Below are 144,179 nucleotides of genomic sequence, written 5' to 3' on the forward strand. Positions count from 1 at the left end.
GTGAGGTAAATGCTGACAAGTAGTTACCAATGGAAGAAGTAAACAGCTTGTGCAATCAATTAGATATAGTTGGGAAAATCCTTAGAAGGAAGCATCTGGTAATGGGGGAGGAAAGGAGGGACAGGAATGAGGTAGGAGAACAAGAGTTAGGAGTTATGAAAAGGAATGGAAAGAAATCAATAGAGTTCTGTATGGCAAAGGGCTTGATGATAACTAACACCAGGTTCAAACTTCATTATGGGTGTAGGTACACATGGCATATGCAGGGAGAAAAAGATAGGTTCTAGTTAGATTACACCATGGTTAGATATGGATGTAGGAATCATCACTAGAACAAATTGAGTAGCTTCAGGCGTGATGTGGTGGAAGTCAAACATAATGATTAAAAGTGCTACAATCAGTAATCTATCATCACTAGAAGGCTAGAAAATAGTGTGAATAACTGCACAGACATAGATTCAATGGGTTTACAAAGAAAGAGTCAATCATGATTGTAATGCAGTGAGGAGGTTAGTAGAAAGGAACGATATAATCAGGATTTTATAATATGCTTTGTGGATTTGGAGAAGGAAGTAAACCAAGAAGAGAGGATAAAGCTGATGGAAATATTGCTAAGGAATGAAGAGGAGAGGAGGATTATGTAACTAATTCAAAACACACTCTGAATCTGATGGCACAGTTAAGGAGAGGAGAGAGAGAATCAGAATGGCAGCGATAGGGATGCCCCATATTGCCAGTACTCTTCAACATATCTGTTAAGAGCAGATAGAAAATGCTTGAGCTGGGAATAAAAGTGGGTAACAGATGATAACTCCATTTAGGTTTGCAGATGATCAAACAATAGTGAGTCAGACAGCCAAGGTGTTGATGTTATTACTGGATGCTTTACAGAAACAATGGAAGAAGTATGGGATGAGGATTAACCACAAAAAAAGAAAGTAATAAGGCTCTCAAGCCATAGGGAAACTAGGTGAAACATTTAAGTAGGAAGACGTAAACTACAGTGGGTGGAGCAGTTTATGTTTTAAGGCAGTATTTCAGAGGACAAGGGACATAACAGGAGAAGGGGACAATAGACGAACTATGTAAGCAAAAAAAGCATTCACACAAAGAGAATCAATTACAGGTACATTAAGTAAAGATGTAAAGATATAAAGAAAAGCTTGTCTTTGCACTTCCGGGTTCTCCATCATTATTGGTTGTCTTTTGGTGATGAGTTTTGCTGGCCATCCTACCAGAAGAGTACGTGGAGAAGAGTGCTAGTACACACAGATGTGTGTACTAGCTAGTACACACATCTGTGCTACTACACACAGATGATTTCTTGTTTGCCAGTTTTATTGGATCAACTGGTTTACTTTTATCATCCTTAAACTGGGCTGGTAACTCCACTACATTAGAGCTAGAATTTTGTTTAAAAATATGGCATGCCATTTTAGCATTATTAGTTGCATTTAAGATTAGTTTATCATTATGTTATTTCATTGATTTCTTAATAATATTATGCTACAGCTTCTTTAAGTTAGAATATTCATGGTGCAGTGTATCATCTGTATAGGACATATTATTTTGTGATTTAATTCTCAATACTCTGGACAAATGCCTAATTCCTGGAGTAATCCAGTTTTTTTTAATGGGTTAAGGGTGCTTAATTTATTCAAGAGGAAAGGCTGATTAAATGTGAAACAAAAACGTTCTGAAGAACAGGTCAAAGTTACTGTTCAGGGAGTTATTCTCATTCAACAACTTCTAATTCTCTTGACTCAAGAGAAATTGAAAGTGGCTGACATTATAGTTGCTAAAGATCCTCTTTAATATGGTAGGGGCAACGGCAGATTTTCTAATTTCAGACATATTGAAAACAGACATGATTGCACAGTGATCAGACAGAGCTGGGTCAAAAACAGCAGTATTGACTTGGGATTCTGCATAGTCTGTGAAGATGTTTTCCAACTGGGTATTTGAACTGTAACTCTTGTAGGATTATTAAACAACAGTGTTATGTTATAGGAGGCTAGTCAAGACAGCAGTTCTCTTTGATTATTACCATCAGTGAGAATGTTACAATTAAAGTCTCCCATAAGAATTATTGCAGGCCTCCTGAAATAAGTTGTCATATCAAAGAGCTAGCTGTCCAATTTTTCAACAAAGTCCCTAAAGGACCCTGCAGAAGATTGATACAATGCAAAGAAAATAAGATTTTGCTCATTGACAGTAAGTTTTACCACTGAAAATGTAAATGCCTGTTCAGTGGTCAAGGACTGCAGATTTATCTTCGGATTTACATGCACAATAGTGTTTTTTACATAAATCGCCACTCCATTATGGCGTTCCACTTTTCGAGAATAACTGTCCCCTATCACATATCCTGGAATTGTGAAAAACAGTTCACTCATCCAATGCTCAAAAGGCAAATTACGTCCGGTTTGTCCATTAAAGTTAATGCTTCAAGGTTTTGTAGCTTACTATAAAGACATTGTACTTTGAGAACTAGGATCCTGATCTTACTCTTCCCATTGAAATGAGGTTTGTTATCCTTGCCCCTTCGTATTAATTCAATTCCACTGCATTCCGGCGCTTGAATAAAAAACGCCTCAGGGTCAGGTCACATGGCCACTTATCACTGTACAGTACTTCGTCTCGAGCATGAAAAGGTACTCCATTTTAAAGCTGGCATTTGCACCCTAAGACTCAAGATTACTCACGATTGTGGGGCTAAGAGGAAAGTTCTTTCTCAGGAAGCTGTCTAATGTATTTTCCCTAGTTCCACCTACCAGTTTGCCAAGATGCAACCACGCTCTTTTACACCAACAAGATCAGTTGACGACGCATTTTTTCCCACTACCAGGTCACGATAGCGTTTGCCGGGTTTTACGTGGTGCTCAACCGTGTGGTGGGTATGGCGTGTAGCCGCTATTTTGTTGGATTGGAGACTGTTGTCATTAGCTCACACCATGTGACATACATAAGTATTTCTAAAGCTTAAGCAGTACATTTTAAACCGTTAAGGCCCATTAAAACGCTTAAAATTATATGATTACTATACGCCATCATAAGAGTTTACGATGGCAAGTCTGTAATTTTGGATAAGATAGATAGCTATTATAGGCGTTATACATTCCACTTCCTTAATTATCTACCTAAATAAACATTAACACCATTTTAACAAAAGAAGGAAGAACAGAGGACCGACGTGTGGGTCTCGTGCCACCTAAATGGAGCCAGAAGTGCCAAATAAACTGAATGACCATTTTATTTGTTCATTTTTTGAGGAAAGACATAGAGATACTCACTATGGGGGATATTTATAGCGAGGGTGAAGTGTATTTTAAGTATGCCTGATAGGCACTGTTCAAATCGAAACCAACTCGCAGACGGGAAAATTGCTTATATTAGAGGAGATAATCAATTTGTATTTCAAATGATGCGGTCGCACTGCAAGAAAAGCGTTCAAAGCTGGCGCAGCGCGATGCTCATTCGCTTATTTCATGTTCAAGAAACTAGTGTGTTATGGCGGTCATGGCCGAACTTTCATAAGTGTTAAGAATTTAAGTGTATAAACAATAAAAATGGGTGATAAAGCGTTGATGAGAGTAAGTACTTCCCATGTGCAACTTTATCGTGATTTGTGATATCTTACATTTTATTCTTAAGTCGATATAAAATCTTTTTGAGCCGCGGAAAACTGGAAGTATCTTCATGAATTTATGCGGCAACTCGCAATTGTAATTTTGAAAAAGGGTCGAGTTAATGAATTGAGCGAATTTTTTTGAATTTTTTAAGTATGGCTCTAGTTTTTCGTCTTTGACTGCAGAGATTTTAAATAAGGCTATATAATCATGGCTGTAAGAAAGAGTTTATTTTCAAGTCAATGCTTGTCAATATTCTAATTGGAGAGAATGTGTGTAGAATTTGAAATATTTTGATTGACCATCTTACGCTGTCGAGATTGTTGGCTAAAGGACGCCCTTTGGACAACTGCTCAATGTAATTCATATTTTGTACTTAAGAATCCTAATTTGTTATTTAACTAATTTCATTATGAAATAATAACGTCTAACAAAACGATATGAGCTTGATTTTTGAACGCTGGATTTAAAAAAATCGTTCATTCATTACGTATATTTCCATGGATAATTTATTGAGCGATATTTAAATAAAATAGTCTTGTATTTACCCTTGTAGCAAATAGCTGAAAACAAGCTCAAAGCTTTCTCAATTGGCACAATGGGTAAACGTCAGTTGTCGAAGAAGGAGATGGAGGAGCAAAGAAAACGAGAGGAAGAGGAGGCAGCTGCACAGGTATGAAAATCGAATATGTAGATTCTTGGAACGAAATAATATTAAAATTTCCATTTGATGTGACCAAACTTCCACTAATCGTGGTAACACCCCACTTTCAGCAATAGGCATTCTGACAAATTGTCTACCAATTATGAGTTATGCTAGTATAAAATTCGTTGCCTTAATGTGATTTAATGATAACGATAGCATCAGAATTTTAAAGCAAGTTTCAAGAATTACTTTGTTTATAATTTTAACGTCTTATGTTAATGCAACTTTAACGGAATAAATAATGTATATTCTATATATAAACTTTGAAAATGCATTTTTTTGCATTCAAACCGCTGTTTGAGATATGGCTTCATTTGTACTTAACTAGAAAAACCATTATTATCGGTGTAGAAAATCGAACATGCTACTCAGTTTAGGGTGTTTGAAGTAATGACGTTTTGCTGTGTTTTACAGAGGAACAAAACTCAAAGATATGAGGAAGATAATACAAAAGTATGTGCTTTTCGTTGATTTATTCTATTAATTATGTACACTGCTACTATAATGAATCCTCTTCAGTGTTTATTAGGCGACCTTTATCCCAGCAACATACACTGTGCGCTCTGTAAACTCATTCATTCTGCTATAGCATTTTGTTGCTCCATATTTCTAATCATGAAATGAAATGGGGCATCACAGTCTTCAAAATATTTTTGCAAATCTAGCAGAGTATACTTTCTCTATTTTCATTGTGAAATCTACTTATATTTCAATTATATGTGCAGTAAGCAGTCCGTTATTCTTGATATAAAACTTAAAGAACATAAGGCTTTAATTTCAATATGCTGTAGCAAAATGAAAATAGCCATCAATATATGTTTACACCTATTGCTTTCCATTCTGTGACTTGAGAGTTGTAGGTTCTATAAGATTACTGTAAAATAACTCAAGGGTTAAATTGCTGTAACACATTGGTGATTATGAAGCAGTGCGGTTTATTTGCCGAAAGTGCTTGAACACCACACTTTGACACTTCCTTTAGCTTTATATTTATACCGTCCTCTAGTTTTACTAGATTCTGAAATCCTGATTACTGATTTCTTAGCCAACTATAGCATTATTCAGAACTATTTATGCTACCTTAGCACTGTCAAATGAATCTTATACAGCATCTAGTTTCTAGGTACAATGCCTTACTTAAGCATGAAATTGTGCACATTCCATTCCATTAAGTTTTCATCAAATACTGTGATTTAGGGTCCAAGTCTGACACAAATGACGTGTCTGTTGTAATAATATTGCTCACTTTACCATTAATGATACCTAACCATAATGTTTTCAATTAATCTCAAATACTTCAGCAGGGTCTCTATGTTGAAGTGAAACATTTGATACATTAATATTCAAATATATTCTGTTTCCATATTACTACCAAGCATAGTCCTAAAGTGGTGTACAAATGGGTACCATTGATAATGGCAGAATTTGACTTTCCCATTCCTAGTGGGGTGAATCACTTGTCCTGCTTTAGCAACGGAAATAGGTGTAGGATCAATAAGATTACCATTTTATTGAAAACACAGCTAGGTGTAATAATAAGTCTTTGTTAGCAAGTTTAAGAATAATCAGTCCCTTCTTCCTCTTGGATCTCATCTCTTCCTTTCCCCTAGCATCATATTTACCGGATGTTATGACACAACAGAACCCAGAAACCAACCTTGGACAATATTATCTGTGCTTGCTGTGCATAAAGTAATAACGTCATTATTATTCCCATCAAGGTGGACATTTTTTAAGGTCTTGGATGATTCCCTATGTTTCAATCTCTCGTATCCTTCAGCCCCTCACTTAAAGCAGCAAAATTAAAATTTAATGCTGCCTCCTGTACAAAGTTGTCAACCAAGCCCTCTTCTGATGACACTCTTCCAGCTTTCTAATTTTGAACTATGCTCAAAATCTCTGGAGAGTTCCAGAGACTGGTTCTGCTGCTTTTCACTTCATTTAAATTCTTCATCCAGCAGCTCCCTTTTGACAGAGGATGGTGTTATGTTTTCCTGTTCCATATTTTCTGAAGTAGTCTCCAAATTGATCCGTAGGTAATTCCCAGAAGCAGCATGGATTCATTAGTCTCCCGATTTCATGCTCAATTAGCATGGTCATTAAAAGATGAAATGCAAAGTCCTGATTAGTTATTGTAGCCTTGTAAGTTTTCTGTTTTATCATCAACAGTGACTGTGATTATATTTTCTCTGTACTATGGGGTTCGGTTTCGGAGTAAGGAACCCTAACACTCTTTGTCCTTAGCCCTGAGTCTTCGCAGACATCATTGAAGGATATTATTCATTCTTTCTAGGTATCATAGACATAGCTTTTCTTTCTCTTACCCTAAGTTACTATCTGAGATTTATAGCATGAAGTAAGCATATCCAAAACTCGCATAAAACCATTAAAGCTGCCAAATCAGGTTTGCTGTTCTGCATTGGCCATGCTTGATGCCATTTCAAATCAATCATGTCAAAATAAAATGAAGCCAGTTGTGGTTATTGAGGAGAATTTCTTAATAAAAGTGTAAACTTTCATAGTTGGTTCCATCAAACAACCATATTTTATTTTGCCATGTCATTGTGTAAGCTTAATTCCTTTCGACTGACCTTTATAGTAACCTATCAACTACCTAAGGTTCAAAACCTATTAAGTTTGGGCCTTATAGGCTAAAAAATGAGCAGTGAACATGTCACTCAGCTCAGTGTGTTTTACACACTAACTTATCAATGAGATTAAGTGAGGGCAAATCTTAAGTGTAGGAAGTAAAATAATACCATATTTTCCCATCGATAACGCACGCACCCAGAACTTGGTAGTTGTCATGAATTTGTATAGATACAGTGCACCCAGGGCTACATAGTTATCTTGTACATGTGTACATATGCCGCACACTGTAAGTATACAGAAGATTAGAGCCAGGTGATTGAAATTAATTCCAAGCAACAAAAGGATAAAAAAATAAACAATATTTACCAGCCAACACAATATGCTGCCGTATTGCTTTTTCGCTATGGTTCTTAAGTCGAAATAAGACATAGGTTTGAGTGCCATTTCATTTGCTGTATAAATTAACTTTCAGCGAACCAAATATAAAAAAAATAAGAGAATGAATGAAAGAGAATTTTCTTGTTTTGTTTGCTTTACTTTGTTAGTCTCGGCTTTCAGCTGTCCTAGACACCCTCCAAGTTCTATGTAAGTACCACCTGCATGGTGATTGTTTCAAACCTGAATTGAGTCAAGCTTTTGTAATTTAGAATTTTCTCAGGAAAATTACCCGTGGAGAAGAAAATCGTGTACAGCAATGTTAAAGCTAGTAGTCATTAATTTCTCAAAAGGAAATCGTGAGGCTGCCAGAATTTATCAATAAATTATTATTATTAGGCAATCTACCGGTTAAGGTAGGTTTTTGGATGGACACAGCTATCGAATAAATATTTTGTGACTCCTAACAAACCAAAATCCAGCAACCTAATCTACATCAGGTCCCTCTTCATCTCTGAGTACTTCCTTCCTCCCTTCATCCCGTCCAACATCCCTATCCTGTTCCTTCCTTTTCCTCGTTTGCCAAACATTCTCCCCTCTATTAGTCTTCAGCATCCCACTACTGATCAATATGCCCTTCTTCCATTTTTCCTGCCTCCATAGGATTTCTCCCAACAAACCCCTCTCTTCACCCAACATACCAAGTACTTCCTCATTTGTTTTCTTCTCAGTCCATTTTACCATCTCCATTCTTCTCCACACCTACATTTCAAAAGCCTCCAGTCTACGTCTATCCTCCTGCTTCAGTGATATGTTTCTGCGCAGTACATAGTTACGCTCCATATCAAAGTTTTTACAAGTCTTTTCTTAATATCCTAACTCAACATCCCTATCATCAATTTCCTTCTTGTGAAAGCCTCTGCCTAGTGCAATTCTTCTCCTTACGTCCCTACTACTTTGACCTTTTTGGTCCCAAACACTTCTGAGATACGTAAACTATTCTACCTGCTCTAGTTTCTGGCCTCCTATATTACTGTTAAGCGTAGCCTTTTTCTTTCTAGAAAATTGCATAACCTTTGTTTTATTAATATTGATTCTCATCCCATATCTGTCGCACTGAGTTTTGAATTAACTCAGCAATGCTTGCAACCTCTTGGCTGACTGACAAACTAAAGCTTGGCCATCAGTGAACCTAACTGATTTTAAGAATTCCCCACTGACTTTCATTCCTACCTTCATAGGTTGAACAGCAACGGTGATAATGGGCAACCCTGCCTTACACCTCTTCCTAACACTGCCCACCTGAGCAGTCTGAGACATGTACAGGTTGCGGATTAGCCTCCTGTCCCTCCAATCTATTCCTATTTTCTGCAATAAACTCATTAGTTTTTCCAAATTCACTCTATCAAATGCTTTTTCGAAATCTACGAATTGGGCAAATACTTTGATTGTATTCTATATTCCTCTCGATTAGTGATCTCATTACTGCAATGGCATCACGCGTACCTCTTCCCTTCCTTAACCCAAACTGATCATCCCCTAGGTAATCATTTGCCCTACTCTCTACCCTTTGGTTGATGATCCTGAGAACAACTTTAGCTGCGTGGGATATCAAACTTATCGTCCTGTAGTCCTCACATGATGTAGCCTTTACCTTTTTCAGAATAGGAACCAACACTCATCTCACAAAGTCGTCCGGCCAGATTCCTTCCTCATAGATATTACGAATCAGCCCATGTAGCCTCTTCCTCCCACATTTTCCTAAAGCTTTTAGTAGTTCCGCAGGAATGTTATCCACCCCCATGGCCTTATTTAGTTCCATCTCCCTTAATGGCCTTTCTATCTCATCGTCGAGTATGCCTGGACTTAAGCTATCTTCCTCAATTTCACATTCTTCTTTTATGTCTAACATTGTTGGTCTAAGTTCTTTACTATATAGTTCTTAGATATATTCCTTCCATCTCTCTTGGATCTTTCCTGTGTCAACTATTAATTTACCCGCCTTATCTTAATCTGATGGACACTACAGAGAATATCCATGAATAAATCTTTTAAATTAAAGTTACGGTTTAGTTGGGAAAAGTGGATGATATCTGGTATGAAAGACTTCACAGAATCAGGAAGAATTAAATGAGTGTCTTATGAAGAAATAAGCCGGTGGATCCTGGAAAGTTGGCAGGGTGTCAGAGTGACTTGTGTAAAAGATGGATTTGTAAAATCTTTAAGCAATATTTCAATGCCAGTGCTAGAAGATGAGGAAGAGTTAACTTCAGACAGTGGACACGATGATGTGCCTGAAGAGGTAATAAATGCACTCAATTCATTTAATTGTGATTGTGGTGACAAATTTGTTGGATTTGAGTGATCTACCTATCCTATCATATATTTATACGTATGTGCATATAATACGACGTACTCTATGTGTACGTAAAGTACTATGTATTAGAATAAAGAAGTCCTACGTATTAGAATAAATGAAGTATAGAAATTATATGTTTCTTCTTTTTCTCATGGATTTATGAGATGAAATAACTTTAACTGTAGCAGATCTGTATGAAATAGAATGCAATGAGAAATACATGCTTCCAGACTAATTTATTTTTGCGAAACTCTTCTATAAATTATTGTGTACATAGGCGTGTAAATGTTTGGGTTTTTTAAATTTTAATTACATAATGCGCATCGTCATTTTTTCGATTATCTGAACATTTTTGTATAGATAATGCTTGTGTTATCAATGGGAAAATATGGTAATAACAAAGTTTTCGTGGGTGGTCCACTGTGTTAGGGGTTCCATCTTGGCCGACATATGGATGCTCAACTCTAGAATCATCCTTAGGGCAAATGAGTTCTACGAGCGAGCGAATGTTCTTTAGTCAAGCTTTGAAATGTCAGCCAACATGGAACTCCCAACCAGGTGGATGACCCAAGAAAACTTCATTGAGCGGATATGCTGGGAAAGGACCAGATCTTAAAAAAACAATGGTATGAAAATTGTTTTTCCAATTAACTGATTCTCCAAGTAAAATTTTTTTATCTTTTTTTTCATCTGATCGATCATCCAGATGCATAATGCCCTAATTTTCTTACTTCATGGTTGTGAGAGTAAACATCCATGCTGTGACATGGTTATGTCTTCATCAATGTTATAGCCTTTTTGTTTAAAATGACTAAAATCTTGCTGCATTCAGCATCTTACTGCCTCCACTCTATTTTGGTTTTGCAGTTTAAGATTTATAAGGGAAATAACTGTAATAATAATGCTTATATTAATCTCAGGATTTGGTAAAACAAGTATATGATGTATCATATCAAATATTAAGTATCTTGGAACTCCTGTAGAAAATTAAAGGATAATTTTGTTAAGAAAACTTTGTTGTTCTCTTTGAAGGGAGAAAGAGGTGAAATAGTTTAAATATATACAGAAAAATGGTTAAAGAAATTTAGATCCTGCATACTATAATTTTTAGAAAATGCAAATAAGCTATGGGGAACAGTTTTATGTTTTCTTCAATTTTTTATAAACGGTTTATCTTTCCATTGAAAGAATAAGATAATTGTGTTTTTGGGTGCTATAGCTTGAATTTTCAACATTTTCTAACTGTTGAAGGATCAATGCTGCTTCCAGGAATTACCATCATGTATGTAGATTGTTAGACTTCTGTTTTGCCCTCAGTCCTTGAGGCATCTTCAGGTCGAAGTGATCTGCATCACAATTTGGCCGCTATATTTAGGAGAAGCAGGCTGGCCTGGAGTGTTCTGCTTGGCTCTTTCTTGGCGGTGAATGAGAATCACCCTTTTCCACGTGGAAGTCAAGGCAGTGCTCAGGGTTGATATTATGAGGAGTTTTCATTATTCCTACTGCTTCTCTTATGAGTCTTGGATATTAATATTTCTCCCTTGTCAGGTGTGCCACGTGCAGGTTCCGGCCACGTATTTTTGGTAATTGCCGAGAGGCAGAACTGTTTCTTGTCTGTGGCCCTGTGGTGCTCCTTAATTCTGCAACTAATGGACCTTCTGAATGGATCGACCAAACAGGTAGGTCCATTAGATTCAGAATTAAGGAGCACCAATTGGCCACAGACAGGGAACAATTCCGACTCTCAGCAATTGCCAAAAATGCGTGGTTGGAACCTGGAAATACGATTGAGTCCGACCAAGCAAATGCGCTGGCAAGCGAGAAATGTTAATTCCCAAAAGTCATAAGAGAAGCAGTAGAAATAATGAAAAATAATAATTTCAACCATGAGGATCGCTACATTCTGACTTCCATTTGGAAAAGGATAATTCCAATTCACCGCCAAGGAAGAGCTAATCAGAGCACTATGGGCCAGCCAGCATCTCATATATATATAGCGGGCAAATTATGAGGTAGATCACTTCGACCTGAAGATACCTCCAGGACTTGGGGGTGATGCAGTTGTCTAACAATCAACCTACATGATAGTAATTCCTGGAAGCAGCAATGATCCTTCGTCAGAGAGACGTCGCAGAAGCCTTAGGATTATTTTATTGCTGCTTTACAGCTATCTTTTATTTGCATCAGCCATAACTCTCATAGTCCACTTTTAAAGGCATGGAAAGGTATAAAATGTGAGGAGAATGGCCCCAAACCCTAAAGTTCTATTTAGACCCAGAAAATATATAAGCCTAACACGTAAGCAGTTGTCGCTTAGAACAAGTTTTGTTGTATCATGCAATGTAATATGAAATGTCAATGTATTTGAAAAATCTGTGACACTATGAAAAATTTCACTTCCTCCTCTGTGTGTGTACCATGTTAAGTTGTTACTGCTGTCAAGATGCTTTACCATCTGCTGCTCTTCTCAGTTTTCTCTGGGTGGGGGCTATTAATGTCACATTCACTGTCAAACATTCAAATCAACATGTCAAATATTATTTAGTTATCAGAAAAATTATAAGATTATGGCACTCTGATAAAATTATACCAATATCTGTTTATCAGTTGGTATTGATATTGTCATTGATTGTCTGCTAAGCCCTAGTTTTTAACTAATTTTTTTTTATCATTAAAAGACATTTCTTGTATATTAATACTCATTAGTTTGCAAAATTGATATTTTAATCTATCACTGAAGTAAGCAATACATAATTTATTTTTTGCAGGCATTTGAAGAATTTGTGGCGACTTTTCAGGATAACCCTACCAAATCGGGAAAAGTTTGGGTTAAGGCTGGTACTTATGATGCCGGCAGGAGACGTGAGTTGGCATTATTTGACTTTTTTAACTAAACTGCCCCCTGCAACTAGAGTATTACCAAATTATTGTGTGATATATTTTTTGAGAGAATAAACTGTGTAAAAAACAAGAAGAAACTAATGTATTTTTGAATTTTAAATTGTTTTTTTGTCATAATATATGATAAGAGATTCATATTTTAGCTTGCATACGAATCTCATTAATAGTGGCATTTGTTGCCCTCTAGTGGCATTGCCATTCCATCAAATTTATAGAAATAATTTGTCATTCACCTATGTTGATTATTAATGAATAAATAATAAACCGAGTAGTGACAGACACACTCTATTCTCTGCCTTCCTTCCCTCTCTCTGTGCTTCCCCTCAAAGTATCCTCCAAACCCTTTCCCACACATCCTTTATTGTGATGTATTTTTCAGAAAGTTGATAGAAGATGCCTATTAATGTAAAATTGGTTGCATTTGTCCAGTTGAAAATTGCAAGAAATCACTATCGGTTGTTTCTTTGAATAAATTATATATTTTGAAGGTAACGACTATGTCTCCAATTGCCCAGTTACTATGGCACTTTCTTTGTGTGTCAAATTACAATTAGCAAGCTACTTACAAATTGTATTTCACGAAAAGTGTTCACAAATTAGGGTGCAAAGCTAGAATTTAACAATCTTAGACTTGCACATACTCAATTCATTTTCGTCATCTTTGCAAGTTATGATTAATTAAGAATATTTTAAATTAAACATTTAGAAGAAAACTTGTTGTTGAAGATAATTTCCCTGAGGAAATATATTTTGTCACATTTCAAAAGCAAGTTCAATATTTATGAATGAAAAAAAATAGTCAGCTTTTTCTGAGGGTGGCTGGCACATGACACTCTACAGCCCCTCTGTGGATGGGAATCATTTATACAACATATTTTAAGTATTTGTGTTGTGATTAATGTAGATTATTTTTGCTCTTAGATGTATACCACCAAAATTAGTGTTTTTAATATAAATATTATTTTTGTTGCTCTAAATACATAAAGTTAATCTGAAGAATTTCAAAACCAGTGCATCTGTATCTACATATTTCTCTTTCTTCCACAAGAGCATGTGGCAAGAGTGGGCATTAGTGGAACTTATAGCTTATAAATACAATTGTATCATATAACTTAATTATTAAATTCAGAATTCATGTTTGAATGATTGTTCCTCTCATTTTTTACTGTTGCAATGAACACTTGCAAGGGTGGAAAAGGTTTCCTTATTTGTTTTAACAACTGCCAATTGCCATAATTTCTCATTTTGGATTTTTATTACAATGTTTGAAAGTTTTTCATTAGGCAATATCAGTGTGGATATATCAAGGTTTCCTAATATTCACATATAGCTATCCCTCTACTCTTCTATGTTCTAAAACTTCTTGAATTTTATTTCCTTGCATTCATGTTTGTGTCTTGTTCCTTAAGGAATAGGTAACATATTACTTTCTCCATTTACTTCCATGTTTTAAAAATAAATAGAAAATGGTAATTTTATCAAGTTTAATCTCTGATTTTTCCTTTGAATGGTTTATGTTGATAATATTTTTCAACTGCAGATGAAGATACTAAAGAGAAGGGGAAACTGTACAAGCCTACTTCAAGGTTAGCAGAGCTGGCTGATAAGCTTAGTACTCCAGAGAGAGCAATGGAGTATGCAAAGGTTATGACAGACAGAAGTGGAAGCAGTGGAGGGAAGGGGGATAAACCTGATAGACCAGGCAAGAAAAAGGAAAAGGAACGCAAGAAGAGTAATTTGGAGCTTTTCAAGGAGGAGCTTAAGTTGTAAGTATAGATTCTGTTCCTCTGCCACAAGTCAAAAGAGATGATTGAATTTACCTTACCTTTAATATTCAAAGGACTTGAAGCGTGAGGAAATCAGTCCCTATTGTCATAAAATAATATATAAGGGCAATGGTATTTTCACTTTAGTCGCAGTTATGATTATCAATGTTTACGTGCAGTCAAATAAGGCTGGCAGCATTGCCTGAAATAATAAATCTGATGTTGATGTTAGTGTTTTCTTTATATTTTCGTAGAATCCAAGAAGAGCGGGAGGAGAGGCACCGTTATAAGGGTGCTGTGAGGACACATTACGAGGATGCACCACCTCAGAAAGGTGGACTTGTAATTTTTGTTGTTGTGCTTATTCCCTTAGTAACATCCATTCTAATCACTTTTGAAAATTTATCTGTAATCATGACTTAAAATGTTTTATTAAGCTTAGCTATCTATTGTAGTTGCTGATGAAATCTATGCAAATGAACTATTACATATCAAAGCTTTACTTTAAAAGTCAGATGTTGGGTATGCATATGTTTTAAAATTTAGGTTAAATTATGATATAATGACATTTTGGATTGGGCAGTGTTTACATTTATTGATGTTTTCAACAATTGGGCTGTATTTAAAAGTGTTTCAAGTAATTCATTTGCTTTTTAATATTATTTATTCATTTAAATTGGAACAGAAGGAAAAGTGTTATATATTAGAGAATACTAAACATCTGGGTTTTAAACTTGCTAAACTTTTAACAAATGGTGATTTAACAATCAGACTCAAGAGGAGAGACATGGACTTCAAAGAGAAGAGAGGAAGGAAAGCTAGATGCAGGTGAGATAGAATTTTAAGTTTTACCTAGAGGTTAAGGGAAGTTTTGCTTGGGGTAATTTTAACAATATGCTGCAATTGTAATATGAGGAATTATTTCCAATTTCGATTGTAAATTAAATATTATAGCACAGGATGTCTTTTTTGTTGTTCTAATGGGTACATTGCATTAGAATTTGATTGCTCATGATAACCACGTGCAAGGTCTGTCCCAAAAGCAGTAGGACTTATTTTTACCTGGATAGACGGACGGGCTGTGGTTTCTCTGGCTGGGTTTGAGTCTCAGAAAAGGATTGAGGCTAGTGCCTATTGGCTCTCGGCCTTTGCAGAGTGCCAACGTTTGCAAAACCTCCATAATGCAACCTTGTTACGCCTTATCATGAGCCAGTTATTAGAACAGCTCTACGCCATCAAATTTTGCCTGAAACTAGGCAAAACCGGGAAAGAACCTCATTACATGCTCAAGTTTGCTTATGATGATAACGCGATGGATAGATCGGGTGTTTTTGAGGGGCACGGTTTTTTCGGGAGGGTAGAGAAGAAGTTGAAGACACCAAATGTTCAGGATGCCATTCAACCTCAAAAGTGACATAAATCCTACTAGAGTAAAGGCTTTGTTGAAAAGGGATCGCAGATGTGTTTTCAGGGTTTCTGATGAACTTGGCATCCCTAAAAGTGATGTGCATCGACTTGTGACTGAAAACATGGACATGAGAAAGGTTTGTGCAAAGCTGGTGCCATGAGTGCTGTCGCACGAAGAAAAAGAAACTAGCACGTGGATCTGCCAAGTGCTTATCGACCATGTGAGTGAGGATCCAAATTTTTTGACCTCGTCCCCACAACCCAAACAGGCTCGTATGTCCAAATCACAGCAAAAGGGCTGTCTCATTTCCTTTTTTGATTGCAAAGGAGTGATTCACCAGGAATTTGTGCCACCTAGACAAACCATCAATGTAGCTCTTTACGTGAAAGTCCTTGAATGAAGGAGAAAAGGCATAGTCTCAGTCCACCCAGCAACGGCACGGTCGTGAAACTTCATAATGGCAATGCCTAGCCGCACTGTATTCCACCTAATGGACCAGCAGACCCAGAACAACATGGCAATGCTGCCTCAGCTACCCTAAAAGCCTGACATGGCCCCACCAGACTTCCTCCTCTTTTCCTACCTCCAATCCGTGCAGAAAGGACATCATCACAGCTTGGTGGAAGCATTACAACAGGCTGGGATGCAGGAGCTTAGCAGCATTCCAGGCATTGCCTTCTAGAAGGCGTACAAGGTGTAGAAAACCCACTGGCAGCAGTGTGTGGATACACCAGGGGGCTATTTAAGACTTGTGATTGTATCAATTCTGGCAATTAATTTTTTTAATCAACTCAGTCCTACTACTTTTGAGACACCTTGTATTTGGCTAATTGACAACTTTATAGGAAAAAAGTTAATTAGTTGTGAAAAAATATTTCGTTGAAATTCATCGCTTGATTGTGAATACTGAATCATAGGAAAGGAGGTTCTGTAGCAAGTAGTTTGGGAACGCCCACAACTTTGCTTTGACTTAATTTTATTTTTCATATTAACAGTTTCTGAAATATTATGCATATCAGAAAGCAAGCAAGCATTTCAAGTTGCAAGAAAATGTGTTTGCAAAATGCTACATGGCAAAAATTATTCCTTTGCCACTCTGAAATCTTACTAAGTTAAACAGAATAGCTATTCTGTTAACTTTATATGGTACATATTCTTCTGAGTTACAGCATTTTGGTAATTGTATCACTTTCTTGATTATTACATGATGTATGATCTTATTACTGGGTGATAGTATATATTTCAGTGGTCTTGGCCAATGAGAGAAGGAATGGCTTTTACTTATTTCTCTTACTGAAAGTCGTTTAATTCAATCCTTTCAGATATTTTACTCGTATTTGTATATAACTTGAGCTTTTTAAATTCAAGTGAAAACTTGCAAACATGTCGTACCAAAAATATCTGAGTATAAATCATCCCCCAAAATTAGCGACATATTTTGAAAGAAGGTAATTCTCAAAGATTTTTTGCTTAAGGATTCCAGGCATACATGACCAAACTAAAGTACATTACACATTGTATCATGACAATGTTAATGTGAGAAATAGTGGTAATTATGAATTACTTGGTATATTTTTAATTCATGTATTTTTAACTTTTCCTGCCCTGATTTTGTCAAGGTTACGAAAGGAAACTAAAACACCCTCAATTCTCTATATTCAATTTTCTATATTCCCCTATCTATGGGCACTTGTTACATTCATACTCTATTTTATAAATACTACTTTCTTTCTGAAACCTTAATATTTCCTGCCTTGGCATTCTTTCCAACCACATTCACCCATGACTTTCTAAGGCTGGAACTTGTGTGTTAGAAAATTGTTCTTGCCATACTTTTTTTCGTGGCATTTAATTTAAACAAAGCTGTATCACATCCAAAAGGATATCATAAAATATGCTACCACGGAGTAAGGGGATTATAAACAAAACTTCCAGTCCCTATTCTTTAAAAGTACTCCTTGCAAAGATATTCACACTAACTAATTTTCATCAAGTAATCGCAGCTACTATGTAAGGAATATAATTTTCCTTTGTTTTCAAATGGTTACCAGAAATCAATAGGAGGAGGAGGATATCATAAAATATGCTACCACGGAGTAAGGGGATTATAAACAAAACTTTCAGTCCCTATTCTTTAAAAGTACTCCTTGCAAAGATATTCACACTAACTAATTTTCATCAAGTAATCGCAGCTACTATGTAAGGAATATAATTTTCCTTTGTTTTCAAATGGTTACCAGAAATCAAGGCCTCTTGGCCTTTGGCCACTTTATATGGTTTACCAAATGCAGAGTTGGCATGAAAAAAATGTTTTGCATGCATTTCATGATAGTTACTTCATTTTATCTTATTCAGTAATTTGCAAACCAGAGTCGACATTGTTTGTGCCAGAAAAACTTTGTTTCTCTCTCCCTTCCATTGGCAGATAACCTTTTGCCTTCGTTTAATGAATTTCTCATTCATTAAAGCTGAGAAAATGCAGTTTTGTAAATTTTACCAGCATAATTCAGGCCACTTATATTAGATGTTCTAAAATAGGTTACAGTTTGTCTCCTTTGAACCATGGAATGTTTATTGCCTGTCTGCCCTCATTGGCCATCTACAACACAAATGAAATTACCAATTTTGCGTGAAACAATTTAAATTCTTAGATAACTAGAATTGTTTAATTGTTTACATCTTGCCACCCATGCATACTATAAGAGTAGTATAATGCTAGAAGCAACAGGATGACCAAAATTTAATCCTTCCTCAAATTTTTATAAATTATTTTTCATGTATGTCAGAATCTTATTGAATGTGTAAAGGTAGCACACGTGGAAAAGTGAATATTAAATTTACTTCGATATGTTTCATATATTGTCAACATTTCATCACAATTAAATGCCCTTTCAATTTCAGATTCCAAGTATGGATCATATGACACTGGAGATCCATCGACTACTAATCTCTACCTTGGAAATCTGAATCCTAAGGTAACCAATGATTAATTATTGTTTTTGCTATTATTTTAATTTAATATAAACACTTTTTGTTGTATTACCTTGTGCAATAAATAGTCAATGAAAATAATGAATTCATTGAGTTATTAGTTATAGAATATTTTTCAATTCCATTGCTGCCATGTAAGGATAGGTATCAGGATATCAACAGTTACAATAGTAAACTAAAGCTCTATCGCATTCCAAGTAATTGTAACCATATTAGAAATTATATATGCAGTACAGTGCAATGATTTCAAAGTGTAAAAATTATTTTCCTTGACTAGGATTCAAAGAGGAATAATCCCTCTAAGCCTGGCCGAGTGCTTTAACCAGTTAATTCTCTGCAGTGTCCTCTCACTCTTGAAAATTTTAAGGGCTTTTAAAGGAACAAGATGTAATGCAAAATACCATAAATACAATGTCACAGCTATTCATAGTCTTGGACATTGTGTTGCAATGCACAAGGTTAAAGCCAAATTTTAAACCCTGGGGTATTAGCCTTTGAATAGTTATTTGTTCAGTTTACGAGAAGTTTCATACTATCACAAAGTTTTGCATAGTCTTATGTTTTTTCAAGTTTCATAACTAAAAGGTTGTATAAAATGTATAGATGTAAATGTGCTGCACAATACATTTTTCATATCTTAATAAAAATTTAATTTAGTTTCCCTCCTGTTGAAAGTAATGCTGCCTCATGAAGGTTAGCTAAAATATAGAGAGTAGTTTCCATTATTACACAGCAAATCATTTCAACATGTGTGTTGCCCCCACAAAAAATAGTCAGGAAATTAACCCTTGATGTTTATTTTTTTATTTTAACAAAGTACAGGCTGTTGATTCCACCAAATTTCATGTTTGAATTTAGATGTGTTTTTCAAAAGTGATGATGTTACCGAATTGAAATTACACTTTTAAAGCCTTCTTAGCATTTGGAATACACTCAATGGCATATATTTAGAATTTCTTCGCATCATAAGGAGTCAATTATACCTCTATGACATAAGCCAGAGAAATATTATTATGTATTAATAGAATGGTAAAATGACAAATTGTGATTTCGAGTCTAAACATATTTTTGACTCATTTGTCTAATATTTAGCATATGTTTGTGTAGCTCTTTGTAATGTATGAAAGCTGTAATTCTTTCATAAATTATATTCTCCTTTCCATCTTACCATTTGTGATGTTGATTTTTTACATTTCTGTTTTGCTGTCATTTTGTCGATTATCATGTTAGGCTGTGTCTTTTAATCATCCATGAAACCACAAGCTGTTGTAACATAGGAAATAAAATGAACTGGTGAAAATTTTTTTTGACAGATTACGGAACAGCAACTCATGGAAATTTTTGGAAAATATGGCCCTCTAGCAAGTATCAAGATAATGTGGCCTCGATCTGATGAAGAGAAGGCAAGAGGTCGAAACTGTGGATTTGTTGCATTCATGAATCGCAAGGATGGTGAACGTGCTCTCAAATGTCTAAATGGTAATAACAGCTCTTCATCATTCCTAAAAAATAAGATTGCATCTCAAAGCTACCAAGTTCATTCTTATGTCAGAGTCTTGACTGAGAATGTGATAAATAAAGAACATAAACAAAATTATAATTTGGAACTTATGTTAGTTTTGTTCAATCTGTTAAAAAAATTTGTTAAAATTTGGCGAGAGTAGTAGTCCATTATGTAAATTTTTGGTCTACTCTGACAGAAAGTCAGAGTAGACCAAAATCTTTCAAAATCGGTCTTTGATCTGAGGGTTCAGCTTCAATTGTGAGGGATGCCTCTGGGCATCCTCAGTTACAGCCAAGCTGTTTGATTTTTTGGGTATCTGATCTTCCTGGGAAACCACAGAGAAAGAATTGCCCCCTCCTGTTATGTGAATTTCTAATGCATTGTGCTTAATATTGTGGGAACTTTACCCTCGTGTATCAAACCATCCTTTGGGTTGATTACTGTTCTTTTGGTGCATGGTACATTAAGTCAGTTCATAAATGTGGGGGGGGAGGCTGGTCAAATGCACTCATGGATACTAAAATTATTTTTTTCTCAATTTTGATTATCATATGATTCCATGGATTAAGTTTTCTGTTCAAGAAAAGTTATTATGTAGTTTATTTCCAGGGAAACTTCCAAACTGTAAAACTTATCATTTTGTGAGAAAGTACTAAATTATGTTTTAAAACCATCCGTTGGATGGGACGTTAAACTGTGGACTCCTTGGCGCCTTTCATTAAATGTAAGCTAATGCCGATGCCAGGTTACTCTCCACCCTTCCTCCTTTCCCATCCATCCCAAATGGTGCAAATGACCTTAGCTGTCAGTCGCCTCTCCCAGAAGTGCTAATATGTTTGTAAAAATAGCATGAGATAGTTTATGAGAAACTGAGAATACTGCAACTTATGAGTTGATACATTAAGTTTGCGATAAATGCCTACCATTTGTTTGATACTATTGGAGAGAGCAAGATGTATATGTACTTGATTTTATAGATTTTTTGGTATTTATACATATCTATGTTATTAACAAAATTGGAGGGAAAATCCAGCAAAGAAATGTGGGTTTTCCTTAAAGCAACCATTTAAATTTGAATGACTAATGTATTAATTGTAATATTTATTTTTTTACCAAATTAGAGTATATAAATAAAGGGTTAGAAGATAATTATATATGGTTTCCTGTCCTTGACATTTGGTTTATTTACAAACAGGCAAAGAAGTTATGGCTTATGAAATGAAGCTTGGTTGGGGAAAAGCTGTCCCAATCCCACCTCATCCAATCTACATTCCCCCTGCTATGTTGGAGCTAACACTGCCCCCACCACCTTCAGGACTCCCATTCAATGCTCAAGCTGATCGAAGGGATCGTCATAAGGTAATGCACATTCTTATCAGCTGAAATCAACTTCACTGTGACCACGATATTACTATTAATGGTATCACATCTTTCTGGGAAATCATAACTGGCACAGGGAACTGCCCCATTGCCCCATGCGAATTTCACATCCCATTGCACTCTATATTGTACTAAATCTAATGAACAACCTAGAGTGAAAGGCATTCTCTTTGCTACCCTCCTTGAAATAAAATGTTATAGCCCATTGCAATTAAAATTATAAATTATATTCCTTAGCATGCATTCTGTAATAAATGATCCATTCTGTTAAGGCTTGTTTAGTTAACTGTTTGTTTCCCATGATCGTGTTCTTGAAGCCACTTCCTCAATTAAGTGATAACTACCATTAGTGATGCAGAATGAGATAAAATTAACTGATAGGTTGATATCCTTGCAAAATACACTTATGAATTTGTATCTCATGGATTGATAAATTAATCAGCTGTGCTGCACTTTGATTTAATTCTGTAATTCAAGATAAGTTAGATTATGGCATGAAAGTTAGCCTTACATTGGCAAATAAATGGGCTACTCTTCTCAAATGCCTAAACTTATGAATTGGAATATTGTTACCACTCCCGTCTTAGTCATTCAGGTTCACTTTAAATGTTCTTCCACTTGGTGGGCATGGTTAAAGTCTAATCCTTAACCCTGAAGGTAGCAATTAGGTAACTGTTCGCTTTGAAGACATTGTTTCGTGAAGACTCAAGTTTTATTCCTTCCTCTCAATTGTTCTTTTTGTGTTATTTCACTTTGTCGCAGTTCTTAGTAGGCCGTAAAATATTCTATCAAATCCAATCTTTTGAAAAAAGGTGTTAAGCGCCACAATTTGTTATTCATGAGCATTCAGGTTTTTCAGAAGTGGTATTCCTTCATGAAAGTCATATAGCAAGTATACGTAGGCATTTTGATTTGAGTTCGTTGCCCTTTAAGCCCCCGAAGATCTTATAAGTTGATATAATTATGTTCAGAATGTTTGGATCTTTATCATTACTGTATGACATACTTTCTCCATCACAACAGTTGCCTTGTGTAGGCAATCTAAAGTCAGTGAATCCAGGCCCATTTCAGTTCATTTGTGTTGGTGGCGTTAGGAGCAGATATCCATAAATGCCTGATATTTTGAGTTGTTTTTGGAAATAGTGATGACTACAAATGTTCAATTGGGCTAATTGATTCCAAAATGGTGGCAGTAACTCAAAATGTAATTTGATATCTTGTTATTAAATGCAATTTATAGATATAACATAATGTTTGTGTTACATTTTAGGGTTCAGAATTGTGGCAATTCTAATGAATTAACTACATTTCTTAGCATGTTGCAAGCATGTAAGTCTTCCGTTATTACCTCTGACAGATTAATTTTGAAATTATGATAATCAGTGGAAATTATAGTAACCATATATTTAATTGCTGTCCAGGCTTAGGCATCATAATCTCATATGTGTATGCCTTAGTACCCCTTTGGAGAAATATTTGTGATTGTTGTTGGGTAGAAAGGAATCAAGACCACAACCAATAAGCATCAATAAGACATTTTACAAATTATATGGGCATATTGAAATGGAAAGTCTCCTATTTTTTTTGTCATGGACAGTCAAATTTATTCTCAACTTTGCGTACATCGTTAGAAAGGTAGAGCGTTTGACTATTTTTCTGCCTAGTCGCCTTGATGATCTATCACTTTTTGCATCCTTGTAACCAGCTTTTTAATACTGGCATCATACCTTTCTCCTACTGCGTCGCAAAGCTAATTGATGACTGCTTTTTGCCATTCCTCGTCTGGCTTGAATTTCTGTCCACCAAGGTGTTTTTTGAGAGCTGGAAACAAGTGGTAGTTGCTGGGGTTAACGTCCAGGCTGTAAGGAGGGTGCTCGATGATATCCCAGCCAAATTCATTGAGTAGGGTGGTCGTTTGATGTGACACAGGTGAACATATGCTCCTACTCTCCTATGAGGAGAGTAGGAGCATATGACTGTACGTAGCACATTACTGATTAATGACAGAAGCCCAAAACTTTCCATCAGCACTATTAAATACTCCCCTTCTCCTAGCCTCCCCATTTTGGAATGATGGGGAAAGTCCAAAATAACCATAATCATGTGCTTTAAACTCATGTGATTTTTGCTTTGTAATTTTTAAATGTTGATATTATAATTTGAACTTTTATAACAAAAATTAATAATGTGTACAAAAATCATCAGACAGATTTAAGGAATACATGATATATCTCACGAAGGAATCGATATTATAGTAATTAGAGAGTTCATAGTATGTTTATAACCTCCATTGTTTATGGTAAGTTCTTTATCTGCTTAAACTCAATTTTTCATGAACAAGAGCTGTCCAGAAAGTAACTTGTGTTTTGAAATAAAATATGAACCTAGTGACAAGACAAAGTTTTATTATACATTTGAAAGGCCCATTTTAAAACTATTTTTCTTATTAGTAGCCATTCTAATTGAGGCATTTATCATGGAATGATAAATAACTTGGCTCTTGTACAAACATATGCATACACAAATACGCAAACTTTTCAATATCGTCTCTGAATAATTCTGCCACCTTACATTTTAACCATTTGTTTACACCAGCATGCAATTTTGCGTCACTGTCAGAGCATTATGTTGCAAGCCACGTCTTCATCACTGAAAAGAGGTGATAATGTCTTATCCCCAGTTATGACATGATCTAAGAGTGCTTTATCATCTTTGTCTTAGACAGCGATGTAACAAGATGCTGTTTTTTTGTGGTCTTCTATCAAGATTCTTGGCACCCATTTGGTACAAAAATTGTGATAACCAAGCTTCCCAGCTACAGTTTCATGCCATAGACTTCATTTAATTTGCAAAAAATTAAGCGTGAGATCCATAATTGTAAGTTGGTGATTTGCATGAAATGTTTTGTTGATTTTCATTGTCAGTTCATCTGTCACAAGGCTAGGAAACCAGTGCAGTCCTCGTCGTAAACATTGGTGCGCCCATTTTTAAGCTGAGTGTAGTACTGTCTCACTCTGCCTTCACTCATTATTCCATCACAATACACTTTGCAAAGTTGCCTATGGATTTCAATTGACTAGTGGTTTTTTGCCAGTAAAAACCTAATCGCCTGTTGCACTTCACAGCTTACAGGATTTTCTATTGCAGCTCACAGTTTAACAGTTCACTGTGAGCAAAGTAAAAGAACCACAGTCTGCACACTGCCATAGCTGGATGTGCACTGATTGTAAGAATGTTTAGACACTTAGATGGCTTTAGCCCTACCCACCGCCACGCTAGGCTGAAACGTGAGTTACTTTCTGGACCGCCCTCTGCATTTGACCATGTTTCTCGACTTTTTCTTATTAACAGTCATAAGCCCATTGACTGGCAAAGACAGTGCCTCCCTGGCATCTGTGAAAGTGCCTTCGCATACAAATACGTTAATTGGCCATGCTCCATGCTACGAATATTTTTCTATGTTGTTTATGGTGCAGAAATCATTCTTACGTGCATTGTCTTTTCAACAATCATTGCTTCTGTCCTCCCAAATTTCTATGGTGTGATAATTTTACAGCCTTAATTTCACTCTTGTATGTGTAATCATTTTTTGAGTAATATTTTTGCATTATCTGGTGGGGGGAGGTATTTTGGATATAAGTCTGAATTAGCACTGTGCACTTATTGTCAGTTTTCCCTCACAGCTGTTTTAATTTACTATCTTTTTAAAGTTCTATGCACATTCTAATGACATAATCTGAGGGAAAATTAAGACTCCTTGGCTAATGCATTCATTTTAAAATATAAATAGTTTTTTACTGTTATAGCTTTCAAAATCATAAGCAATTTCAACATATTTGTTTATGAAACATCGCTAAGTGCTATTCACTTGGTAGGGTACATCAGCTTTGACAGGTACTTCTTTACAGTAATGAAACATCCTTCAGGTGTTGCATTTGATTTCATAAAAAAACTAATATATGATACTAAAAAAGTAAAACTGTTATGATAGCTGGAACCACTACTACTCAACTTTCCTTGTTTGTACAAATTATGTAAAATAACTTTTGTCAACTTCTTCGAGGCTTAAAGCTTTTATTAGTTGAAATTTTCATTTTAGCTTAGTACTCCAGAATTGATATTCCATGTGGGCCGTTCAATTGTTCCTTAGAAAATCCAAGAGATGGCACTTGTATTGGGAAATGTTTGCTTTTAGTAAGCCTTATCTCTCATCCGATTGCAGTTAAATTTTTAGCTGTATTCATCCGGTGGCTTCATTTTCATAGTCTATTGAAGCAATAAACTTTTATTGAGAAAATTAGAAAAAATATGAGTTTTGTGTGGTGATTAAAAACGTCTATTTAAAAGGCTTGACATTGAAAGAGATCAAAGTAGAATTAATTGAAGTTCGTGGCTCATCTGCTAATGTGTTAGTGACAGTTTAAATTGGGTAAATGAGTTTAAATGTGGCCATACATCCACAAATTATGAACATCGTTTGGGATGTTTAGTGAAAGTGACTTCTACCGAAATAATTGCCAAAATCCACAATATGAATTGAGTGATGGGCGAATCGAAGTTAGTGAAATAGTTGAGGTCACATGCATGTCTCATGGTGCATACAGTGTTTTCAATTTTTCAGAAAAAATTGGGTGTAAAAAATATCTTGGCAAGATGAATGCCGCATTTGCTCTCATTAGAGAATACATGCAAATGTGTTGGCAATTTTGGTGCTTTTTCATTACAATCCTGACGGGTTTCTGTGTCGAGACATAATGGTAGCATCAGCATAAACAGAAAATAGATTTCTGTTATTTTGAATCATTTGCAGTAAGAACTTTATGATGCCCATTATTTTTCCTACCAAGCTACACGTTCATTACATAATGAGCCTTTTTATTTTGATATGCACAGGAATTTGAGGTGATAAATGTAAGATGAATGATTTAAAATGGTGTTAAAAATAATATTATCTGTATTCTCCCTTAAAACCTATTATTCATTTCTGAGCCCACTGAATTCTAATTGTTAATCAAATTTATCTTCACTTATTCCTTGTTTCCTTTTGATTGAATGGCAAAAATTATGATTTTGTGTTTAGAGAATGCTTTATTGTTTGCTCTTTATTTTTAATGTGGCATCTTAAAATGTGCTAAAGGTATATTAAAAATGTCCCGTAATTATGTGCGAGTTTGGTTAATGTGAGCATGTATACACAAACACACACACTTCTATACGAGGTGTATTCAAAAAGTAAGGTGACTTTTCAAATTTGGTGGGCAACATACTTTTGGGTTTTTTTGTGTTAGCACACATGTCCCAAACATTTTTACAATTTCAAGAATATGGTATATTTAGTTTATAATTGACAGTTACAAATGCTAGATGTGTGTTGGTGTGCTCTGCGTTTTTCTGCTATAAAAAAATTAATCAAAAAATTTGCATCAAATTTAGGGAGAGATAGGAATTTTATGGAATTGGGAAGAAGGGCGAAGAGAAACCTGGTTATCATTCTTACCCTAATCTTAATGATAATCACCTAGGGGTCCATAATTTAATGTCCCATTCAACTGATGGCCTAATCCAGTTGTGCTCTCCACATTGCACTCAAGTAGGGATCAGGATACTCATTAAGATATGCTGCTATCACTGTGTCCTTGAGGTAGGCAGCCAGTACATTAGCCTCTGCACTAACCAGATTCCCTTCGATGATGCATATGTTCTCTGTTTTGAGGGAGAAAGTGCTATAGTGTTTTCTTTCTCACTCTTCAAAATGATATCATCATCTGCTAATGAAATGCAGAAATCATTCATGGATCTTCTACCTGACCTACTACTACCCCAGTCTGCATCTTACAAAGCTGAATATGCTTTACATTATTCCAGTTTTTCTAACCAGAATTACCACAAAATTGACTTTACTTACATTTTTCAAAAGCTAAAATCCAGCCCCGTGCCATTAAAATAGCCAATATAATTAACTAAATATGTAGCCCCTAGCTTACATGTATAAATGTTCACCAAAACCATCAATATTAAGTGTAAAATCCTACACTTGTGAACTAGTAAAAATCTCTTTTACCTTAATTTGGATTCTTACAAATCATCTTACTTTTTTGAATTTGAACTATAGATGATCACTATTATTTCCACTAGTTACATACTGTGACAGTATATTTGGTACCTAGCCATACATTTCTTTCTTGAAAAATAATTGGCAGGCTGAAAACATTGTCTTAGGTTTTAAATTTGTTAGGTCATTAGCATTATAGTCAAATATCAACCAAGATCAAACATCCCCCTATCAATCCTCACTAGATTCAGTTGTGCATTTTTTCAGTATGAAGATGACTAGCTATGTTATCTATGAAGACAAAAGACGGAATGGAAATACCAATCCTTTCCAGATTGATACATACCAAAAATACTTTTTAATTAACTTGCAAGTGGGTATTTCCAAGTCTGCTGTATTTAATGATATCAGGAAAGATTTTGGCATCATAGGGTTACCAAATATTGGATTCTCTCTCCCCATAAACACTTCTCCTTCCTTCACTATTCTCTTCAGAGAGTTTCAACATAACTTGGTTACCTTGAATGTCTCTAATGCCACATTGATATTCAAATTCACCATTTCCTTCATATAGTATCAATAACAATCTCCTCTGTACATAGCTTTACAATCCTCTCCATTGGGTTTTGACTAGTACAGGCAATGGTTTGATAAGCTGGCTTTTGTTAGAGAGCAATTTAGTTAAATATATAGGAAAAATATAGATCTAAACAATACAGTTGCATAAGTTAAGTTTATTGGAGGGAGTAGATATAAAAAAAGCAGCATAAAACAACTAACTAATTCTGGCAAGATTAGCAGACACAATAGAGAAAGGAGGTAAGAGTGAAAGTAATACCCAAGGAGGCAATGCACAAACTTATGGTGTAGGTTCTTTTCTATGAGAGCACAATAGTGTTGAAGATACCACAGTTTACTTGAAAAATATATGTTTGGAAATTACAGCAATTGTGTACTAATCGTCTCCTGCAGGTTGTATGTACTGCAAAATCTTGAAATTTAAAGTTTAAGAAGTTTTTTTGGTTTTAAGCCACAGGACAAGGGTGGATTTGCATTAATGCCAAATGACTAAAATGGTTGGACAAAGATGGCTTGAGCATATATGTGTTATTAAAATGTGTTTTTGCATGAAATTTAGGTACCCCTCCCAGGAGCCCCCTATCCATCAGAGCCTGAGGAAAAAGAAGAATTTGATAAGGTAAATGTCTTTCTCTTCTACTTTGTCTAGGTAAAAGTGATTGGTATTGCTGAGATGAGATTTTGTTTGCGGGCCATTGTAATTAATGATTTTCCATGTCTTATTAGCCCTGAATCTCTTTACTCATCCTTGTTGCATTCTTTGTGAAAATAATAGCATGACATGAAATGACCGTATTGGGTTAGGAAGTAAAATTGCAGTATGCATTACTGAATCCCCTCAAGCTTCTTAAATAACATTCATTAATAATTTTGTGACTTTTCATTTTCATTGAACTCACTAGATCTGTTTAAGGCTTACTGCCTTTTGTGTTGCTTATTTAAAAATATATATTTGCCGCCCTTGTATGATATATCTTTATGAAAGGAATTGCTATCATCATATTTATACCAGTTTCATGATTATAAACTAAGATAGGTAGGTGACATTAAATGACAAGCTTGCATGTCTCCAAATCCCTTGTGCCTAAAATGACTCATTTGATCTGCCAAGTGGGACCCTGAAATAGAAAATGTTAACTCCATCTTTATAAATTTTCTGCATCACCTCATGTGCTACACAATGATTTCATATAAATGTAATTTCCAGCAGATATTTTTAGTGAACTATTGAAGTTTTCTGCATGCATTATCATGAAATATTTTCAAGACAATTTTCATAATCACATAAGTAGTGTTTCCAAAGTTAGTGCCCCAAAAGTTAGGCTTTTCATCGGGTTTTTTTTTCTTTTCTCTCTCTCATATGATGATAGAATGTTTGCTCTTTGTAAGGGCACCCTGTAGGGCATGTATTTTTGTCATGAAAAATTATCAAAAAAAAATTACATAGTCTGTAACATTCTAAATGACTGGAAATATGACCATGTCCTTTTTTTTGATTGGCGGGTGTGCTGCCTTCCTTCCCTTGTGGCAGATTTTATCCATGGCTGTAGTGAAAGTGGTTATACCTACTGAAAGGTAAGGGAAAGAGGTTCTAAGAAAGAAAGCATTAAGAGTTCATCTGTGGTAAGGTAGCGATAAATTGTTCTCTCTCCATTTTTATATTGACCTGCGATGTATTTGAAGCAGATGGGAACTACTAAAAAATATCAACATACCTTATATTTACCTACAAAAATATCCCTTCAACACCTATTTATTTTTTAATATAATGCTGAAGTGAACGAAAACACTTTTGCTCTGCTGGTAACTACTACATAGTCCAACATATCAACTGGCTTTTTGAAACATGGCTGTTTTCTTTTTGGAAGTGTCTTAATTCATCAATTTTATGATATAGGCATTTATTTACTGAAGCTTTTGATATTTTTTCAACACGAAGAAGATGAGTTTTCTCTTGAATGCTATTCACTGAGACTAGAATTATGAAATCAATTTGTTCATAAATTTTCTAATATTCAATGGTTACATAATATTGTGATACAGTGGATCCCTGTGTAATATTACATTGTATTAGATTCCTTAGAGTCAGTCATATGATGTAAATTTTGTGAATTAAACCTAGTAATATATTTATTCATGATATTTTTTACCAGATTAGGTCATAAACATGAAATTAAATTTTATATTGTACAATGATAACCAATTTTGCACTATCACAAATCACACAACTCATGCTGCTGGAAAACTTCCAGGACATTTCAGTGAAAAAAAAGTTGAGGTAAAATTCTCCCATTCATTGTTAGCCCAATGTGGTTGCAGATATGCTTAAAATAGCTAATAAATGCATATTAATCGCATTGAATCAACATAGTATTATTGTTGAAATGTAGTTAAATGGAATTTCACTTGTCATTGAAAGCAATTAATAATATCCTGCATAGAATTCTTAACACTTATCTAAATACAATGAGAAACAGATTTGAACAAAAACAAAGTATAAATTCCTTGCTATCAATTAGAACTAAAAAGCTAATTAATCTCTTTCCGTTGGGGGCCTCCAGTCATATTTCTGAATCCTGAGAACATGTTACCTTGAAGTGAAAATGCAGGTGCTCATGAAATAGAAACTGCCCCATCGTGACTAAACCTTGAACTTCAGCCCACCACTATTAGCAAAATTGGATAGTTTTGGACCGGGAGCAATAGAATCAGTGTGAATTGCTAAGGAGAGGAGTAATAATGTCTAAGTGGGGAATATTGGAAATTTTTTCATTAAAAGAACTTAACATATGTGTAATGCTTAAACAATGTCTTTCCTATTTTCAAGAGCCTCTCTCATTCCTCTGATGTGCCCACAGACCTACTAAAGTGAAAGACACAAGAATAGCTGACTTTGCAGCTTACAGGATGCATTCCAAAAATAATGCAATTGAATTTCCCACGCTGTGCATATTGGTCAGAGTGGGATCAAACCATTTGGAGTAGGTGGGGGGATGCTAAACCTTTGCTGCAAAGCTGGTCTCAGTGCTCTGCTGAGGAAGTGGTAGGACATCAGTTATTGTAGACCTCTGTGTGCTGACCGTATCATGAAAAAAATGGAATTGACAATCGAGCAACGCTACGTGATTACTAAGTTTTGTGCTAAACTGAAAAAAACTTGAGGTGACTGACAAAATGATTTGTGAGGCTTTCTTGGACTCTGCTCTGTCCTACTCACAAGTTTCGAGGTGGTTAAAGGCCTTTAAGTAGGGCTGGGAAGAGGTTCACGACAATCAATGCTCTGGGCAGCTGTTAACCTGACAATTGTTGGACTCTGACCGTGAATTGAGTATCAAGATGGTGGCCAATAAACTCAACTTGTCGTCTACTGTTGTGTTTTACATTGTTACTGAAGATTTAACGATGAGGAAAGTGTGCGCCAAGCTCGTGCCCAAGGTACTGTCAGATGACCAAAAGACCAACCAAGCTGAAATTTCAAGTGAACTTTTGCAACGTATTGAAAATGAACCGGATTATTTGGACAACATCATTACTGGTGATGAAACCTGGGTTTTTTGAAATGACCCAGAAAATGCCAAAGCTCTGAGTGGCACACGGACCAGTCCCCCAAGCCCAAAAATGCAAGAATGAGCATATCAAAAGGGAAAACAATACTCATTGTCATGTTTGACAGTAAATGAGTGGTCCATAAGGAGTTTGTTCCTCAAGGACAGACAGTTAACGCTGCCTACTACATGGATGTTCTGGAAAGACTCTGAAAAAGGGTTATGGCGAGAAAAGACATCTCCGCTACCTGGCAACTCCATCATGACAATGCACCTTGCCACAACGTACCACTATTCCGCAAGTTCCTGGCCAAACACCAGGTGCCAACGCTGCCCCACCCCCCCTATAGTCCTGATGTCACCCCAGCAGCCTTCTTTTTGTTTCCTCAGATTAAGGCAGTCCTGAAAGGAACCTGTTTTTCACCCATTGAAGAGATCCAATCAGCCTTGACGAATACCTTGCAAGAGGTCCCAGAAGATGCCTCCCTGGGCTCGTATCGGTCGTGGCTGAGTTGCTGGAAAAAATGTGTAAGGACAGTGCTTTGAAGAATTTGAAGTGTTTGTGCAAATCTTTTCCATAAATTACTTAAAAAATAATTGCATTACTTTTGGAACGCACCCTGTAACAGTGATGGTAGTAGTAGTGGAAAAGCATCATTCCTCCTGTCCTCTCTGTGCAGTCAGCTGATAGAATTCTCACATGTGTTAGAATTTTTATGGAAAAATGAGTGTTTAATTAAAATTAAACTTTAGATGCCAGGATCCATATCATCAGCGGCTATGTATCATTATTTTTGGCTGGGCTGCAGTACACTGTTCTATCAAAAGCTGGCATCAGTTGAATTGCTGGAGAGCAACACTACTCTTCTGCATGAGCATAGTCTTATGATTCGTAGTATTAGGGGAGGCAACCTACAGTTGGGGTCATTTGCACCATTAGGGATGGACAGGATAGGATGAAGGGTGAAGAGAAACCTGGTTTTGGCATTAGCCTACTCTTAATGATAGGCACCAAGGGGTCCAAAGTTCAATGTCCCATTCGATGGACGGCGTACTCACTCTAAGTGCCCTCCACAAAGCACCTCAAGTAGGATCGGGATACCACTGAAAAATATCTGCCGCCGCCGGGATTGGAACCCAGCCCCTCTGGGTGGGAAGCCAATCCTCCGCACCATCACGATCTCCTTGTGATTCGTTTTTGAACCATTTTTCAGGAACAGTGATTCTAGAGATAGCAAATATATTATGCATTGTGATATGTGAAAGCTCTTAGTGAAGGTAGTACAAACATTCAACTTCGTAATCTCAAATGCAAATCACTGACATGACAGTACAGCATGTTTTTAACCAGATTTCATAAATTCCTGGGACATGAAATGTCAGTCATTTCAGTGGATACATAATTGTTTACTAGCATGAAATTTGAAAAAAACAGTGATGTCATAAGATATGAAATTTCCAATAGCATTCACAATCATAATGTTAGTATTCACTCATTGAGAATATATGAGCTTCTTCACAGAGAAAATTGTTCAGCAAATTTATCATAATGTGATTCCATTGTAAGGTGAGGACCCACTGTATTACAATACATTTTTCAAATAACAAATGCTTAGAAGTTTTGCATAATCAACTGTGAGTTAATTATTCAAATATGTTTTACAGTAGAAATATACATAGCCTTGGAGGTATAAATTGGGCTTATCACTATCCCAAAAAGGTATTACATATTAATGTCGAGAGCTAGAATGGTATGGAGTTGAAGAAGCATGGTAAATGAAAATGTTCCCTTGTGGGTACCAGTGTGTTTTAATATTACCAGTTAAAATTTTGAAAAGATATTGCTTTATTTTCATCATTGCCAACTGGATATTTTCAGTTGACTTTTAACCTTCTGTAGAATGATTTTATCTGTATTGATCAGAAGGTTTTACTCAGTGCGTACTCTAGTGGCATTCTCACATGAAGCATAAAAACGTTTGTCTTCAATGTTTTAATGCCATCTGTGACTGGGCAATCAATGTATTTTATTCATGCTGATATCATTTCTATCATCCTATAGTCTAAGTTTTGAATGCCTATTTTTTCATCTTACATATTTATAAAGACGAGCTGATATTAGCATATTTCACGAACTATTGTGTTGTGACCATATTGTATTAACTGGACTGAAATATTAAAAAAGGGCTGTAAAATTCAATTCTCAGAAAACACGCTTTTTGTTATTGCTTCAAAACTCAAGAATCTCAAATTAAAAAATATATTGAAAATCTAAGTCGAGGCTTTCAAATTTAGTATGTTAGATTTCAGCATTTAATTTTACTGGATCTAATCTATGGTGTGTTCATCACACAAATCATTTAGTCTCTTTTCATTAGAGTGAATTATAATTGTTGCATTGATTAGATTTCATTTTTTATATTTATCAACCTCAGAAAAATGATATTTTAGAAATTGCACCATTAAGTCATTGATTACCATAAACTGATTGGTTTTCTCACTTCAACTTACTTAATTTGTGAATACATATATGGGAATATAAAAAAGGTAAATGATAGTCATAGGAAAAGCTATCAAGAAGGATTTTTTTTATTATTTCAATGTATTTATTACCTAGGCATATGACATAGCTGTGCAGTAAATATAAAATCAGGGTAGGTGCTCAAAAGTGAAACTATAAATTTGCCATGGCTTTTGAAAATGATGACTACCTGTTCTGTGTTTATTTCAGTTTTTGGACCATATTCTGACCCTTGTTAATTTATCTAATTTTGAGGTAGTCCAGAATTTGTTTTATTGTCTTCTAATGGGGGTATGGTAGCCCAGTGTGTAGAGCATTTGTTCAAGGGTTCAAAAGTTTGTGGGTTCAATTCTGAATGATGCACCTGAGCCCCTGAGCTTCACCCAAACCGTGTGATTTTCTGGGTACCTGATCTTCCTGAGCAACTACTGTTGACTTAGAGAAAGAAGTTGTTCTAATATCCTGATGTATGAATTTCACTCACTCTAGGGCTTAATAATAAGGTGAGATCTACTGTCAACTATCAAGTCAAGCTTCAATTTGATCTTGTAGTATTGGTGCAGTATGGCTCATTGCATGAACCTACCACAAAAGTTGTATATCAAAAGTTATAGACTGCTGAATTCATTTTGCATTCTTACGTATTTGTGTTGTGGCTTCTCTACTTTGACTCTCAAATCCTTCTAATGATCTAATCCTCCTTGCTATCCACTTTTGAAACTTCCAAGTAGTAGTCAGCACCTTCTATTGCTCTCATGCCCTTCACAAACTCATCATATTCAGTGAACTCTTTCATGCTCTGGTATTCAATGTTTGCCATTAACATGAATTATGCTTAATTAGGTATTTAAGTCAAATTACCATTTACATTTTAATCAACTCGACAAATTCCAACTATCCTTTACTTTGGGTTTACTGAATAGCAATACGACTTTTCAAAGGCATCTCTTCTAATGCCAACCCAACCATTCATGTTTCCTAATAATATATTTCTGTCACAAGGGTCACACTAATTGAAGACCTCTCAATTTACTCTGTAGTCATTCTTCATGCTTTCGGTTTCAATATCCTCTGGTTTACAAGCTACAATCACAGCTCTTCTAACAGCAGCTTCTTCATGAACTCAGAGTAATCTTTAGAACATCGACTGATGTTTTCTTGCTGCATTGAGTCAAATCCATGTCCTTTGGATTCTCATGCACATTTTTGTTATTCCTGAGCATAATGCCGAGCAACCTGTATTACCATCAATTTCAGCAGCATCACACTTAGCTGCTTTGTTTCATATTCATTGCATTTTTCAATAATTTCAATAGCTATAACTTTTTACTTTCTATGCATACCTCTCACATTCAAAGTACTATTAGCCCTGGCATACACGTCTTGATGACCTAGACAAACTATAATGCTCATTGATGCTATATTGTCCAAGACTTCTCATTGATATTCAAATGTAATGAAAAGTGAAGAATGCAAGGTCACCAACCTTTGCAGTACCTTTGATATTTGCAACATTCCCTGCTGATGGTTCTAATGACTATGGCATTCATCTGGTCAGTTATTGAAAGTTTGGCCTGCATGCTACAAGTAAAACCATAGCCTAGCAATATCCCACGTCCTCTTTCGCTAATTCTAAAGAAGCTGCTATTCCTTCTAAAGTCTGGCTTAGCTTCCAAAATACTGTCACCTGATCCCAATTACTAGGAGGTATACAATTGTATATATAACAAATAAAAATACTTGTATGTGTGCTATGTACTGACTCACCAGGATGCATAAATATTATTATCAACAATTATCCACTTATCTCATTAAATTTTGAAAAAAGATGAAGCATAAGATATAATTTCTGATTAATATGATAATGATTTAATTTTTGTTAAGGTGTGTATATTAGAGTTCAATCGTTGTATTACCATATCGTTTTTGGCTCTGCTACTTATAATCTGTGCATCATACCCTAAAAGTGATGCCACTGATATTTATAAATATGCCAAAGCTTTTCTACAATGAAGAAGATTCTGATGGGATGTAAATGGGTTTCCTTTGAGAAGTCCAATAAGTGTTTAAATGCGTAGGATTTCTGAATAAGAACAGGGGAGGGTGAGGAAGTTAAAGATATATGAAAACCCAAGGTAAACAGTCATGTGTGTTGTCAATTGAGACTTGAGGTACACAAAGTATAGTTTAAAAAATTCATTCTAAAATTTCTTATGTCATGTGGTTGTTATATAAAGGGTCTTGCTTTTAGACACACTTCCAAAAATAATTAAACATCAGATTTTCTCATGTGTCTATGGAAAGGGAAACTATTCAATTTTTACCAGCTGAATAGTAATCAGTCTAGAAAAAGTTGTCATATTTTGTGTCTTCGGTGTTAATCAAAGTTTTTTTCTACAAATTAATAAACACAAAATATTTTTATGTATACTTAAGAATAGTATACATTAGTTGTAGCTCCAAATTCTTAAAAACACATTGGAACCTCGAACAGCAAGCAACGAGTGTCTGAATATTTCTTGTAAAAGAAAACTTATCAAGGGAAACCAGTTTTCCCATATAAATTAAAGTAAAATATGATAATCCCTTCAGTGCCAAAAAAGTTATGTACAAGGTTCAATCGAAGAAAATAATACATGCATAATCTAGAATCATGAATTATCTTTTCTCTATCACGGAACAAACTAACCTGGAGTATGAGTTAGATATGTGGAAAACACAAAGGAATTAAAATAACCAGTTAATTATTTATGATGCACTCCTAATTCTATTTTAATTGAAAGCAGTCCATGGGCTTTTTTTTTTAATGCTTTAAAATGTGAAAATACAACTCCACGTCTTTATGTAAATTTGTAGCGTGCATAGCCCCTGCCTTCCTTGGATGTTGCTACGTACAAATGTTACAATTCAATTGTTTTCCATGATCTCCACAACACATTTAGTCTGCTCTTCAGGACTTTTTGCTTCTGGATGTCTCGTGGAGTTTCTGAATGGTAAACAAGCAAGGGTTTAATTTTGAAATTGCTTCTCGCATAGACACAAAATATCAGCATGAGACAGTCTTTCATTGGCATGTAGCCAAGCAATGCATTCTCCTCTGCTGTTATATGTACACATATAGGTTTGCCTTGGCATCTTCTTCCAGAAAAGACCTGTATTGTCACAATTAAAAATCTGTTGCAGCAGGTAATCCTCAGAATCTACCGTTTTCTTGAAGTCACCTATGAAGTTCTCGTCTGCCTTTGACTGAGAGCTTGCTGCTTCACTATGCCTCATAATGCTATGGATGCTGGTTGTCGTCTTTAGCTGCTCAAAACACCCTCGGCTTCAATTAAGTACTTCTTCTTGGACTGTTGTTGATCCTGGCATCTTCTTATCGAGATCAGTGAAGATCACTCTCACCTTCTCACAATTACTAATTAATTACTTCTCTCAATAATAGTTTTGCATTGCAATTTCTTTTCGTTTAGCCATATGAGAGGCAACCTTCCAGCATCTTTGAGAATGCATAACATTGTGTGGGTATTCTTGTGGCTCTCTTTATAGTATCTTTATCTTGTTGGTGTTCTTGAAGAAAATGCATATTGTTGATGTCGACCAATTGTATGTGCATGCTAGATCAGCCATGCTCACACCTCATTCCCTCCTTTCAATGAACTTCTTTTTATTTCTATGTTTTTTTACTCTCTTATGGCTGTTTTATCATGGGCATTTCTTTGGGGAGATTTTTAAAACTGTGTGCGAAATGTTATTAAACTCGACAAAAAAAACCCAAACGTTTTTACACAAGTGTGGAAAAAATGTGTTCACTAAAACACCAACCAAAGCAGCAAGTGAACAATCATTCTGGGAATCCACCTCTTCTCATCACTCAATATATGGAAAGTCGCTCATTCAGCAAGTCATTTTTTCAAAATATTTTTGCTTGTTATGGGAATAACTCGCTGTGCAAGGTACTCATTAAGCAAATTCAGTTGTACTTCTAAAGTGAGGCTCATAGGTTTAATAGTATTGGTTGACTTTGTCTTAATATTTGTGTATCCATTAATGCAATATTTAATTATTTAAGCCCCCAAAAACACATTTGGATCTTTATCCACGTATCTAATTATTTCTTTGAATGGAAGAACAAGTGATTGTTTTAAATTATTAACCTACAGAAATGATTACAATTAAACAACTTTCACAGTGAAAAAACATGTTTCATTAACATGAACAGCAATAGATCCTTTTATGATTAGTATAACTTAACATCATTAATGGCTAATAACATGCTCTGAATTTTGCATTTAAGTCATTTCTACAGGCTATGCAGTTTAAGTGTTTGGTAGAATATAGTTTTCACTTGTCATGCCAACCTTCTCTCTCCAAAACTAAATTAAATTGCTTTAATTGAAGAAATATTGGGATTATTTGGAATACAATTGTTGGTGTTAGAAAAAAAAATTATTCAGCCAACTTTCAGTTCTGCTTACCTGCCTTAAATAAAAAAAATACCCTGATTATAATCACTCATTGTTTGCCAATTAATACATTCCTTTATAAAATCCTGAGAATGCTGGTTCTAGCTGTAAATTTTCATTTTACGTATGTCAATGCTGCAAGTCATTGTGAACAGTGGTTATGCAAGGTACTGGTATTAAGCAACTCACCTGAAGTTGTGTTTTTAAAAATTAATGGCGCATTTAGTCATTAATGTTAATTTTTGTTACAATTTTTTGTGTCATTTGTGATGTCAGATAAATTTTCAAATGACCCATTTAGACTTATAAGTGAGAGAATGTTGGATGGAATTAGAAGAAAAAAGGGATGAGGGGCAGTTGGGCATATGTGGCTCCACTTTGTCCATTTCAGGAACCTGCTTTGTCTCATCCATCGAATGATAGAGTTTGTAGTCCGGGAAGGGCCTTTGTTTGAAGCTATGATTATGAATCGGGAATTGAACAACCCAATGTTCAGGTAAGAATATTTTGCTAAAATAAAATGAATTCATCTTCTGAATTTTTCAAATAAGTATATCTTTAAAGTCATATTTGCTGATGCTCTTATTAGTTTCATTAAGATTGCAATATTTTACTTTTTTGCTATGAACTTCATCTATATTTTCATGAATTTTCCTTGAAAATTTTCATTAATTATCCAAAGGAAATATTTGTAAAAGAATTACTTTCTTTCAGGTTCCTTTTTGAAAATCAAAGTCCAGCTCATGTATATTATAGATGGAAATTGTATTCTATCCTTCAAGGAGATTTACAGATTCGTTGGAGGACGGAAGAATTCAGGATGTTTAAAGGTGATTGCTAAAAGACTATTTACATTAATTTCACTCAATAATGTGAACAATGTAATAACAATACCTCTTCTTCAGGTAAACCAATTACTTCATAGCAGTTATTATTCCAATCCTGCTTCTGCCATATGTTCACTTCAGCCATTATCATATTCATACATTTCCTTGCACAATTTTTGAGGCTGGCTTCTTTTGGGAACATAGAGGCACTGAGAAGTCGGCTGTTGCTAGAAAACTTAAAAAACTTCAGGATTTAATTAGGAAAAGGTCAGAATTCTTTGAAAAACTGAGTTTACTACCAAAACAGAAAGAGCTAGTACCAGGAATCAGTCAATAAAATTCTGTTTGTTTCTGGTATAGTATTGTTCAAACTATTGGAAATTCCTTAAAAAAATATTGGGGAATTTTAAGGATTCAGTAGGAATTGTAAGTATTAAGATGAAGAAGAAGCATTGAAATTCAGGACGGTAAATTCACTTGGGAGAAACATTGAAAAATATTGTGTGTGTAAATGGGGAGGATAACGTTTAGGGAATGGAATTGATAAACTAAGTGGGGCTAGTATGTCATACCTTAAGGTAAATAACATTCATGGAAAGAAATGAGTGAGGGTGAAAGTCTTTTGTGTTCTTGTTCCAATTTGTTTCAGAGTGGAATGCACAAATTTAAAAAAATGTAGTAGAATATAGGAACTTTGGAGTGATAGACATCTTATTCATGAAACCTATAAACAAATTAGATTGCTTGAATAATGATAGCACACTAAGAATTGAGATGGGTAATATAAGGTTAAGGAGTAATTTAGTTAAGTTTATTATTACCCTTTATTACAATGAAGGCTGTTCAAAAAAGAGTTGATTGTAAACTTTTTCTTCGGTTAATACGTAATGTATATGTGGTATAAGTTTCATTTCTTTGACAGCATTGCATCAGCAGCAGTTGTTGTAAGTTGAAACATGTTCATTTTGAACAAATTGAGTAGCTTCAGGCGTGATGTGGTGGAAGTCGAACATAATGAATAAATGATCATAGCACTTTTCCCCGTGATAAAATTTATTTACGACTGGGTTTCGATGTATTACATCATCAACAGGTCCTGATGATGATGTAACACTTCGAAACACGGTCATAAATAAATTTTATCAAGTGGAAAAGTGCTGCGATCAGTTATTCATCATGCTCAAATTGCCTACAGCAGCAATGAAGGTAACGTGACAAGCAATATGCTGCCTTAAAATTTTGATTTGCCTGAAAAAATCACCAGTTACGGCCTTTGTGATGCCTTATGGGATTTATAGGGAGTCTGCTCACTTTTATAGCAGAGTTAGAAGATGGTTTAAAATTATTAAAGAGGGGGGACATAATTTCAAAAGGAGGTGGACCCAGTGCTGCTAGCACTGCTCTTATAGGGTTAAAAGTAACACCGCTACTGCCATATAGAAGGCCATTAAACATTTTAAGAGCACAATCAAAACTATTGCAAATTTCATTGGGTACCACCCATACATTGGTAGCAGAAAATTGCCCACGATTCATGTTTGTGCTTAGTTCTAAGACTCCTCATAACTGAATGGCAGGATGTTCATGTGTAGATTTGTTTGCATTTGAAGTTGATCTTACTGGAAAGTGGGTTGCAGTAGTCCAGGGATAGAGCATTGAACTACTGACCGGAGGGTCCTGGGTTTGATTCCTGGGCAAGTCTCTGGGCACCTGCAGCTCCACCCAAGCTATGTGATTTTTCGGGTACCAGGTCTTCCTGGGAAACCATAACCGGCCCAGGGAAAGGAACTGACCACCCCCCCCCCCCACCCTGATTTGTGAATTTCACACGCAGTCGGGCTTAGTACTGGGTGAACACCACTATCACCCACCAAACCGACCTTCGGGTTAATTACTGTGTGTATGGTTTTTTTTTAATTGCTGGAAAATGAGGAGTTCCTTTCATAGGTATGACCACATATGAAACATGGTTACATAATTTTGATCCTGAGAGCCAACAGCAAAGCTCTGTGTTTACATCTCTGGCATCAAACCCATAAAAAAAGCCAATATTGGTTGCTTTTACTGGAAAAGTTATGGTCATGTTATCATACCATTACACACACCTGTAAATTGAGCATACTCTAGGGATATATGCTGAAAATTCTCCCGAAACCAAATCCATTTCAAATTTTTTCGGGAATATCCCTAAAAAATCAATATAAAATGTATTTCTCATGTTTCCTATGATCTAAAATTGGCGTAATGTGTCTTTTTCCTGTTTCCCAATGTGAAGAAACAGCAAGGAAAGCATTTTTCATCATCATAGGCAAATGGAAATGTTTCAATTTGCAACAGCTGATGCATTCAAGTCAAATAAATGAAATTTTTACAAAATATACATTACATTTTAAGCAAATATTATAGCAAAATTTAATTTTTGCACAATAAATTATGTGAATAAAAAATATATGATCACTCTTAATTGAACATCCCTCATATTACTCATTCACTTAAGGAATGCTAGAGAGACATGAGAAGGGATGGGCGTGAAAGTGGGTGAAGAGACATACAGTGTGGGGCAACAGAACTTCCTTTTTCCCCATGCAAATGCAATTGAAAAAAAGGAAGTTATGTTGCCGCACCCTTTATTTACATTTACAGATGGCCAATATTTGGTCAAGTAGTTTAAATATTCAGGTAATTTTTAGTGCTTTTCAGAATCTCTAAAAGTTTTATTAGTACCCTGCAAGCCACCGTTAAGGGTAGTGGTAGGGGGTGGTACACCAGACTAACTTTTACCCCTACCGCAGTCGGGCAATGTTGTTCTGATCCCTTATCCTTCTTGGAAAAAAATGACATCTAAAATCTATCTTTTCTGCCCTTAATTTCTCTAATTTTATTGACATGATCTTGCCTGCCCAAGAGCAATGGGGCTAATAATGCATTTTCAACATCATTTCAAAAGAGATATCCTTGCAATTTATGCAAGAGATTTAATCTGTAATTTAGCATTTGCTTCATGAGTGATTATCTGCCTAGCTCCTCTGGACTGCATGCAATCCAATTAAGCAATAATGCAACTTCATGAGGATCCCAATTCTAGGAGCATATTCTAAAGGAGGCATATCCAGCCAAAGATAACATTTCTCTTTCACCTTTTTATCAAATTTACCCTGTACTCTTCTAATTAATCCTAATTTTTTTTGCTTGATCATATATTCCCTGCATATGTTTCACTCAGGAGAGTTCATGAGTGAGAGTAATGCGTGAGTATTTAATTGAATCTACACATTTCATTTTGATGTTCCTGATGCTGTAGGCATTCAGGAGGGAATTTTCTTTTTTTCCAAAAATTCATCACTAAGCACTTTTTTAAGTTTAATTCTAATTACCAACGTTGTATAGCATTTAGGTAATCTGATAAAGTCCCTGGGTAACAGATATCTCTGTAAATCACTACATCGTCGGCAAATAAACGTATCTTACTAATGACTACAGGTTCGATGTCATTTACATAAAGAAGGAATAAAAGAGGTGCAATGACTGAAGTTAAACATCATCACAGGGTTAGAATCAGTGTAAAACAGTCCACTTGTTTAAAGATAAATTATTGTTTTGGGAAGGTATTAGAGAAAAAATATAGTGAAAAAATGAGCTCATACAATATGAAGAGGTCATTAATTTTCACTTGCCCCTCCCTTATATCAACTCTAAACATTGCACATAGTGACTTTCTGTTAACTTTCAGATGAGTTTCAGTATGCAGCATTCATCAAATCGCTGAAGAAAAATTCTATATTTACAGTATTGGTTTTGTTACAGTTGAGAGTCAAAATTTGTCATCAAAGTATTAGTAAACATGTTTAATGAGCTAATGAACCATATTTTAATATAACCAGAAAATTGGATGGTAAATTTTCATGAGGCTTGAATTTAAGCCTCTGGATTATTTTTTCATTAAAATTTGGACAAAAAACATTTGGGAAATTATGGAATTGTACTTGAAAGGCTCTTTCACATGAGGTTAACATGTCAAAATGAAAATTCAATAAGATTTTCTGTGGATTAGTAATCTAATGTAATGATGATTACTGTTTTCAGCTCCGAGTACACAAGTGGTTTATCTATCAGTAACACTTGAAGCATAGGAATTTTATACTCATTTTTACATTGCCACCACAATTACTTGTGCATCAAGGTGTTTACAAGCACGGAAAATTGGAGATTACAATCATCTGTAAAACTCAAAAGAATTAAATGTTCATAAAAACTCAGTTTTTTCTACAATTTTATGAAAGAAGTTTCCTTTATTTTTCTTTCAGTTCACAAGTGCATTACTTACATGTTCTCAAATTTTTATGTTGTGTTAAATTTAATTAATGCCTAGTTATTTTGTTGTGTATTTAGGACAAATATTTGGTGTTGGTCCTCCCTAGTTGCCTGTAAATGATTTTCTTGCACCCATGTGTTTATCACTACACTCCATCAATCGTGATGATAGTAAATTCATTATTTCACAGTGGTGGTGCACACTTCTATCACAATTGTTAGCACTCTTGTTCGAGTGGATTATTACGTATCATAACCTGGAAAACATTCAAGAAGATTGAAAAATATCATTCCAGAAACTTGTTGACTTTATTTATGTTTGATCAGTAAACTCTTTTATGTATTTGTTTATTTCTTATAGCCTTGGAAGTGGTAATTATCTAAAAATGATTGACATGAAATTCTTCCCATTGTTGATGTTTTATATGTGTTTATATTTGATATTGTTTATGTTTTGTCACATCTTGGTGGCAGCAAAAAGATTTTGACAAGCACAAATTGTGGTTTCACTGCTAATGATCCTCTTATGTGTCTGCTGTGGGCCAAAAATGTCATCAGTAATAATTTGCTGTATACTATTGTTACGAGGGTAATCCCAGAAATACCCAACCCAACAAAGAAAACAGAAAAATTTTGGAAAAAATGTATTTATTTTCAACATGATCTCCTTTCAGCTTTATACACTTTACCCAGCGATGTTAAATAGTTCAATTCCCTTTTTATAATAAGTCTTGCTCCTTGAAATGGCTATTAACTGCCAACATAACTTCTTCATGGTTGGAAAATCTTTGTCCACCAAGCCATTTTTTTCAAGTGTGCGATCAGAAAATAATCCTAGGGGGCTTAATCTGGTGAATAGGGTGCATGAGCTAGTAATTCATGAATTTTAGCCATTACAATAATGGATTTGTGAGCTGGTGCATTGCTTTGATGAAACAACACTTTCTTCTTGGCCAAATGAGGCTGCTTTTGCTTGATTTATTTGCTCAAACATTGTAATAAGTTCGCAAAATAATCACCGTTGATAGTTTATCCTTTTTCAAGATAGTAAATGAAAATTATCCCACAGCCATCCCAAAAAACCAACGCCATGACCTTGCCTACAGATGAAATAGTCTTTGCCTTCTTTGGAGGTGGTTCTCTCTTTTGAATCTATTGTTTTGATTGTTCTTTTGTGTAGCGTGTGAAGTAATGGACCTATGTTTGATCCATCCAAGGTTATGAAACGGCACAAAAATTCTGTTTTGTCGCTGAGAAACTTTGCTAAACACTCAATTTAAAGATCTTCACGGCACTGGTTTTGCTTGAGTGTGAGCTAACACGGCACCCATCTTGCACAGAGCTTTGTCATGTACAAATTTTCAGTTAATATGTGATGTACCACACCTTTTAAAATTTCTACTATGTCTGGAACTACTACATAGGAATTACTACTATGCTAGCTTGCGCACTTTCAGTCGACGATTATCCAGTATCACTTTGTGGATTTTCTTCACAGTTTCTGGAGTCATTACCTCATTTGGTAGAACAATGAGATGCTCGTATTGACAGCAACTCTGCTACCCAATATTTTACTGTTGTAAACGAAGGAGCAGACTTACCCAGAGTAGAATCCAGGTCAGCTTTTATATTGGTTGGTCTGAGGCCTTTCAAATAAAAGTATTTGATCACAAGGATGACTATTTTTCTCTATTTTCACAAATTCACAGATAACGTTCACTTTTGATGGCTGCTAAACAAATACTAAACAATGTGGTCTCTTCAAACTTGAAACCTGTGCTTTATAGATTGCATGCTTTCTAATACAGTTGTACTTCTCAAACAACTACCGCTATCCCGAGGTGAGGCCGCGTACTTCTGGGTCTTCCCATGTATATTTTAGGATTTATTTACAGTGCTGCAAAAGTAGATTTTATTTACATGCATAGTGAAATACTTTTTCTGATCCATTGAATTTATGTAGAGGCCTTCTTTCTATTAGTGTTTAATATAATGTTTCTGCCTGCAGCGGGATCTATTTGGAAGCCTCCACCAATGAATCCATATACTCAAGGAATGCCTGAAGAACTGATCGAAGGCGAGGAGAAAGAGCCCAAGAAAGGATCACTTTCAAATGCGTATGTGGTTCATTTCATGTATAAATCTTTTTTTACTGGCTTTCCAGTTTTCTATTTAAGTTAGTACTGGTTTAATACAGTATAGTACGTTGCATCATATGTAAGCATAAAAGAAATATGTATATATATAGTTAAGAATCAGTTTGTTTTGACAATGCTGTTATTCCTTTTAACTGCTAAAACATTGCAAGAAAATGGTGGGATGATGAAAAATTAAAATAAATCCACAGACTTATCATATAAATTACAAATGCATGATGATTTATCTAATTCCGCGTGTTTGTAAGGATGCAATCTAGCTGTAAGTTCATAAACAAATTATTAGCTTAATCCATTATTTCGTTCATCACTTATCTGTTGTAATCTCTGCTAACTTCACCTTGAACTGAAAACTTGTGGATGTTATCATGGAGGGATAAAACAATGATGTTGCTAATTAATTAATTTATTTATTTTGTGTTAGTCAGAAAACAGCACTCTGACTTGTGTATCAGAGTTTAAACATTGATATAGTAGTTTGACAATCACATGCACCCAATGAAACATAATAAAAAAGAAATAGAACATTTATTGTGCATCCTTATTAATGTCATTTATCAAAACCGTAGAAATCTTCATTTGAATCAACAACATTTAAAATGTCTTCAGGAATATGTATCATTTAGTTTGCTTCTGAAATTAATCCTATGTCTTCTATTTCTGGCATTGTAATATCTGCTGCATCACCTAATGCTTTTAAAAATCCATCTTAAATGCAGGACACTCATCACTTCCTTTCGACACTTTCAAGAATCCATCTGCATATTTCTTCATATGACACACTTCTATTACCTAATTTGCCTAATGTTACTTAATTTGCTATAGCTACCGGTCATCATCTACCTCTGCCATCTGGAATGCAACTTCAACTCTAAAAAAATTGTGTAGTTTCTGGCATGATATTGTGGAATTCAAACACAATAATCAACAAATGGTAACACTTTTCAATCTTAGACCTGATGATGAGGTAGTACATTAAAACTGGTCGTGGATTACATAATATATACTGGAAAAGTGTTATTTGTTTATTTGAGCCTGTTCTTAGTCTTATGATGATTGTAATCATTAAATATTTGTCATGTTCTTCATTCTGCAGACAGAGAGACAGACTGGAAGACCTCCTGCGTAACATATCGCCAGAGCGTAATAAAATTGGAGAAGCAATGGTTTTCTGTATGGAGCACAGTGAAGCTGCAGAAGAGATCTGCGAGTGCATAACAGAGGCCCTTTCCATAGTCACTACTCCCATACATAAAAAGGTAAATTTTTATTTTAAAGATAAGTGTAAGTATGTTATAAACATCTATTTAAGATTGATTTAATTTTTTATTAATACTGCCCATTTTGTTCTCTATGTACGCTTAAGTATTTTTTCTTAGACATTTGAAATTATTTTGATTTAAATGCTAACGAACCTTCAATATAGGTTTTGGCAGTTGATTCTTATGAAATGGAAAGCCACTTTTCTGTGATATTTTAATTTATATTATTATTTAGCCACCATTTGTTTTTCGGGCTACTCCGTCAAAAATCAGGAAAAGTCAAGGATTATTCAATGTCTTTAAAAAGCCTAGGAAACATACAAAAAGTGCCAAAGTCTTTTGTAAAAGCAGTTTGATGCACAAGTTAGAAATATAGTATGGGAATCGGGGATTTTTCCTGTTAAAATTTATTTCTTTTAGTTGCAATATTTGCCATATACGTAATATAGCCATTGACCATTGCTTATAAATTCCCTGGGAAAAACTGAATCGATGATTGGACTAAATTCAGTGATACTAGTGACACAGAAAATGACAAAAGATGATCCACAAAATACAAGTAATCAGATCCCAGATAGTAGGAGGGAAAAGAATGAGAAGAAACTGCATTATTGTCGGAAAAAGTTGAAAATGGGAGAATTCATAAATTGAGTGGCCACCCAACATTAGATAAGCTTTCTCAGGCAGGAATAATACTTTAAATTTTGACTATCATTAAGCATTGCTAAAATAACAATAAATTAAGTGAAATACAATATTGTTTAGATGTAATGAGTGAGTCATTTTAAACTGGGCTGTGAGCTACACACATTTTAAAACCTTCTGTGTGTAATAATTATATCTTGCAAATATATTAGGACGTAAGTATGAATTATTCATGTGTATAATTATGAGGAGAGACATATTCTTCTAATTTTTTGCTGAGGTTTTGTGTATTGGTGTGTGTTAATATCAAATGAATTTTAACATTGCAGATTGCAAGACTATATCTCATATCGGACATATTACACAACTGCGGAGTGAAGATAACTAATGCTTCTTATTATAGAAGAGGGTATGTATTTTAGACTCTTACCATTTATTTTATATTATGCCATGTTTTGCTCTTGTTAGTTCACAGTAGCACAGTTCACCTTAGGATTTGCATGTCTCAATATCAAAAAAGAGCTATAGTATAATGCATATAACAGATAAGTCTTTGCTGATGTCAAGATCATATCAGTACTTGTCGCAGCAGAGATTAAGAACTTCAATGAGATTGACTTTATTGAATATTTTGAGACTCAGTAGTGTATATTTTTGGGCTCATGGAATTAACCCTGCATCCTTGTGAGTTAGTGCCCCTATACCTGAGTCTACAATATCTTAATTGGCAGATAAAATATTATTGGTAGAATTAAAAACCTTCCAAGTATTTACTGGGTACCAGTGTATCCTATACCAGGGATGGTGAACCTTTTGGCGAGTGCCAGCGTTTATGTACGTAATATGAGTGTACTCATCCGATGTATGCCAACCCATCAAGTGATCACCATGGAATTTCCCATAGCACCCTCCCAGCTCTTCATGCCACATTTAGCACAAATGACATAGGTTCGCCACCCCTGTCCTTTACGATGAAGTGAGTAATTCATGTAAATTCTGTCCTAAAAATGAGCAAAGGACTGTTATGAAATGGTGTAATTTTATCATTTTCAAGCACAAGAAAGTGATTAAGGTAAATTTCAACTTTTGTAGAAATCATTTAAGGGGTTCTTACAATTCACTTAATGAATGCCTGCATTTTAATTTTATCAAATAGCATATTTCATATATGGTTGGTCATTGTTGAAATAGTTGATAATGAATGCATGTTTGGTGTTTTATGCTCTGAAAATTATCTTTTTTTTTTCTAAAGTTTTTACTCAAATGAAAGTCAGCTTAAACTGTTAATACATCTTTGGTTCATTGTTTATTCTTAATTTTTTTATGATTTTCCTTAACTCTATAGATTATTTAATCTTATTATTATGATCTTGGTACATAACGTAGCAAAATATTGTTTATTGGTGGTACTTTTACAACTAAGCCCCATTAATCGAGTAAACCCTAGTCTTCCTGGTGCTGCATCTGAAATGTGTTATTTATATTTCATGGTGCACAAGAAATTTTTTAATATTAGTGAATATATAAATGAAAAGATAACAGACCTATAAATAAACAAATGTGTTGTTTTTAATATTAGTTTCCAGTTAAAGTTGGTTTTCCTTAAACAATATTTTTGGCTGCACATCTAAGCCTTACTCAAAATGATAAAAAACATCATAGCACCAACTCTTTTCTAGCAGTTTGCTATCTCCCTTCTTTCCATCCAACATGGCTTCTGCCCCCACTGTTTTTCCCTCAATTACAGTCTTAAGCATTATTTTGCTACTCCTCCCCCAGTTTCCCTGCTTTCTTTGAATGTCTTCCAACAAACTTCTCTCTTTCAATACCAATACTTAATTTATTTTTCTTTCCATCCATTTCACTCCACGTCAGAATCTGAATGGTGTCCAATTAACCTTAATCCCCTTGTCTCAACAAATATGTTTCTAGCCCTTGCGAAACTGTTCTCTTAATAAAAGTTTCTTTCCTTCAGCTTAAGTTGTAAGGAGCAGTTATGTACTTCTTTCAGTTCTTCTTATTTTCTATCAGCTTTCACTTTGTTCAATTACTATTCTTTTCCTTCTTGTTATCTACTTATCCAAACATTCTGCATTCTATGACACACTTCACTATATGACTGTCTAACAATATTTCCTTCATACACTTTTTCAACCATGTTTTCTTTCCATCATACACCTTGAAACTTCACCAAACAACTCCCACCATTAGGAAAACTTTGTCCTTTGCCTTCGACTCAATTTAACGTATTTGATTCATACTTCAGTAAGCCCCTTATCTATGCGATATCGCCAATCAGCGGTCATTGTATTTTATATGGTGTGTTTGCCATTTTTCTTATCATGTGGTTTTTTAAAATGAAGCGAATACTCATTCAGCCCATATTGTCTTACAAGAATTACTTTGGTATATTGGTGTAAATTTAACCTAATTATTTTTTCCCGAAAATAAGATCCTTTATTGCAATAAATTTTTTAAAATGTGCAAAAATAAGTGTACATATGTCACAGGGAAAGAAAAGTGATAAAGAAGTAAGAATAGTGTACTGGTATTAGTGGTAGTGTTCATAGTAATTCTGCTGATATCCATACGTAGATTTTGTGTGATTTTATTTATTCCATGAAAGTTTAGTTAAATTTAGCTCCTGGCCAATGGTGTTTATATTAATGTAAATATTACAATGCAACAATTTCAGAGGGTAAAAGTTATTAGCCTTGACAAGGATTCGAACCCGAATCCCTGGAGTCAGGTCAAGTTCTTTTGCCAGTTAAGCTATCGAGGCATCCTCTTACACTTCGAGACTTTAGGGGCTTTAAATGAACAAGATGTATGACATTGTATGTACAGTATTTCATCACAACATCTTGTTCGTTAAAGACCTCAAAATCTTGGAGTGTAAGAGGATGCCTTGGTAGCTTAACTGGCAAAAGCACTCGGGCATAGAGGTATTTGGGTTCAAATCCCGGTCAAAGCAAACAATTTTTACAATCTGAAAGTTTTGCATTGTAATGCACATTTAGTGGATCACTCCATTAAAAATTACTGTCGTGGCATCTTTGCAGTTTATTGGAATTCAATTGTTAATTGATTTTCAAGTTTTATATTATTATATCATTTTAATTTACAATATCTGTAAAATATGCATGCAGATTAATCTTTTTCATCCTCCATGTAAGTGATGATAATGGCATTTTTATCATTTCAGGTTTGAATCTAAACTTCCTATAATATTTCGAAATGCTCATGAAGCACATAGAGCTTTGGACTCACGCTTGAAGGCGGAAGGATTCAGAATGAGAGTTGCTCAGTTATTTCGAGCATGGGAGGAATGGGCTATTTATCCAAAAGATTACCTTATACGTTTGCAGAATGCTTTCCTGGGACTAATTAATCCAGTAAGATTGAAGCTATAAACATTTTTTCTTGCTTTCAGTCTCGACTCAACCAATCCTCAAACCTTGTTTTTCTTAATCATATAATTATATGTGCAATAATAGTGACATTTTCTCATCTGAGATAAGGTCAGGCCTGGGAATTATATTAGTTTATATGCATGTATAATGCAAAGTTTCAGAGATCTTTCCAATCAGATACTTTTGTTATTTTTTAAGTTAAAGGTTCCAAATTAATTACTTGCATTGCCTAGACTAGATAAAACAGTAATTAACTTCAGTAAGCAGTTATTCTCTAAAATAGCAATAGCCAAGATATTATACCATTTAAGCAGGTGAGATTTTTTTTACTGGGATCTGTGGAAAAACTATTATGTTACCTCAAAGTATCTCAATTTGTGACTTTGTCATTTGAATCATGATTACTTTTCTTATCTCATGACTAAGTTGATTTTTACAAAATGAAAATGGAAGCTCTCAGTTGTGAGTTATAATAGGCCATGTGTAATTTGATAAGTGTTCTAGTTTCAGTACCTAAGTGTGTCACAGTACCAAGCAAGCCTAACTATTATCAGAGGACACATTCTCTTGTATCATTTCTAAGTAAAAATTCCTTTTTAGTGTGTCAATGACAAGTACGGAGAAGAGGGAGAAGAAGAGGGTGGAGCAGAGAGTAGGGATGGGGAGAAGGGCAGGGAGGGTGAGGGTGGGGTTAGAGTGGGGGATGAGGATGGGCAGCCAGAGGAGGAGGAAGAGGAGGATGATGAGCTGGATGGAATTCCACTTGAGGGGGCGGAGGGTGGAGGAATGGACGAAGACCTAGATGGTGTCCCCTTGGATGGAGCCGCTCTACTCAAAGGGGCAGCAGCCATGATGACAAAGAAAAAACGCCGGCAACCCAAACCAATACGTGGCAACCATGAAGATGATGATATGGGCAAGCACAATATGGATGATGACCTGGATGGCATTCCAAGTTAGTACCTTGCATAGTTATCTCCAATTGGTGGCTTGGCTTACTATATTCACGTTAAGCTTACCATGTCCTTAAACTTTTGAGGTATCCTTCAATCTTAACATCTTTCCGTACAAATGATTAATGGGTAGGGTGTGACTTTATTGAGACTGGAAATAAATTATTTATGGCCTATTAGTGTCAGTAAGTTTTAAAATGTGTCATATTTATTTGTGATTATTTGATACAGTTGATATATTGCATCATACATCTTAAATTTAATTTTTATCAACATAGTTGTTTACAAATCACTGGGGAAAATAGTTAAGGTGGCAATTTATATTATAATGTATATTAAAACAATATGATTATATTAACACACCTCCGCATCTACTTACCGATTATACATTATTTTGTGATGCCTGACTCCTATGCTGCTGGTAAACTGCCTACCAAATTTACTGAGGCAAAATTTGCATCAATCATCATTAACATAAATAAGGTGAATGGAAGGGTGACAGTACCTGTTAGGCTTTTGCACTTCCTACCTTATTTTCAAGAGCCCTTTCCAGTCTCTTCTCCGCCTGCAGCCTTAAAATTTCAAGGACTTGTTCATAAACAACTTATTAGAACAGCAGCGTTTAAGCCTTATGCTTCTCAGTCTTCTTAACATATTTTTCTTTCTATGCTACCAGTTGATTGAATGCTCTCATATGGCAGAATATTTTTGGAAAGATCAGTGGGTTATTGTTCATTTTTGGTTCTTGGATCTATCTTGCAAGCATCAATGCCCCACTTTTTGTCAAGACTGCAGGAAATAGATTATTGAAAGGAAGTAGCGAAGAGCAACAGTACTCACCCTCATGAAGAGAGTTTTGCAATTTATGTAAGTCTGGCAATATAGTTACAACTCCTGAGATGGCAATTCTAGAACTGCAACATTTCATTTGTAATTGTTATCCCTTGGAAACAATAACTCATTTCAGTGCATTTAGATGAAATAAATGACATGTAATGAATAATATTTGATCCTTAGATCATAAATTTAACTACAACATGAAAGATGTGTTCCAAAGCGATACACTATGAGGGGATATTGCAAACTTTAAATTATTGCTAAAAAATAATCTAGTTACAATCTTAATTTTTTTGTTATTCTTTAGACTACTCTAAATAGTCACCATCCAGAGTTGTACATTTTTTGACCCAGTGTTTCTTGACCTTTTGAAGGCTATAATTGTGGAACTCAGAATATGACATTAAAAACCATTGCTCTACCTTTTGACATCATTTGTGCTCATTAAATGAAGAACACAATGTATTTTTCCACTGTTCTATATTTTCATACTACTAGTTTCAAAGCTTAGGCATCATCATCTGGTACCTGATTTTGAGTTTTAAGAATAAGAAAAGGTAGCTTTGGGTGAGATTGGGAGGCTAGGGTTGATGGTGCAAGATTTCAAAGCCACGTTACTTTGATACCTCAACCATACCTCGAGATGAGTGAGTAGGTGTATTGTCAGCAAGAAGATAGATGCCTTTGGTGATCATACCGTGCCGTTTCTTTTTCAGAGCACTGCGCAATTTGTTAAGCAGTGTGCAGTAATAGGCACCTGTGATGGTCTGACCATTCTTCAGTTAGTCTGTTAAGATGACTCCACAACAGTTCCAAAAAACAGATAGTATGACCTTCCCTTCAGACTTATGCACCTTAGCCTTCTTGGGGGAGCATAAGTTGCTGTGCTTCCATTCCTTGCTCATCTCTGTGGTGTCTAGATCATATTGTTAGATCCAAGATTCGTCCATTTCTAACAGGTGACCAAAAAAACCTATTCGTCTTGCTCAAAAAGATTCAATATCTACCTTGACAGGTCACACCATGTTTCCTTCCGAAAAGGAGTCAGTAGTTGTGGAACTCATTGTGCTGACACCTTTGACATGTGCAGTTCTTTGTGAATAATTTTCTATGTACTACCGTGGCTAAGATCAGTCTTATTCATGATCATTTGGATGGTTGCTCTTAGGTCTACTAGGATGTAGTCTCCTACTTTTTAACTGTGGCAGCATCGAATAATTTTCTATGTACTGCCATGGCTAAGATCAGTCTTATTCATGATCATTTGGATGGTTGCTCTTCGGTCTACTAGGATATAGTCTTCTACTTGTTCACTGTGGCAGCATCATTTGAGATTGTTGGTCTTCTGCTTCTTAGATTATCAGTGAGGGAAATTTGGCCAGTTTAAAAGTTCCTTTTTACCTCACCACTGTGTCATATGACAGTCTATCATTCCATAAACGTCATATCATCATGAATCAGCCGGGCAATGTAACCTTTCAAATGAAGGAATTAAATCACACTGCGAGCCTCTTGTCTTCTCCATACTGCGAGTTATTTCTATCTATAGCATCTTGAAACAAATAAATGAACATTAAGAGCTGTAATTTACAACATTATGTATGCCTTGTACATAAGGATTAATAAATATGCAAAATAAATGTTTTCCGGATATCTTGGTTATTTCTTATTAATAATTACTTAAAATTGATATTTTAGTGCAGTTTTTGCAATGTAAAATAATATTTCATCCAATTCTATTTTCGCTTATTTGTTTTAAAATCATAGGTTGATATGTTAACTGTCATGATTATTAAACATTCAATAACTATGTTACTCTAGATTTTTTCATTTAAAATGTTATTTTCCAACAAAACCCATAAAAATAATATAATGTTTTTAAACAATTGAAATATTCTGTTATGGAACCTACAATTAAAACTTGTTATTTTTGATTTATTTCATTACAATTGTTTAATGCATTATTAAGGTAATTCCATTTACACTTTCAGTATCTGGAATTTCGCTATCAACAGTAGTGATTGTTGATCCAACAAAGTTCAATAGAACTCAGCCTGCAAAAATAAAATGGTTACAGATTTAATCAATTTATTTTTAGATGATAGTGAATTATATGATTAGATTTATAATTCTATTGATTAGAAAGATCCTGCTTCCCTAACCCATGGTTGATAATGCTTGCAAATTTTTGTCATAGTGGATGATGACTTGGATGGAAAGCCAATGGAGGATCCAGATGAAGGTGATCCGGAGAGAGGGATAGCCATGCCTGCTGGCTTTGTACCTTCTCGCTGGGAAACAGTAGACCCTCGTCAGGTGGAGGCTCAGGCAATGACAACATCCAAGTGGGATTTGCTTGACCAGGAAATGGAGGATGCAGGCGAAAGCAATGGGGGTGGAGAGGAAAATGGAACAGGAGAGGATGATGGTGATGCAAAAAGCTCAACACCATCAGTGATGGCCATTTCAAGTGCTGATGCAGCAGATGAGGGTAGCGGGACCAAAGGAGATGAGAGCAATGATGGAGTGCCAATGGTAGAGGAAGACTCTCAGGAGGCTGAGGGTGTTGAGTATCAGTCATACGAGAACAGGTAATTGGTCATAACTCTTTGCCACATAAAATTGAGAATTTGCTGGAAGTGAGTAACGTGAGGAACTTTTATTTTCATTTCTGAGGCTATCCTCAATTCCTGGATTTAGTAATTAAAATTAGTCTGGTTTTTCACACTTATCACATTTTTTTCTTAAAGTGCAATCTAACTGAGAATTTTGAAAAACAAAAAGCCCTGGGTGTAGGTGCAGGTGGGGTTCAAATTATTCATGGCTTCAAACAAATTGTTTATTTTTGCATGCTAGCTTTTGTCCACCAAATGATAGGCTGAATGCAATAACTGCACTTTTTTTCAAAGGAAAAGGGGTGGATGTAAAAAGTTTTACACGAGTTTCTTTGAGTGGGAGGTTTTTAATGAAGTGTTGATGGAATGAATATTGAGTGAAAGGGCTGTTTTGTATTTCTATGAAATTGAAACTCTTAAAATAGTAAAGAAAGTGAAACGGTAAACGAGCGTTGATATGATGGGTTTGAAATAAAATGCTGTGTGAGACAAGGGTGTATATTATTTCCTTGGGGTTTCATAGTTTTAAGGATACGTCTGTGAGAGATAGATGAAAAGATATTGTAGTCATAAAGATAGTTAATGTGCCCTCCTTAAAAAAATTACAACACATATTTTTTATCATAAATCATGTTCATCTTTTCATCTATCTTGAAATGAAGCAACCAGGAATGCAAACTCAATTTAAAAAAAAAGAAATTGGATAAATAGTTAGTAATTTATGATACCGTATTCCTTGTTACTAGGAAGCTGTTTAGAGACATTTTTTTGGCCAACACTTCAAAATTTTGTAAAAATGTAACTCTGCAATGTCAAACAAGAGTAGAATCATCATCCTCCAGATGAGACCCATCTTGTCACAGTAAAAAATGTTCTGCGTCCAGTAATCCTCAGAATCTATGAGCGTCTTGATGTCACCAATGAAGATGCTGCTTTTGTGTGGAAGTTTGCTTCTTCACCTTGCCTCACATTGCCATGTGCCATGTGAAATCTTGAGTAGGAGGGTCCAAGACATGAGTCCATTATATTCATAGTAAAACACAAACCTTAGTCCTTGGGTCATGCTTTTTTGAGGTTGCATCATCATTGTTTGAGGAGGGTCCAAGACATGAGTCATTGATTCATGGTAAAGAACCCTCCTTATCTTAATCTTCGAGGTTTGCTTATGTTTCTAGAAGCATATTGCTGATGTTTTCCCTGATGACACAGGGTTCTCTTACAACAGATGCCTTCCCTTTAGTTGGACGAACGGTTTGCCGGCTAGTAGTCGCTCATTCTGAAAGAATTTCACCTCCTCACAATGAATAAGTATGCCAAAGAATTAGAAAGCAGTGATGATGAATTTTACATCGAAACAGATGAATTTATTGACCAATATAATAGTGACAAAAGTGAGTTATTTGAGAATGCATATGGAGATGATGAACCAGTGGCTGGTCCAAGTGAAACTAAGGAAAGGAAAACGTCCCTTGCTTCACCCAAAGATCAGGGTGAATGTACTGACAGTGACAGTGATGTTGAATTCATGCCAACAAAACGAAGCTGCACAATTGTTTATTCAAGTGATAGTGAAGGAGCATTGTGCATTCGGGCATAAGGCCTAGTGAAAGTAGTGTTCATAGTGGAAAACCAGAAAAAGATAAGTGGAATGCTGTATATGTGAATGAACATGAGCCTAGCAGAATCCCCTTCTCCACTGGTCAGTTATGTGTTGGACCTCAAGTTCCTTCTGGATGTGCCACACCAATAGAGTTTATTCAGTTGTTTTTTTACAGACACATTGATACAAAATATAACGGAAGAAACTAACGAGTATGCTAGGCATAAAATTAGCCAGAAAGAACCATTGCAGAGATCCACTTGGAATAATTGGAAAGATGTGACGATTGTGGAAATGAAGGCTTTTCTTGGCGTTATACTAAATATGGGTGTGTTGAATCACCATTACTTACAGAGTTATTGGTCAACGGATTTTGAGTCTCATATACTATTTTTTCGAGCTGTTTTCAAGAGAGAAAGGTTCTTGCAAATATTTTGGATGTTACACTTGAAAAATGATCTAAAGTCAAGTAAAGATTTGAGAACAAGAACTGAGAAAGTAAACTGCTTCTTGTCATACCTTGAAATGAAATTTAGGGAGAGATTCTGCCCTGGAAGGGAGATTTTTGTTGATTAGGCTGTTGTTGGTTTCTAGGGAAATTCACTTCACCACGTTTCACCACATTCACTTCATCATGTATAATCCTAAAAAGCCAACAAAATGGGGTATTTGTCTGTATGTCCTCTCAGGTTCCAAATGTGGTTACGTACATTCATTTGTCCCTTATTATGGTGGAATAATAACTGAAACATTGGTGAGACCTTATCTCCCTTTTACTAGCAGAATAGTTTTAGAACTGCATGAAAGATTGAAGAACTCAGTATCTGGTTCTCAAGGTTATCATTTCTTCACTGACAGGTATTGCACTAGTGTCACTCTTGCAAGGGAATTGCTAATGGAAAAAACACACTTGACAGGGACAATAATGCCCAATAGGAAAGATAATCCACCTGTGATCAAACATCCAAAGCTAAAGAAAGGAGAGACTGTGGCTTACAGGGATGAAAATGTAATGCTCCTTGCATGGAAAGACAAGAGGATAGTCACAATGCTCAGTACGTGGGACACTGCAGAGACTGAGTCCGTAGAAAGGAGAGTTTGTGGTGGTGGGAATGAAATAGTTTCCAAACACAAGGTTGTGACGAACTATACAAAATTTATGGCGGGAGAATGTAGCTGATCATTACACAAGCACGTACTGTTTCATGAGGAAAACTCTAAAATAGTGGCATAAATTGTTTTTCTGGGGGCTTGAGGTCAGTGTTGTAAATTCATATATATTGTACAAAGAATGCCAACAAAGAAAAAATGAAAAACCAATCTCGTATGTGAAATTTATTAGGTAACTAGTACACAATTTCGTTGGAGAATTCCGAGATGGTACACAGACTTCTAGGGTTAGATTACCATCCACAAACATAGAGCAACGTTTAGATGGAAAACTCCATATGATCACACCTCACCCTAACAAAAAACATAAAGATTGTGCGGTTTGCTCTGACCAAAAAATCAAAGGAGGAAGAAGAGAGACGATATATATCTGTGAGACGTGTGAATGTAAACCAGGTCTTCATTTTGGTGAATGCTTCCAAAAATATCATACCATGAAAAATTATAGAGTTTAAATTACGGTTCATCAATAAATTTATCAATAATTATGTAAAAAAATCCATATAAATAAGTTTGTATGACAAGAAACTCCCAGTTTTTCATTCTAGTGCCATGCTTAGTAAATTTGGGGTATTTAAAAAAATTAAATCCCGAGTAGACTAAGGCAATCAAGAAAAAAAGCACCCCAGTGCAAAGGGCTAATTATGCTCTTTGTCAAAAAATGGACATTGTCGATGTCAACCAATTGTGAGTGTGCTAGATCAGCCATGCCTACACCTTGTTTCAGTTTACGTTGATTTTACTTTACCTTTCTATTGTGTTTTTTCTCTTATATCTGCCTTTCTGTAGATTTGCCTTCTGGGCCATTTTTAAAACTGCACAAAATATTTTCAAACTTTGTACAAAATTATCACAAATAATATGTCGGAACAGAAATTTGGAAAAATGTGTGAACACTAGCAACTCTAAGATACTGGTGGAATGAGTGCTAAACACAAACAGAAGCAGCAGGTGCACAATCATACTGGAAATTCCCTTCTCCCTGTCACTTTTTATGTGAATAGTTGCCTGCTTAGGGGTTTAGTTTTCAGACCCAATAATTTTTCTCGTTATGCCGATTACTCACTATGCAAAGTGCTCATTAAATGAGGCCCCGCTGTATTTCAAAAGCAATGTTTGTGAAGGTAACAAAAATGATAGTATGCAAAAGTATACTCCTCCCCTCATTATTGTATAAAAACTTGAGTATGCCAGGATAAATGTAAATGTTGACAAGATTCAGTAAGTTTGGGCTACTTGAGGATTGTTTGTGGGAAAAATAAAAAAGATAGGTTGAGTAATAAATGAGTCGTAAAAGGATGTGAATTTGGTGGGCCAAAAATAGGAAAGTTCAAAATAATTGTAATGGTCATGTTGAGAGAATAGATCAAATCATCAGACATTAACAATAAACCTCTATATTATGTTGCTGCCATAACCAAAACAGAGTGTTTTTTTAATGGAGGTTTGTTGTTCCAGTAGTAAAGTATATTCAACATACATTGCAAAATGCACAATCTATTAATTATGCATTTTTTAATGTTTAAATATTCTCAGCAAACGTAATTTTCATTTTTTAGGTCATGTATGCCATCAAAAGTTATATTCAACATTAACCAGGTGTACAAGTATAAAATGTTTTTTTTTCAAAAAAAATTTGGAAGAATGGTAAAAAGAGCGTTATTCAAAGGATTCTCCATTGCTTGTTAGACATTTTTCCCACCTTTCCAGTAATTTGTGGAGATTACACTTGTAAAAATATTTCACTGTTGCCGCAAGCCATTCATGGAGCCATTTTTTCACAACTTTGTATGAACCAAATCGCTGCTCAGCAAGTGTGTGACCCATCAATTCAAATGAGTGGTAATCAGAAGGAGCCAAGTCTGATGAGTAAGCCGTATGGGGTAGAACTTCCCAGCTCAGTGCTTCCAACATGTCGTGAACTGGTTTTGCCCTGTGTAATGGAGCATTGTCATAAAGAAAAATGACCTTGTGTTGCCTCTTTTGGTGTTCTGGTCTTTTTTCATGCAGCAAACAGTTCAAATCAAACAATTGTTGTGGGTAGCGTTTAGTATTAACCGTTTTACCAGCTCGTAATAGACCTTACCCCTCTGGTCCCACCAAACAGGGTCTTTCAGCCAAAGTGATACAGTCTTGTGGTCGATGTGGGTTGAGGAAAAATTCATGGGTCTACCCATGAATTTTTATGCTTTGGATTCTTAAAATTTAGCCACTTTTCATCCCCAGTAACAATAATATCAAAAACTAATTCCTTTTGTATCGTTCAAAAGTTCTCATGTTTTTGACGAGAGGGGTGCACCTCTCCATCTCTTGTCGGTCAACTCATGTGGTACCCATCTGCTGGTCTTCTGTATCTTTCCTATTATTCAAAAGCGATTGGAAACAGCTTGTTACCAATGCTCAATTGCTCTACGAGTTTTTGTGTTTGTGAATCATATTCGTCCAACAAAGCTTGCAATTCCACATCTTTGTACCTTAAGGGGGTTTCCCTTGTTCCTTGTCTGCAATATCAAAGTCACCACTTTTGAAATTCTAAAACCATAGTTCACATTTATCTTGCAATGGTGTATGTTCACCATAAGCTTCTCGAAGTAATCAGTATAATTCAGCATCAGTTTTCTTGAAATGAAAACAATTAATGCTGTCCACGAATGCTCCGGTTTAAATTTTGACGTATTGAACCCAGCAACACAACACTATACAAACGCTTTCAATTTATCACTCATGCACGTCTGGCAATTGTTGATGGCAGAACAAAATGGTATAAGCGTCAAATCTTTATATCTACATATCTTTATATATTTTATCTATATAATTTCTTTATGTATTTTATCTTTATATATATATTGGTGCACCATCTGTTGTCTGAAATCCGCATTTCATACTTGTGTTCCTGCTATATTTAATTTCCATGTGGATATTTCAATTATCGCTGTAATTTACCCTGTAATAGCTTATTCCTCCACTTTGCCATTTCCAAATCAAGGGATTGAAGACAGTTGTAGTAGAAGTAATTACAAGTAGCCATCTTGTTTGTAAAAAGATGTATTTGGTTGTTTATATGTTTGTCATTAATGTAATGTTTTATTTTTTACATTCAATGTTATTTCTTTAGGGAAATGAATGAAGAGAGGCGTGCTAAACTTCGTGAAATAGAGCTGAAGGTGATGCAGTATCAGGATGAATTAGAAAGTTCACAGAGAAGTTTGAAAGGTGGTTGGACTGTTCAGCAGCAGGTTGAACATTACCGGCGAAAGTTATTACGAAAGGTAACATTTGGAATGTGATTGGGTTGCTCATATATTTCTAAATGATGTTCCAATTTAAGGACTCCATTTAAGGATTGCCACTTTAAGGGTTATTTTTCACAGATCAATGCTCCATATGAATCTTGGTTTAACAATTTGGTTAAAGCTTGTAAAAAAATTTCTTGAAATAATTATCTAACGAAACCCTGTAGGAAAATCAGGTAAATGTTGGGTATGGGAATCAAGGAAATGAGTGGCCACCATGTATACATATTTTTTGAGCTTCAGAGATTCTTCAGTTATTTATTAGTGGTAACAGAATCAATTTTGTTTGTCAAAACTTACTGTGTTGGATGGGTATGGAGGCAGGAAGAGGCATAACTGTGCATCCTGTGCATTAGCTACAAAGTAAAAAATTCACCAGGGTGCATTCATTATGGCAATGTGAGCTTTAGGCCAATATTATTTATTATCCTATCTGGAAATCTCTAAGGAATCTCCCTCATCAACGTTTTGGAGTTTCTGTGAAGTCGTCTTTGTCAAAAATTGATTGGAAAATTTTGATAAACAATATACGTGGAAAATATGGTTGTGATATAAATGGAGTCTCCTTTTTCATTCCTCGTGATTAATTTGATTGTATGCATTGGAAAGAAAATTGTTACGTTTTTATAAAGTTGGAATTTAAGTTTTACAATAACATAGATATATCATCAAGTGACTGGCAAAGGACAAATATTGACAAAGAAACATTGGTATGGGTTTATATTGATTGTATGATATTGATTAAAATAATGCATTGTTTATAGTTAATGACTTCTTTGTTGCATAGTAAAGCATTGCTTGACTTGTTCAAAAATATGTAATTCTCTGTGCTAATGATGCGAGGTAAACGATAATGAAAAAGTAAGGGAAATATAAAAATGTTGAAATGAAAACATTAAATACTTTTGATAACTTCTGATTTTGTGAAATTAATAACTTTTAATAAAGCCCAGGTATTTAAAACTTATTTTTGTAAATGTGTAGCAAAATGTTAAAGCATTTAATTAGCTTTATGATTGTAATTTTATTAAAATTTTGTGGTGTGAGGAAGAGAATAGCTCAGATATTCCGCACCTTGATACTCCACAAATCTTAGAAAAAATCCATAAATGGATAAATGAGAGTTTACTGTACTTGCTTTCCAAAGTTACCTCAGAGGGATGAACGAAACATAGAATAACTTCAGGTGTGTAAAAAATTTTGGGGCTCCTTTAATTTTCTCTGTCATTTAAATATTCAATTAGAATTACCTTTGCATGCCCACAAAAATATCCCTTTGAGCAATTCTTTTCAACTATGCCATTGTTTCTTTTTGTTTACAGGCGGAGAGAAATGAGAGAGAGTGGGAGAGGGGAGGAGGGGAAGTGGAGAGGGAGTCAAAGGATGGGGCTGGTGGGGGAGAAGTAGTGGGAACTGGGGCTAGTGGGGGAGGAGGAGGAAGTGGAGGAGGTGTTGGAGGGAGTAGTATTGGTGGAGGGATTGGGGGAGGAGGAGCAGGTAGTGGAGGAAACAGTGAACGTTCCGAGAGGTCTTCAAGGAGGAGGGATCGCTCTGAGAGATCTGAGCGATCGGAAAGGTCAGAGAGGTCAAGTAGGAGAAGTTCATCGCCTGATGATTCATACAGTGGCTACGACTCATATAGGTATGTATACTCTTCCTTTTCCTAAATATAAATGGTGTCACATGAGTTGGAGGGGAAACCTAAAAATATCCGGAATAGTGCTGCGTTTGGTGGAGCTTACGTAGTATGCATTCCTTCCGCTGGGTGAGCGTAGTGCAATTCGTTATGAGTTCTAGGAAAGCATTGTTATCATGTGGGAAGGTTGTGTTCACTCACAACAATTCATTTTGTATAAGCAGTTTTGCTCGCTCCTCATTTTCATCATGGCAAATTTAAGTGAACAGTGGTCCACTGTGAAATTTTGCTTCCTGCTCGGGAAAAACGCCATAAAAACTGTTGTGATGTTAAAAATAGCTTACGAGGATTGTGCTCAATGGGGAAAACTCAAGTGTACCAATAGTTTTCTCATTCCAACGAAGGTGAAAATTCACTTGATGACAAACCATGTTCAGGACATCGTCAACTCCTAGAATTGACGAAAGTGTTGAAAAATCTCATGCAATCGTGCTTGAAGACCGATGGCAGACTATTGAAGAGATAAGTATGTTATAAGGTGGAGCTTGGTTTAGCAAATTTTGTCGGAAGATTTGAAGATGAAAAGGGTCACTGGAAAATTCATGCCTCGGGTCCTGACTGAACAACAAAGAGAAAATCTAATTGAAACTTGCCATTCATAGAAAGACCATCTCCAAACCGACCCGGAATTTTTCCCAAGGTTTCTATCGCTCCTTGCAATTTTTTCTTGCTTATGGGATGTAAAGGGACTTGAAAGGACCAGGTTTTGATAATGTGGAAACAGTAAAGAAAAGAACGAGGTAGGAGCTGTCAAGTATCACAATAGACGAGGTTGAAAACTGTTTCCAGGAATGGAATCGCAGATTGGACAAATGTGTTAAGTGTAATGGAGGGATTGAGGGATCTGGGTTCGAATCCCAGTCAAGGCGAATGATTTTTACTCTCTGAAATTGTTGCATTGAAGTACCTACCTTATTTCCTGGCCCATAAGATGCATTTTTTGTTCCTAAAATGTGCTCTAAAACCAGCCTCTGTCTTAGAGGCCGAGAATATTTGGGTATGACTTCGTCCTATAAGTCCCAAGCCGATTCGCCTGGTAAAATACTTTCCTGATTAGTTCTTTCCCTCATCAGGTGTAGAAAATGGTTGCTTCTATTACAAATTTCAACAATAGTACTATTTTCAGCCAGTATTAAGCAATAGAGGTTTAATATTTCCTTAACGGTACTTCCTAAAAAATTCACAAATAAATTGTAGATGCATAAAATGTAGGGTGTTCTGTTTCACCTCACCTGTGGTGCTGCTGAAATATTTTAAGGGTGAACAGAGATGCTCAAACATTGTATCTCTCGCAGTAAACTCAGAGTCCACAGGCACTCAATCATAAGTAGTATGATAATTCAATTCATGCTGTGTTTCATTCCATTCAATGTGCATATCTGCTTTTATGAATGGAAACTTAATGTTGCATAAAAAGTTAAAATTAGAATGATGGTATCTAATCAAAAGAGAGGAGTAAAACAAATCATATTTCAACTTGTAGTCGTGATTGGCCAAAGCTTGAGGAACATGTTAAGAACTGGATAAACAAAGGAAAAATGGAATTCCTGTTTTAACGATAATGATTTTAATTGAAGCAAGGAAATAGGCCATTTTTTTCAGTGAAAATTGCCTATTTTTCTGGGGCAACATTATGGTGTGAAGGATTTGCAAAGAGGAATTGTCTTGCCTGTATACCAGAACTATGATAGCACAAAAACTGCCTCTTGAATACTAAAGAGAGGTTATAGAATTCTTCCCTGAAAATAACTGCTTATATAATTTTAGCTCTGGTGATGACGGATTTCTGGGATTCTATGATGAATAACGTTTACATAGTTACTAATTTTTTATGAAATTATTCTATTTTCTTCTTATAAAGTGTTATCATTAAAATACTTTTCCGTCTGTCACAAGAATTTTTCTTAATTTCTTACATGAAAAATCATCGTGTATCTTATGGGGCAGGAAATACAATATATCTAATGCTAACATTTTTTTTAGAAATAAATAATTTTGCAATTATTATTTAATCATTTTATTGCTTATGCTCATGTTAGCATTAGTCTTTTTTGTATCATCTTTCATTGTTTCTTCTGTTGCTTAGAAGTTCTAGGTCCAAGTCCAAAAGGTCCAGGAGCTCGTCTGGTAGCCCTAATCCAAAGAGGTCTCATAGGTATGATATTCCTTGATTTCCTCAAATGAAATTATGTGATATATTAATAAATACTTTATAGATATATTATTAACATATGCTGTGGTGTATGCCATCATTTTGCTCTCCTGTTGGAGCTAATTTTTATCATTGTATATGCTCCTGCTAATGGTTTGTATTCCAGGTCTCGTAGTCGTAGTCCAGTTTCTCGTAAATCCTCCAGAAGGTCACGATCCCGTTCCCCCTATGGTGGGAGCAGTGCCAGGAAAGGAAGGTCGTCTTCTCGTTCACCACCCCCTCACCAACCCTCTTCCCGAAAACACAAACATAAGCACAAACATTGAGCATTCACTGGCAGTGTTCTGTGAGTTGGTGATTTTTTTGAAGCTATAAGAGACTTCCTTTTGTTCCTTTTTGTTGACCTCCATTGTGATTAGACTTGTGGCAGTGAAATGGACTTGAGATTTAAAGAAAATTTGTCATCCTTGTGAATAGAATGCTTAAATAGTGATTAAGACTGTGGAATTGAATATAATAAATATGTTTAAATAAAGAAATTTTATCTCTGATGAAATTTTCATATTAAATAAACTGAATGAAGATAATTCTAGGTTCCTGTGAAGAAAGTGCACCACCCACCTAACTGACAACTAATGTAAATGTCTGTTTGTAAAACATTGATTTTTGACTTAATGATTTAATTATCATTGTAAAAAAAAGCAGGTGCAAAATAAATACTGGAGTGATTATTCTTTTTACATGAATAATTGCTTAATTATTTACAGCAGTTGGAAATACTTTCTTTGGTAGCAGGGTAGGTATGGTTAACCCTTTAACGTCAGGTGTGCCGAATTCGGCACATACCTCCAGAATCATTTTGCGTCAGTAGCTAAGTGAGTTATTCAACAATAGCCCATTGTGACGATTTTGGCACATTCGTATCTGCCGGCAGTAGTAAGTGTTGCCACCAAGCGGGGAAAGGTAGAACTCCGACGTTGATTGGAATAAGTCGAAGCAAACCACGTGGAAGATAGTCTACTTGCTGGGTTTTTCTTTAAGTTTTTGGCTTTCATAGGTAAGTTTATGTGTTTCTAAAATTTATTTTGTATTCTTTATAGTTTTCCTTAATGTAATATGTAATCGTGACATGTTAATGTTTCAGATTATTTGAAATTGAAGGAAAAATAAGTGTGTGACGGATTCCTCCCTCTGGGCTGTCACAGCAATACAGCAATGTAAGTCAATAAATCGCCATTGAAACCTGATTTCGAATATTTTATAAATATACTTCATGATGTTGTTGTATTTATATAATTGAGAGTAAAGAGTAGTTAAATGACTAGTTATAACATTTATACTTGGCATTGTTAGATATAGTATTTGTACCCTATTGGCATTTCAGAAAATGAATCCTGTTAATTTTTATGGGAAAAGGAGGAGGGATGTTGTGCAAAATGTCATTGTACCACCAGAGGATAGTGATGATCCTCATGCTGGTGAAAGCTCGAGCGATGAAGATGTGAAATCAGAGTAACCTGATGACTCCGAAAGTGCTTCAGATAGTTTTTCTGAAGATGAAACAACGCCAGAACTTCACCCTGTTGAGTCTGTGGGCAGAAAGGGAGTAAAAAGGTTGCCAGTCTGGAAGGCCACTCGTGGTGCCGACAGTCCAAAAACGTGTCCCCAATGGCTTGGACAAATAGATCCTGCAGAATCAGTTAAGCCCCCAGTTAATTATTTTTTAGAAATATTTGATAGAGAAATTATTGCCTGCATTGTGGAACAGAGCAACCTCTATGCACTACAGGTCAATGCGAATAAACCTCTAAATGTTTCACCTGAAGAAATTGAGCAATTCTTTGGCTGTGTTATGTACATGTCAATTTTTAATTTTCCACGGTCTCGGATGTACTGGGGAGTACACACAAAACTTAATGAAGTATCGTCAGTTATTTCACGAAATAGGTTTGAGGATATCAAGAGCAAGCTTCACTTCAATGAGAACGCAAATATGGTGGGCAAGGACAATCCATTATGTGATAGATTGTTTAAAATTAGACCTATATATGACCATGTGGTGAAAAGTTTCAAGCCATTCCCCAAAGTGGAGTGTTGTGTGTAGATGAGCAAATAGTACCCTTCAAGGGAAAGTCTACATTGAAGCAGTACAACCCAAAAAAAACGTATAAATGGGGATATAAAATTTTTGTGCTCTGTGATACTAAGGGTTTAGTTCACAATTTTGAAGTATACACTGGTAAAATCACTCCCTCACCTGGTGTTACGGACATTGGAGCAAGTGGTAATGTTGTCCTGAATTTAGTTTCAATTTTAGAGAGCAACAAAAACTTTACATTATACTTTGACAATTGGTTTACCTCGTTGGCACTTCTTATAGAATTACACAAAAAAGGGAGTATCTTCTCTGGGAACAGTTAGATGTAATAGGATTCCAGGGTGTAATCTATTGCCTGACAAGGAACTGAAGAAAAGGGGCAGGGGCTCAATCGATGAAAAGGAAGCCAATGTGGATGGAGTAAGTGTCAGGGTCGTGAAGTGGTTTGATAACCGACCAGTGGCATTGATGGTACATTTGGTAGTGCTCATCCGATGGGAACTGTACAACGGTGGGACTAGAAGGGCAAGGGAAAAGTCAAAGTTCAGTGGCCCAAAATGGTAAAAATGTATAATGATTGTATGGGTGGTGTAGATTTATGCGATGCAAATCTCTCAAGATACAGAATATTTCTTAAGTCTAGGAAATATTATCATAGACTTTTTTCATTTTGTTGACTTGGCAGTGGTGAATAGTTGGTCTTTATTGGTGAGACTGTGACTCTGGGCATTTCCAAAAAAAGCGAAATGATTTGCTGGAATTTAAGATGAGAATAGCTGAGGCTCTAACAAAGCATGGAAAAGACATTCTTTTGAAAAAGAGGGGCAGAAAATCACATGAAAGTGTGAATGCAAAATTTGAAGTGAAGAGAAAGAGAGGACCAGCCAATCCAATACCCAAAACGACTTGCCGAGTTGATGGTGTTGGCCATTGGCCACAGGTAAAAGATGTCAGACAGAGGTGCAAAAACCCTGGTTGTTCAGGGAAAACCGTGTTTCTTTGTACTAAATGCAATGTACACTTGTGTTTGAACAAGAATTCAAATTGTTTTATTAAATTTCATGAAAAATAACTCAGTTCATTGTGATTTATACCAACCATCTACTGCAGTTCTTCAAATACTTCCCCATTGATTTTTATATTTTGCTGAAATGATGACAGAAATTAGTGCATCCATTTAAGAATAAGTGTTTGATTATGATGTGTAACTCTCCAAATTTATTTATTTCACTAAGCAATCAAATTTCATCAGACATATTATTATGGATACATTGTTGTTTACTTTTTGGAAAAATATCTGTTTTCCTCCTTGCATATTACTTTTTATGCTGCCAGCTGATATTTCACTGTAATAAAGTTATTGATGATTTACACGTTGTGTGTTGAAATAAATTATGAAAGGTAAAATTTGAACAAGGATATTCCCATGTTTTGTCAGTAAGACTAACTATTGTAAAGAGGCAGTAAATAAGGAATTATTTCTTTTTAATCCAAAAATTGTGTGGCGGGTTGCGTACCTTCTGGTGAAGCCTAACTTACGGGAATGCCCAATGTACCGAATTTGGCACATACCTTAGTTTTTAACAATTTTGACAAAACAGTTTAAAAAATTGGTAGGTGTGCTTCCTATGGTCTCCCTTGATTGAGATTTGGAAGGAAAAAGTTTTTCCTTAGGTAGAAAAATTGTTGACCATAAAGGGTTAAGTCATTTTAATATCAGAATTTGAAGTAAATTAATGAAAATGTTAAATTTGATGTCAGTATAATGTTGAATTATTGAATTACCTTCTCGATATCTCACCCTTGAATTGAAATGACAGTTACTAATATTTCATAATCAAACCAAATATTTGTCAACGCATTTTCTACAAAATTTTTATTGAATGGGATCTGTTTAAACATCAATGCCCATGTTAGAAAAGTTTTCAATGTTAATCCTTTGCATTTTGCTTTTGCTGGTTTTAATCAAATTGATAAAAAAAATGATAAATGCTAATTAAGGATGGTACAGCGCTGAACTTGAATCATTCTCTCTGGGAGAATATAGTTAATATGGGAGCCATATGAATTTTGAGGTCATTATTCATTTCTGTTGGATAATATATTGTAAAAGAATAGAGTACAGTTCAGAAGAATGCCTGAAAGAAATTCTATGTTAGCATAAACTTGCTGTTAAAGGAGGACACCCGTGGTAAATTGATTCCAAAGACACCTGTTGAAATTTGCCGGGCTCTCCTATATTACAAGTAGTTCCTCGTGGAACACCCCTGAGTGGAGAGCAACCATGCTGAAACAGTTGGCATTATATTCAACAGTGTAAAACCATACCTCATCCTCATAACATGTGTCTCATAATTTATCAACTTCCTGTTTAAGTATTTAAAATTGTCATTTGAGTAATAAATTTATTTGGTATGCTTAAAAATGATAGAGGAAACTGTTAATGAAATTACAGATGATAAAAAATTACCTGTAGCCGGATAAGATAGAAATGACCAACAATTTTGGTTAGAACTGCCAGTGAAACTACTGATTTGGAAAAAAAGATTTTACTTGTGATGAGAGGTAGTGTGGTTTTCAACTTTTGAAGGGTTAAGATAAAAATCACCTGCCATTCATTCATTTTAAGTGAAGTTGGCTTGGTTAGTCAAGTGGGTGATGAGTCAGCTCGGTACCCCAAAGGTTTAGTACGTTGGAATCTCACCTGAAACACAGATTGTGTTTGATTCTTATGGTTTGTCCCCTGGGAAACCTCATAACTAGCCATGGTGGCTTATTGGGCCCCAGTTCAATTGAGATCCCTTTCAATTCTTGGAAATGGCACTTCCCCTTTTACATCAAGGAAGGTTTGCTGCAATATCTGTAACTCCAGATTCAAGTGCCAGAGATTCCAAAATGGAAACTTTTTCCCCAGATATAAATAATATCCAAAGAATACTGGAAAAGGATATTAATAGAAGGGCAGGGATTCCATGTGTACACCAAGTCATTTTGGAGCAAACAGCTTTCAATGTAACAATTTAAGAGTGTAAAATCATTCGCCTTGGCCGAGATTCGGACCCAGACCCCTCGCTGTCGGGCTGAGTGCTCTAGAACTCGGCCAGACCTCGAGGGATCCGGGTTCGAGTCCCGATATTTCATTTTCTGTTGCTCATGTCTTGATGTGTGTTGATACACTTTTGCTGGGGTCACGTTTAACATTTTTATTATTTCAATACTGTAATCTCATGAGATAGGTCAACTGTTTGGAAAAATGTATTAAGCGAACAGTTTTTTGTGCAGCACTTTCATTATGCTTGAAATGCAATATTGCTATGCACAAATTCCGGACGAAATCCCGTTAAACGCAGTTGGGACTTCGTGGACACGATATTCTGCAATCTGAAAAAAGGAGCAGAAAGTAAATAAAATTTTCTTGAATTTTATGAAAGCTTTGTGAAGTCCCGCTTGCCAAATTGGTATACAAGTTGCAAGGGTATGGAATAAACGATAATGTAAATAAACTGGATTCAGGACTTCTTTGCTAACTACAAACAAACGGTAGTGATAGATGGTTTTAAGTTGATTTTTTACTGGTAACAACCGGCTTCCCATAGGGTAGCGTCATAGGCAGTAGTAACCGGGTCATTTGGGTGCAATTTCGCAACAGGGTGAGGGAGGTACCAGAGTTTCTATTTATATTTCCAGCCTAATAATGAAAAGACAGTCATGTATTGTTGACAATGGAGTTATTGTTTTTCGAATCATTCTCCAAGATAATCAATACGAGGTCTGTCCAAAAAGTATCGCGGATTACATAACATTGATTTTCGATTTTTTGTGGCATTATGTATGGTAGTTATGTCTCTCCGTTATACCGAAAAGTTCGGCCATTTTGAATGCTTCGTCAATTGTTAACAGCTGTTTTGCTGGGGCGTGTTTTGGCTTGTCTTCGATTTTTACTTGTGCCAAAAAATGGATCAAATAATCTGTATCTAATTTTGTGTGAAAAACGAAATTAAGTGCGCGGACGCATTCCGAATGTTGACTGTGGCATGTGGAGAAGCTACCTTTGATTGAAGCAAAGTTTATCGGTGGTACAAAATGTTCTCAGATGGCTGAGCAGATGTGAACGACGAAGAGCGTGCCGGACGTCCGAGCACATCAACAGACGAAAGCATTGATGAAGTGAAGAAAATAGTGTTGGCCAATCGTCGAATCACCTTTAGAGAAGTTGCTGATGACCAAAACATTTCGATTGACTCCTGCCATTCAATGTTCACGAATTATTTGGGCATTACAATCACTGTGAAATTCGTACCAAAATTTCTCAGTTTCGACCCAAAACAGCAACCCATTTACATTGCTAATGAGGTGTTAAACTCTGTTCGCGACGACCCAAATTTCCTCCAGAGGGTCATAACTGGTGACGAATCATGGGTGTATGGTTATGACGTGGAAACTAAAGCTCAATCATCCCAATGGAAGCTGCAGCACGAGCCAAGACCGAAAAAAGCGCGCCAAGTTCGGTCGAATGTGAAAGTTTTGCTTATATTTTTCTTCGATTGCAGGGGCGTGGTGCATCATGAGATCTTGCCACAGGGTAGAACGGTAAATAAGGAATATTATCTGCAAGTTGCGCGAAGCATTCCGCCACAAATGCCCGGATTTGTGGAAGAACAAATTTTGGCTTTTGCACCATGACAACGCCCCTGCTCACAAATCGTTAATTGCGCGAATATTTGGCCAAAAAGAACACACTAATGATGCCGCAGCCACCGTATTCCCAATATCTGGCCCCCAGTGACTTTTCTTATTCCTGAAACTGAAGAGGCCCATGAAAGGACGACGCTACACTACGATTGACGAGATGAAGACTGCATCAAGGAGGAGCTGAACAAGATCACAAATAAAGATTTTTTGAAGTACTTAGAGGATTGAAAAAAACGTGGGCACAAGTGTATAATATCTAATGGGGATCACTTAGAAGGGGACACAATAGATATTCATAAATAACTAAGTTTAGAAAAAAAACACAAAAGTCGTGATACTTTTTGAAAAGAACTTGTACACTTTTGCATGTGCTCGAACCAATTTTCGTATTACTTTTCCACTCCGATTGAGGTACCATCAAAATATAGTTTTTGAATGCATCAACAGCTTCTTCAGGCGCCGAAAAACGTTGGCCACGCAATTTTTTATTAATAAATGGGAATAAAAAGAAGACATTTGGTGCTAAATCAGGGCAGTACGGAGGATGACCCATCAGTTGGACGTTTTGGCCAATCAAATAGGTAGTTGTTTCAGCCGATCTGTGAGAGCTTGCATTGTCATGATGAAAAATGATCTTTCATTGCTGATTCTTTTTCCGTATTTCACGAAGCACTTCTGGCGAACAAATGCTCGTGTACCATTCAGAATTCACGGTTCTACTTGTTACTCTAACGGTGCGGTTGCCCCGTGTCCAGTTATTCCGAAGAAACAGGTGATCAATTGCTTCGATGTGTTTTGTGCACGAATCACTTGTTGGATTTGGCTCGTCTTGGAAGACCCATTCAGTGGAATGTTGTTTTGTTTCGGGCTCATATGCATAGATCCTAGATTGGCCACGTGTAGATGTTGTACACAGTTTTTGATGCACTGCGATTGTATTTGTTGAGTATTTCTTTGCACCAATTGACAAGAGCATCTTTTTGAGCTTTTGTCAGATTATACGGGATCCAACGCGGACAAGTTTTTTTCACGGCTAAATGTTCATGCAATATCTCTTATTGATACTCGTCATACTAATTCCAAAGGATACCTCAATCTCGCGATAAATCACATGGCTATCCTCTTCTACCAGTTCTTGCACAGCATCAATGTTTTCTGGCACCACTGATTTTGGACGACCGTCACGACTTTCGTCTCTGAGTTGACTCTATTTTTTGCTGAGGTAAAATTTTCGAGTCACTATTAACAGCACAAGTTATGTTCAAACGACAAAATGATCTGAAGAAAGTTAACTTTAAAAGGTTGAAACTTTTGGATGGAAATGTCAGATGGCGCTTGAAGCACTAAGTGTTGTCAAGGCTCAAAATATAAATAGCAACCCTCGTTTATTTCCTGGCTCCTCGAGTTTTCTCGTGTCTGCTTTACCGTCTTCTCATCGCCCTTGTCTTGCCCTTTCCATAGTTGAGGTACACGTAATTTAGGATTATCTCCTCCTATAAAATGTAGGATTCTCTCTCTCTTGGAGGCTACACAAATCGCCTGTATTTGAGGTGGATAAGGGCGTCGTCAGGAGCGGTGTGGGAGTCATTGGTCGACCTGAATCGAGCCGATTCCAAGTCACTGAGCTTACGACAACCTAATGAGATTTCGACGTACACCTCCCTTGGACTATTCCACTGGATATTTCTACCGTGGTTGCTGACATCCTTGAATAATCGATGGATAGCGCAGCAAGGCGCCCAATAGAAACATCTTTCCGCTACCAGCGGACATAGAAGGATTCTTTTCGACCAACGGCCGGAGAATACTTCTTCAAACACTGTTTATACTGTCGGCGCTCTAAATATAGACGTTCCCGTGCATCATAACGGGCCTTCTGCCACGGCTGCGAAATTCGACCTCGGCTGGCAACACGTCAAGGATCCCAGAAGAGGCGGGAAGCTTAGCGCACCATTCAATTGAAGAAGCAACTAACAAGCGCCCGGTATACACGAGTAATAAATACTCACCGCTGGCGACGGACACGGACATCTCTTCTGCTCCCGTGGCGATGGAGGCTGAGAATTCATCTTCACCATCTGGCTCCCCGGCAAGCCGAAACAAGGAACCGCGTCCCCCGGTACTCATCATACAATATGTAGTAGATCACGCGGCCCTACTGCAACTTGTCCGATCCAAGGCAACGGGCAAGTCCTTTACTGCAGTCCACGCAACCGACTCGACGAGACTTCCACTGAAGACTGCAGCTGATTATGCGGTCGTAAAGCAGCTGATAATGGAGTCAAATGCACAATTCTCGACCTGGGGCCCAAAATCGCAACGAGCTAATTTCTACGCGGTTCATGGATTTCCGTCCACCTACCCAGTTGAGCTACTGAATGAGGACATGGACGCCATGGGGATTCCGGATGGATCGGGTGCATCTGGCGCGGCAGGGAACCTTCTTCGTTGTCGTTGTCAAGGAAAACCATGAATGGCAAACAAAGGAAATGCTTGCCATAAGATACGTCGGCAATACCCGTCTCAGGGTGGCAAAATATCAGCACAGGGAGCCACAAATGTGTTACCCGTGCCCCCGATTCGAACACTCATCTTCCAACTGCGCGGCAGCCCCGCGATGCTGCAAGTCTGCTGGTGCACATGATGGCATCAAATGTCTGGAGAAGGATAGGAAGAAGACTTGTTGCTGTAACTGCGGAGGAAACCATCCTACATTTTTCAGGACATGCCCTGTTTACACTCAACAGAAGGAAATGAAGATAGCAAGCCTCCGGAGGAAAGACGCACTAACCCAAGGGGAAAAGAAAGCCGCCGCTGAAACAGAGCTGCCTTCTCATCAACAGGAAACGCTTGATACATTCAACACGTGGAAGCCGGGACACCTAACCAACGCAACCAAACGTCCAACCATGCGCAGGCGCCTTGACTTTCCTCCGCTCTCGACGCCGGCTCCGGTCTTCAGGGAGACGGCGGAAGATATAAAAATTGCTCTTCTCCAGAAGAGACAGACTGCAGACTCGGAGTTGCCAACTCCTTTGTCTACATCCCTCTCTTCCATCCTGGAAGCATTGACGTCCTCTGCTGCACTATTGCAACAACAGCTAAAAGCTTTAACTATCGCCCTTACCGCTATTTTCCTAACCCAAAATCGATCATAGGCGAGAATCGAATAAATCTATCATCCTGGCCACATGGAATGTCGGTGGCGCTTTGAAGCGTAAGACCCCTGAATTGTTTTCCTTTCTACGGAAAGCAAGAATCTCAATCGCCTGTCTGCAAGAGACTCATCTCCGACCTGGAACATTGTATGGCGTTCCAGGCTATGCAGTTGACCGTGGTGACCGGCAGACAAGAGGAGGGGGCACGGCGGTCCTCGTTTCGCTCGACCTGTCTGCGAGAAAATTTAACTTACCTGCGCGACTGCATCTAGAGGTGACAGCAGCTGAAGTAGATAACTTCGCTCGGCTCTCTGACAGTAGGGTCACTATATCTTCCCCCAAAACGACATGTAGCCACACGGGACTTCGACGTCATCTTTTCCGGGTCACAGCCGTCGCTTTTTGTCGGGGATCTGAATACAAAGAATGCTGCATGGAATTCAATTGCACAAAAACCTCGGGGTGAAGCACTGCTCACATGGACTCAGAACAACGGAGTACGCGTCGCGGGTCCACATGGGCCAACGCATCAGCACCACGACAGGAGTGGACGCCTTAGACATTGAGCTGCACAGTAGGCTCACGAGTTTGCTTTCTCCCGTAGCGACACGAACGTTGGACAGAGACCACTGCCCAGTTTGCGCCTATCTGGGATGCTACCTGAAGTTACTTCCCCCACGGCAGGTGCGATGCCTGGATAAAACAGATTGGTCAGAGTTCAGGCTGATCCTGTCCGACATTTTACCGGAACAGCCGCCACCTCTGACGTCTCAAGCTATGCTGGACGAATACGCTTCTGTAATACAGCTGGCTTGGACCAAGCAATGCAGAACACAGTGCCAATAAAGCTGACCCGGCCTTCTGGACATCTGACGCTGCCGCCTTCCATCCTTTGCCACATCCGCGAAAGAAATCGGCTTTCAGAATAAAACGAGCTGAAGTGAGGCAGCTCATTGAGGACCACAGGCAGACGATGTAGGAAAGGAAGGTTGCTACCCTCCGAACCGAAGATGGGAGTATCTGGATAATGGCAGCTTATCTTCGCCATAACATTCGGAACGTCCCACCGATCGACTCTCCTGGTGGCCCTGTTATCACGGAAGAGGAAAAGGATGAATTTGCAGCAACTATGCCGGAGGCCACTTTCACGTCGACACCGGATCCACCGGTACCAAATGAACCTATTGACTTTCCTGAAGAGGATAAAACAACAGTGGGCTCGGTGACGGCAACGAAGGTTACCGAAACCGAACTGAGAACGGCCCTTGAACGACAGCGCTCCAAGAAAGCACCAGGAGGGGGCAACATCCCGAAGGAGGCCCTTCGACAGATGTCTTTCTCGCTCGCAACTCACCTTATTACGCTATTCACGGCCTGCTTCTCCATGGGACATTTTCCGGCTATCTGGAAATCGGTAAAAGTCATTCTATTGTTGAAGCCGCCGAAGTCCGCTCGCAACGTAGAGGACTACCGCCCGATCGCCCCGCTAGCGACCCTGGAAAAGCTGCTTGAGAGGGCATTGCTGCCAAATCTCCTGAAGCACATTGCGGCTTACTCAATCCTGCCTGCATCACAGTACGGTTTTCTGGAGGAACACTACCACACACCAGCTCGTCCGTCTTGTGGAACAGGTGACGTCAGGATTCAATCGGCGATGCTGCTCAACGGCGGCGTTCTTTGACACCAGGAAAGCCTTCGACCGGGCTTGGCACGCTGGCCTCATACGGAAATTTGCAAAACAGCGGTCTCCAAATTGGCAGCGGTGCTTGCTAGCATCATACCTGACCGGAAGGACTTTCCGTGTCGCCTGGGGACGCGTGCTGTCACATTCGATGGTGAATACAGGTAGAGAAATCATCAGCTTTGATTATTATGGAAACATTGATATTTAATGCAGGCAGAGAACATTTCAGCATACCAATTGTGATAGTAATATTCATCAATTTAATGTGTTTTAATCAATTATTGTCTCATCGATCTGCTAATCGATAAGGCCGGTGGCAGTGGGGTAACGCCCTCGCCAGACGTTTCGGGTTCCATTACCATCCAGATAGGTTTTCCTCCACCTTGGGCTTGGGTTTTTGTAACTGGCAATGTAATGTTAACAGGGGTTAGGTAGAAGAAGGGACTATGAAATCTCAACCTCGCACCATTAAACTCGGTAAATCAATTGGCAACACACTATTTCTCTGCCCCTCACAAACACATAATGAATTTTCTTTCTCTCATTTAACGTTGAATATTTTTGCCATTGCCCAGGAGACTTCAATTAATATTTCTCATTGTAGAAATCGCAAGCCGTGTAAACGGAACATGTTTGCTCAGAAAGAGCTTTTACATTCAGGGAAGGCAGTTTATTTTCCATCGCTTTGATGTCTTATTATTCACCGCACTGTAGCTTCTTCGGATACGAGTGGAGCAATGTGACGAAATATAATTTGATGAATTTCTGAGTGTAGGTAAGATAATCGTTTCGCTTCCACTCGTGAATGGATTGCATTGAAGTACTTATCAGATAAAACTTTTGTCTCCCGCCCGACGACTCCTCTCGTTGTTCTGGATACTCGATACTGGTTCACTCGATACCAGGACTGTAACTGACTGTCCAACTCCTCCGATAGACGAGCTTGCGTGTGCCCACTTCGGAAAGACGTCATTCTCCTGTATCAACTATGCGTGAGTTTCGTCCCTCTTCTCCAGAAGTCAACTGCCGCTGTGCAATGATGAGCCAGGCGGCGGTCACTTCTCAGCGGCGCATCATTCAAATTCTGAGGCGAATATGACTGTGAACTTAGGGGATATAAAACATCGTTCTCCCACTATTTTAAATATGAATGAATAATTCTTACAATTACAACTAATTGTAGTATTTTGGAATATATTCTTGTTTGAAGACTTGGTTTAATATATTTAGCAAAGTTGAAAAGCGGATACCATATCTTGGAGGATTTCATTTCACAGGCGTTGTAACTTTGACGCATAATGATTATTAAAAGATCAGATGCGTATTTATTTGTGGATAAAATAAAACACACAAACCTATCAACACAACAAAAAAATCGAGAGAAAGCATGAGGAACGATAAATTATTTTCATCGACAAATATGCTCCTCAGTTTAAAATGCTGCGAGTTTTTGGCATTGATGGAGGGAAACTTTAACCAAGGAATGTAAATACTTTCGGAGGAAATCCTAGATTTTTTTAAAGGAATGCAATAAGAGAGTGAGAATGCGGGTATATTTGGGGGAATTAGGTATGGAACCCCTTGATTCACAAATTGAGGAGGCAATCTCTGCACGCTTCATATCCCTAAACACGTCCAATTTCTATTTTACATCAACATACAACCAATCCTCCTCAAGTCACCACGGGGCCGTGTGGCGGGGGTGAGCACAAGCTCCAGACAATGGACGCATGGACAATTCCATATTCTGTGTAGCGGTATAATCTAATTATTATGCATTAATGAGAGTAAACATGACTGTATTTTTTCTCTTTTATAAAAATCTACATATTAATAAGAAGCCCTTTCTGCATAATAAAATAATGGGTGCACTAGAATAAATAACTGAATTTTGCTTTTATATGAAAAATATCACGGTGCTGGGATATGATTTTGCTACTAATGTATCATGCGATGGAAGGAGTACTTGAAACTATAATGCTATCTCAGCGGTCAAAATCTACCCAAGTAATTTGGAGTCTTGACTTTAGGTACCTTTTAAGACCTTTTAGGTACAGGAAATCTAGAGTTTGCTTTGCAACACCAAGGTAATTATTATGACTCCAAATTACTTGGGTAGATTTTGACCGCTGAGATAGCATTATAGTTTCAAGTACTCCTTCCATCGCATGATACATTAGTAACAAAATCATATCCCAGCACCTTAATATTGTTCATATAAAAGCAAAATTCAGATATTTATTCCAGCGCACCCATTATTTTATTAAGCAGATACGTATGATAATGTAGATTTTTGTAAAACAGAAAAAATACATTCATGTTTTAACTCATTGACACCTAATGATTAGATTATACTGCTACACAGAATATCGTATTGTCCATGCGTCTGGAGCTCTTACTCACTCCCGCCATACGGCCCCGTGGTGGCTTGAAGAGGATTATGTAATGTTGATGTAAAATAGAAATTGGACGTGTATAGGAATATGAAGCGTACAGAAATGAAAATAAAACTACTCAAATAGAAACTGTAATAATAACTTGAAAAGGCATTCCAAAAGGCCTCAAACAAAATTAAATGTTAAACAGTTAGAAGAAGTGCGACTTGAATAGCATTTTTCCTCTCGCGTCCCATATTAAATAAAAATAATTATATAATAAGGAAATAAAAATAATTTCGAGTTTGTCAATGAAGAAATTAGAATAATGAGATTATTTTTTATTTAGCCACTTAGAACAAAATACAAAACATCCAGGCCGGAGAAAAGATACGAAAGCGTGAACTGACAGCCCGAGAATAAAGGCCCACAAACTGATCCGGCCGAAAATCATGTATCATGAAGCATAGTACATTATAATGACCGTTATTCATTGAAATGAGCAAGTTTAGCTTTTATACTATGCCCAAACTATACTCTCAATCCAAGGAACGTATTCCGATACACGCGTATAAACTGCTGGTGAATTCGCTGTGCCACATATTTTGCCAAATGATGTTATTCCCCAGATTTCGTACATGCATGCATTTTTGAATGGAATCTGAAGAGGACCTCCTGAATCACCCTGTGAAAGTAAATGTTTCATTTTAATTAATCAAGTCAAAAAGGAGATCACCTCAGTTATGCAATATTGTGTTAAAAATACCTTGACTTTTCGGGTAACCAGGCAACATTTCTTTATCATTTCCCCCACAATTTTATCATTAAGTAATTCCCTTAATTAAAAGTTTTGTTTTTATTTCTTTTTGTTTAGCAATAACAGTTTTTTTAGAGCTTCCAAATACTGCTCTTCTCACTCTAAAGAATTTGGTTATCAGATTAATAAAAAGTGAATGGTCATCATTCTAGCCATAATTTGATTTATATCTCCACAGAGCAGTTCTGTCTTTACTTTCCTGTCTTTAATTTATTCATTTTTATCGATGGTGTTCTTAATTTTATTTTGCTCGCTTGCCCTTAAACTAACCTTTCACTGAATTTCCGCATCCAGTTCTCGAGCTAAAAAGTATACGTATGCTAATTTCATCTACAAGGGTATTATAATTGTTAATTTGTCAATCAATATTTGACCTTTGTAGAACCGTGGAGATCAGTTTTTTAATAAAGTTTAAAAGATGCGATAGACTCTTCAAAATAGGCATACAAGCTTGTATCTAAGTCTTTGTCGCTGCGTCCTACTTTTCCCAGCTTCCTTCCAAGCAGAATTATAATTAATTTTTTGTTAATCTATTTTTCTCTTTCGCACACCGATTCACGGCAAAATAATCTTTCATTCCTCAATTATAAATTATGTAATTTTATGTCAAATTCACGTTCAGAGCATACACTGGTTGAGGAAGATGTTTAAATTAATGAAGGAATAATGGTTTATACTCCTTATGTTACGGATCTCAATGGTTCCTCTCATAGGATGATGATATTCATGTGATGATTTAAAATGACACGCGTAGAGGGATTCTTTATCAGTGTACCTGACTGTTTTCCGTTATAAGCTGTACATTTTAATTCGGAAATTTTTTGAGAGCTAGGCTAAGGCTAGAGTTCACCAAATGCTACATCGGAAATGCCACCTTTACCAGTAAGTATCACTCGTAGTTTACGACCCTTTGTTCTGTAGCCTAAAACAAAACTGTTAGGATGCAACATATCTCTCCTTTAATTAAATAACATGCTCTCTTAACGGTTTCAATCAAGATTTTAAGTATTCTTTAGGTTTTCTACACCATCCCGAGTACTGAGCTCGGGAAACAATTGCTGCTAAGTCATATAGCAGTTTGAGAAACACCGATGGTTGCGTCGCAGGCAATATTTACTTTATATCGAAGTGACTGCGCTTTTTATCCACAATATTTGCACCCGAAACGTAACTCTTTGCCTGTATCAGTTCAGATAATGATTTATGCATACCTGGCACGTATCCTTGCCACCTGCCAAATATCCGGCGCAAATCATGGTTTTATCTATGCCCCTAATCAACTTATTTGACGACTTGATTTCCTGTTCAAATGTGTCATTACAAATGGCTGCGTCCACTAGCTGGAGTTCCACTTTGAGCAGGTCAAGACTTGGATCTTCCCCTGCAAATGAAAAGGTTAAATTTAATTAAAAAAGGTGTATTTAAGAGGAAAATAGAATCCATTAAACTAACTTGAGAATGGAAAAATTGTTTTGGTTAAAATATTTCAATCGATAAAAAGAATACAACGCAGAGTCACTTACTGATGTACCATTTGCTATTGAATGTGATATCTGCCCTTCTATTAATTGGACAGACTTTGAATTTTACGCCATCTGTGTTCAAATTCCAGTCTAATCATATGGCGTTTACGTTGTGAAAAGACACACTTTCTTGTTTTCATCCCTACTGTGGTATAAGTAAAAAAAGGATAACTACACTGCGTTGCACCTGGCTTCCATTCCATTTCAACCGGTATAATTCATCATAAATCATCGTTGGGATGCCTCTGAATCGAATAAAACCAAAACCTAAATTTGTGCACCCTCTACACAAAGATATATGGTGCCTACATTTTGAGACTCCAATTTAATCTCTCCAATAAGGTCGTTTTCCGATCTTCTACATCTTTATTTACAAGCCATTTAATGTACACTTCCCTTATTTCTTCAACTGTCTTATCTTCTGAATCATTCCACCAATGTGGATTACTCATTTCTCTTAACTTTCATTTTCTTCAATTTTACTTGCTATGTTGATTGGCCAAGATTTTCTTTTAATTTTGTGTTTCTTTCGTCCACTGTCCCTGGGTCCCTAATTTCATTTATCAGCTAAATGGCACTCGCCGAGAACTTGTGTAGATTTCTCTTCAAGTCCATATAAAAGGTGTTAGAAAATACGTCTTTTTTTTCTATCTTTTTTTTGTTTTATAATAAAAATGCTTTTCTGGGAGATAATTGGATGCATGTAATAGTCTCGTCGTTAAGTGTCCTAACATGATCATCTGTCGACGACACAGCTTTCTTCTCACCCATCCATTAAGTCATATATTGAAATTAATTCTCTGTGGTCACTGAGATATTAACCATTAGCGACCGCAGCAACAACTTTTCGATAATGTCCCTGTGATCTGCGGGGTTGTCTGACTTTTAGTAAACGCAAAAATACAAATTTGGTGTGTAAATAATTCCTGCAAGCCGAGTACATTGCATATATTTATGCAGTAGATACATAAGTCTACGCACTAGATTGTTATCGAATTTTTAAGTTGAAAACTACATGACATTTTTATTTAACTATATTATTTATATGACGAATGTATCATTCCAAATTGTAGGATTCTCTGAAGAATGGTATCCGGATCAGGAAATACAGCGGGAAATAAAATCTGGAAGGGGATATGAGAAATGTTTCTCACATTTCAGAAGAAGTTTTAGGAGGAGTGACCTAAAATTATTCATCGAAAACATTTTGGTCACGTGTTAATTTAAAAGAAGATAAACTTCATCTTATTTGAACTAAGTAAGGCAGAGGCTAATTTGCGAGAAATTTTCGCCCCGTCTCCATTCCTTACGCCAAAAAATCCCCTTGCCTCATGTTGAACAATTTGTTAGAGCTTGCTGATAGAAAACTTGAAATTATTAATTATGGTGATATTTCACCGCAATTGTTCAGTATTATGACTTGAAGGAAGACTTGCGTCTCTATGGTTTTGAATTATTAAATTTTAGGAAATATGAGACAAATATTTCCACTCCATTAGGAGATTTACAGAGCACAATTTACACGCTCGATTGATTCATATTGGCCGAGTACACTGCCTTAAGGAGAGCAGGATGAAGCCCTATAGGAAGATATTTGACGCACCGTAGCCGACGCGGCCCCACCCTGTGGCGACATATATCGGATCCGTGTCCACGAAGTTATCTGGGAGACAGGCTGGGTGTAGCTGTTTCTCGCTCAGCGACAAAGCGTACGGCTCAAGGGCTGGACCTATCTCCAAAAGGGCGATGTCGTTATACTTGGAAGGTGGTTGGTATTCAGGATGGCGGATCCTTCGGATGACGGGGTGCGTCTGACCCTTTCTTGCACCCTTGGGGACGTCCTCGCCGTAAGATCGTTGGGCTTCCGACCCTAAAAGAACCCAACTCTCCTTTCCTCTGAAAGGTAAAATATAGTAATATTTTTATTTCTTTTGAAGTGTACTTCATGTCAGGGAAATCGCGGCGTAATTCAGAATTTACATTTATGAGTGGTTTCATTATCATATAAATCACTACTACAAATAATAATACGTCTTAGAAAACTATAGGTACATTAAAATGAACATTTACGCAACAGAAAGTGCTCCAAATCTATTTCTAGCTGTGAAAGCGAAATTCCTTAGATGGGTATAGGGCAACACAAAACGATACAATAGGAAATTTAAATATAAGGAATGAGTTAGGAATATAATATTTATTTATTTACATAGAACCCTACACGCCACCGCTAGGGTGTGTGGCAGGGGGTGATTGCACACCAGACTACTTTTGACCTTCCTACCGCGGTTGAACCATGTCATTCCGATCTCTTATCGTTCGTGAAAAAAAATGTCTTATATGTATCAATTCTACACTTAATCTCTCTAACTTCATTGGCATGATCCCTCCGAACGTAGTACAATAGGAAAAATGATACATTTTCTACATCACTGCTGAAGAGGCATCCTTCCTATTTATGCAAGAGATTTCATCTATATATATATACATATATATATATATATATATATATATATATATATATATATATATATATATATATATATATATATATATATATAGAAACGTTCAGTTATTCCTCGCACTCCTATTTCGCCAAACACACTCTTGCGGCGGCTTGGTGTTTATTTTGTAGAAACATGTACGGACTGGTAAGATTGGAAGACAAATAAAACCTGGTAATGCTTAGAAAATACATTAAACTTTATTTTTATAACTTTTAACTTAGTTTTTGTAAAAACAATGAACAATTTTAAAACAACGATGGGAAAAACGTTTACATAAAAATGTATGCGAAACAGCCTTTGAAATTTTAACTTGGGTGGCGCAAATTTGCCGCCGCATGGAATTATAACTTGTTTGTTAACGAAGACCACGGGTGAAGACGGACACTTTCCAAGAATACTGACAAGTGCTTTGACAATACCGAGAAGTGATGACACTAAACTAGCAACATAAATGTTATGTTATCAGTGGTAGCATATTTGCACCAGCATGCCCCTTGAGGTTTAATGTTTATTGTACCAGTTTAAATTTTAAGTACTGACCTATTAGAAGTGATGCAATGAGCAGCAGTCAGCACAAATTTTTCACTGATTAGAGAACCGCCACAGACCCATGAGATTTTGTCTCGAGGGCCATATCCTATAGCTGCCTAGGAGAGAGAGTCAGAGAAGAACTTAAATTAAACTACTGCGATTATAAACTGTTCGCAATAGGCATATTTTGTAAAATGAAAATTTGAAGTTTAAAAGAAGAGTGTTAATAGAAGTGTAATACAGTTAAAACATTGATGATATTTTTCTCTCTGCATTTTTCTAGAACTATATTTTAATTATTATCTATTATAATAATAGAAGCCATTACTTCTGACGATTTACAGAAATGAAAAGACGAGTAATTACATTTGGTAAACATATTTGTAATTGATAATAACACATAAAATACGAGTGGGTTTACCCTCCGTATTATCAGGCCTTATTCCGTGAATGGCTACTGATTAATATTTTTAAATAGAAGTTAAATTCAATAACTCACATTTTAGGTCTATAAAGCAGTGAAACAAACGTATGTAAAACCCAAGTGGGTGAAACTTACCATGTGAGGAAATTCTTTGGGCACGGCTTTCGTCCCTCCAACCAGTAACGAACCGCAGGCATTGGAGTACTCATAGCAATCTAGTGAGGTACAATGAAAAATATTTTCAGAATTATGTTCAAGTGGTAAAGACGCTGATCCTATTGTATCGATATTGATTTCAGATTTTTTTCGGGTCCAATTCGCTGTGTCAGTGCACAACATATTAGTATCTGACATTGATGAAGCGCGGGAAACGCTATGCTAGCTAGCAAGGTGTTCCGTTCTCCTCAAAATAAGGAAGGCAGGCCTGGGGTATTATCGCTTTGGTTGGCTGGCTTTGGTTCCCTTGCGTCATTCAGGTGAATGTGTACCGAAATTGAACGATAGATTGCCCTAACCAATAGAAGTGAATGCTGTTTGTTGCACGGGCTGTTTTACGTGGCGTATTTATAAACACCTACCTAAGTAGAACAAAATTTATGTCCCGCATATTCTCTCAGAAACAATAGGTAATTGCAACCTCTGATAAAAGAAATACGCTGACGTTAATGGAGGGTATGCTGAAAAGGTGGGGTGAGGTTAATGAATGGCCGCATTGAAACTGGGAGTCCTTATCATGCTGTAGCGCAAAATATATCCTAAGATGATAATCGTAAGGCTATAGTGAATAGCACTCAAGAGAACCACTTAGAAACCCTGAATCGTTGATTACTCTTCACCTTAATGAATTGAGCCATTATTTCCAGTTCGTTTTTAGAAAATTGCATTTGCGGTAGCAATATTGCAACTTATTTTTATCGTTTAAGCCCGTATATCTAAGCTAATATATAATGCGGAGGAACGTCTTCTTTTGATGAAATGAAATTTTAAAAAGTAGGTAATGGGGTCTGGGATTGAGTATTTTAAATTAATTAGGTTCCGAAATACGAGTTTTGGCATGACAGATCAGTTCAGATTCCTCAAAACTAATTAAAATAATTCCTCTTATAAAGGTTTTATGGAGTAGGCGAGCTATACTTTAAGGTTTATTGGATTCTTACTTTAGCTTTGTACACTTACTACTGCGGGCTATGCTTCCGGGCTTGGGGGAAGGCGGCGAGGTCGGGGGAGCGGCCACCGTAGTCGAGGACACTTCCGCAGTTTCCTGCCCGGGGCAGCAGACGATGGGTTCGCGGTCCTGGAAGCTGCAGCTCACTGGCCTCCCGCCCCTCTTCACCTCGTTGATTGCCGCCGGGCAGTCTCGGATGCGTTTGCACGTACCGATTCTCCTCCGGGTATCGTAACACCGGTCACCTGAAGTACAGAGGTATTTTAAATAACATTATTTAGCCAGAATATATCTACAGGATATCTATCACTGCAAAAACTTTCAGAATGAGAGAGTATTTGTAAGCACCGTTCAAAAGCTTGCTTGAAGAATATTTTACTATTTACCAGGGTGTCCGCCGATCTGGAAATTGGTTAAAAACCCGTAAAAATCACGAAATTTCGCTCTTTTGGCCAACTCAGGTGGATGTTCTGGAAATCTCTGAATTCGGAACATTTTATGTGGAGAATTTCTCCGTCTTGACATTAATGCGGCGAGATCATGTCAATAAAATTAGAGAGACTTAGTGGATTACAGATGGATATCATTAGATATAATATTTTTTTTTTCCACGAACAATAATGGATAAAAATAACGTTTTCCGACCGCGTTAGGGGAAAAATATTCGTGTTAAAATTAGTCTGGTGTGTATTTACCCCCTGCCACACACTCTAGCGGTGGTTTGTAGGGTACTAAAAATAAATACTAAAACACTATGAAGTCAGTAGCAACAGTAGCTTACACGACAGCTGAGGGATTTTCCCCTCTGACCACTGCTTCGAGGGGTTGAGGGGGAGGGGAGGCCATTTTTATAAGCAAATTCTTGGTCTCTCAACCCTAGAGATTGGCGCTGGTTCAGATGGCAATGCAGTTTTTTCAAATTTTTTAAAAAGGTTTTTTTTAAAGAATTAAAAAATAAAAAAGTTTTTTATTCATAAATTCTTTGAAAAAAAGGGGTTTTCATTTATGAAAGGTTCGTACGCTAACATCTCCGGCCACACGCCATTGCCGTAACTTTTGTCATATTGTGTAGTTCGGAGACAACTGCTAGATCAATCGCTCACACGACGCTTGTCCTTTGTCTAAAATATATATGTAATTATTCTATTATAACTACGATGGCAAAAATTACAGTAATGTCAAAGAGAATCGTCAGGAGTACGCAATTATGACAGAAAAGAGGTGTTTCTTACCTCCATGATTAGCGACAAGTTACAATTCACCTGTCATCCACCGAGGTCCGTTGAAAATTTATTGAATAATTTACTTCTAAGATAAGCATAAAGCACATAATAAATGTACTGAGTAGCTTTAATAATGCGCGTATGAATGTAGCCATCCCGTGAAATGTGAATGTTACATGCCTTGGTGTCTATGTAGAGTAGGATGGATATTTCACTCGACATATTTCTTCATTTAATATCACCAAATAATTTATATTACAGTATCTGTACAGTTCGTACGCCTAGAAATGTATTATTTTGGCCAATTCCCGGATTTTTCTAAACTCTAGTCGGAATACAACGTTAAATAGTATTTGGACGACGAATGGAATGAAAATTTAGAAAAAATATTCAGATTGTGGAATTATTTATAGGGATAATCAAGTAAAATAAATCGATGGAGCTAAAAACTAAGTCCAAAAAATTTTAAATGAATTCCAGAGGCGTATTTGTTAACCTGCTTAACTTACGCTTATGGTTAAAGAACGTATATCGTACGCAGTAAAAAAGCATAATTGCCTAGTTGACAAGGTTCTGAAAACCCCCTTTTCTTGAGGATTTACGTGATCTTCGTCGTTCTTCAGTTTGCGATTCCTTCTTCACAATGCATGGGCGTGATATCGTAGTCGCGAATGTGAATATGAAAATACGCAGAGTAATAAAAATGGTGGGATAGGGGAGGAGTGGGGGAGGGTTTCATAGGACGGGTAATTGTAGCCAGTGATTGAAGGGGTAGGGCTGGGGACAGGACAAGGAAGATAAAGCGAAAAAGGGAAAGAAAAGATGCTGCATGAGAGAAGGGGTTTAATGATAGAGAAGGTGGCGGTCAAGGTGAGCCACTTATTGTTGATTGCCATTTCAAGTGAGGAGTACGGTCCCGCAAACCCAATTCCGTTTACAATGTCTCTATTAAACGAATTCTTAATCAGTTGACGAAACCAATCGATTTCATTGAATAAAAATCTGTGAAATCAACAATTTTTCATTTAAAATTTTATTCCTCGAATTCGGGCCAGAACATCAAATGATTGTACTGATATAATGCACCCCTCGAGCAGTATATATCTTCTCAATCCCGAAGCGTTTTTGTAGTAGATTTGGAAGTAAATTTGGAAGGTCAATAGGAATTGAAGAGGTAATTCTTGAATGGATAGTCTTTTGTGAGACCTCTCTGTTTAGTATTCGGTTTTCGTCCTATCGAGAAGAATTTCTCGATGGAGGCAATGCTGTTTCCGTCACGATATCATCCAAAACCGCCTAAACTACGACACGACGAGCATACTTCAAATTATTTTAGTAAAATACGGTCAATGGTGAATAAGTTCATTTATTCGTAAACAATCATTTATTCGTGGAGCAGATTCAGTTCCCAAGCTAATAACTCAATTCTTTAATTTAATAATTAAATTAATGAAATAACGGTTCGCGAGAATTAGTGCTAATTTTATAATAATAAGTTCTTCTCGAATCTACCGGTCAATTTTAATGGGTTTTCTTCATCGCGCTGCTATCACTTGGTGAAAGATGACTTTTATTGGGTCGATTTGGGTCTATAAATCTAACCACACAATCTGCTGTTAATTAAATGTTTAATGTAGAAAATCAAGCTGTTCATTTGAATAGTTTTTGAGTTACTGAACCCAAAAAAAAGAATATCACATAAACGTAAATCGTTCTTTTAAATATCAATGTGCGTTCTGGGGACCTGAAAAAATTTATTTCCGCTGAAATCGTGAAGCAGGGACGAACTGAAGTTCGGAATTAAAGTTATCATCATTGTTGAGCGCATTGGGAAATTAGTGCGATAGATATGAAACGAGAATCAATGTAAACAAAACAAATGTTAAACGGTGTTCGAGTACATGGAAAGCTAAGTAAAATAATGATATAAGAGTCTATAAACTAAAGCTGGTGCAACAGCTTACTTAACTCGGGAGTTTTGTCGTATGCTGTTTAATTTTTAGTTGACAATTGTTGGCGTGTTCGGGGCTGGCTCCACCGTGGTTTTATTAGGAAATTAGAATTTCTCTTTTCTCAATAATACGGATATTACAGAGCTGCTAGCTACTTTTGGGTAAGTGATAATTTTCAGTTGAGAGGTTGTCAGTCAGAGGAGATATTCGTCAATTAACCGCATGGCTATCCAGATCATATTGTCGCTTCACTTACCGATATTAGCACTTGACGTCAACGCCAGGAGGTGTAATAAACACAAAAATTGTAATTTTAGCCTTGACATGGCGCCTGCTTGGACGATGATCCCACCGCAGGAGCCCGGTCGTCACGAGACGCTTGCGTCGACTGTAGAACTGCTAGAAACAGGTTCAAGTTCGTTGCCGGGGCACGTGAAGCAAGGTCATGATTGGTTCGTCGCCCACGGCTGACATGTCTTCCTTATAAAACCAGTAGCGGCGTAGCCAGCGATGAATACGAAAACAAACTAATGCTATCTAATCTAGGAATAACGTGGTTACTATAATAAGCACTTAAAATTCTTCATCACGAGTAATCATATTGAGGTATGATTTGCAGCAGCACTCCTGACTATCCTGTTTGCTGCCAATCACTTATTACCTACATATCTCCTTGCACAGAACATCTACATCAATTGATTCTCAACATTTCATCCTAAAATTCCTCGCTGACACCTTAGTTTAATTTGTTTAACTGATGATATAATTTTAAGGAGTCGTTTCATAGGATCCCAGTCACTAACGGAAGAGAAATATAGTTTACATAAAAAATCATAAAATAATGAAATGATTTTTCCATAATAATCATCATCAGTATTTCAATCCTCTGATAGGTTTACTGCAGCCCTACATTCTACTCTATGCGTACATATGAATGTAACTATAAGTTTAATGCCTAATATAATATGTATACAACGAAGGGTTATATGGAAGAAGGGAAAATAAGGTCTCAATTTCGCCCAAATAAGTACCTCTATCTAGTCATCTATTTTATGTCAATTCCCTCACTCCTTGACGCATTATACGTTTTACGTACTTCTTAAATTGTCCTATGTACATACTTCCTCGTGGAGTTTTCCCTTATTTTGTTCCTTCTATTATATTCCTAACCAATACATTCTGCCTCAATATGTGCCCAATCTATCTACTACTTCTTTGCCGGAGAGTTTTCCACATGTTCCTATCTTCTTCCGCTCTTCTGTATACTTCCTCGTCCCTTATTTTCCGTGTCCATTTAATCTTCATCATTCACGATTCCTTCTTTGTGATACTCTTTGTGACAGGGGGGGAGGTAAGGGCTGCAGATACCACTGGGCTATATAAATATATTAGCCCCATGGTGCACTGATGCAATATTTGGTAAGAGGCTGCTTATTCTGATATCCAGAACATAGAGTATTCGCAATTACTTGCATTGTTTTCTTTACATTATTGAAAGTACCACAATCCTAAAAATGCAAATTAACTCTGTAGTAATAGTAGTATTTAGGGGAGGCGACCGAAAGCTTATGTCATTTGCGGCATAGGGGATGGACAGGAAAGGATGAAGAGTGGAGAGAAACCCGGCGTCGACATTAGCCTACTCTTAACGAAAAGCGCCAAGGGGTCCGCAGCTTAACGTGGGATGGACAGGAAAGGATGAAAAGTGGAGAGAAATCCGGCGTTGACATTAGCCTACTCTTTACGAAAGGCGCCAAAAGGTCCGAAGCTTAACGTCCCATCCGACGGACGGCGTACTCACTCAAGGGCCTTCCACAAAGCACCTCAATTAGAGATCGAGATACCTTTAAAAATATTCAACACCGCCGGGATTTGAACCGGAGCCCTCTGGGTGGGAAGCCAGTACGATAGCCACCGCACAAATCCCGATCCCCATTTGCTCTGTTCGAACAGCATTTGGGAATTATGATGGCTAAATGAAACACCTGCCGATGATCACTGTGACCCATCATTCTATTAACAACATAATTTCAAACGACTCGGCTTACTGAACGCCCTTTGTCATCAACTCCCTCCTTGTTAAAACCTCTTGGCCTAAACCAGTTCTTCTCTTGTATGCCTCTACAACTTAATACTATGGATAATATCCGTATGAAAATTATTAGACAACTTAGTCTAAAAAGGACAGATTAAAAGTTTTGCCCAAATCTTTAAGCAGAAAAATTTTTGTTTAATAAACGATAATTATTGCTACGACATACGAGACCAAGAATGAGAACGTATTCTTGGCATTGATTAGGTAATCATATGTGCCTCTCGAGGGTGGACGGGCTTTCCGGGATCGGTTAGGCTCGAGGTATTGCAGGCGAGACAGTGAGAAGCTATGCCCAAGCTATTTCACAAAATACAACTTTACTTACACGGGAAATACGGTCAAATGATACGGGAATGCCGCGTCAAAAGCCGGCTCGGCATTCCCGTATCAACTGGCCATCTAAAATTAGGAATATTACCATCAATAATGATAATTCTTCCTTGACATTACGGATTTTTGAATATTTTACGAGGAGCAAAATTTTCCGTCCGATGCTATCTGATTCGTGTTAATAAACTATCGCTAGCACTGAACCTCACTTCATTTAACGCTATATAATTTGGCAAAGAAGACGTTAGAGACCCACTATAGGACCTACACGCTGACCTACACTTTAATCTAAAAAGGCCCTGCAGTGCTCGCATATCCTACCCTCTACACTCCTGGTTGTCCACATGGCCTCACACGTGTAGTGAACTCCAGAATGGTTCATCGGGTTCCTACACGTTTGGATCGCCGGCTGAAGATCGACGAAGGACTCCTCGATATCCCTGCAGAAAGCACGCAGCCTCTGATTGATGCCTTCCACTCGGCTCCAAACCAGAGGTCCACGATCAATCCTCGGGACAAGGCTGGAGATCGAGAGCGTCACAGCAACCCACTCGACACCACCAACCCGCTTCACTTCCGAGTTCAATTCTCAGAAGGGATTTAGAATCGCTTCATATCCATGGTCTAAAACAATGAAATTTATAAATAAATAAATCTTTATGCTCAACGAAGGCTACTTTATCGTGCAAATCGATGCCACTGACCTGCTAAACTAACAAAAAAAGGCCACTAGCTATTAAGATAATCATTCAAGCCCCTCCCATTTCCCTCGACAGGTAGCTAACTACAGCTTGCCTGTTGAATCAAAGTACTTCTAAATTGATGTTGACATCAACTGCAAGGACTTGAAATTAGTAATGTCCTGCTCTGAGATTTGATTTCCAACCAACAGTAACCCGAGCCTTTAATCGTTTCCCTTTTTATGTTCCATTTATGTCGCAATGACAATTGATTAATGTAGAGGCTTGGAAGTTTGACTTTAGTGATACTGGAGTTATTTCAAAGGGTTTCATTTCTCTTTTCTTCCACTATTCTTCCTTTACAAGTATAAGCTTTAGTAGATGGTCATCAGATTAGATATAATATTCTCTATAAAATTCTTAAATTCATCCTGCAGATATTCCTTTCCTGTCAATCCACTTAATGCGTCTCAATTCCATTTTCTATCCAGTCTACCTTGTCTTTTCTTTTTGAATCCGTCGCTGCACTTCGTAACAACTACATTGGGATGAGTCCGCATCCGCTCTCGGGAACCTGTGCAAATTAATCACGTTGTTCCTAAATCTTTGTCGAACCACAATTTAATCTAACGGATACCTTTCAGAGTAACATAGCATTTTCCATGTACATCTTTTGGGGTGTCTAAACTAAGTGTTGGTGATGACTAACCCCTGCCTCATGTGGAATTCAATTGCTTTCTCCCCGCGGTCATTGCATCTACCTAAACCGTAATAGCCTATCTCATAACCATCATTTCCTTCGCTTACTGTTGCATCCTAATTCCCCCATCACTATAAAATGCTTCCCTCCATGAACACCCGCGATTAAATTAGAATAAATTAAAACATAATTTTTTGAGTAACAAGGTATATTAATAAATTAAGGTAATTACCAAATGTCATCAATCATCTTTAGTTTAGAAAACAGTAGTGTCGTTAAGATAGTAAAGATTTAATATTTAGATATTTGGATTAAATATACCGGCATAACTAAACATGGAAATAAGCCTGCAATGCATAATTGAATCTCTCACTGGAAGGGAATGGCTTCAATGACCAAATTCTTAGAGAATTGCGATGGAAATGGCAACCATAAATATGCTGTTCTCTCGAAGTCCTTCGGGGAAACCTAAATATTGATAGCAGATGCACTGTGTTATAGCGCAGAGACTTACTCCTCGCCTAGTTTTTAGTGCAAAGTTTCACCGAAAATGACTAGTAATATTCTGACCTCAACTTTATCACTTTCGATACGACAAGAAATGTCACGGTGAGCTACGGTCGATCCGAATTTTGATTAACAAGCCATAATGAAGGGTATTAATTGCTTTCATTCATTCTAGCCGGTGGACAAAGTGAATGTGAGGGCATAATGGTCTCTATGGCTTCGGACACCCGTTTTCACGAAATCCAGGGTCGAAGAGGAATATTACTCCCAGGTCCATTATGGATTCCAAAGCCGGGTTGAGAACCAGAGCGCTCACCCTCCGGGATCCCCTTCCCTCACTCGCGGGTCTCCTGGTGCGGGGACCTAAACAACTTGCAACTAAACACCCTCACCCATGTGGATCGCAGGCCGGATGTTATGGCCTTACGCAGACAGTAAATCCATTAGGCTGTTTGGAAGTATACCTTTCTTACCAGGGGTTAGTTTTCGGGCATGTCTCCCCGCCTTTTTAGTCGCCTCTTACGACAGCCAGGGATACTCCGGGAGAATGCTGAATCGCCCTTCAATCATGCGGGACCAACAAAAGAGATGATAGAGTCACCGCGAAAGAGAAATTGAATGCTACCCAAGGATATCCCAGTGCACTGCACAGTCCGTCGGATGGCACGCAGTTGACTCATAGCATTTCCGAGGCGGGATTGGACATGCTGCTTCACCTGTGCCTCAACCCTCCCTCCCCCTCTCCTCTGACCCTCTATCCAACCCACCCTCCCCGTTATTAAAAAGGTGCCATTCCCTCACGTAATAAAATACAAAAAAGCTAAGGAAATATTCAGGTTCATATTTCCTACTGAGGAATGGTAGTAGTTGCCAACACATTTATTTCATCGAGTTCCTTATGAAATTTTCCTTACAGCAATTTGTCGCCGTTTTAATTGGAACTTGCAAATTATTTTCCGGATCGCAAGGCATTAGTTTACTAAGCATTGCTTACTTACATTAGCATTTACTTACATCTGTGTTACGGCATGTATTTGAATATATATAGTCAATGAGACCCAAGTCTGGATTCACTGAATGGTCATACGAATGCTCGTTTAATGACGCGAGCGATTTTCTGGAGGGGCACGCAATCGCATTATTTGCTGACGGTCTTGGTGGAAGCTCTACGCACTTTCGGCACTAAAGCTTTCGGCGAGGAAGGGAGCGGTTACCTGCAAGACTCCAGTTCGCTCCAGTACAAATCCCTGCGTAGATACGCGAAATACGCACTTTCGAAATTAAAATGGGCTAACAATTCCCTCCGCCTCCTTTTCTATTTTCCCAATTCGATTTCATTCCCTCTTGTGCGATGTCTCCCACTCAATAAGCCCCCTAACCTCCCCCACCTTCCTCCGGAAGTCCCCTCCTTACTAGCCGACAGGCATTTGGTCTCGCCAGTTGGCTTTGAGAGCCGTAATGAGACATCCGGGCGGATGCATTCGTCGCTACCCCGTAGTTCATAGAAAGCGGGAGGGCGTATAGTCGAGGTACCCTGGAGAAGACTATGCGGTCGAAATCACGAGCAGATCATTGGTGGTATCATTGGTGAGTGGCGATGTCATATAACCCCACGTGCAAACATACAGTGGTAGATTAGGCTTCTTGATAAACATATTCAGCGTATCAAGTTTCTAATTGTCAGGTTTCGATTAGCTAGCTCTTAGGGCCACTTTGAAAAATTGACGGTTGCATGTTGGTACGTATGTAGTCAGACAACAAATATTCTTTCAAAATGGGCTTTCTCCTGCTGGAATACACTGAGAAAAGGGTTGAAGTATGCGGTAAATCCGATCTTCAGCTTGGCTCAATTGCCGTTGGTTATTGTCCTGGGAATGACCGTCCTTCAATTATCATCACTGGGGATCGGGATGGTGGGTAACGTACTGGCTTCCCATACAGAGGGTCCCAATGTCAATCCTAGAGGCGGTAGGTATTTTTCAGTGGTGTCTCGATCCCTACGATGAATGTGCTTTGTGGAGAGCACTTTGAGTGAGTAAACCTTCGGTCGTTAGGGACGTTAAACCGCGGACCCCTTCGCGTCTTTCGTTAAGTGTGGGCTACTGCTGGCGTCAGGTTTATCTCCAACCTTCCTCCTTCTCATTCACCCTTATTGGAGCTAATGACCTCGGTTTTCGGCCATTCCCTAAAATTACAAATATTGTCGATCCTCAGTAATACTGTGGTTGCAATCACGGCCGCACTAGCTTCCAATTCTTGTGTGCGCACACATTTAATTTTGATTGGCGTCGTCCAGTCCTCCGTCATTGTAGACGATCCGCAATTTATAATCCGATTACCTTCTGGTCTATTGACCACTAGCTTGGCATGTGATTCGGAATGGGGAGGGGCTGCAGATTCGACCGCGTGTTAAGTGGAAAAAATTCAACCCGAATTTTGTAGTTCATTCCTACGCCCGCGACGTTGGCACCCCAAATAGCATCGCACTCGCCATCCAAACACATTTGCTGTGGGCTCAAATGCGTCTGGTTTGCGAGCGACTGGAATGTATTTCCCAGGAACCCTTGTGAGGTCCACATAACGGCCGTTCCGGCGCGTTTGAGCTCGGTGAAATTAGCCGCATTCCTTAGTTTTGTCAGTCTTAAAAAAGTACAACTTTGAAATTGCCTTCTCTGCAGATATGCTTCAGATGAGGGCACTCCTGGGCTGAAAAATGTCAAGCTTCCCTCTTCAATTCATCTTAGGCCTACTGCAGAAAAATCACCTGAAAACTGCTGCCACCCACCTGCTGCCCAGAGGAGAAAATATGGGTGAAATCTTATAACTTAAGATTACTCTGGCTGCACTGATAAAAGTTGCCAAATATTTTCACTCTCTTCCCAAGTATTATAAGTACGATGATAAGGGAGATCGAGATGGTGCGGGGGCTAACATACTGGCTTCCCACCCTGAGGGCGCGGGTTCAAATCCCGGCGGTGTTGATTATTTTTCAGAGGTATCTCGATCCCTACTTGAGGTGCCATGTGGAGGGCACTTTGAGTGAGTGCGCCGTCCGTTGGATGGGACGTTAACCTGCGGACCCCTTGGCGCCTTTCGTAAAGAAGGCTATGCCGACGCCGCGTTTCTCTCCACCCTTCATCCTTTCCTGTCCATCCCCTATGGCGCAAATGACCTCAGCTGTCGGTCGCCTCCCCGAAATACTACTACTACGATGATGAGTTATTTATATTTTATCTTAGCAAGTAGGAATGGTGTGAACGTTGACACCGTAATAGATCCGAGAATAAAAGATTATCATGTCTTTTCCACAAAACTTTACATTTGCGACAACTAGTTTCAATGCAAAGTTATGATCCCTGGGTACCTTAAGATGATGCCCGAGTGTTGAAATTGGATGTAGCAATTAAAAGTTTTCTGGGAAATAAATCGCACTCTCCTTTCATTCAAAATAAATTTCCACATAATCAAGCATATTAAGGGGGAGAACATTAGTTAAGACAGGAGACTGTAGGAATATATTAAAGATGTTGAGTGGAATGAAGGTAGGTGAAATGAATGTGGAAAGGAAAGATTTATTGTAGTGTGGTGTTGGGTACTCTTTTTTTGGCAAGATTGAGAAGTTAACTGGTTGTATTTTAGTGCCTTTCTAATACCAACTTTAAACTTTTATTTTCCGATGAACTAATACATTATTTACTAGCTAGTTTATAATTTAGTAATGTTAGTTAAAAGTACGTTTTACCATTTATTGTAAAATATTTTAACTAATTAAAAAATCATTCCACAGTGAAAACTTACTTGTAAAATATGGCACTAATTTCTGGTGGTGGCAAAAGTTTTTGAGAGATCACTTATTAAATATGTAGTATCTGCCAAATCAAGTGAGTTTATGAAGATTTTTTGTATTAATATAACTACAAAATCTGTTAAGTTTTAGGATGCCTAAGATGCAATTACATTTTCAAATTAGCTTTTTTTGAGAGTAGAGTAGCTCATGTTGAAATCATTACATATTTAGATGAAAAATCCAAAAAGTGACCAAAAAGCCCAATTTGTAACCATCCAAATGGTGTAGGATTGTTGATATCTTATTATTTATTGAAAAAAGTCATTTTTCAAATTGTACCATTAAATTAACATAATCTTATGATGGAAATTTAGTAAGCTTTATTTCTTCTAGGATGTGTGGTAGCCAATGTATTACATAATTCTGTTTAACTCTGAGGGGCCAGGCCTGATTCCTGGTGACTTTGGAAAATTCCTAGCTTCACCATATTTCTATTATTTTTAGGGTGCTCAACATGCAAACCACAGGCAGCCCAAGGAAATGTACTGCCTCATCTTCACTCATTAATTTTGGCGTGATGCCCTCATTTGCCAAACATCTTTGCAACCAGGTATGAGGTATTGTCAACCTTCTTAATCACACATGCCTTGGGCCTTTGTGAGGTGAGCTACAGTCATATTTGTAAAAATCAATCTGTGCTGATCACCGTTGTTACTATTGTTTAATCATTTGGATCGTTTAATTTCGATATTGTTTTCAAATTTGACTTTAAATATTATGGATTTGGGTGAAACCATAGTACAATATAAGCTTATACTGACTGGGATGTCATTTTCATTTTATCCAACAACATTAATAAACTCAGTTTGGCTTTCTCCTTCTATTAATAAGCTGAATTTTATGAGACATTCACTAATCAGCAGGGTAATAATGGGGACCAGTTCCTTTTCTTGTGCCACTTTGTGGTTTCCAACATCATAGCAACCTCATTAGTCAGCAATTTCATATAAACCACAATGGTAACAGGTGTAATAATTTGTAACACAATACCAAACTCATTAACAATTGTTGGTTTCATATTGAAACTCAAGAAATTCATTCTAATTAACTGCTATTTTTCATTGAATAAATTTTTAAATAACAAATAATTGCAATGCTCGTGTTTGCATTTCCGGGTTCTCCATCCGCGTTGGGTGTCTTTTCGTGATGGCAGTTTCACTGGCTATCCTGCCTGCTTCGAAGGTATTTTTCTTAGCTTTCTGGTCCAAGACTAAGAAATGTCAACGTGGACAATGAATATCCATTAAACAGTACATAGAAAAGGACTATCCAATCAGATCGCAGTATTTGAATACCTTCCCTATATAAAGTGGACAAGAAACCTTTGAAAAATACTGTAGGCCTTGTTTAGTAGGAAATACTCAAGTCAAGGGCCACCCCACCCTTGTCCAAAATATGGAGACTTAATGAAATGGCCCATACCACTCCCCCAAAATCCTTGTCTCAAATTTAAGTACAGCAACCCTTACTCACTTGGTTTGGAAAGGCAGCCCACTAAATTGGGATTCAACTTGAACTACATCGTTGCAGAGTTTGCCATGGTTGAATGCATCCGTGCTCACAGAAATCTTTTCTGCCCATCACTTATTTCCCCTCTCACGATGCAAAGCCATCGAATAGGTAACATCATGAAAGAACCTCCACCCCAACAAACTTAGCCCCCCCTCCTCCTTCACTTATTCCACCATTCCAATGCAATCATCAACCAGGTTTTCTAGAGTGGATGAGTTTTTCCATTCTTTCATTCTTGTCTCCCCATCTCCCATCCTAACTCTCCTCCCTCACATCTCATACCTGTCCCAGGGGAGCATTATAGTCTCCCATTAGACTTGCTTGCTTTCCGCCACTTCCGTGCCAGTATCTTCCAGCTCTTCATTCCCTACATTCCTCCATCTTGCCTTTTAGCCCACATTGCTTTCTTCTGTTCTTAGCAGTCTTCCTTCTCTCGAGCAGGGCGTGAGTGGAGCTCTGAGGAAGCATTGTGTTCGTGACTGCAGAGGGAGGACGACGAGTGAATGTCTGAGTGAGGGAAAACTGAGCCACTCTGGTGGGTCGATGGAATTACTGGACGCTGCTCTGCATATTCCAGCAGGGCTTGAATGAGTTCAACCAACTGGTTGATTTATATTTTAGTAATCGATTTGAATGGATTTTTTAAAATATGATGATTATACAGCTGGTGATGAACTCTTATCCCACGTGAAACTCTAAAATCCAGTGAATGGGAACATTCAAATGATATCTCTGTCCTATTACGTTGTTTTCCTCAATTTATGAATGCCACATAATATTCCTATTTTCATTTCAGATTTGTCCAAATATATTGACCAGGATATCAGTCCCTAGGACAACTTCACAGTATGTTAAATTTTGGTTTTCTAGACTACCACGTTTCATCATTCTATTAGGAATATTAATGTAAAATGTACATCAAATGTTTGTAGCAGTTACTTGGCAAGGAAATATCCAGGCAGATAAGTTGCTCATTCTCTCTTTTCATGTATTTAAGTTCATTCTAAATGAAGATAGTTTCTCATAGTTGAATTACAAATGTTATTTAAAACTGATGCCACGTAATTATGACCTGGTAAAAAATTTAACTTATAACAATTACATAATATCAAATTTTTGAGAATGGTTTTTCATTCTTAGTTACAAGCCAAATAACATAACTTCAACGAAGATCAGGTTGGTGTGGCAGCTAGTGTAATGGCTTCCCATGCTGAAGGCTTGGGTTTGAATCACAGTATTGGCATGACTTTTCTGAGTTATCCTGATCCCTTCTTGGGTGCCCAATACTAAAATGCTATAATGGAGTAGTCAATCTATCAAATGGAGCATTAAATTGTGTGACCCCTTGGCGCCTTTCCCTTTTAAAATGCTGACAATGGTACTCCAATATTGGATGTGGTCATGTTCATTTGTGATCCCTGATTTTCATTTTATTCAAATGATCAATGAGGCTTCAAATGAAATATTTCAGAAATTCCTATTAGGCCTGAGATGTATCACATCCAATGTGCCTATCTGTGCAAGTTATGTAGCTTTTTCTTTTCTTTTTCAGCAGAACTGTCAGCCCAAATGTATGTACTGAGTGGTACAAATTATGGCTTTTGCCATGGTTTGTACCATTCCACCATTAGGGACTGAGGGGCATGATCCAAGTTATTTCGGTATAAGGCTGAATGGAGAAGGCAGAAGGGAAGGTAGAAGACTTGTCACGGGACTTTGAAGGACCAATGGGATGCAGTTGGCAGGGTACCATCTTTATCAATGGTTATTTTTCTTCATTCATTCCATTTCTCCCTTTAATTGCATTTCCTGTCTTCTCTAAGCCCTTGATCACCATAATTCATCGTGAGAACATTGGCGATTCAGCAGATTGGTGTGCATAAATTGGATTACTGCAAGGAATATAATCCCAATATTTCATGTGAACCTTAGGTACGTATACATACATATAAGATACCTTCCAAAGGATATGTCATTGAAATAGTAGATTCGTCTTACCTAATGAATGGCAAATGTGGTAACTGTGTCAATGCTTAATTCCTCCTATTAATCTTAGTGCATTGCCCAGCCCAATTGGTCTCAAGTACAAACTAGGAGAGATTCTCAAATGCATTTTGAAAATAATGAATTGAAATGAAGATGGGTGAACCTGTAGGGGTTGAAAACTTTCTTTTCAGTCAAACTCCATAATTTATACTTTGTGTGAGAAACTGCCTCATTGATCTGAAATCAAAACAATGCAATTCTGCTTGAAGGCTAGTTTGATAAGAGAGATCTACTTAAATTAATAAATTTTATTTGTACCATGCATGAAATTCACACAACAGGATAATAAGATCGGGCTAGTTCCATTCTCCCTGAGCCAGATCTAGTTTCCAAAGGAAATCTGGTTAACTGGCAAATTGCACATGTAATCAATCAGTCCAAAACAGTCTATGAAGAATTTGGAATGAAATAGGGTTTCAAATATGCACATTTGTTATTCTAAATTTTGTTCTCAATCATATTAAAAGGCATTGTTCACGGAAACTGAGTTAGTGTCAGCTTATAAACTAATTACTTCCAACATTCGTAATAAATGTCAAAAATTTGCCCTGCTTAGTTGGTAAAGGAAGAAATTAAATGAGCATATCATTAGGAGACCTGGTAGTCCAGAAGTAATGCTGGACTGCTGACTGGAGGGCCCAGGTTTGATTCGAAGTCATGCCTTCAAGGCACCCTCAGCTCCACCCAAGCTGTTCCAGATCCTTGCACCGCACCAGATCTTCCTGGGAAACCATGACTGGCACAGGGAAAGGCACTGACCCCCCTACCCTGATGTGTAAATTTAACACCCGATTGGGCTTGGTATTGAGCGAACTCGACCATCACTAACCAAAAAAACCTTTTGGTAGATTAGTGATTTTTTGAGTTACATTACAGTGGTGCCTAGCACCCAATTATTTCGTGGTTTTTCATGATTCAGCTTGATTATCCTGGTTTTTATAATTAATTGGAATATCCCTTGTTGATGTAATCCAATCTTCAACATGAAGCATGCAAATAAAGATTTTTCCTATCTATTTGCGGAGTAATGAAATGTTTTAAAAAATATTTAACCGGCAGTCATTAATTTAACTGCCAGAAACCAGCTGCAACCGATAGACCAAATGAACAGAAAGGCAAGTAGATGCCTGTGGTTGAATATCTGAATTTCAGCAGATTAAATTGGATTGTGATTTAATGTGTTAAACTATTGAAGCTGGAAAAGCAGTAAAAAAACCATTTATTGCAACAATGTGACCATGGTGTAGAATCTGTTATTAAGTGGCTCTTTGAAATGTTCCTTTTAAGACCCATGAAACCCAAAAAGCCTTAGTCACTCATTCATACGTAGATGGCTTACTTTCATATGGTCTTTATTTCAAATATTTATTCCAGTTAATAGTTGACAGGTACAAAGGTTAATGTTCGCCAATCCCTCAAAAGGCTTTTCTCTCATTTTTACCAATTTATTATCTCAAGGTCTGAATTCTCAATCTTAAAAACTGGATGATTGAATCCGAATGGAGTGGTGCAATGTAATATGAAGAGCATTGATTACATTCTGAAGTAATGTTGCATTATACAGTTGTACTGTCTCATCTTTTGTTTTGGCAAACAAGATCCCAAAAAAATTCCCAGAAAAATAAGATCCTTCCATTGGTATAAGATAGTACCCAGTTCTCTAATCGACAGGTAAATCTGGTCCAATATGTGTTCATTACTATTTTCATCAACAGTTACCCACTTAATAATCCTTGTTTTAATGCCAGAATTTATGAATTAAACCTAGGTTTTCCTGTTCCTTAACATGGGTATAATTATTATATTAATCTACTGGCAAAGGCAGGTAAATGCACTCCACTAGCCAGCTACCAGAGTACAGCAACAACTTCCTTGCCTCACTTAAATACACAATCCAACATCCAACACTACAATAGACCCCTCTTAAATTTAACCATACTTCCTTATTCCATTCATTGCTAATCAAAAAGGTCTGTATCCACATTTCCTGCCAGATTATTCCCAGCAATCCCCACTCCTCTCCCATGATTCATAGGACTTCTTAGTTATGGGGCTAATAATAAGCAGTTGGGAAATTGATTACAACCTAAATTGATTATGACTGTAACTAAACAAATAAATTTTTATTAGGTCTTTTATGAATCCTATTGATAGGTAAACCTAAATAATTTAGTAATATGACTAAGTGACATATGGATAGTAGTTTGGAAAGTTAATTTTCTGTTACAATTGAAATCTTACAAAAGTTTTTATATGCCATGGTGCATACAATTTTTAAATGTACTTAATTTGAATTTTGGCGAAAGCCACAGAAACTTAATTGGAGATGCGGTAATAATATCCCTGAAGTATCCGGGACATGGGTTTTGTCAAACCCAAGGAGTCTTCAGAAACAGTTTTGTTTGCTGCATTGTTTAAGAAGAAATCACAAATTTAGTTGACACTTTTGTATCCTATCATTTTGAAATTAATAAAGTTTTGAAAATATTCTTGTATTAATGATTCTTATATATATCTAAAATGTTAACTAAAATGACTGCAGTAATAAAGAGCATGTGAACGTTGCAAGCAGTACAGTGGATAGAATTGCATAGATCAACTGCACCATTGAAACAGTCTTGAGATCAAGTTATTGAGGAAAATGCTATTGATTAATAATAATAGTTTTGGAGTCTAACAATTCTTCTATGCTTCACAACAGACCGATTTCATCGAAAATAATTTACATTAAATCCAGAATATGAACTAGGAAATATTGCAACCAATAAGGGCTGCCGCCTCATTTTTAATTAGGTCTTTATCTAATATTAAACTCGCAAATGTTAAAATATTTCCCCTCTAATATTTAAGTGCATTGTTCCAGCACATTCTGGAAATAATCGAAAGGGTGCGTCATATTTTATATTAACCATGCCCCAAGTGCAACCGAATCCCATTACACCAAATACGAAATACACAATGCATTTTGATTGGCCATGTAAAAATTGAACTTCGAAATCACACGTTGATGTCTCTGGTGGGTAAAGGATGTATTAGGATGTGCTGGTATTTGAGAAGGTTTCAATTAGCGAAGGCATACGCCATCTGTTGGCTGGATTTTCAACCAATCCGTTAATTAATTTTTTGTCCATTAATTTTCAGTAAATTGCCACCAGAGATTTGGACGGTGGGTTCAGGATGCCGCGGGAGATCAGGAAAACAATTAAATATTGAATATTATTATGAGAAGGGGTGCAATTTTTTCCAGCCGGGCGGCGGGGCGCCGGAAAAATGGCAGCCCTTCTCACAAAAATATTCAATATTTAATTGTTATCCCGATCTCCCGCGGCATCCTGAACCTACTGCCAAAATCTCTGGTGAACATTTAGGGCATATTAGCGAATCCAAAATATTTTGCACAAAAAAAAAATTTCGGCTGCAAAAGTAAGATGAGGCAACATGCTCTATAGTCTCCCTCCCGCTATCCGCCTCTTAACCCCCAGGCTACCGGGTTACTTGTGAAAAGATGGATCTGACCTATGATTTCTGCTGCAAAACTACGGACTTAGCCGTTTTTTTCTCAAAATCAACTCGAATTCAGCAAGGCTCTCTCACCTCACGAATCCGAGGCATCTGCCTGCCTCGACGCCTCTCTCGTCTGGCGATGGGCTTCGGACTTGGAATATTTTTCGTGGGTGGACTCGGGACATATATTTTCTCGGGGAGGCTTCGCACCTCACCTTGGGCATCACGATACTCTGAGAAGGCTCGTGAGCGGTTGGCCACCGATGGAGCTACTCTTTTTTGAAGCGTGAGCCGGTTCTTGGAAAACATTCGATACCATACTTTTTCGCATGTGATAGACCAATTAACTCTAATTATTGGACTTCGTTCAGTTCGATGCTTGACGTAATTTTTGACCCGGTTCGAGCAAATGTAGCTCATTTGTCTATTGTAATTACCAATTACACCTTAAAAACCAAAGAACAATTGTTTAGAGTGCACACAATGTTGCTGCTCCGGATAGAATAAAATTACTTTGAGCAATTTAACAACATTTTAGGCTACCAACGTACAGATTAAGGTATCTTTACATATTTTGCATATTCTACCCATAATTCATATTTTTTGAACTCCTATTAAAGCTACTAATTTATTTCATGCTGATAATTAATTGAAATAATGCCTTTTTCACGGTTTTGTTGTAAACAATCAAGTCAATAATTTGTTTTGAATGGATATTTGCAGGAAAAACCAACATTCCATTCAAGTTTACTGTTAATTGTTTTATCCATAACAAATGCAATAACCCGCATTGCGAGTATGGCTGAAGGTGTAAATATATTCAGACTGCCGTTATTTTTTGGAACTATCTGTACTTTAGGTAACAATTCAATTCAACAATTTTTTGAAGTGTTAACCTCAGAAAAAAGATCTTTATATTTTAGATCAATTCCTGTATTTCTCTTTTTAATTCTTAAGCAGCATATTAAATTAAAACAGCATTCAAAAGATACACAGAGCGAAAGATATAAGAAATAGACAACATTCATTATTGTTTCTTTCATCTTTATTATTCATAAATACATTTGCTGGAATAAATTTATTTTAGAAATTACATCAGTATTCCAAATATCCTTTTTCAAGCAAAACATTTTACTGAAATACCCTCATCGCACAAAGTTAGCAATGGAGGAGTTGCAGTCTATTCAGAGGGCTTATTTAAGGCCGACACCCACAAAGTGCACATCTTTAGATGCTGACGGCACTGTCCAACTTGGCACCGGGAAGGAAATATACAACTCAGTTCCTTAATTTCTTTGATGAGAAAGCTTGCTGATCAACCTTGATTCCCATGGATGCTCCTCTTCTCACCTAGCATAAGCATCCACCTGAGGGAAAACAATTTAAAAATGATTAGGAGTAAGTTAATGTGGTTTTTCTAAACTACTTTTAGGATGTTTTAAGCGAAAATATAAGTACTTGTGTTTGAAAAGGCTACAGAAATATTTACTATTTTACGATGGAAAAATTGGTTTCCCTTTAAAAATTGAAAAAATGGAAACTTTACCTTAAAATCTTTACACATAACCACAACGAAATATCAGAGACATTAAGCTTTAATTAAAATGGAAATGAATTCCATTCAAATGGTATTTGAGTGAGAGATTTAATTCATCAATGACAATTTATTGGAAATTATTCGATTAACTAATGCTGCTACTTCACTGGATTTCAACATTTTATTCATTTGTCTAAAACCAAAGGGTAGAGTAACTTTAAATGAACACCTTTGTGATAAACAATGGTTAAGAATGGCTCATCTCAATCAATGGCATCACTCATAAATACCATGTAAGAAATTTGGGTCTGAAATGCATAAAAATTTTGGACATGTTGATCAAATGAATTTTTTGAAAAGCATTCATAAATCAAATATTTCAAAATGTGTTTAAATATTATCATATGAATGAAAAAACTATAAAATTACGTTTAAAAAAATGGAATCTTTTCTTTTATGAAAAGAGAGATGAGGTACAATGGAATATGGAACAGCATATATTTGACTGCATGGAATCTTTTTTTTATTGAAAATCACCTCAGCTAATAATTAATTTCACAATATGTTGTTGCAGACTTATTGGGGGAATCATGATTTTTTTCTGAAGGAACTCCTATCACTGCTTTAGCCTCCGTTTCCACACTCCTCACCTGCCCACGTGAGGAATATTTCCCAAAAAGGTGACCAGATATGAACCAAGGAATGAAGAAGATTGGCATGGAAGAATAAGGACAAAATGAAAGTAGAGGAGTGTGTGTCCGGTCAGTCAAAGGCAGGAGAGGTGAGAAAAAAGGGAGGATAAACAAGGAAATGAGTACTGGAACTCTACTATGAGGAATTATCATCACTTAGAACGAATTTTAACTTAAGTACATGAAAGGAGATAAGAATGAGCAACTTATTTGCCTGGATATTTCCTTGCCAAGTAACTGCTCCAAACATTAGCTACACTTATTACATGAATATTCCCAATAGGATGCAAATTAGTAGTACAGAAAACCAAAATTTACATACTGTTGAGTGACCCTTGGAAAGGAATCCTGGTCGATATATTTGGAGAAATCTGAAATAAAAATAGGAATATTATATGGTATTCATAAATTGAGGAAAACAATATAATAGGACATATATATCATTTGAATGTTCCCATTCATTGTATTCTCCAGTTTCACACGGGCTACGAGAGTTCATTGCGATCTGTCCAATCCGAGTCATCTTTTGAAACCTCTTCACATTGATTCCTAAGATATAAGTAAAGCGACAGCGGGAGTTAGTGAAACTCATTCAAGCGATTCAAGTTAGTATTTGGGAAGATACTAAAATACAACCACTTTACTTCTCAACCTTTCCGAAACAGAGTACCTGACACCACACTACAATAAATCTTTCCATTCCACATTCATTTCACCTACCTTCATTCCACCCAACATCTCCAGTATATTTCTACAGCCACCTGTCTTGACTAATCTTCTCCCCCTTAATACTCAATATCAGGCTTGATTGCATGGAAATCTCTTTTTAAATGAGAAAAGGATGTGATGTACTTCCCACAAAACTTTTAATTGCTACATCTAATTTCAACACACGGGCATCATCTTAAAGTACCCAAGGACTATGACATTGCATTGAAACTAGTTGTCGCAAATGTAAAGTTTTGTGGAAAAGACATGATAATCTTTTATTCTCGGATCTATTACGGGATCAATATTCACACCATTCCTACTTACTAAGAAAAATATAAATAGCTCATAATCTTACTTATATTTCTTGGGAAGAGTGAAATTCTTTGGCAAATTTACTCAGTACAGCCTTAAGTTATAAGATTTCACCCATATTTTCTCCTCTGGGCAGCAGGTGGGTGGCAGCAGTTTTCAGGCGATTTTTCTGCAGTAGACCTAAGATGAATTGAAGAGGGAAGCTTGACATGTTTCATCGCAGGAGTGCCCTCATCTGAAGCATATCTGCAGAGAGAGCAATGTCAAAATAGTACTTTTTTTAAGATTGACAAAACCAAGGAATTTATGGCTAATTTCACCAAGCTCCAACGCACCGGAACGGCTGTTTTGTGTACCTCACAAGGGTTCCTGGGAAATACATTCCAGTCGCTCGCAAACCAGACGCATTTGAGCCCACAGCCTCTGAGTTTGGATGGCGAGCGCGAAACCATTTGGGGTGCCAACGTCGCGGGCGAAGGAATGAACTACAAAATTCGGGTTGAATTTTTTCCACTTAACACGCGGTCGAATCTGCAGCCCCTCCCCATTCCGAATCACATGCCAAGCTAGTGGTCCATAGACCAGAAGGTAATCTGATTATAAATTGCGGATCGTCTACAATGACGGAGGACTGGAAGACGCAAATCAAAATTAAATGTGTGCGCACACAAGAATCAAAAGCTACCGCGGCCGTGATTGCAACCTCAGTATTGCCGAGGTTCAACAATATTTGTAATTTTAGGGAAGGTGGGAGAAAGCCGAGGTCATTAGCGCCATTAGGGGTAGATGAGAAAGGAGGGTGGGTGGAGAGAAACCTGACGCCAGCAGTTAGCACTCATGGGTCCGCGGTTTAACGTCCCAAACGACGGAAGGTGTACTTATTCAAAGTGCTCTCCACAATGCACATTCATCGTAAGGATAGAGACACCACTGAAAAATACCTACCGCCTCTAGGATTGACACTAAGACCCTCTGTGTAGGAAGCCAGTACATTACCCACCATCCCGAACCCCAGTGATGACAATTGCAGGTCCGTCATTCCCAGGACAAAAACCAACGGCAATTGAGACAAGCTGAAGACCGGATTTCCGCATACTTCAACCCTTTGCTCGGTGTATTCCAGCAAGAGAATGCAAATTTTAAAAGAATATTTGTAGGCTGACTACATACGGACCAACATGCAACCGTCAATTTTGGAAATTGGCCCTATGACCTAGATTATCGAAACCTAACAATTAGAAACGTGACACACTGAATATGTTTATCAAGAAGCCTAACACTGTAGGTTTGCACTAGGGGTTATATGACATCGCCACTCACCAATGATACCACCAATGATCTGCTCGTGACTTCGACGCTTAGTCTTCTCCAGGGTACCTCGACGATATGCCCTCCCGCGTTCTACGAACTCCGGGATAGCGACGAATCCATCCGCTTCGCCCGGCTGGCTCATCCCGACTCTCAAAGCAAACTGGCGAGACTAAATGCCCGTCGGCTAGTAAGGAGGGGACTTCCGGAGGAAGGTGGGGGAGGTTTAGGGGGCTTATTGAGTGGGAGACATCGCACAAGAGGGAATGAAATCGAATTGGGACAATGGAAAAGGAGGCGGAGGGAATTCTTCGCCCATTTTAATTTAGAAATTGCGTATTTCGCGTATCTTCGCAGGGCTTGCAGGTAACCGCTCCCTTCCTCCTGTGACCATTTAGTGAAGCCGTCAATGACTACATATACAAATACATGCCGTAATTCAAATGTAAGTGAATGCTAATGTGTAGTAAGTAATGCTAAGTAAGCTAATGCCTTGCTACCCGGAAAATAATTTGCAAGTTTCAATTTAATTGGCGATATATTTCTGTGAGGAAGATTTCATAAGCAACTCGGTGAAATAAATGTGTTGGCAACTACTACTATTCCTCAGTAGGAAAGTATGAACCTGAATATGTCCTTAGCTTTCTTGGAGTTTATTACAGGGAGGGTGGGCTGGAAAGAGGGTCAGAGGAGAGGGGGAGGGAGGGTTGAGGCACAGGCGAAGCAGCATTGCCTATCCCGCCTCGAAAATGCGATGAGTCAACTGCGTCCCATCCGACGGACTGTGCAGTGCACTGGGATATCCTTGGGTAGCATTCAATTCCTCTTTCGCGGTGACCCAATCATCTTTTCGGTTGGTCCCGCATAACATACCCTTTGTCCACCGGCTATGAGATTGAAAATGGAAACAATTAATACACTTCATTATGGCTTGTCAATCAAAATTCGGATCCACCGTAGCTCAGCGTGACACTTCTTGTCGTATCGAAAGCGGGAAAGTTGAGGTCAGAATATTACTAGTCATTTTCGGTGAAACTTTGCACTAAAAACTAGGCGAGGAGTAAGTCTCTGCGCTATAACACAGTGCATCTGCTATCAATATTTAGGTTGCCCCGAAGGACTTTGGGAGAACCGCATATTTATGGTTAATATTTACATCGCGATTCTCCAGGAATTTGGTCATTGAAGCCATTCCTTTCCAGTGAGAGATTCAATTAGGCATTGTAGGCTTATTTCCATGTTTAGTTATGCCGGTATATTTAATCCAAATATCTAAATATGAAATCTTTACTTTCTCGACGACACTGTACTGTTTTCTAAACTAGAGATGTTTGATGACATATGGTAATTACCTTAATTTATTAATATACCTTGTTGCTCAAAAATTTTATTTTAATTTATTCTAATTTAATCGCGGGTGTTCATGGAGGGAAGCATTTTATAGTGATGGGGGAATTAGGATGCAACAGTAAGCGAAGGAAATGATGGTTATGAGGTAGGCTATTACGGTTTAGGTAGGTGCAATGACCGCGAGGAGAAAGCAATTGAATTCCACATGAGGCAGGGGTTAGTCATCACCAACACTTAGTTTAGACACCCCAAAAGATGTTCATGGAAAATGCTAGGTTACTCTGAAAGGTATCCGTTAGATTAAATTGTGGTTCGACAAAGATTTAGGAACAACGTGATTAATTTGCACAGGTTCCCGGGAGCGGATGCGGACTCATCCCAATGTAGTTGTTACGAAGTGCAGCGACGGATTCAAAAAGAAAAGACAACGTAGACTGGATAGGAAATGGAATTGAGACGCATTAAGTGGATTGACAGGAAAGGAATATCTGCAGGGTGAAAATAAGAATTTTATAGAGAATATTATATCTAATCTGATGACCAACTACTGAAGCTTACACTTGAAAAGGAAGAATAGTGAAAGAAAAGAGATATTAAAACCTTTGAAATAACTCCACTATCATTAAATTTAAATTTCCAAACCTCTACATTACTCACTTGCCATTATGACATAAACGGAACATGAAAAGAGAAACGATTAAAGGTTATTGTTGGTCGGAAATCAAATCTCAGAGCAGCACATTACTAATTTCAAGTCCTTGCAGTTGTTGCCAATATAAATTAAGAATTATCTTTGATTCAACACGCAAGCAATAGTAAGTTACCTGCCGAGGGAAAGGGGGGGGCTTGAATGACTATCTTATATAGCTAGCGGCCTTTTTTTTGTTAGTTAAGCAGGTCAGTGACATCGATTTGCACGACAAAGTAGCCTTCGTTGAGAATAAAGATTTATTTCTTTATGACTTTAATTTTTTTAACCTACCCGCTGCTTATAAATTTGGCATTTCCGAAATAATTAGGATGGCTTCCACTGGGCCTTCTCTCGCGATTCACGCCTTCGCCGTTGGGTGCGTGACTCTAAGGTCCCCGTATCACTGCGTTGGAGGTTATCGTGATTGAGCTTCGGTCTAAGGTTGACGGGAAGGTTGCTCTTCCGCAGAAGGGCCTGACTCAGGGTGGAGTTGCGAAAACTTGCCACGGAAATGGGGCCACCCGGAGTCCGATCCATTGATGGGGGAGATGTGCCATTCCGGAAACCGAGGATTGGAAGGTTGCCTCGCGCAGTGGCGGGGGAAAGTACACGCTGTGGTGAGGGAGGGGAGATGCGAAGGCAAACCTCATCCCCGTCTCCAAAAGGTATCAGGTGCTATCGAAGGACAGCCCAGCGGTATCTGCAGCCTCTACCTCCGCCCCTGTGAGAGCATGACCCAGAAGGAACCGTCAGAGGGAAAGGGGGGATAGGCAGTAGTAACGTGCGAAGACAGTAGTAACGTCAGACGCTTGATAGCCCCATTGCTGGAGAGGACAGACCGGGAGGGTGCGGTTCGTGGCTCATGTTGGCGTCAATGATGCCGTCGACCATGGATATGAAGCGATTCTAAATCCCTTCTGAGAATTGAACTCTGAAGTGAAGCGGGTGGGTGGTGTCGAGTGGGTTGCTGTGACGCTCTCGATCTGCAGCCTTGTCCCGAGGATTGATCGTGGACCTCTGGTTTGGAGCCGAGTGGAAGGCATCAATCAGAGGCTGCGTGCTTTCTGCAGGGATATCGAGGAGTCCTTCGTCGATCTTCAGCCGGCGATCCAAACGTGTAGGAACCCGATGAACCATTCTGGAGTTCACTACACGTGTGAGGCCATGTGGACAACCAGGAGTGTAGAGGGTAGGATATGCGAGCACTGCAGGGCCTTTTTAGATTAAAGTGTAGGTCAGCGTGTAGGTCCTATAGTGGGTCTCTAACGTCTTCTTTGCCAAATTATATAGCGTTAAATGAAGTGAGGTTCAGTGCTAGCGATAGTTTATTAACACGAATCAGATAGCATCGGACGGAAAATTTTGCTCCTCGTAAAATATTCAAAAATCCGTAATGTCAAGGAAGAATTATCATTATTGATGGTAATATTCCTAATTTTAGATGGCCAGTTGATACGGGAATGCCGAGCCGGCTTTTGACGCGGCATTCCCGTATCATTTGACCGTATTTCCCGTGTAAGTAAAGTTGTATTTTGTGAAATAGCTTGGGCATAGCTTCTCACTGTCTCGCCTGCAATACCTCGAGCCTAACCGATCCCGGAAAGCTCGTCCACCCTCGAGAGGCACATATGATTACCTAATCAATGCCAAGAATACGTTCTCATTCTTGGTCTCGTATGTCGTAGCAATAATTATCGTTTATTAAACAAAAATTTTTCTGCTTAAAGATTTGGGCAAAACTTTTAATCTGTCCTTTTTAGACTAAGTTGTCTAATAATTTTCATACGGATATTATCCATAGTATTAAGTTGTAGAGGCATACAAGAGAAGAACTGGTTTAGGCCAAGAGGTTTTAACAAGGAGGGAGTTGATGACAAAGGGCGTTCAGTAAGCCGAGTCGTTTGAAATTATGTTGTTAATAGAATGATGGGTCACAGTGATCATCGGCAGGTGTTTCATTTAGCCATCATAATTCCCAAATGCTGTTCGAACAGAGCTAATGGGGATCGGGATCGGTGCGATGGCTATCGTACTAGCTTCCCACCCAGAGGGCTCGGGTTCAAATCCCAGCGGTGTTGAATATTTTTAAAGGTATCTCGATCTCTAATTGAGGTGCTTTGTGGAAGGCCCTTGAGTGAGTACGCCGTCCGTCGGATGGGACGTTAAGCTTCGGACCTTTTGGCGCCTTTCGTAAAGAGTAGGCTAATGTCAACGCCGGATTTCTCTCCACTTTTCATCCTTTCCTGTCCATCCCACGTTAAGCTGCGGACCCCTTGGCGCTTTTCGTTAAGAGTAGGCTAATGTCGACGCCGGGTTTCTCTCCACTCTTCATCCTTTCCTGTCCATCCCCTATGCCGCAAATGACATAAGCTTTCGGTCGCCTCCCCTAAATACTACTATTACTACAGAGTTAATTTGCATTTTTAGGATTGTGGTACTTTCAATAATGTAAAGAAAACAATGCAAGTAATTGCGAATACTCTATGTTCTGGATATCAGAATAAGCAGCCTCTTACCAAATATTGCATCAGTGCACCATGGGGCTAATATATTTATATAGCCCAGTGGTATCTGCAGCCCTTACCTCCCCCCCTGTCACAAAGAGTATCACAAAGAAGGAATCGTGAATGATGAAGATTAAATGGACACGGAAAATAAGGGACGAGGAAGTATACAGAAGAGCGGAAGAAGATAGGAACATGTGGAAAACTCTCCGGCAAAGAAGTAGTAGATAGATTGGGCACATATTGAGGCAGAATGTATTGGTTAGGAATATAATAGAAGGAACAAAATAAGGGAAAACTCCACGAGGAAGTATGTACATAGGACAATTTAAGAAGTACGTAAAACGTATAATGCGTCAAGGAGTGAGGGAATTGACATAAAATAGATGACTAGATAGAGGTACTTATTTGGGCGAAATTGAGACCTTATTTTCCCTTCTTCCATATAACCCTTCGTTGTATACATATTATATTAGGCATTAAACTTATAGTTACATTCATATGTACGCATAGAGTAGAATGTAGGGCTGCAGTAAACCTATCAGAGGATTGAAATACTGATGATGATTATTATGGAAAAATCATTTCATTATTTTATGATTTTTTATGTAAACTATATTTCTCTTCCGTTAGTGACTGGGATCCTATGAAACGACTCCTTAAAATTATATCATCAGTTAAACAAATTAAACTAAGGTGTCAGCGAGGAATTTTAGGATGAAATGTTGAGAATCAATTGATGTAGATGTTCTGTGCAAGGAGATATGTAGGTAATAAGTGATTGGCAGCAAACAGGATAGTCAGGAGTGCTGCTGCAAATCATACCTCAATATGATTACTCGTGATGAAGAATTTTAAGTGCTTATTATAGTAACCACGTTATTCCTAGATTAGATAGCATTAGTTTGTTTTCGTATTCATCGCTGGCTACGCCGCTACTGGTTTTATAAGGAAGACATGTCAGCCGTGGGCGACGAACCAATCATGACCTTGCTTCACGTGCCCCGGCAACGAACTTGAACCTGTTTCTAGCAGTTCTACAGTCGACGCAAGCGTCTCGTGACGACCGGGCTCCTGCGGTGGGATCATCGTCCAAGCAGGCGCCATGTCAAGGCTAAAATTACAATTTTTGTGTTTATTACACCTCCTGGCGTTGACGTCAAGTGCTAATATCGGTAAGTGAAGCGACAATATGATCTGGATAGCCATGCGGTTAATTGACGAATATCTCCTCTGACTGACAACCTCTCAACTGAAAATTATCACTTACCCAAAAGTAGCTAGCAGCTCTGTAATATCCGTATTATTGAGAAAAGAGAAATTCTAATTTCCTAATAAAACCACGGTGGAGCCAGCCCCGAACACGCCAACAATTGTCAACTAAAAATTAAACAGCATACGACAAAACTCCCGAGTTAAGTAAGCTGTTGCACCAGCTTTAGTTTATAGACTCTTATATCATTATTTTACTTAGCTTTCCATGTACTCGAACACCGTTTAACATTTGTTTTGTTTACATTGATTCTCGTTTCATATCTATCGCACTAATTTCCCAATGCGCTCAACAATGATGATAACTTTAATTCCGAACTTCAGTTCGTCCCTGCTTCACGATTTCAGCGGAAATAAATTTTTTCAGGTCCCCAGAACGCACATTGATATTTAAAAGAACGATTTACGTTTATGTGATATTCTTTTTTTTGGGTTCAGTAACTCAAAAACTATTCAAATGAACAGCTTGATTTTCTACATTAAACATTTAATTAACAGCAGATTGTGTGGTTAGATTTATAGACCCAAATCGACCCAATAAAAGTCATCTTTCACCAAGTGATAGCAGCGCGATGAAGAAAACCCATTAAAATTGACCGGTAGATTCGAGAAGAACTTATTATTATAAAATTAGCACTAATTCTCGCGAACCGTTATTTCATTAATTTAATTATTAAATTAAAGAATTGAGTTATTAGCTTGGGAACTGAATCTGCTCCACGAATAAATGATTGTTTACGAATAAATGAACTTATTCACCATTGACCGTATTTTACTAAAATAATTTGAAGTATGCTCGTCGTGTCGTAGTTTAGGCGGTTTTGGATGATATCGTGACGGAAACAGCATTGCCTCCATCGAGAAATTCTTCTCGATAGGACGAAAACCGAATACTAAACAGAGAGGTCTCACAAAAGACTATCCATTCAAGAATTACCTCTTCAATTCCTATTGACCTTCCAAATTTACTTCCAAATCTACTACAAAAACGCTTCGGGATTGAGAAGATATATACTGCTCGAGGGGTGCATTATATCAGTACAATCATTTGATGTTCTGGCCCGAATTCGAGGAATAAAATTTTAAATGAAAAATTGTTGATTTCACAGATTTTTATTCAATGAAATCGATTGGTTTCGTCAACTGATTAAGAATTCGTTTAATAGAGACATTGTAAACGGAATTGGGTTTGCGGGACCGTACTCCTCACTTGAAATGGCAATCAACAATAAGTGGCTCACCTTGACCGCCACCTTCTCTATCATTAAACCCCTTCTCTCATGCAGCATCTTTTCTTTCCCTTTTTCGCTTTATCTTCCTTGTCCTGTCCCCAGCCCTACCCCTTCAATCACTGGCTACAATTACCCGTCCTATGAAACCCTCCCCCACTCCTCCCCTATCCCACCATTTTTATTACTCTGCGTATTTTCATATTCACATTCGCGACTACGATATCACGCCCATGCATTGTGAAGAAGGAATCGCAAACTGAAGAACGACGAAGATCACGTAAATCCTCAAGAAAAGGGGGTTTTCAGAACCTTGTCAACTAGGCAATTATGCTTTTTTACTGCGTACGATATACGTTCTTTAACCATAAGCGTAAGTTAAGCAGGTTAACAAATACGCCTCTGGAATTCATTTAAAATTTTTTGGACTTAGTTTTTAGCTCCATCGATTTATTTTACTTGATTATCCCTATAAATAATTCCACAATCTGAATATTTTTTCTAAATTTTCATTCCATTCGTTGTCCAAATACTATTTAACGTTGTATTCCGACTAGAGTTTAGAAAAATCCGGGAATTGGCCAAAATGATACATTTCTAGGCGTACGAACTGTACAGATACTGTAATATAAATTATTTGGTGATATTAAATGAAGAAATATGTCGAGTGAAATATCCATCCTACTCTACATAGACACCAAGGCATGTAACATTCACATTTCACGGGATGGCTACATTCATACGCGCATTATTAAAGCTACTCAGTACATTTATTATGTGCTTTATGCTTATCTTAGAAGTAAATTATTCAATAAATTTTCAACGGACCTCGGTGGATGACAGGTGAATTGTAACTTGTCGCTAATCATGGAGGTAAGAAACACCTCTTTTCTGTCATAATTGCGTACTCCTGACGATTCTCTTTGACATTACTGTTATTTTTTGCCATCGTAGTTATAATAGAACAATTACATGTATATTTTAGACAAAGGACAAGCGTCGCGTGACCGATTGATCAAGCAGTTGTCTCCGAACTACACAATATGACAAAAGTTACGGCAATGGCGTGTGGCCGGAGATGTTAGCGTACGAACCTTTCATAAATGAATACACACTTTTTTTTAAAAGCATTAATAAATAAATATAAATACATACTACCTTGATCAAAAATTTCCCGGAATTTATTCAGAAAATTAAAAATACAAGTTTATTCATCTAAATCTATATTGTCCCCTTCAAAGTAATCCCCATCGACTGCAACACACTTATGCCAGCGCTTGATCCAATCCTCGAAACATTTTTTATATTCGGTTTTCGGTATGTCCATCAGTGCTTCCTGCGATTTTTCCATTACTTCCTCTCGGCTGCTAAAACGCGTTCCCCGTAATGGTTTTTTAACTCGATTGAACAGAAAGAAGTCACAGGGAGCCAAATCAGGTGAATTCGGTGGCTGTTGGATGGTATTTGTTGCATTTTTCGTCAAAAAATTACGAATAATGATAGCACTGTGCGACGGTGCGTTATCATGGTGCAAAATCCACGAGTTTTCTGCCCACATTTCTGGTCTCTTTCGGCGAATTGCTTCACGCAAACGTCTCATAACGCCCAAATAATACTCTTTGTTTACTGTCTGGCCTTCTGGCAAAAATTCATGATGCACTACACCGTTGTAATCCATGAAAACCGTCAGCATTGCCTTCTTTTTTGACTGAAAACGACGTGGTTTTTTTGGTCTCGGCTCATTTGGTGAACGCCATTCACTTGCCTGATGTCTGGATTGCGTGTCGTACTCATAAACCCACGTCTCGTCTCCAGTAATGATCCTTTTGATGAATGTGGGATCGGATTCAGCCTCGCAAATCATGTCTTTTGCGACGTCAACACAGTCTCTTTTTTGCATGAAATTGAGGTCTTTTGGAACCAACTTTGCTGCTACACGACGGAAACCCAAATCATTAACCACAATGTCTTGGGCGGATCCATAGGCAATGTTCAAGTCCTCCGCTATTTCTCTGATGGCTAATTTGCGGTTATTGACCAACATTTCTTTTACTTTATCAATTTTTTCACCGACTTTCGATGTCGATGGTCTGCCACTGCGTTCATCATCTTCGATTGACTCACGACCACTTCTGAACCGCTCGTGCCACTGGTAAACGACCGTTTTTTTAGAGAATCGTTGCCGAAACACTTTTCCAACATTTCCAACGTCCGTGCGCCACTAAATCCGTTTTTTACGCAAAATTTAATACAAGTTCGTTGTTGCAAATTTAAATCCATTTCTGAAATTGTAAAAAATCGCCAACACACACAGAGATAGATGTACTCTTGGCTACGTAACTTTTGCAAATGTCAAGTTATGACACTAAGATTTAAAGTGAATATCAACAACAGATGTACCAATTTAACAAAAAAAACAGAACTCAAATCGGAACGATGGGAGCGCCACACGGTGGTTATTCCGGGAACTTTTTGATCAAGGTAGTATTTGCTCATACATAAACGCACGCATACGTATAAGGTTACATGTACATAATACAATGACGGGGGTGTTCGAATGGAGTTTTTAATTTTGCTTTTTGAATTAAGAATGTAATTACATCTGATGCTGATATGACTATTGGGAGAAGCATGCACAGGATATATATGGACAAGCTAACAAAGAAATTAAGATTTATTAGAATAGTATTGAGCAAAAAGTGAAGAAATGGTAAAAATAGCAGTGCTACTTCAACGTTTTCGCTACTTGGTCTCATTTAGAATATACTTCTATGAGGGCGGTACGATAAGTACCCGTGTTAGAAATGAGGAAAGCATTTTTTCAAAAACATTTTTTTATTTTTCAACATAGTCCCCTTTTAGAAAGATACACTTCTCCCAACGTTCCGGCCATTTTTTTAACCCCTCCAAAAAATAGGATTTGTCGAACTCTCCAAAATACGCCTCTGTCTCGGCATTAACTTCCTCGTTTGGGCTAAAAATATTTTTCCCGCGAGCCATTTCTTCATGTTAGGGAATAAGAAAAGTCGCAGGGAGCAAGATCGGGTGAACAAGGGGGGTGCGGGAGCAATTCATAACGTAGTTCATGCAGTTTGGTGGCGACATCGGGTCGACAATTTTTTCATCGCCAAGTTATCATGTAAAATATTAATTGCCGTTCCGGTCGACACACCCACGGCTTCTGCTACTTCGCGCACTTTCGTTCGTCTATCAGCGAGAATCATGGCGTGGACTTTTTGAATGATTTCCTCGGTAACCACGTCTGCCGGGCGTCCTGGTCGCTCCTCATCAAAAACAGATGTTCGCCCACGCTTAAATTCGTTGAACCAAAATCTAACTGTGATCATAGATGGCGAAGTGTCCCCATAAACAGCATCCAACTTGGCTTTTATCTCCTACCATTTCTTCCCATCCAAAAACGAAAAGCGAATTGCCGAACGATACTGCTCTTTTTCCATCTCAGCGAAAATCACGAAGCACGTCTTACTCGAATGGCTGCCAAATCCAAACTAACCTTTAAATCAGTCTGAAATTGTTTTCGCCGTCGTTTGATAGATAACAGCACACGATGATAACATAATCTTCCCTCAGGAACGCCCTTTGTAGTCAAACACGGGTACTTGTTGACCCGCCCTCGTAGTTTATGAGATCTTCACGAAGTCGGTTTGATTGCCGAATTAAATTGTGTGCGGGGACTATACTTGTGAAACATTGTTATGATAAAATTAGTAGCGTATAGAGATTATTAGAGGTACCGGGTTGGGAATAACGTACAGAGTGAAGGTTAAATTACGCATTAAATATATAAAATATATTGGAAGCACATCTATTTGCGATGACGCTGAACATTTACTTACTGCCATTTTCGTGGTATTCACTTTCAAAATTGAGATGATACACACCTCGAAGACGGGCAGACCGAACGATTTTGGTTGCCATTTGGTCATATTCTGAAACAATATTTTTAAAAGTCGAGAGAACTATTACGACTGTGATGTTGGCAGAAAAAGTTGAGCATATTACTTTGGCGGTAATTTATACGTAAATACAGTCATCATCCCTCCACAAATAACGTGTACATTCATTACGCATGATAATATTTCTTAATTTTTTCTTTTGCTTCATAAAATAAAATAGCAATTTTTTTGCCTGAAATTTAATATTTTTTAGCTTTTGATAATGTTTACGTAATTTGCTTAAAAAAATGGCCTCTCCTCCTCCTCAACCGCTCGAAGCGGTGGCATGAGGGGGGAAATCCTTCAGCTGTCGTCTAAGGGTTACTACTCCTGAATGACTTCATAGTGTTTTAGTATTTATTTTAAGTACCCTACAAACCACCGCTAGAGTGTGTGGCAGGGGGTGAATACACACCGGACTAATTTTGACACGAATATTTTTCCCCTAACGCGGTCGGAAAACGTTATTCTGATCCATTATTGTTCGTGGAAAAAAATATCTTATATCTAATGATATCCATCTGTAATGCACTAAGTCTCTCTAATTTTATTGTCATGATCTCGCTGCATAAATGCCAAGACGGAGAATCTCTCCACATAAAATGTTCCGAATTCAGATGTTCCCAGAACATCCACCTCAGTTGGCCAAAAGAGCGAAATTTGGTGATTTTTACGGGTTTTTAAGCGATTTCCAGATCGGCGGACACCCTGGTAAATAGTAAAATATTCTTCAAGCAAGCTTTTGAACGGCGCTTACAAATACTCTCTCATTCTGAATGTTTATGCAATGATAGATATCCTGCAGATATATTCTGGCTACATAATGTTATTTAAAATACCTCTGTACTTTAGGTGACCAGTGTTACGATACCCGGAGGAGAATCGGTACGTGCAAACGCATCCGAGACTGCCCGGCGGCAATCGACGAGGTGAAGAGGGGCGGGAGGCCAGTGAACTGCAGCTTCCAGGACCGGGAACCCATCGTCTGCTGCCCCGGGCAGGACACTGGGCAAGTGTCCTTGATTACGGTGGCCGCTTCCCCGACCTCGCCGCCTTCCCCCAAGCCCGGAAGCATAGCCAGCAGTAGTAAGTTCACAAGGCTGAAGTAAGAATCCAATAAACCTTAAAGTATAGCTCGCCAACTCCATAAACCCTTTCTAACAGGCATTATTTGAATCAGTTTTGAGGAATCTGAACGAAATGTCATGCCAAAACACGTATTTCAGAACCTAATTAATTTAAAATACTCGATCCCAGACCCCATTACCTACTTTTTAAAATTTCATTTCATCAAAAGAAGACGTTCCTTCGCATTATATATTAGCTTAGATATACGGGCTTAAACGATAAAAATAAGTTGCAATATTGCTACCACAAATGCAATTTTCTAAAAATGTACTGGAAATAATGGCTCAATTTATTAAGGTGAAGAGTAATCAACGATTCAGGGTTTCTAAGTGGTTCTCTTGAGTGCTATTCACTATAGCCTTACGATTATCATCTTAGGATATATTTTGCGCTACAGCATGATAAGGACTCCCAGTTTCAATGCGGCCATTCATTAACCTCACCCCACTCTTTCAGCATACCCCAGAGAAAGAAATGGCTACGTTCATATGGATAGGAGGAGGAACAAATGACGGCCGCGGGTCGCCTCGACGTCATGGAAACCAATGAGATTCTCACCTACTCGCTCATCAACAAATACCTAATTCCGTCTGCAAGCTTATCTTGCCTTCCGCATGAATTTCCACAGGATGAGAATTTTCCAAGGAAGTTTCAGTGCCTTCTTCCAAGTAGTTTAATAAAGAACAGACAATATGAAAATTTCTGAACGCCACGCGCAAAAATCAACCAATGATACCCCTATAATCATTAAACCTGTCTGGGAATAAGCGAATACTTATGACGGTCCCTGGCCAACGTCAGCGTATTTCTTTTATCAGAAGTTGCATTTACCTATTGTTTCTGAGAGAATATGCGGGACATAAATTTTGCTCTACTTGGGTAGGCGTTTATAAATACGCCACGTAAAACAGCCCGTGCAACATACAGCATTCACTTCTAGTGTTTACGGCAATCTATCGGTCAATATCGGTACACATTCACCTGCATGACGCAAGGGAACCAAAGCTAAACAGCCAAAGTGATAATACCCCAGGCCTGCTTTCCCTATTTTGAAGAGAACGGAACGCCTTGTTAGCTGGCATAACGTTGCCCGCGCTTCATCAATGTCAGATACTAATATGTTGTGCACTGACACAGCAAATTGGACCCGAAAAAAATCAGAAATCAATATCGATACAATAGGATCAGCGTTTTTACCACTTGAACATAATTCTTAAAATATTTTTCATTGTACCTCACTAGAATGCTACGAGTACTCTTATGCCTGCGGTTCGTTACTGGTTGGAGGGACGAAAGCCGTGCCCAAAGAATTTCCTCACATGGTAAGTTTCACCCACTTGGGTTTTACATACGTTTGTTTCACTGCTTTATAGGCCTAAAATGTGAGTTATTTAATTTAACTTCTATTTAGAAATATTAATCACTAGCCATTCACGAAATAAGGCCTGATAATACGGAGGGTAAACCCACCCGTATATTATGTGTTATTATCAATTACAAATATGTTTACCAATGTAATTACTCGTCTTTTCATTTCTGTAAATCGTCAGAAGAAATGGCTTCTATTATTATAATAGATAATAATTAAAATATAGTGCTAGAAAAATGCAGAGAGAAAATTATCATTAATGTTTTAACTCTATTACACTTCTAATAACACCCTTCTCTTAAACTTCAATGCAGGTTTATTTTCAAATTTTCATTTTACAAAACATGCCTATTACGAACCGTTTATAATTGAAGCAGTTTAATTTAAGTTCTTCTCTGACTCTCTCTCCTAGGCAGCCATAGGATATGGCCCTCGAGACAAAATCTCATGGGTCTGTGGCGGTTCTCTAATCAGTGAAAAATTTGTGCTGACTGCTGCTCATTGCATCACTTCTAATAGGTCAGTACTTAAAATTTAAACTGGTACAATAAACATTAAACCTCAAGGGGCATGCTGGTGCAAATATGCTACCACTGATAACATAACATTTATGTTGCTAGTTTAGTGTAATCACTTCTCGGTATTGTCAAAGCACTTGTCAGTATACTTGGAAAGTGTCCGTCTTCACCCGTGGTCTTCGTTAACAAACAAGTTATAATTCCATGCGGCGGCAAATTTGCGCCACCCAAGTTAAAATTTCAAAGGCTGTTTCGCATACATTTTTATGTAAACGTTTTTCCCATCGTTGTTTTAAAATTGTTAAGTTAAAAGTTATAAAAATAAAGTTTAATGCATTTTCTATGCATTGCCAGGTTTTATTTGTCTTCCAATCTTACCAGTCCCTATATGCATCTACAAAATAACCACCAAGCCGCTGCAAGAGTGTGTGGCGAAATCGGAGTGCGAGGGATAACTGAACGTGTATATATATATATATATATATATATATACACACACACATACTTATTCACATGGAAATAGATATAAGGAAAATATGGTTAGAGCATCGGCCCGGTAAGTCGAAAGATCCGGTGTTCAAGTCCCGTTCAAGGAAATGTTTTTGCACTTGTGATCTGCTCGATTCCGCCTTCCCCACCTCTCCTGTGTTCGTCTCTTAGGTGTTCCTATCCTTTTCCCTTATATCCATTTCCATAGTTTTCTCCTGAATACCAAATCTATCGGACATAAACTAGCTAATTCTTTTGCGTTTGCAAATAGTTTGTCATTGATTGCGTAAAGTAAGGACATTTCTATCATATTTCTATTCCTATATACTTTTAGTAGATTACTATCTTAAGTAATGTGATTTGTGATTTCAATAGCAATTATTCTAGATTCGAGATTATTGTGAGGTAGAAAATGTATAATTACTCCCATAGGGTTAATCATACATTTTCTCCTTCACTGCTAAAGAGGCATCCTTCCTATTTATGCAAAAGATTTCATCTGTAATTTAACCTTCGCTCCGTTAGTGATTTCCAACCTAGTTCCTCTTATATTTCGGATAAGCTGCTAAGTTTATCAACATAACGTTTTACAAATCTAACTCCTCTACGCCAATATAAGTAGGATTTTGGGGTAATCAATACTGCGCTTTGAGATTACCAAAATAATAATGCGTTTTATCCCAGCTCGTCAGCTGTCATGCGCAGATTAGTGCTTGAAACTTAGATACTGTTGCGAAAGTAAGTTGATTGCAAGAATTATTTACACCGTTGGAATAATAATTACAAATACTTCACTGTTGGCAAGCATTAGAATGACACAAAATTTCTCCGGTTCAAGTGTGACAACGGCCCTTCCACAAGCCATAGCGGGAGCCCCCCGTGTGCTGCGTTGGGCGCGGATCTTCCGCTCACATTGTTTCTCTTCGTAGCCGGATGGGTGGAAAACGACTGCGCAAAATAGGAAGGTCGGTTCGCATTAGACAGGGGAACTTAGCGCAGGACATTAAGTTAAGAAACTCAAGTTAACTCAAGCACGTGCGTGGGAACGGTCCCGATGACACTGCGCCTGAGAAAAAATCACGCGAAAAATGATTCGCGTTCATCTTTTTAGCCGAAGCCTTACACTTGACGTACGTATCTCATCACGGGAGAGAAGGTGCTCATTGAATTTATCCAACCTATGTTGCATGTGATCCCTCATGGACGTTGCAAACGATTTACTAGTCATTGAAACAATGGACAAAATCGTTCAATTAACTTTCGAAACCCATTTCCATCAATAGGTGCAATTAATATACCCAGGTTTAAAATAATGCATAAGACAACAGATGGATTGTTTCTATTGGTGGAGGTGAGAGTAGAACGCGTTTGATTGGCTGCTTGCCGTTAAACGTGAAGATGATTGTAGTATTTACGGTTCAATTTCACGATTATCCGGGGGGGATCGAGATGGTACGGTGCCTATCGTACTGGCTTCCCACACAGAGGGCCCGGGTTCAAATCCCGACGGTTTTGAATATTTTTAGTGATATTTCGATCCCTACTTGAGGTGCTTTGTGGAGGGCAATTTGATTGAGTACGCCGTCCGTTGGATGGGCCGTAAAGCTGCGGACCCCTTGGCGCCTTTCATAAGGAGTAGGCTAACGCCGGCGCCGGGTTTCTCTCCACCCTCTATCCTTTCCTGTACATCTCTAATGGCGCAAATGACCTCAGCAGTCCGTCGCCTCCCCTAAATACTGCTACTAGGGGTCGTCTGGCGAAGGATGAAATGGTGAAACCAAAAAGGGCAATTATGTCTAATTCTGCAATGGTAGAAGAACACGAATAATGTCATCTAGTAACGAGTATTTGCTAGTATCCTACGCTAAATTCACCTCTTCAAATACCAACATGAAACTAATGGTTCAGGACGATGCGAAGTTTCAATATCTTTTTTATATGAACTACATACCTGGAGGATTTAAATGTTTCAACAGCTGGTCATTGCGAGCGGGCTCTAATTGTTCAACATGAGGCAAGGGGATTTTTTGGCCTAAGGCAGTAAACGTTCGGAGAGATCATGCCAATGAAGTTAGAGAGATTAAGTGTAGAACTGATAGATATAAGATGTCAACTTTTTCCACGGACGATAGGGGATTGGAATAACATGGTTCAACCGCGTTAGGAAGGTCAAAAGTAGTCTGGTGTGCAATCACCCCCTTTTGTGAGGTTCTATGTAAATAAAGAAATATTATATTCCTAACTCATTCCATATATTTAAATTTCCTATTGTATCTTCTTGTGTTGCCCTATACCTATCTAAGGAATTTTTCTTTCACAGCTAGAAATAGATTTGGAGCACTTTCTATAGCGTAAATGTTCATTTTAATGTACCTATAGCTTTCTAAGACGTGTTATTATTTGTAGTAGTGATTTATATGATAATGAAACCACTCATAAATGTAAATTCTGAATTACACCGCGATTTCCTTGATATGAAGTACACTTCAAAAGAAATAAAAATATTACTATATTTTACTTTTCAGAGGAAAGGAGAGTTGGGTTCTTTTAGGGTCGGAAGCCCAACGATCTTACGGTGAGGACGTCCCCAAGGGTGCAAGAAAGGGTCAGACGCACCCCGTCATCCGAAGGATTCGCCATCCTGAATACCAACCACCTTCCAAGTATAACGACATCGCCCTTTTGGAGATAGGTCCAGCCCTTGAGCCGTACGCTTTGTCGCTGAGCGATACACAACTACACCCAGCCTGTCTCCCACTTAACTTCCTGGACGCGGATCCGATATATGTCGCCACAGGGTGGGGCCGCGTCGGCTACGGTGCGTCAAATATCTTCCTATAGGGCTTCATCCTGCTCTCCTTAAGGCAGTGTACTCGGCAAATATGAATCAATCGAGCGTGTAAATTGTGCTCTGTAAATCTCCTAATGGAGTGGAAATATTTGTCTCATATTACCTAAAATTTAATAATTCAAAACCATAGAGACGCAAGTCTTCCTTCAAGTCATAATACTGAACAATTGCGGTGAAATATCACCATAATTAATTATTTCAAATTTTCTATCAGCAAGCTCTAACAAACTGTTCAACATGAGGCAAGTTCTCGCAAATTTGCCACTACCTTATTTAGTTCAAATAAAATAAAGTTTATCTTCTTTTAAATTAGCACGTGACCAATATGTTTTCGATGAATAATTTTAGGTCACTCCTCCTAAAACTTCATCTGAAATGTGATAAACATTTCTCATATCCCCTTCCAAATTTTATTTTCCGCTGTATTTCCTGATCCGGATACCATTCTTCAGAGAATCCTACAATTTGGAATGATACGTTTGTCATATAAATAATCTAGTTAAATAAAAAATGACAATTATATGAAGTTTTCAACTTAAAAATTCGACAACATTCTAGTGCGTATACTCATGTGTCTGCTTCATAAATATATGCAATGTACTCGGCTTTCGGGAATTATTTACACACCAAATTTATATTTGTTCGTTTACTCACCGTCAGACAACTCAACAGATCACAGGAACATTATCGAAAAGTTGTTGCTGCGGTCGCTAATGGTTAATATCTCAGTGACCACAGAGAATTAATTTCAATATATGACTTAATGGATGGGTGAGAAGAAAGCTGTGTCGTCGACAGATGATCATGTTAGGACACTTAACGACGAGACTATTACATGCATCCAATTATCTCCCAGAAAAGCATTTTTATTATAAAACAAAAAAAAGTCGTATTTTCTAAGCACCACTTAGATGGACTCGAAGAAAAATCTACACAAGTTCTCGGCGAGTGTCTTTTACCTGATAAATGAAATTAGGGACCCAGGGACAGTGGACGAAAGAAACACAAAATTAAAAGAAAATCTTGGCCAATCAACATAGCAAGTAAAATTGAAGAAAATAAAAGATAAGAGAAACGAGTAATCCACATTGGTGGAATTGTGCATTAAAATGCTTGTAAATAAAGATGTAGAAAACGACCTTATTGGAGAGATTAAATTGGAGTCTCAAAATGTAGGCGCCATATATCTGTGTGTAAAGGCTACAAAAATGTAGGTTTTGTTTTTTTAGATTCAAGGGTATCCCAACGATGACTTCTGATGAATTATACCGGTTGAAATGGAATGGAAGCCAGGTGCAACGCAGTGTAGTTATCCTTTTTTTACTTATACCACAGTAGGGATGAAAACAAGAAAGTGTGTCTTTTCACAACGTAAACGCCATATGATTAGACTGGAATTTGAACACAGATGGCGTAAAATTCAGTCTGTCCAATTAATAGAAGGGCAGATATCACATTCAATAGCAAATGGTACACCAGTAAGTGACTCTGCGTTGTATTCTTTTTATCGATTGAAATATTTTTACCAAAACAATTTTTCCATTCTCAAGTTAGTTTAATGGATTCTATTTTCCACTTAAATACACCTTTTTTAATTAAATTTAACCTTTTCATTTGCAGGGGAAGATCCAAGTCTTGACCTGCTCAAAGTGGAACTCCAGCTAGTGGACGCAGCCATTTGTAATGATACATTTGAACAGGAAATCAAGACGTCAAATAAGTTGATTAGGGGCATAGATAAAACCATGATTTGCGCCGGATATTTGGCAGGTGGCAAGGATACGTGCCAGGTATGCATAAATCATTATCTGAACTGATACAGGCAAAGAGTTACGTTTCGGGTGCAAATATTGTGGATAAAAAGCGCAGTCACTTCGATTTAAAGTAAATATTGCCTGCGACGCAACCATCGGTGTTTCTCAAACTGCTATATGACTTAGCAGCAATTGTTTCCCGAGCTCAGTACTCGGGATGGTGTAGAAAACCTAAAGAATACTTAAAATCTTGATTGAAACCGTTAAGAGAGCATGTTATTTAATTAAAGGAGAGAGATGTTGCATCCTAACAGTTTTGTTTTAGGCTACAGAACAAAGGGTCGTAAACTACGAGTGATACTTACTGGTAAAGGTGGCATTTCCGATGTAGCATTTGGTGAACTCTAGCCTTAGCCTAGCTCTCAAAAAATTTCCGAATTAAAATGTACAGCTTATAACGGAAAACTCACGGAATACAGTCAGGTACACTGATAAAGAATCCCTCTACGCGTGTCATTTTAAATCATCACATGAATATCATCATCCTATGAGAGGAACCATTGAGATCCGTAACATAAGGAGTATAAACCATTATTCCTTCATTAATTTAAACATCTTCCTCAACCAGTGTATGCTCTGAACGTGAATTTGACATAAAATTACATAATTTATAATTGAGGAATGAAAGATTATTTTGCCGTGAATCGGTGTGCGAAAGAGAAAAATAGATTAACAAAAAATTAATTATAATTCTGCTTGGAAGGAAGCTGGGAAAAGTAGGACGCAGCGACAAAGACTTAGATACAAGCTTGTATGCCTATTTTGAAGAGTCTATCGCATCTTTTAAACTTTATTAAAAAACTGATCTCCACGGTTCTACAAAGGTCAAATATTGATTGACAAATTAACAATTATAATACCCTTGTAGATGAAATTAGCATACGTATACTTTTTAGCTCGAGAACTGGATGCGGAAATTCAGTGAAAGGTTAGTTTAAGGGCAAGCGAGCAAAATAAAATTAAGAACACCATCGATAAAAATGAATAAATTAAAGACAGGAAAGTAAAGACAGAACTGCTCTGTGGAATTATAAATCAAATTATGACTAGAATGATGACCATTCACTTTTTATTAATCTGATAACCAAATTCTTTAGAGTGAGAAGAACAGTATTTGGAAGCTCTAAAAAAACTGTTATTGCTAAACAAAAAGAAATAAAAACAAAACTTTTAATTAAGGGAATTACTTAATGATAAAATTGTGGGGGAAATGATAAAGAAATGTTGCCTGGTTACCCGAAAAGTCAAGGTATTTTTAACACAATATTGCATAACTGAGGTGATCTCCTTTTTGACTTGATTAATTAAAATGAAACATTTACTTTCACAGGGTGATTCAGGAGGTCCTCTTCAGGTTCCATTCAAAAATGCATGCATGTACGAAATCTGGGGAATAACATCATTTGGCAAAATATGTGGCACAGCGAATTCACCAGCAGTTTATACGCGTGTATCGGAATACATTCCTTGGATTGAGAGCATAGTTTGGGCATAATATAAAAGCTAAACTTGCTCATTTCAATGAATAACGGTCAGTATAATGTACTATGCTTCATGATACATGATTTTCGGCCGGATCAGTTTGTGGGCCTTTATTCTCGGGCTGTCAGTTCACGCTTTCGTATCTTTTCTCCGGCCTGGATGTTTTGTATTTTGTTCTAAGTGGCTAAATAAAAAATAATCTCATTATTCTAATTTCTTCATTGTCAAACTCGAAATTATCTTTATTTCCTTATTATTTAATTATTTTTATTTAATATGGGACGCGAGAGGAAAAATGCTATTCAAGTCGCACTTCTTCTAACTGTTTAACATTTAATTTTGTTTGAGGCCTTTTGGAATGCCTTTTCAAGTTATTATTAGTTTCTATTTGAGTAGTTTTATTTTCATTTCTGTACGCTTCATATTCCTATACACGTCCAATTTCTATTTTAAATCAACATCACACAATCCTCTTCAAGTCACCACGGGGCCGTATGGCGGGAGTGAGCAAGAGCTCCAGACGCATGGACAATACGATATTCTGTGTAGCAGTATAATCTAATCATTACGTATTAATGAGTTTAAACATGAATGTATTTTTTCTCTTTTACAAAAATCTACATTATCATATGTATCTGCTTAATAAAATAATGGGTGCGCTGGAATAAATATCTGAATTTGACTTTTATATGAAAAATATTACGGTGCTGGGATATGATTTTGCTAATAACGTATCATGCGATGGAAGGAGTACTTGAAACTATGATGCTATCTCAGCAGTCAAAATCTACCCAAGTAATTTGGAGTCATAATAATTACCTTGGCGTTGCAAAGCAAACTCTAGATTTCCCGTCCCTAAAAGGTCTTAAAAGGTACCTTATGTCTTGCCTGCTCGATGTGTGAATCAAGGGGTTCCATACCTAATTCCTCCAAATGTACCCGCATTCTCACTCTCCTATTGCATGCCTTTTTAAAAAAATCAATGATTCCCTCCGAAAGTATTTAAATTCCTTGGTTAAAGTTTCCCTCCATCCATGCCAAAAACTCGCTGCATTTTAAACTGATGACCATACTTGTCGATGAAAATAATTTATCGTTCCTCATGCTGTCTCTCAATTTTTTTGTTTTGTTGATAGGTTTGTGTGTTTTATTTTATCCACAAATAAATACTAATCTGATCTTTTAATAATCATAATGCGTCAAAGTTACAACGCCTGTGAAATGAAATCCTCCGAGATATGGTATTCGCTCTTCAACTTTGGTCAATACATTAAACCAAGTCTTCGAAGTCTTATTGTAAGAATTCTACATTCATATTTAAAATAGTGGGAGGACGATATTTTATATCCCCTAAGTTCACAGTCGTATTCGTCTTAGAATTTGAATGAAGCGCCGCTGAGAAGTGACCGCCGCCTGGCTCATCATTGCACAGTGGCAGTTGACTTCCTCAGAAGAGGGACGAAACTCACGCATAGTTGATACAGAAGAATGACGTCTTTCCGAAGTGGGCACACGCAAGCTCATCTATCGGAGGAGCTGGACAGTCAGTTACAGTCCTGATGAACATCCAGAACAACGGAACAGTGAACATCCATCCAGAACAACGAGAGGAGTCATCGGGCGGGAGAGAAAAGTTTTATCTGATAAGTACTTCAATGCTACTATCCATTCACGAGTGGAAGCGAAACGATTACCTTACCTACACCCAGAAATTTATCAAATTATATGTCGTCACATTGCGCCACTCGTATCTGGATAAGCTACAGTGCGGTGAATAATAAGACATCAAAGCGATGGAAAATGTACTGCCTTCCGTGAATGTAAAATCTCTTTCTGAGTAAACATGTTCCGTTTACACGGCTTACGATTTCTACAATGAGAAATATTAATTGAAGTCTCCTGGGCAATGGCAAAAATATTCAACGTTAAATGAGAGAAAGAAAATTCATTATGTCTTTGTGAGGGGCAGAGAAATAGTGTGTTGGCAATTGATCTAACGAGTTTAATGGTGCGAGGTTGAGACTTCATAGTCCCTTCTTCTACCTAACCCCTGTTAACATTACATTGACTGCTACAAAAACCCAAGCCCAAGGTGGAGGAAAACCTATCTGGATGGTATTCGAACCCGCAACGTCTGGCGAGGGCGTTACCCCACTGCCACCGGCCGTATTGATTGGCAGATCGATGAGACAATATTTGATTAAAACACATTAAATTGATGAATATTACTATCACAATTGTTAATGCTGAAATTTACTCTGCCTGTATTAAATATCAATGTTTCAATTATAATCAAAGCTGATGATTTCTCTACCTGTATTCACCATCGAAAAAATTAATATATGTAAAACGAACTAATCACTCATTATATTTTATTTATTTCACTACCAGCGGAAGATTCAGCTTCCATTTCGATTTTTAATTTCTACCGTTTTGGAATTAAAAATTTTGAAAAAATGCCAGAGTCAGTCTTTGATGTACATATTACTGAAATTTCTAGCGAAATCGCAAATTAAGAAATATGGTATTGATTTGGGTTTCCATCCTTTCAAAGGTTATGTTATAACCATACCTCTTAGGTCTCTCTCTCATCTTATTACACACCTCCTCGTCTTCTTTCTGCCAAAACGCTTCCTCTTGACGCTTGGCTGGCAGCTGTCCGCGGATTTTATCATTCAGCTGCTGAGTTTTCGGCTTCTTAGCCTGTCGATGAAGGAGGGTCCAATCAACTCCTTTTCCTATTCAACGGAGGTTGGTCGTCGTCCCGTCCCGTTGCTGCTCTTGGGTACCTTTCCCAGGAGACAGGCTTTAGAACGCCGATCGACCCCAGATGTTCTGCTTTTTTCCTTCAAGCTCCTCATAAAAGGCCTTCGCGCGAGTCTTGATCACACCTGCGATGGATTTAGTATCAGTTAAAGCGTGGTGGATTTCTGCGGCATAGTTCCATCCAATTTCAAGTATACCGTTGAACGCCCATCTTTCCGTCACCTCCATACGGTGGAAGGCCGTCGGAGTCATTCTGCCACTCCATGCAAGTGAAGCGTAAATTAGATTGGGTGAATTGCCGCCATATATAGTATAGATACGTCTTCGTCTTGATGGAGAAATACGGTGACCGCAACAGTGGTGAGAGTTGCAGTCGTCTTCCTGTTGCCTTTCTGGTGGGTGCGAGGTCGTGACTTTTGAATGCCAGTCTTTTATCTAGTATGACTAACACCTAGATAGGTCACCTCGTCTTCCCACGGCGCCTCGTTGGTACCCACGAGGATTTCTCCCTGTTGCCGCAGCCCTCCAGGTGATAAAAGGATCGTCTGCGTCTTTACATTGTTGACGCTGATTCGCCACTGGGCGTACCACTCTAGAAGTTTGTCTACTGTTCGCTGCAGGTACGTTGCCGCCATGTGTATTCTCCGCGAAATGGTCACTGTTTCTGTATCATCCGCATACAGGGCAACCATGGTATGTCGCCCATGGTCCACCGGGAGGTCCGCCGTGTATAGGTTGAAAAGTATCGGCCCGATCATCAATCCTTGCGGCACGCCTGCGGGAACCTCTTTCGGCTGTGACAGCACGCGTTCCCATGCGACACGGAAAGTCCTTCCGGTCAGGTATGATGCTGGCAAGCACCGCTGCCAATTTGAAAACCGCTGTTTTGCAAATTTCCGTCTGAGGCCAGCGTGCCAAGCCCGGTCGAAGGCTTTCCTGGTGTCAAAGAACGCCACCGTTGAGCGGCATCGCCGATTGAATCCGGAAATCACCTGTTCCACGAGACGGACGAGCTAGTGTGTGGTAGTGTTCCTCCCGAACACCGTACTGTGATGCCGGCAGGATTGAGTAGGCCGCGATGTGCTTCAGGCGATGTGGCAGCAGTATCCTCTCAAGCAGCTTTCCCAGGGTCGTTAGCAGGGCTATCGGGAGGTAGTCCTCTACGTTCCAAGCGTACTTCTACGGTTTCGGCAATATAATGACTTTTACCGATTTCCAGATAGCCGGAAAATGTCCCATGGAGAAGCAGGCCGTGAATAGCGTAATATTTTGAATTGCGAGCGAGAAAGGCATCTTAGCCTCGTTCGGGATTTATTCCTCTCCTGTTTCTTTCTTGGAGCGTAGTCTCAGGTCGTTTTCGGTAACCTTCGTTGCCGTCATGGGCCCTCCATTGTTTCATCCTCTTCAGGAAGGTCAATAGTTCTTTGGAAAGGCATTTAGTTTTTTGGAATCGTCGTCGAAGCCGATTTCCTTCGCGGATGTGGCAAAGGATGGAGGGCGGCAGCGTCAGATGTCCAGAAGGCCGGGTCACTTTTATTGACACTGTGTTCTACAGTGCTTGGTCCACGCCAGCTGTTACGACAGAAGCGTATTCGTCCAGCATAGCTTGTGACGTCAGTGGTGACGGCTGTTCCGGTAAAATGTCGGACAGGATCAGCCTGAACTCTGACCAGTCTGTTTTATCCAGGCATCGCACCTGCCGTGGGGGAAGTAACTTCAGGTAGCATCCCAGATAGGCGCACTCTGGGCAGTGGTCTCTGTCCAACGTTGGTGTCGCTACGGGAGAAAGCAAACTCGTGAGCCTACTGTGCAGCTCAATGTCTAGGGCGTCCACTCCTGTCGTGGTGCTGATGCGTTGGCCCATGTGGACCCGCGACGCGTACTCCTTTGTTCTGAGTCCATGTGAGCAGTGCTTCACCCCGAGGTTTCGGTGCAATTGAATGCCATGCAGCATTCTTTGTATTCAGATCCCCGACAAAAAGCGACGGCTGTGACCCGGAAAAGATGACGTCGAAGTCCCGTGTGGCTACATGTCGTTTTGGGGGAATATATAGTGACCCCACTGTCAGAGAGCCGGGCAAAGTATCTACTTCAGCTGCTGTCGCCTCTAGATGCAGTCGCGCAGGTAGGTTAAATTTTCTCGCAGACAGGTCGAGAGAAACGTTGACCGCCGTGCCCCCTCCTCTTGTCTGCCGGTCACCTCGGTAAACTGCATAGCCTGGAACGCCATACAATGTTCCAGGTCGGAGATGAGTCTCTTGCAGACAGGCGATTGAGATTCTTGCTTTCCGTAGAAAGAAAAGCATTCAGGGGTCATACGCCTCAAAGCGCCACCGACATTCCATGTGGCCAGGATGATTCATGTTTCATTGATGTTTCATTTTCGCCTATGATTGATTTTGGGTTGAGAAAATAGCGGTAAGGGCGACAGTTAAAGCTTTTAGCTGTTGTTGCAATAGTGCAGCAGAGGACGTCAATGTTTCCAGGATGGAAGAGAGGGATGAACACAAAATAGTCGGCATCTACGAGTCTGCAGTCCGCTCTTCTGAAGAAGAGCAATTTTTATTTCTTCCACCGTATCCCTAAAGACCGAAACCGGCGTCGAGAGTGGAGGAAAGTCAAGGCACTTGCGCATGGTTGGAAGTTTGGTTACGTTGGTTAGGTGTCCCGGCTTCCACGCGTGGAATTTACCAAGCGTTTTCTTTTGGTGAGAAAGCAGCTCTGTTTCAGCGGCGGTTTTCTTTTCCCCCTGGGTTAGTGCGTCTTCCCTCCGGGGGCTGGCCATCTTCATTTCCTTCTGTTGAGTGTAGACAGGGAAAGTCCTGAAAAATTTAGGATTGTTTCCTTCGCAGTTATAGCAACAAGTATTCTTCCTATCCTTCTCCAAACATTGGATGTCTTCATGTGCACCAGCAGACTTGCAGCATCGCGGGGCTGCCGTGGAGTTGGAAGATGCGTGTTCGAATCGGGGCCACCGGTAACACATTTGTGGCTCCCTGTGCTGATATTTTGCCACCCTGACACGGGCATTGCCGATGTATCTTGTGACAAGCATTTCCTTTGTTTGCAATTCAGGGTTTTTCTTGACAACCACAAGGAAGAAGGTTCCCTGCCGCACCAGATGCACCCGTTCCATCCGGAATCCCCATGGCATCAATGTCCTCTTTCCGTAGCTCAACTGGGTAGGTGGACGGAAGTCCACGAACCGCGCAGAAATTGGCTCGTTGCAATTTCGGGCCCCAGCTCGAGAATTGTGCATTTGACTCCACTAATAGCCTTGGACGATGATCCCACCGCAGGAGCCCGGTCGTCACGAGACGCTTGCGTCGACTGTAGAACTGCTTGAAACAGGTTTAAGTTCGTTGCCGGGGCACGTGAAGCAAGGTCATGATTGGTTCGACGCCCACGGCTGACATTTCTTCCTAATAAGACCAGTAGCGGCGTAGCCAGCGATGAAGACGAAGACCAAACTAATGCTATCTAATCTAGGAAGAACGTGGTTACTGTAATAAGCACTTAAAACTCTTCATCACGAGTAATCATTTTGAGGTATGATTTGCAGCAGCACTCCTGACTATCCTGTTTGCTGCCAATCACTTATTACCTACATATCTCCTTGCACAGAACTTCTACATTAATTGATTCTCAACATTTCATCCTAAAATTCCTCACTGACACCTTAGTTTAATTTGTTTAACTGATGATATCATTGTAGGGAGTCGTTTCATAGGATTCCAGTCACTAACGGAAGAGAACCATAGTTTACATAAAAAATCATTAAACAATGAAATTATTTTTCCATAATAAACATCATCAGTATTTCAATCCTGGGATTGGTTTACTGCAACCCTCCATTCTACTCTATGTGTACATATGAATGTAACTATGTGTTTAATGCCCAATATAATATGTATATGACGATGGGTTAAATGGAAGAATGGACAATAAGGTCTCAATTTCGTCCAACTGAAGACCTCTACCTATTTAACTATCGTATGTCATTTCCCTCAATCCTTGATGCATTCTCTGTTTTACGTACTTCTTAATTTCTCCTATGTACATACTTCCTCGTGGAATTTTCCCTTATTTTGTTCCTTCTATTATATTCCTAATCAATGCATTGTGCCTCAATATGTGCCCAATCCATCCACTATTTCTTCTTTGCCGAAGAGTTCTCCACATGTTCCTATCCTCTTCCACTCTTCTATATACTTCCTCGTCCCTTATTTTGCCTGTCCATTTAATCTTCATCATTCACGATTCCTTCTTTGTGATACTTTTTGTAACATTATTGAAAGTACCACAATCCTAAAAATGCAAATTTACTCTGTAGTAGTAGCAGTAGTATTTAGGGGAGGTGACCGACAGCTGAGGTCATTTGCGCCATAGGGGATGGACAGGAAAGGATGAAGAGTGGAGAGAAACCCGGCGTCGGAATTAGCCTACTCCTAACGAAAAGCGCCCAGAGGTCCGCAGCTTAACGTCCCATCCGAAAGACGGCGTACTCACTTAAAGTGCCCTTCACAAAGCACCTCAATTAGAGACCGAGATACCTTTGAAAAATATTCAAAACCGCCGGGATTTGAACCCGAGCCCTCTGGGTGGGAAGCTAGTACGATAGCCATCGCACCGATCCCGATCCCCATTAGCTCTGTTCGAACAGCATTTGGGAATTTTAATGGCTAAATGAGACACCTACCGATGATCACTGTGACCTATCATTACAATAAAAACATACTTTCAAACACCTCGGCTTACTGAACACCCTTTGTTATCACCTCTCTCCTTGATAAAACATTTTGGCCTAAACCAGTTCTTCTCTTGTATGCCTCTACAACTTAATACTATGGATAATATCTTTATGGAAATTATTAGACACCTTAGTCTAAAAAGAGCAGATTAAAAGTTTTGCCGAAATCTTTAAGCAGAAATTTTTGTTTAATAAACGATAATTATTGCTACGACATACGAGATCAAGAATGAAAACGTATTCTTGGCATTGATTAAGTAATCATATGTGCCTCTCGAGGGTGGACGGGCTTTTCGGGATCGGTTAGGCTGGAGGTATTGCAGGCGAGACAGTGAGAAGCTATGCCCAAGCTAATTCACAAAATACAACTTTACTTACACGGGAAATACGGTCAAATGATACGGGAATGCCGTGTCATAAGCCAGCTCGACATTCCCGTATCTACTGGCCATCTAAAATTAGGAAATTTACCGCCAGTACAGATAATTGTTCCTTGACATTACGGATTTTTGAATATTTTACGAGGAGCAAAATTTTCCGTCCGATTCTATATGATTCTTGTTAATAAACTATCGCTAGCACTGAACCTCACTTCATTTTACGCTATATAAATTGGCAGCGAAGACTTTAGAGACCCAATATTTGACCTACACTTTAATCTAAAAAGGCCCTGCAGTGCTCGCATATCCTACCCTCTACACTCCTGGTTGTCCACATGGCCTCACACGTGTAGTGAACTCCAGAATGGTTCATGGGGTTCCTAGACGATTGGTTCGCCGGCTGAAGATCTACGAAGGACTCCTCGATATCCCTGCAGAAAGCACGCAGCCTCTGATTGATGCCTTCCACTCGGCTCCAAACCAGAGGTCCACGATCAATCCTCGGGACAAGGCTGCGGATCGAGAGCTTCACAGCAACCCACTCGACACCACCCACCCGCTTCACTTCCGAGTTCAATTCCCTGAAGGGATTTAGAATCGCTTATATCCATGGTCGACGGCATCGTTGACGCCAACATGAGCCACGACCCGCACCCTGCTGGTCTGTCCTCTCCAACAATGGGACTATCAAGCGTCTGACGTTACTGCTGCCCTTCCTCCTTCCCACTCTCACGGTTCCTTCTGGGTGATGCTCTCACAGGGGCGGAGGTAGGGCTGTAGATACCGCTGAGCTATCCTCCGATAGCACCTAATATCTGTTGGAGACGGGGATGAGGTTTGCCTTTGTATCCCCCCTCCCTTGCCGAAGCTTGTACTTTCCTTCCGCTGCTCCGCGAGACACCCTTCCAATCCTCCGGTTTCCGGAATGGCACATCTCCCCCATCAATGGATCGGACTCCGGGCGGCCCCATTTCTGTGGCAAGTTTTCGCAACTCCACCCTGAGTCAGGCCCTTCTGCGGAAGAGCAACCTTCCCGTCAACCTTAGACCGAAGCTCAATCACGATAACCTCCAACGCAGTGATACGGGGACCTTAGAGTCACGTACCCAACGGCGAAGGCGTGAATCGCGAGAGAAGGCCCAGTGGAAGCCATCCTAATTATTTCGGAAATGCCAAATTTATAAGCAGCGGGTAGGTTAAAAAAATTAAAGTCATAAAGAAATAAATCTTTATTCTCAACGAAGGCTACTTTGTCGTGCAAATCGATGTCACTGACCTGCTTAACTAACAAAAAAAAGGCCGCTAGCTATATAAGATAGTCATTCAAGCCCCCCCCCTTTCCCTCGGCAGGTAACTTACTATTGCTTGCGTGTTGAATCAAAGATAATTCTTAATTTATATTGGCAACAACTGCAAGGACTTGAAATTAGTAATGTGCTGCTCGGAGATTTGATTTCCGACCAACAATAACCTTTAATCGTTTCTCTTTTCATGTTCCGTTTATGTCATAATGGTAAGTGAGTAATGTAGAGGTTTGGAAATTTAAATTTAATGATAGTGGAGTTATTTCAAAGGTTTTAATATCTCTTTTCTTTCACTGTTCTTCCTTTTCAAGTGTAAGCTTCAGTAGTTGGTCATCAGATTAGATATAATATTCTCTATAAAATTCTTATTTTCACCCTGCAGATATTCCTTTCCTGTCAATCCACTTAATGCGTCTCAATTCCATTTCCTATCCAGTCTAGCTTGTCTTTTCTTTTTGAATCCGTCGCTGCACTTCGTAACAACTACATTGGGATGAGTCCGCATCCGCTCCCGGGAACCTGTGCAAATTAATCACGTTGTTCCTAAATCTTTGTCTAAACACAATATAATCTAACGGATACCTTTCAGAGTAACCTAGCATTTTCCATGAACATCTTTTGGGGTGTCTAAACTAAGTGTTGGTGATGACTAACCCCTGCCTCATGCGGAATTCATTGCTTTCTCCCCGCGGCCATTGCACCTACCTAAACCGTAATAGCCTACCTCATAACCATCTTTTCCTTCGCTTACTGTTGCATCCTTATTCCCCCATCACTATAAAATGCCTCCCCCTTAGGAAAATCCGCAATTAAATTGGAATGAATTAAAATATAATTTTTTGAGTAACAAGGTATATTAATAAATTAAGGTATTTACCAATGGTCATCAATCATCTTTAGTTTAGAAAACAGTACAGTGTCGTTAAGATAGTAAAGATTTCATATTTAGATATTTGGATTAAATATACCGGCATAACTAAACATGGAAATAAGCCTACAATGTCTAATTGAATCTCTCACTGGAAGGGAATGGCTTCAATCTGCAAGGAAATGGCAACCATAAATATGCGGTTCTCTCAAAGTCCTTCGGGGCAACCTAAATATTGATAGCAGATGCACTGTGTTATAGCGCAGAGACATATTCCTCGCCTTGTTTATTGTGCTAAGTTTCACCAAAAATGACCAGTAATATTCTGACTACAACTTCCCCGCTTTTGATACGACCAGAAGGGTCACGCTGAGCTGCGATCGATCCGAATTTTGATTAACAAGCCATAATCAAGTGTGTTAATTGCTTCCATACGTTCTAGCCGGTGGACAAAGTGTATGTGAGAGCATAATGGTCTCTATGCTCTCATATTCAAACCAGTATGATATCACTTGTGTTTGTATAATACAATGTAAGTTCTGATTTTGATTTCATTGTAATGGGCAAAGCACGCTTTTTGTATTCCGTTCCTCGTATTATGCATTGAAATGTTCAGAAACCTTATTCTCGGTTCTTGAAGCGATTACTTTGGAGGACCAAGTGAAAGAATTTCGGAAAAAAGAGGTCCCACTTCCTAACTTCTTTCAAAATATATTAACGTGAGGAATTCCAATTGACTGGGAGTGGATAGGCCCCGGGCACCCGTTTTAACGAAATCCAGGGTCGAAAAGGAATATTACTCCCTGGTCCATTACGGATTCCAAAGCCGGGTTGAGAACCAGAGCGCTCACCCTCCGGAATCCCCTTCCCTCACTCGCGGGTCTCCTGGTGCGGGGACCTAAACAACTTGCAACTAAACACCCTCACCCATGTGGATCGCAAGCCGGATGTTATGGCCGTACGCAGACAGTAAATCGATTAAGCTGTTTGGAAGTATACCTTTCTTACCAGGGGTTAGTTTTCGGGCATGTCTCCCCGCCTTTTTAGTCACCTCTAACGACAGCCAGGGATACTGCGGGAGAATTCTGCATCCCCCTACCCTCATGCGGGGCGAACCAAAGAGATGATAGAGTCACCGAGAAAGGGAAATTGAATTCTACCCAAGGATATCCCAGTGCACTGCACAGTCCGTCGGATGGCAAGCAGTTGGCTCATCGCATTTCCGAGGCGGGATTCGCAATAAATATTTCACCTGTGCCTCAACCCTCCCTCCCCCTCTCCTCTGACCCTCTATCTAACCCACCCTCCCCGTAATAAACTCCAAGAAGGCTAAGGAAATATTCAGGTTCATACTTCCTAGTGAGGAATAGTAGTAGTTGCCAACACATTTATTTCATCGAGTTCCTTATGAAATTTTCTTAAAGCAATTTATCGCCTTTTTAATCGGAACTTACAAATTATTTTCCGGGTCGCAAGGCATTAGCTTACTTAGCATTACTTACTTACGCATTCGCTTACTTAGCATTTGCTTGCATCTGTCTTACGGCATGTATTTGTATGTACATAGTCAATGAGATCCAAGTCTGGATTCACTGAATGCCCGCACGAATGGTCACACGAATGCTCGTTTAATGACGCACGCGATTTTCTGGAGGGGCGCGCATTCGTATTATTTGCTGGCGGTCTTGGAGGAAGCTCAACGCACACTCAGCAATCAAGCGTTCGGCGAGGAAGGTAGCGGTTACCTGCAAGACTCCAGTTCGCTTCAGTGCAAAGCCCTGCATATATACGTGAAATACGCACTTTCGAAATTAAAATGGGCTAACAATTCCCTCCGCCTCCTATTCCATTGTCCCAATTCGATTTCACTCCCTCTTGTGCGAAGTCTCCTTCTCAATAAGCCCCCCCGCCTCCCCCGCCATCCCGCCAAAGTCCCCTCCTTACTAGCAGACGGGCATTTGGTCTCGTCAGTTGGCTTTGAGAGCCGGGATGAGCCAGCCGGGCGAAGCGGATGGATTCGTCGCTATCCTGGAGTTCGTAGAACGTGGGAGGGCATATCGTCGAGGTACCCAGGAGAAGACGAAGCGGTCGAAATTGGTATCATTGGTGAGTGGCGATGTCATACATGCCTACGTGCAAAGCTACAGTGCTAGGCTTCTTGATAAAAGTGTTCCGCGTATCAAGTTTCGATTAGGTAGCTCTTAGGGCCACTTTCCAAAATTGACTCCTGCATGTTGGTACGTATGTAGTCAGCCTCCAAATATTCTTTTGAAATGTGCTATCTCTTCCTGGCATACACTGAGCAAAGGGTTGAAGTGGGCGGTAAATCTGATCTTCAGCTTGGCTCAATTGCCGTTGATATATTGTCCTGGGAATGATGATCCCGTAATAGTCATCACTGGGGATTTGGATGGTGGGTAATGTACTGGTTTCTCACTCAGAGGGTCCTAGTGTCAATCCTAGAGGCGGTAGGTATTTTTCAGTAGTGTCTCGATCCTTACGATAAATGTGCTTTAAGGGAGGGGGCACTTTGAATGAGTACACTGTCCGTCGTTTGGGACGGTAAACCGCGGACCCCTTCGCGTCTTTCATTATGAGTGGGCTACTGCCGAAGTCAGGTTTCTCTCCTCCCACCCTCCTTTCTAATCCACCCCTAATGGCGCTAATGACCTCGGCTTTCGGCCACCTTCCCTAAAATTACAAATATTGTCGAACCTCGGCAATACTGAGGTTGCAATCACGGCCGCGGTAGATTCCAATTCGTGTTCGCACACATTGAATTTCGATTTGCCACGTCCAGTTCTTCGTCATTGTAGACGCTCCGCAATTTATAATCTGATTACCTTATGGTCTACCACTCGCTTGGCATGTGATTCGAAATGGGGAAGGACTGTTTGACCGCGTGTTAAGTGAGAAAAAATTCAACCCAAGTATGGTTGTTCATTCCTAGTACTAGTTTTTAGGGGAGGCGACGGACAGCTGAGGTCATTTGCGCCATAGGGGATGGACAGGAAAGGATGAAGGGTGGGAGAAACGCGGCTTCAGCATAGCATTCTTTACAAAAGCGCGAAGGGGTCCGCAGGTTAACGTCCCATCCGACGGACGGCGTACTCTCTCAAAGTGCCCTCCACAAAGCACCTCAAGTAGGGATCGAGATACCTCAGAAAAATATTTAACATAAATTTTTATGTTAAATATTTTTCTGAGGTATCTCGATCCCTACTTGATCCCATCTCGATATGTTTGATTCGCCGGGATTTGGACCCGGGCCCTCTGGGTGGGAAGCCAGTACGTTAGCCCCCGCACCATCTCGACCCCCTGTTCATTCCTTCGCACGCTATGTTGGCACCCTAAATAGCATCGCGCTCGCCATCCCAAGCACAGCCTGGGTGCTGAAATCTAGCATCTGCTTTGCGAGCGACTGGAATTTATTTCCGAATTTATTTCCAGATACATAAAAGGAACACAAAGCTGCCGTTCCGGCGCGTTGAAGCTCGGTGAAATTAGCCACAAATTCCTCAAGATTCAGTTTTAAAAATGTACTATTTTGTGATTGCTTTCTCTGCAGATGTACTTCAGATGAGGGCACTCTTAGGCTGAAACATCTCAAGCTTCCATCTTCAATTCATCTTAGACCTACTACAGAAAAATCACCTGAAAACTGCTGCCACCCACCTGCTGCCGACAGGAGAAAATATGGATGAAATCTTATAACTTAATATGGAAAAGTACGAGTCTTTCTTTTTAGTATGGACTTATAACTTAAGTTTGTTCTGGCTGTACTGACAAAATTTGCCAAAAATTTCACTCTTCCCAAGAAATATAAATAC

The 144,179-nt window shown here is 38.1% G+C and overlaps 3 protein-coding genes and 1 long non-coding RNA gene across 4 annotated transcripts; 2 read left to right on the plus strand and 2 right to left on the minus strand.

Annotated features, from left to right (window-relative positions):
* Positions 1-3,495: 3,495 nt before the first annotated feature.
* Positions 3,496-66,418, plus strand: LOC139688171 (U2 snRNP-associated SURP motif-containing protein). Its single transcript, XM_071585598.1, has 23 exons — positions 3,496-3,593; positions 4,186-4,302; positions 12,430-12,523; positions 14,103-14,328; positions 14,583-14,662; positions 15,100-15,156; positions 18,638-18,711; positions 20,041-20,206; positions 21,427-21,590; positions 28,802-28,861; positions 29,774-29,817; positions 39,163-39,267; positions 39,486-39,601; positions 45,918-46,026; positions 47,162-47,324; positions 48,302-48,381; positions 51,178-51,367; positions 52,103-52,340; positions 55,373-55,766; positions 61,676-61,829; positions 63,176-63,495; positions 65,636-65,704; positions 65,868-66,418. Exons 1-23 carry the CDS (start codon positions 3,570-3,572, stop codon positions 66,025-66,027), a joined length of 3,204 nt encoding a protein of 1,067 aa, XP_071441699.1. The 5' UTR covers positions 3,496-3,569; the 3' UTR covers positions 66,028-66,418.
* A 13,644-nt stretch (positions 66,419-80,062) lies between these two features.
* Positions 80,063-86,361, minus strand: LOC139688173 (serine protease snk-like). The gene is made up of 6 exons (XM_071585599.1): positions 86,337-86,361; positions 85,643-85,722; positions 85,093-85,199; positions 83,652-83,944; positions 81,737-81,906; positions 80,063-80,393 (listed from the first exon to the last, which is right to left on the minus strand). Exons 1-6 carry the CDS (start codon positions 86,359-86,361, stop codon positions 80,229-80,231), a joined length of 840 nt encoding a protein of 279 aa, XP_071441700.1. The 3' UTR covers positions 80,063-80,228.
* Positions 86,362-106,249: 19,888 nt separating this feature from the next.
* LOC139688287 (uncharacterized) lies at positions 106,250-109,770 on the minus strand. The gene is made up of 3 exons (XR_011700735.1): positions 109,641-109,770; positions 107,620-107,668; positions 106,250-106,435 (listed from the first exon to the last, which is right to left on the minus strand). It is a non-coding gene; the product is annotated as an uncharacterized lncRNA (long non-coding RNA).
* An 11,462-nt stretch (positions 109,771-121,232) lies between these two features.
* LOC139688174 (venom protease-like) lies at positions 121,233-130,308 on the plus strand. Its single transcript, XM_071585600.1, has 7 exons — positions 121,233-121,341; positions 121,483-121,716; positions 123,001-123,080; positions 123,540-123,646; positions 126,660-126,952; positions 128,606-128,775; positions 130,130-130,308. Exons 1-7 carry the CDS (start codon positions 121,233-121,235, stop codon positions 130,292-130,294), a joined length of 1,158 nt encoding a protein of 385 aa, XP_071441701.1. The 3' UTR covers positions 130,295-130,308.
* Positions 130,309-144,179: the final 13,871 nt, after the last annotated feature.

Source organism: Hetaerina americana, unplaced genomic scaffold (assembly GCF_022747635.1).
Source record: "Hetaerina americana unplaced genomic scaffold, ioHetAmer1.1.p SCAF_2, whole genome shotgun sequence".
NCBI lineage: Eukaryota > Metazoa > Arthropoda > Insecta > Odonata > Calopterygidae > Hetaerina > Hetaerina americana.

Excerpts from the sequence above, each read along its gene's own strand:
- LOC139688171 (XM_071585598.1), top strand. The coding sequence starts at position 3,570 with ATGGGTGATAAAGCGTTGATGAGA. Across the intron at positions 29,818-39,162 it reads GTGGTTATACCTACTGAAAG|GAACCTGCTTTGTCTCATCC; the intron begins GTAAGGGAAAGA and ends TGTCCATTTCAG. Across the intron at positions 47,325-48,301 it reads CTACTCCCATACATAAAAAG|ATTGCAAGACTATATCTCAT; the intron begins GTAAATTTTTAT and ends TTAACATTGCAG.
- LOC139688173 (XM_071585599.1), bottom strand. The coding sequence starts at position 86,361 with ATGGCTCAATTCATTAAGGTGAAGA. Across the intron at positions 85,200-85,642 it reads CCAAAGAATTTCCTCACATG|GCAGCTATAGGATATGGCCC; the intron begins GTAAGTTTCACC and ends TCTCTCTCCTAG. Across the intron at positions 81,907-83,651 it reads GTGGGGCCGCGTCGGCTACG|GGGAAGATCCAAGTCTTGAC; the intron begins GTGCGTCAAATA and ends TTTCATTTGCAG.
- LOC139688174 (XM_071585600.1), top strand. The coding sequence starts at position 121,233 with ATGTTCCGAATTCAGATGTTCCCAGAACATCCACCTCAGTTGGCCAAA. Across the intron at positions 121,342-121,482 it reads CCAGATCGGCGGACACCCTG|GTGACCAGTGTTACGATACC; the intron begins GTAAATAGTAAA and ends TCTGTACTTTAG. Across the intron at positions 123,081-123,539 it reads CCAAAGAATTTCCTCACATG|GCAGCCATAGGATATGGCCC; the intron begins GTAAGTTTCACC and ends TCTCTCTCCTAG.